Source organism: Plecotus auritus (assembly GCF_963455305.1).
Source record: "Plecotus auritus genome assembly, chromosome: 1".
NCBI classification, from domain to species: domain Eukaryota; kingdom Metazoa; phylum Chordata; class Mammalia; order Chiroptera; family Vespertilionidae; genus Plecotus; species Plecotus auritus.
In genome coordinates this window covers 200,290,094-200,434,272 of record NC_137770.1, presented here as the reverse complement: position 1 = coordinate 200,434,272, position 144,179 = coordinate 200,290,094, and the positions used below count along the sequence as shown (strand labels likewise).

The following is a 144,179-nucleotide window of genomic DNA, read 5'->3' as shown; positions in this document are numbered from 1 at the left end:
AGAATCCTTTGTCATGATGGGTTGATGAAGTGACCAAAAGACAATGTGCCTGGAATATTTAGAGGAGATGCCATTTTAAAGATATAAAGCACTTTTTAATATGAATTTGATGATTTAATAAAGACCCCTGCTTTGCATCTCTATTTTTGCTTGTCCTAATAATCTTTTAAGGATGTGTATATATTAGACATCATACATTCCATATTGCAACTTTATCTCAGAGGAGAGATTCAGTGTAATTTTACAGATTGGTGCTTTATCTTTATCAAGTTAAAGGCATGGTTTTTATGTAGATTAGGTACTGGAAGACTTACTTAAGATATCCCAAATTCTCTAAATGTTAGCAGCTCTGAAAAGCTAAATTAAAAGCTTCCTGAAATGAATGAAACACAGTATTCCTCAGTGTCATTGTTCAGAATATTGGTGGCATAATCTTGACCTTGGTAAAGTTAAGGCAACAAAAAAGGATTTTAAATATTTAAAATGTACATTTTAAAATATTTTAAGTAAATCTGTAATTATGCCCCATGAAAAATGTTCGATGTTATTTTTGTTCCATTCCAGATTTTTTTTTTGTCTAAAAATAATATCCAGTGTGGTGACTGCGGGGGAGAAGGGAGTGGGTACAGGTGGATGAGGGGATAAATGGTGATGGAAAAAACAAACACACACAAAAAAAACTAAATATGTTGGAATTTGTATGGGGAATTATTTCCTTAATCTATAGTCCTGATTTTGGATATTAGAAAAATTTTAATGTGTTTTCCAGATTTAATAAAAGTCAGTTGTCTTTTATTAAAAAGAAATCTTCCTTCTAGCTTTCTGTCTTTCTGGAAGAAATTTGCCATGAGAAGGAAATTTCTGAAAAGTATGGACTTTCACACTGCTGCAGCCAAGGTGAAGAAGAAAGACATAACTGTTTACTAGCGCATAAAAAGGCCTCTCCAGCATCCATCCCACCTTTTCAGCTTCCAGAACCTGTCACAAGTTGTAAAGAATATAAAGAAAACAGGGAGACGTTCATGAACCGGTAAGGATCCAATGCAGATGTAGATTAAAACCCCAGGAAGGGAGCAGTCCCAAGCAGAATATAATATTTCTGCAAATTACAGTTGCACTCTAAAACATGGAGAAGGAGAAGTAATGGGTCTTACACTGGGAAGTTAGGTGAGCAGCTTTCAGTGAACCTTTCTTTCCACAGCATGCCAGAGAGATGCAGCAGGGGCCACAGCAGACCTGCCAGTGTTCCTGTGGCCGCTTGGGATACATCTTGGCTTTTCCCTTCTACTCTTTCCATTTTAGTTAGCCTAAGGATGTATTAGTACCTCACAGAAGGACTTCTTCGGAGTCAAATATTTGGTGTTTTGTGTTGAACAAATTTCCTTTAAATAAAAAAAAAGTGATCCAGGATTATGTAAGATACACAAATATGGCTAACATTTATTGTGCACGTAGGATGTTATAAGAACACGTGTTCTTGCTGCACATGATCGGATTTATGCTCACAGCAGCCTGTGAAGTCTCCTTATCCTCTTTCTCTTCATTTTTCTTCCTCTTTCCATTTTGCAGATGAGGAGATTGAAGTTTAGAAGATTAGAGAAATTGGGTGAGGGCACACTGCTCGTACACCCCCAAGCTGGGGTTTGAACCCAGGTTCTCTGTAAGGAAAGCCATCACTGGTGTCTCCTATGTTGCTACCTAAACCAGAAAACTGGGGGGACTGCCCTTAGAATAAATCTGCTCTGGAGAATGACAAGATAGATAATTCTATTCTGCACTGATGACGAAAAACAAATCTACCATTCTGTTTTACTTGGTGGTTGTTTGGTCTTGCTGACCCTTGAGTAGACTTACTGAAAAGGACACTTTAATAAGAAGCATAGTAAGCATCTCTGCCAGTTTTGTTCTCATATTAGAATATGGTATCTGTTGTCCAATTTTTTCTCCTGGGGATTTTTAGTGAGAAAAAATTTTCATAGCACATGTACAAAAAATATGATGGTTTTCTGTATTTTTAAACATATTTCAGGGTCTACTTCCAAGCAGTAGTGGCCTTATTTTATGTGCTTGTAAATCTTACAGTTCTGTTTCATTTCACAGGTACATCTATGAGATAGCAAGGAGGCATCCCTTCCTGTATGCACCTATACTTCTTTCTTTGGCTGCTCATTATGACAAAATAATTCCACTTTGCTGCAAAGCTGAAAATGCAATAGAATGCTTCCAAACAAAGGTATTATATTTGTGTGAATATCTGAACCAACACTTTCATCTGGCTATGACTCATTAAAACCAAAGTTAAAAATGGAAATATGCTTTGTATAGAAGATCATTTCCAGAATAGAGCATATTTCAGCAGTCTGATACTCTTTGGGCCAAAAAACCTGAATTTGCTTTGTTTTTTATAATTCACTTATTCTTTCATTCAGCCAAAATTATTTTATTATTAAGGAAGTGAGTCTGGTGGGAATAAAGAAAGACAAATGTAGAGATGATAAATGAAAGAGAGGTAAAAGAAAAAAGTAAAAGAGGATAGAATAAGAGTAGAAGAATAGGAGGAGCAGAAGAAGAGAGAAAATAGTGAAAAGAAAATTATGATAAATGCTTTACATTTGCTATTTCTTTTAATCCTTAGAACAAATTTGAGGTGTAAGTGCAGGTGACCCAGTTGACCCTTGAACAATGTAAAGGTTAGGTGTTCCTTATGTAAAATAGCATAGATCAATGCATACTATCAGCACTCCACATTCGTGGACTCCTAACCACAGATAACAAATAGTACAGGTATTTATCGACAAAATCCACATTTAAGTGGACCTACACAGTTCAAACTCATGTTGTTATTGTTATTTAACAATCAAGACAACTTAGATTGAGGGAAAAGAGTAGCTTTCTTAGGTTCAGAGAGCTAGAATAAGATCCACAATTAATTACTTGCCACCAGAAGCCCTACAACAAAAAATTTTAAAGAATTATGACTATTTCCAGAATGTCAGGCTGTGATACAATCTTGTGTGTTTTTTTTTGTGACTGAGAAGACATTTAATAAATTATCAGGTGTTGATCTGTCTTACAGTTCTTACAGTTCTTTATTCATTATCCCAAATATGAAAGTTGTAAGATTCTTGTTTTAAGGTATTTTTAAAAAATCTACGTGGTGTAGATGCATATAAACGAACTTAAAATAATGAATAAATGAATACAGTTCTACAAAAATGTATTTGTAATTTTTAGTAAAAAATTTATTTTATAGAGTTTCACATTTTACCTATATCTATTGTTTTGGAGATTATTAGAGGTTGTAATAGAAAATACATGCTTTCTTGATGCTTTGTTTCTTCGAATTTTAGGCAGCATCAATTACAAAAGAATTAAGAGAAAGCAGCTTGTTAAATCAACATGTATGTGCAGTAAAGAGAAATTTTGGACCCAGAACCTTTGGAGCCATGTAAGTTAAAGTTCTATCTAGGGAACAAGGTGAGGTCTACAGAACTACAATTTTGTAATTTAAGTTCATTTTCTCTTTGTCACTGTTGTAGGGAGCAGTTTCCTTTGATGAGAATGTGATTGAAAATCACAAAATCTTAGGATTGGAAAGAAGCTAATAGATCAATTTGCTGTTTCACATTTATTAATCTAGATGAGAAAATACTTAAAGAGGGCATCTAAGACTTACACTGTTGATCTATTCTAGATACTCTTACATTCCTGGGCTGTAATCAAATTATACCTCATAGGCTGTTTTTCTAGATTCTCTTCAAAATAGATTAGTCTTCACTGATGTGTCATTTAATATTGTTGGCTTAAGTACACGTTTTTTTTTATATTAATTTTGCTTCCTAGTCTGCTTTAAATTCCATTATGTCAATTGCTGCTTTCCATGAAAACATTCACTTGAGTCAATAATATAAGAATCTAGTAACAGGAGAAAAAAATTGTCATGTGTGAAGAACTAGGATGTATTCTAGCTGATGAAAGCAATGTTACTCACTGAAGTTTGTGTTCTTGTCTCAGCTGCTAAAAAGCTCAAAGGCAAATTTGGAATTTTTCAATTGGCCATATTAACTCTGACACTAGACATATTTGCCTTCTCCCTTTTTAAATTGCCTTTATCTGTCTATCAGTCTATTATATCTATCTATCTTTATCTATCTACTAGAGGCTTGGTGCACACCAGTGGGGTCTCTCGCCTGGCCTGTGGGATCGGGCTGAAACTAGCTCTCCGACATCCCCCAAGGGTTCCTGGATTGTGAGAGGGCACAGGCCAAGCCGAGGGACTCCACCAGTGCACCATGAGGGCCTGGGAGGGACGTGGGAGGTTGGCCAGCCAAGGAGGGACCGCGACAGGCCTCCAGGGTTGTGTCCAACCCATCTCACACAGTCCTGATCAGCTGGACATGAGCAGCAAGCTAACATACCAGTCAGAGTGTCTTCCCCCTGCTGGTCAGTGCATGTCATAGTGACTGGTCGATTATCTGCCCCCCTGGTGGTCAGTATACGTCATAGCTAGTGGTTGAGATGCCTTAGCACATCATTAGCATATTACACATTGATTGGTTGAATGGACAACCAGAAGACCGAATGACCGGACACTTAGCATATTAGGCTTTCATTATATAGGATATTCTATCTTCTGTCTACCTATCTATCATCTATCTATCTATCTATCTATCATCTATCTATCTATCTAATCTTCTATTTCATTTCTTCTATCTTTGTTGTTACAATGAAGAGGAATATAATATAAATCCAGTTAAATCATCTAGTCCAACCTCTTCATTTTACACATGAGTAACTTGAAGGCCACAGGAATTAAAGCACTTTATCCAGGAGCATACTGCCGGACATCAAAAGCCAGTTTTCTAGGTCCTGTCATGATTTATTTTCATTATAGCTATTTGTCTATTACATCAGTGATCTTTAATTTTCTGTATTCTGACAATGAGACATTGAAGTCAGATATAAAAATCAGAACTACCAATGGTTTAGAGCTGTACTACCCAATATGGCAGCCGCTGGCCCCATGTAGCTCCTGAGTATTTGAAAGGTCACTAGTGCAAATGGGAAATTGGCCTCTAAGTGTAAAATATACACCAGATTTCAAAGACTTGGTATGAAGAAGAGGATGTACAATATCTCATTAGTAGGTTTTAATGTTGATTACACATTAAGATAATGTATATTTTAAAAATTTTACCTTCAATATTATTTTGTATTAGTTTCAGGTGTACAGCATAGTAGTTAGACATTCATATACTTTACAAAGTGATTCCCTGGCTATTTCCAGTACCCACCTGGCACCATAGATAGTTATTACAATATTATTGCCTATAATCTTTATGCTGTACTTCATATTCATGTGACTATTTTGTAACTATCAATTTGTACTTCTTAATCCCTTCACCTTTTTTACTCAGTCCCCCAACACTTCCTCCCCTCTGGCAACCATCAACCTGTTCTCTGTATTAAAATAATATTTTTGATACTTGGTGTTAAAATATATTATTAAAGTGAATTTAACCTGTTTTATTTTACTTTTCAATGCAACTGCTAAAAATTTTTAAATTACACACTGGTTAAAATATTCTTCAAATTTATGATGAAATATTTCTAGTATAGGAAAACATCTGAGCTGCTAATCAAAAAGTATTAATTATATGCATTCACATTATATATTTTTTTGCTTATTTGCTTGTACATTACACAGTTAAGAATATTGCACACAATAGAAGCCTAGATTAAAGTTTTTAGACATGGAGTTAGTCCAAGATTGACTGAAATTTCTTCTTGGGAGAGGTCAAATTTATGTTTTACTCTCTCATTCTATTAGAAATTTAAAGATTGATTCATTAACTGGTTTATTTAAATTTATCTTAGTAATAACTATAAATTAGATATTTTTCTAATGATTTTATTATTTGATATCCATAAGTGATTAAACTTAAACTTTGTGAATTTATGAAGAAAATTTATCTTCATTAGTAATAGCATCACCAGCTGCTCTAGGGAGTTTCACCTCGACATCTCTTAAATATAATGAAATGCCAAAGGAAAAAGATTTTTATGTCTTACCTCCCTTTTGGGCCACACTACATGTCTCGGTATGATGACACATCTGAATGTTTATTGTGCTTCATTTTCTTGTCCCATTTTATTGATTTACATATGCAGACCCCTCTCTGTATTCTCAGAATTATATTATTTTCCTCCCAAGTAAAAAATGATTGTCATACTTGTGGAATTTTCCATTTCTTACTTGTTTATCCTTTTTTTAATTTTTTCACCCCACTCACTACACTGATCCTAAGTGCTCAGCATCAAGGATGAACAGCAAAAAGATAGGTTTCGTCACAATTCCTAGGAAGCGTTTTAGGTAAAGACAAGTCACTTCCAAACCTTTTGTGGGATCAGGTCATAATTACAGAGCCACTCCCTGGAGAAATTGCTGCAACCAACAAGACTTGTAACACTTTCCTGTCCCTCTTGAAACAACAAGGTTTTTTCGGTTCTATGTCTTTGGAAATGAAATTATATTTCTTCTTGATAAATGTTATTTAATTTTGATAAATAATCGAGATTTATTTCTAATTCTTTTTTTCTCTCTCTCTCTAGAACCATTACAAAATTGAGTCAAAAGTTTCCCCAAACTAATTTTACTGAAATTCAGAAACTGGTCCTAGATGTGGCTCACACACATGAGGAATGCTGCAGAGGAAACGTGCTGGAGTGTCTGCAGGATGCGGTGAGGAGTCTTGCTTCCTAAAAAAACAGACATGTTTCCACTCCCTTTTCTTTCTTTTGCTCTCATTCTAAACGGGAGAAGGTTATCTGACTTGAGCTGGTCACAGGGGATGGTAGCTAGCTGACTCAGTGAAGTTAGACTTGGTGCTAGTGAAGCAAACCGTCTTTTGTTGATCCTGCCTTTCACGTAAGGGATGCTTTCCTCTTGTGAGTCCAGCACCCATTCATTCTTACTTCTGAAGGAGACGGAAGCATCTCAGAAGGCCTCCACATCAGATTTGGGGCTGGGGAGCAGACTCTTTACTTTTAATGTATTTGGTTTTCATCCATTTGTTCTTTCATTTGACAAAGACATATTAAATAATTCCTATGCAACAGCCAATGTAAAGGACATTTGTCATCAATGCACACGCTGACCTCAAGGCATTTATAAGCTGATAGGAGAGCTAAGACAAATGTCTTCCTTGGGGTAGGTGTTGTCTTTTGTTTATTGTTATCTCCATAGGCTGCCAGCACAATGCCTGGCACCTGGGAGACACTCTATTATATATTAACTGGAGGCCCAGGATCAGGTCTAAACTGGCAGTCAGACATCCCTTTCACAATCCTGGACTGCTGGCTCCTAACGGCTCACCTGCCTGCTGGCCTGATCGCTGCTCACTGCCCCCCCTGCCAGCCTGGTTGCCCCTAACTGCCCCCTTCTGCTGGGGTGTGGTGGTGGAGCTCCAGCTGTGGGCATGGTGGTGACAGGGAGCTCTGGGACCGAGGTTTGAAGGCCGGCCACAGCCCTGATTGTGGGAGACCCAGTATTCTGTCGTGCCCTAGTGGGGGCCCAGAGTTCCCTTCCACTGCTGGGCCCCAGCTGGGGCATGGTGGTGATAGGGAGCTTTGGGCCCTGGGTTTGAAGGTCAGCCACGTTCCTGATTGCGGGGGACCTAGAGTTCAGCTGTGCCCTGACTGGGGACCAGAGCTCCCTTCTGCCACTGCACCCTGGCCAGAGCCCAGGGACCAGTCATTTGGTCGTCCCTCACTGCCCCCTCTGCCAGCCTGGTCGCCCCATGCAGCTTCCTGTTTGGTTGTTTGTTCGGTCGTGACGGCCCCTGGCTTTTTATATATTAGGATAGATTTAGTATATGAGTACAAAAAAGTAACACAGAAACTATTCTATAAGGTAAAGCTATAGCCATTCCAAAGAGAGGTACAAATAAAGGGTTCTAGGAAAATTAAAAACCAAAATCAAACCACCCTAACAACAGAATCCATTGGGAATGCCATAGTCAGTCACAATTTATGCAATGTGGCATTGGCCTATTTTGGCCAACCCTAGGCTTCCTGGATATTGTACGAGAGGTCTGTCTATTCTGAAATCACTCCCTCTCTGGTCCCTATGATATACCTTCTTCTCCAAGGAGGCTTAAACATGGTTTCCAGAAGGTGGAAAGTGAGGGTAAAATGTTCATTTCAGTGTCAATTTGGCTGAGCTACTCTTGGAAGTCAGCAAGGAGTCACAACTGCAGGGAGAGTGACAGTCTTTGAGCACAGGCAGAGACCCTGGTGTAAAGAGTGGGGGAAGATGAACTGAGAGGGGGCTGCCACCAAGACAGATTTTCTTATTTTATTTACTTTACCTTTTAGAAGTATTTACATGCCGATAAGGGACAGTAAATGAGAATAATTTTGTCTTTCTTTGAGGTCAGTTTTCTCAGTTTTAATTGACAATTTAATTACTTTGTATAGTAACTTAAAAATTAGTTTTTCAATTTTTTGGAACTCATAAGCACTTTTTCTTTTATTTAAAGTGGAAACATTAATTGCAATATGGTATGTAATTTGGATTTTAATGACCGAATTATAGGTTCTATTTCACCTGTTGAGAATGCACAGAATGTTCAGTCCTGTCAGGGGAATGTGCATTCTGTTGCTTTCTGGCCACTTAGGTGAACTATTTCATCATCGATAGGCTGCCCTCTGGAGGTCATCGTGGGTCACTGCAGATAGTTTTGTTAAAGATAGAGCAGGTTTGCTCTCCATGTTATATCAACAGCAAATGTATTTAGCAGCAAATTTCAACATTAATAGAAAGATATACATAAATGTGCATGTCATTTGGTTTGAGGAGTACATTCATCTCTTGTTTTTAAAGGCTTCCTATTAAAATACATGAGTAGGTTTTAGAGGGACACTATAAAAAAATTGAATAAACAGGTAGAAAGGAGTGAGGAAAGGCAACATTGCGAGAAGCATGTGGTTGAGCGGCCTTAGCATAACATTAGCATATTACACTTTGGCCTACACAGGAGACAAGGTAAAATGTCTTCTTCTTTCCTTACTTTTATTATGCTTCCCTTCCTTCCTTCCTTCCTTCCTTCCTTCCTTCCTTCCTTCCTTCCTTCCTTCCTTTCTTCCTTCCTTCCTTCCACTTTCTTTCCTTCTTTCCTTCCTTCCTCCCTGAAACTGGCCCTGAGGTTCTGCATTAAACCTTAAAATGTATACTTTATTTTTCCTATCACAGGAAAAAATTATGTTCTACGTATGTTCTCAACAAGATACTCTGTCAAGCAAAATAGCAGAATGCTGCAAATTGCCCACACTTGAACTTGGTCAATGCATAATTCATGCAGAAAATGATGACAAACCTGAAGGTTTATCTCCAACTCTAAATAGGTTTTTAGGAGAGAGAGATTTCAACCAATTTTCTTCAAGGGAAAAAGACCTCTTTATGGCAAGGTAAACACACTCTATTAATGTACTTTCACACAAGTAAAGATTATATAGCTGACAGCTTTGTGTTGTTGAAATGTGGAGTGAAGGCTGTGGATTTTTAGCTTGGTATGTGAGAATAATGCTAGAATGTACTTAGCCAAAATATATTTGAGCAGATAACTAGGGAATAAGGAATGAAATCTATCTTATATTGATGGGACTTTCCCCTATACTATTATTAAGTGCTTGCTTTTTAGGCTATAGTTTAATTTTGTATGAATTTCTGTGGAATCTGAAGCATTGTCATCCCTGTATGGATTACTCATAGGAAGACCACCTTTGAACTTACACATAGGATGTGAATATTTTTTAAAAAGAAGGGTTCATGATTCAGAATGTGCTTTTTCAGTGTGCATATTTTAACCCCCCCGCCAATATAATGCAATAGTTAATGCTAGATAAAAGGACTTTCATTGGGACAGTTTATTTGCTATTTATTGAATTCATGTCTTATTTTTGTAAGAAAATAAAAAGGTTTTTAGAGACATTTGTAGTCTAGTAATTTGTTGTAATTGATGTGGCATGTTCTCATTCTGTTTGCCTTTAAGGGAACAAGCAGTCAATGCATCTTCCTTTATTGTACAGTGTATATCTACGGACACTATTAGAGGAGGAATTTGTGCAGCTCTTAGGACATTATACGTAATGATCTCCAAAGTTCTTTCTAAATTTAAGAGTCTGTTTCTAATGTAGTAATGAAAATAAGGGCCCAATTTTCTCTTTAATATTCCCTGAGGATATTACTCTATTTTTACATTAAAATTAGACATTCACACATTGTTTGCACAGCTAAATAAAATTATGCAAAGTAAGAACAATGCCAAGATTTAAGAATCCATATTGACAATTTATTGGTGGCAGAACGAACATAACCCATTTCTATAATCTGGGAATACAATTAGTAAATTAAAGAGTTATCTTTGAATTTACACATCCATACATATCCACAGCTTGTTGTGTATGTAATTGAAGCAGTTCTTCAATTGGAAAGGTTCTTTGCAGTAGAAATTTTATCAGCCAAGACTGATCTTCCCCCAGATACTTGTGTGGCTCCCTTCACCCAGGTTTCTGGTCTGAAAGAGCTACCAGAGGGAATTTTCTTGACTATACACTGTAACTTAGGTGTCACCTCTTTCCCTCTCTTCTAACTTCCTTTATTTCTCTTCATTGATTTACCACCACTGAAAATTAGATGACGCATTTCTTGTTTATTTTTTTTCTGCCTCCCTATAATGTATGCTTTTGAGAGGTCAGGCATTTTATCTTGTACATTATTGAAAATTTGCTGCTTAAAGAAATGCTTGCATAGAGTCAGCACTGAAAAAATATTTGTTGAATAAAGGAATGTAAAGTCCACAATTAAAATGCCAAAATGAAGGTTGCAAAAGAAGACAAAACACAGCATTTTAAAACAATTTGAGGTGTTGTAATTTGTACTAATAATTTTGCCATGCAGGTAGTTTAAATTATATTTGATCTCCAGGGTTACTTATGTGAATTTTAGTTTCTGCTTGCCATAAAACAAAGGAAGAATTTATCTCTTAATTCTAATAACATGATTTTTTCACACATATTTCAGATTTACTTATGAATATTCAAGAAGACATACTAAGTTTGCTGTCCCAGTAATTCTAAGAGTTGCTAAAGGATATCAGGAGTTGTTGGAGAAGTGTTCCCAGTCTCAAAACCCTCTTGAATGCCAGGATAAAGGGGTAAATTGCTCTAGCTTTGTAGGGAGAATATGAAATACTGGATAGATATCATCCAATAAAAATGCTGTTAGTTTGAAATTATCTAGTTATTAACTAATGGTTAGCTAGTTATATCTATTAATTAGTCATCTAGATGTTAAGTAGCTATTAACTAGTTGTCAACATCTAGTGGCTTACTTTGGAAATAAAAATGTTACCCATAAGTTCTTTGATGCACAGAATAAAAATAACATTCATTTTTAACAGCTCCAGAAAGGCAAGAATTTGTATAGAAAGAACTGCAACCCTTTATCCAAACATTGAATTCTGTCATCAAATAACTTGGTGATTCACAAAGTTTTAAACTTAATCTTCTCAAAGTCCATTTGCTTTTATTCTCACAATTCAAACTTTGCCATATTTAATATTTTTTAAAAACCCTCTAAAATTGCTTTCTCTAAGATTGGTATCATCATAGAATGAAATATAATTGGTCAATTTTTACATACAAAGTTGTGTGTCCAGGAAGAGAAAAAAATGTATGAAATAATGTTTGTATTTTCAGGAAGAAGAATTAGAGAAATATATCCAGGAGAGCCAAGCATTGGCAAAGCGAAGTTGTGGCCTCTTCCAGAAACTAGGAGAATATTACTTACAAAATGCGTATGGTTTTTTTAAAGCAGTATTTTTGGTTATTTAAAATTATGAACCGGTGAGGGAAATATACATCTACATTAGTCTCTCATCTGACTCTAATTTCAGCTCCTATTTCAGATTGGGAGTCAGTATAATGTGATCACCCAATTTCCCCTGGGAGAAGGCAGCCCTCCCCATTCCCTGGTTCAGGAAGTAACATGCATGGCCTGTGAAGTACGATCGGTGGTACTGGCTTTGGTTTCCCCCAAATCAAGCAGTGAAGCTATCCATTCTGTCAGAGTCTGTCTTGGTTAAAGCACCAAAAGATCAACGTTAAAATCAATGAAGCTTCTGAGGTTGGGAATAGGAGTCAACCTTCTGCCCAGGGCTTGCTTTCCCATTGTGATAAATTGGTATCATAGGAGTATAAGGGGTGGTTGTTAGAATAATCGCATCTCCAAAGTTAGTCCAAATATCATGTGGATGATAAAATGAGCTGAGTTCATGTCTTCTGACACCAAAAGAGGGTCTTGGAGAAGAAGTGAGTCCAAAGACTCGTGAATGACTCAGCAGGATTTGGTGACAAATGCCTTTCAGGTTTCTTGTTGCTTACACAAAGAAAGCCCCTCAGCTGACCCCCGCTGAGCTGATGGCCTACACCAGGAAAATGGCAAGCGCAGCAGCCACCTGTTGCAGGCTCAGCGAGGAGAAACAATTGGCCTGCGGTGAGGGAGCGGTGAGTGTTTTGTCTAGTCTCATCTGGTTTCTGCTCTGTTTGACTGAAATGGCCTCAAAATTCCCATTGAGAGGAAATGGTAAAAACCAGAGCGGAGGTGACTTTAGTAGACTTATTCATGTAGTTGCAGTCAGAGGGGGTGTGAGAACTAAGCTCTGATAGTTAGCATGTGGCCAGGCTTCCTGTTCTAGAATGGCTGGTGGAAATGCAACCAGTTTACTCAACAACGTCTGAGCAAGCTTTACGTAAAGGGAAGAGAGACTGGCCAACACAGCATTCACTCCATGATTTCCTTGTTTTCTTCACTAAATATTTACTTTAATGTTAAAAAGGAAAATAAAGAGCTTCATTTTTGATGAATTAAAATTAGTCATGTTATTTTTAGCCATACTTATAATTTTATCCTTTGTAGTATAATCATATTGTGATTTTAGGAATAATTTGTTCCCTTTCAGGTGTAGGGTACAGAACAGGGTAAGTTCCACATTCTCAATAGTAAAATGACTGATGTCACCAGTGTCCTACATATGATTACAGGGTTTTTTTTTAAATCTTTTTCCTTAAAGTCACAATTATGACTAAAATTGTATACAAATTTTTCCCCTTTTCTCTTTTTAATGATGGGGAGTGATTTGCCAGTTAGTCTTCATGTCTTGGGACTTTTCACCAGAGATTGAAAGGAAAAGGAGAATTTCTTGTGATTAAGCATCATCTTTGTTTTTTATTGAATTCCATATGTTGGGAGGATGCAGGGATGTAGGATAGTGCAATGGTTCAAGAGTGTATTCTGGCGGGGGCGGAGGGGGGGGGGCTCCTGACTACAGTCCTTTCCCATTTTCAACACTTGTTAGTCATTTCACACTGGGGAAGCTTTTTCATCTGGCATATCATCCTCATAAGATGGCTGTCACAAGGTAATGTGCCCAACTCACTTGTTTTAGGACTAGCCTAAGACATAGTGAACACAAAAAGTATGTTTGCCCTTATTACAAGTTATTAGTAGGTGCTTGAAAATAGCTCTGAAGTATGGAAGGTAGGAGGATTCCACATTAGGAAAGCCTTAAGCGCACGCGCACGTGCACACACACACATACACACGAAATGACTGTTTGTGCTATTCTTACCTTCAGAAGGCGATTCTCTGGGTCCCAAAAGTAAAATAGAAAACTCAACCAGATAACAAGGAAAATGTAAGCCATGTATTGATTTCTTAGGTCAGGGAAGACACTTTCCCCTTTGGAAGCATCTTTCAAAGAACTAAAATAGAGTTGAAGAGACTATCTTCAACATCACCTATAGAACATCTGTCACTAAATGCTGAAGTTTATCCCAAATAAATGGGTAAAGAAGAAACTACAATGTAGCAATACAGACAGCAAATTTTCTTGTAATATTAATTAAGTTATAATACATTAAAATTATTGCAATAATTTTCTGGAAACCTGAATCAATTTTATGGCTAATGCTCAATTCCCTTGCTTTCTTTTTTCCCATTCTCCTAACTAGGCGGACCTTATTATTGGCCAATTATGCATCAGGCATGGAGAGACGCCTATAAATACTGCTGTTGGCCAGTGCTGCACTTCTTCATATGCCAACAGGAGGCCATGCTTCAGCAGCTTGGTGGTGGATGAAACATATGTCCCTCCACAGTTTTCTGATGACAAGTTCATCTTCCATAAGGATCTGTGCCAAGCTCAGGGTGTAGCACTGCAAACAATGAAGCAACAGTAAGAAATTGTTATTTGCTAGTATGGAGAAGGCTGACAACACCAAATAGCAGTTGATATTTCTATGCTACACACCCAACACTCTTGGGCTCCTCAGGAGAACAACATTACTCCAAAGTACTGAAAGTGGCTTTCAAAATAGTCTTCTCTCAGTGACTTCACAGCCTCACTGGGATGTAGATCTGGAAAAAATCAGTAAGGCAGACAATTTCCTGTTTGTAAAGGCAGTCTCTACTGGAACTATTGTGGTAATGTTATTTTGGGACTGTGGAAAATGGGCAATTTATTTTGGGGAATTAGGATATATCTTTACAATAAGACTGGGTACTTTTATTCCAAAACACCACTGAATCTTTTTTCACATAATTTACTCTTTGAAAAGAATATCTATATTTAATTCAGCCATGAAGTGTGGGTGTTAAGAAATGGAATGCACATTTCCATTAATTGTGGGAGGCATTCTGTAATGGTAATGGTAATGCAAGTCAATGAAACACATGGTCCCCAAATCCCCATGCATTTTAATACTCACCTGTTTTGTAAATGGTCTTCCTTCATTTTGGAAAACCTGCTCTTCCCTTTTTTCTCTGTTAAAATCTGGAGCATGTTGCAAGGTACAATAAGAATGCTATCTCTTCTGGCAGGCCTTTCCTATTGCTCCATCCAACATTAATTCCAACATGAAAGCATTGCTCAATGAGTAGAGCAGGCAGTTAGTACTGCTAGTGCACAGGTAAGGGTGTCATAATTATGAATGGCAGTATTGGCAAATCTGGGCCTTTGAGAAGAGAGAATTTGAAACAATATTCTGGATAATTAAGAAATAGACTGTATTTCACTACATGTAAGTGTGGTGGAACTATTAAATAATGTTTCCTCTATAATCTGCACAAATGCAGACCAGTGGAACACATGGCATGTTTCTAGACTGTCTTTGTAATGAAAGTATTAGACAAGGTGTGTGAGCTAAATCTGGTCATAAGCTGATGGAAAGAGGGTTTATGATGAGGGTTGCCAAGACTCTGATTATTCTCTACGAGGAAGACTTTAGACAAATATCATTGTATAACAGACTTCTCTCGTATTTTGTTTTGTTTTAAATCATAGGTTTCTCATTAACCTTGTGAAGCAAAAGCCACAAATATCAGAGGAACAACTTGAGGCTGTCATTGCAGATTTCTCTGGCCTACTGGAAAAGTGCTGCCAAGGTCAAGAACAGGAAGTCTGCTTTGCAGAAGAGGTATGTGCAGCTCATTTTCATACTCAAAATACTTAGTACAGAATTTTCTGCAATGAATAATGAAAAGAACACCTCACTGATTTATAACTTTAAAAATAATGCCAGAGAGATGTAAATTTCATTTAGAAATAGATTAAAGAATTAGGTGACATTTAAAAAATAATCATAGTGTTCTCACCAAATATTAAGAAGTAGTATAATTTAAAATATATTAAGAGAATTACTAATTTTGATTTATTTCCTAGTAGATAAGATAATAAAGTGAATATATAATTAATTGATGTTAATTTAGATAGTTTCTGACCTAAAATTTATCTGTTCAACTGAATATATTAAATGGATTATTAGCAAATGAATTGTACAAACAGGATCCTGGGGGAATATTTACAGAAAATATATTTGAACTCCTTTGGAAGCATGGCTTTGAATATCAACAGATTAGTAGTTAGGAATTATCTTAATCTAATTATTTAGCAATTTTAGCTTTATTTGTAACTGGCTACATTTTGTAAGTCTAATTTATATTATTAAATATCTAAATATAGCATCACTACATTTAAAAAATATATTGTATAATTCAGCCTTTTTGTCAATTTTGTCTATTTCCTAGTGTAAAAGTTTAGATTTTTTAATATAAATTCCAAAGATATATAATATTTAGAAATCTTGAGCTTTTAATAGATAATATAATTAAATGTGCTTGAGTGTGTACACTTGCCAGTATGTGGCTGTGTTTCAGAGATTAGTGTAGGAAAACAAAATCTACTATTGATCTGAATGGATTTTTCTCTCTCTCTGGCTGCCATTGTCCCAACTTGTTGGCATCAGAAATGTATATCTTTATTTTTTAACTTGGTTCATCTATAAACCTGCAAATTCACCCTTGGATAGTGGAGAATTAACTGTATGACTAGAACAGTAACCAATTTCTTTATCTAATGATTCTTATTTGTTCTTAATTTGCAGGGTCCAAAACTGATTTCAAAAACTCGTGCTGCTTTGGGAGTTTAAATTATCTCAGGTAACAAAAAGTTCAGACAAAGCTAAATACTGTTGATATTCCCCAAATATCAATCTATATAGAAATACATCCTAACAACTACCATTAAATGCTTTTTCTACCAAATAAATGCAATTCAATAAAAAATCTTTATTTTAAAGATACTGAAACAAAATTATGCCTAAAATGTTAATTAGTGACTCAATGAACTCAAAATTCTTTGAGGTGGATTCAGAGGCCTCAGGGAATGTCATCAGAAGAACTTCCTATTTATCTAATATTTCTCTGATATCAAATAATAGAACCAGTTAACCTTCTGCACTTACTCATTTAATTAGTACTTAATATATTTTTGTTCATATTACAGGGTGAAGAGAAGAAGACAAAATATGTCTTTACGGTTTGGTGTGAACTTTTTAATTCTAAATTACTTTAGTACTTTTTACGAATTAATAAAATAATGAAGACTTTTATGTGAGATTTCCTTATCATAGAAATAAAGTATCTTCAAATGTCTCCTTTTTCCTACTTGCTTATTTATGAAAACCTAAAGATGATTTCTTTAAATAGTACTTTACATTTTTATTTCAAGTCTGTTGCAACATCTATGGACTTCATCTGATTTTGTTGTAATTCTGAGAGGTATTAATTTGAGATCACAATAAGATAAAGTAGAATTCAATTTGACAGCATTAAATAAGGATAATACATTTTTTTTTGGTTAAGAGGGAAGTTCAATGACGATAAAAATATTGGAAAAATTTATGAGCCAAATGATGTTTCGGTGAAATACATTAAAAAAAATGGAAACACAAGGACAAATTGACATCAATGCAATAGTAAATTGGAGATTTTAAATGGTTTTTACTTCTTTGAAAAAACTAGTCAGGCAAACAAATAAAGATTCAAGGTAACGTCTAATCAAGGTTACAATGACCTGCATGCTGCAAAATCCAGTACATAGTCACTTCTCAGTCTTTAGCTTACTTGAGTTTTCTCAGGACAACTGGACAGAATTGATCATTCCTCTCCCTTGAAACATTTTTCTACTTGGCTTTGCATTTCCCCCCAATCTTATGGCTGCACCTCCTGAGTCTTCTTCACTGCAGTTTCTGCAACTGGGACCTCTAAGTATTGGAGTGTCTCAGAGCAGCCTTTCCTGAATCTAAACTCACGCTCTGGATGATCTCATCTAGACAGTGCAATAATACCAACACATTAATATTTGTTTACAATACACATTTATATCCAGCCCAGATCTTTTTCTTAATTTCCAGGTTCATGTGCCAGCTTCCTTCCTCACATATCCATGTTGATAATGCAGAAAGAACACAAACTTAGCACATTCCAAACTGAACTCTTCTCTATCCCCAACTTGTGTTTCCTTCTATCTTGTCAATTCTTCTAGTTTCCCAAGCCACAAGCCTTAGAGTCATCTCTGGTTCTTCTCTTCCATATCGCCCCTACATTTAATCTATGAGCAAAGTCTGTTGGCTCTACCTTCAAAATACATCTAGAATTTGACTTTCTCAATACCTATAATACAAGCCACAAGCATACCACACATGGATTATTGCAATAGTTTCTTAATTGGTCTCCTCTCAAGTATCCTTGCCCCCTCCCACTCCAGCTCTGGTTTCAATATACTAAGTGAAATAATTCTTTACATCATTATGCCTGGAAACAAAAATTCATGAGAAGATTGAGACTCAGAGGAACAACAATGGAAGAATTAGAAAAGATCGTTAAGAGTAAATATGTTTGCCATAACCGGTTTGGCTCAGTGGATAGAGCATCGGCTTGTGGACTAAAAGGTCCCAGGTTCGATTCCGGTCAAGGGCATGTACCTTGGTTGCGGGCACATCCCCAGTAGGAGGTGTGCAGGAGGCAGCTGATCGATGTTTCTCTCTCATCGATATTTCTAACTCTCTATCCCTCTCCCTTCCTCTCTGTAAAAAAGCAATAAAATATATATTTTTTAAAAAAAGAGTAAATATGTTTCATTAGAGACCAAGGATAAGAACATCCATATCCTCAAATTCCCAGTTACTATCTGTGGATGCGAAAGTTGGGCTAGTATAAAGGGATGATAAAAAAAAAAATTGATTCACTTGAAAGGTGGTGTTGGAGGAGAGTTTTATGCATAACGTGGTCCACCAGGAAGATAGACAAATGGGTCTTAGAGTGAATCAAACTAGAAACATCCCTGGAGGCAAAAAATGACAAAACTGAAGCTGTCTCACTTTGAGCACATCATAAGAAAGCAGGGTTCTTGGGAAAGAAAGTAATGTTGGAAAAATAGAAGGCATCAGGAAAAGAGAAAGACCTAATATGAGATGAATGATTCCATAAAAGAAGCCATAAGCATGAATCTGCAGGAGCTGAGCAGGGCTGTTGAGGACAGAACATTGTGGAATCACCCATTCATAGGGTTGCCAGGACTTGGACCTGATTCAATAGCATGAAACACACACATTATGCCAGTTTTTTAACTAAAAATCACTAGTGTCTTTCCATCTCACTCAGAGTAAAATGTAAAGTCTGTACACTGTCCCTACATAGTGGTTCCTTTCTGTTCTCTGCTTTTCTGCCTTTCTCATTGGATCCCTTTGCTTGGGCCAGTGGCCTCCTTGCTGTTTTTCAAGTCACCAATCAATTTCCTGTTTAGAGTTTTGCCTTTGTGATTATTCTTGCTTAGAAAACTGTCCTCAGATATTTGTGGGGCTCATTCCATCACCTCCTCACACTTTCTACTCATTATCATCTACTGGATGTTAATGTCTTCCTTTAGTGTCCTATTTTAAATTATACCATTATCACTATCCCCCAAATCACTTGTTTCGTTTTCTGTCTACCTCCACTAGTGGAAGCCCTATGAGGACAGAGATTTCAGTCTGTTTTGTTCACTTCTATTATCTTCAGTAGAGAGCAGTGACTAGAACATAATAGACATTCTATAAATATTTATTGACTATGTGGATGGCTGGCTGTATATTCTTAAAAGGTGGTGAACTAGAGAGGTGTCCAGCTTCATCCTATAAAAGGCACACTGGGGAGAGGAAGAAGCATGGATCTAAAAATTAACATAAAAAACATGAGAAAACACATTTCTCATTCACAAGGAAAAGATCTGGTGTGTGTGTGTGTGTGTGTGTGTGTGTGTGTGTGTGGTGTGTGTGTGATGGGGGTTGGAGTGTGGTGAGAGGCTAGGGTAGCAGGCTTTAAAGAGGATGAATAGGTATGTGTTGGGGGGGGCGGTTAGAATGTAACTTGTGCTCTTGTCTGTACACTAAATTGCAAAGAAGACCATCACTTGACGTATTGCTACTGTGAAACATAAACAGAAGCAGTGACCATCTTGCTTGGTGTCAACAGGATTAGATTCTTTTTTCTGAAGTGAGGTTTGGTAGTTTGTGTCTTTCAAGGCATTTGCCCATTTTATCTAAACTGTTAAATTTATTGGCAAAATATTTTTCAAAATATTCCCTTGTTATCATTTTAACATCTATGGTGATGTCACCTTTCTCATTCCTGATATTAATAAACTAAAAACTCCTGTGGGAGTGACAAACTGTTGAAACAGGTGAGCACAGAACAGCCTCTTTTAAGAATTAGCTCTCCGCATCGTCCATGGGCACAGACAATAGAGTGGGGAAGGCCTGGGAAGGGCGGGTGTGGGGTGGAGGGGGTCAATGGGAAAAATAAACAAACAAGCAAACAAACAGACAAACAAATGGGACATGTGTAATACTTTCAACAATAAAGATAAATATAAAAATACTTTAAAAAAGTACAAATTGGTAGATACAAAATAGTCATGAGGATATAAACTAGAGCATAAGAAATATGGTCAATAATATTGTAATAACTGTCTATGGTGCCAGGTGGGTACTGGAAATAGCAGGAGGAACACTATGAAAAGCATATGATTGTCTAACTGCTAAACTGTACACCTGAAACCAATCCTATATAATAAAGAGGTAATATGCAAATTAACCATCACACCATCATAAGATGGCTGCGCCCACAGCAGAGGCAGGGTTCCTGTAACACAAGATGGCTACATCCACAGTGGAGGCAAAGTTTCCGTAATGAGCAATGATTAGGGACCTGAGGCTGCGTGGTGCCGGGCCGGGCAGGGGACCTGAGGCTGTATCTCCTGCCCAGCTGGGCTTGACTAGGGACCTCAGGCTGTGCTCCCCCCCCACCGGCACCCAGCCAGAGGACCTCAGGCCGTACCCCCCACCCAGTGCTAGCCTGGGGGACCTCAGGCTGCGCCTTTCACCTTGGGCTAGGGGACATGAGGCCGCGCCACTGCCTCAGCACCAGGCCGGGGGACCTGAGGGTGTGCTGGGAAACCTGAGGCTGCGCCCACCACCTGGTGGGTCTTGACAGGGGACCTGAGGCTGTGTCCCGCCACCTGGCGCTGGGCCGGCGGACCTGAGGCTGTGCACCCTGCCTGGTGGGGTTTGATGGGGATGAGGCCAGCCGGGTCTGGATCCCGCCCAATGGGGGTGGGGCTGGCCAGGTCTGGGTTTCACATGATTTTGAGGCACATGCGGGTGGGCGGGGACTTGACTCTGGGTCCTGCAGTGCGCCCCAGACTCTGACAAAAGGAAGATTTTCGTATATATTTTACTAATTTTCTTTCATCTCTGACGCTTCTGTTATATAGAAAGGGCAAATAGCAATATTAAAATATTTCCTCTAATTAATTACCTTTTAATGTGGATGAATTTTGTGCACCGGGCCACTAGTCCAAAATAAAATTGAAAGAGAAAAGAAAAAGAATGAGTTCTCCCAAACTTTTTCCTGCTCCCTCTGGCCCGGTCATATAAGGAATCATGGATTACCATGTAAGGAATTTGTCTTCCTCAAAGAGAGTTAAGTGAGATTCTAGAGAATTGCTTGATAGCATGGAATTAAATTGGTAATAAATAATAGTGGGGTCTCTGGAAACCCCAAAATATTCATGAACTAAATCTATCATTTCTAAAGAACTCATGAACCAAAAAAAGCAAAAAGCTGAAAACTCTTTGCTCCCACTGCAGGGTGTGAGTGGGGCCAGCACCATTAGCATGTGGGAGCAGCAGTGGCGGCAGGAGTGGGGCTGCTGGCAGATGGGGGACCGGGGGCCACAGCGAGAGAGGCCGGGTGGGGGCATGGAGGATGGGCCAAGACCTGCCCCTTTGCCCACCGCAGCTTTGCGGCCCACAGTTCCTTTCAAGGTGCATGAATTCGTGCACTAGGCCCCTAGTAATAATAATAAGGGAATATTTTGTAAGATATTTGGTCAATAAATTTGATAACTTAGATGAAATGGACAAATGCCTCAAAAGACACAAATTACCAAAGGTCACTCCAGAAAAAATATATAATCTGATTAATGCTGTTTCTGTTAAAGAAATGAAAAATTTCATTAAGGTCATTTAAATAAAGAAACCTGCAGGCTTAACTGGTAAATTCTACTAAACATTTAAAGAAGAAATAATTCTAATTATACAAAAACTCTTCCAAAAAATTGAAGAGAAAGAAATATTTTCCAACTCATGAGGCCTGATACCTTTTTTTTTTTTTTTTTTTCCCGAGGATACAACCAGAAGTCAGCCACCTACCTACAACCCAGAAGAGAGCTCTCATAGAATTTGAACATGTTGGAGGGGTGATCTCAGATTTCCAGCTTCCAGAACTGTAAGTAATACATTTCTGTGGTTTAAAAGCCACCAAGTTTATGGCATTTTGTTAGAGAAGTCTGAACTGATTAAGAATCTATCCCTTCTCTCCTGTTCTCCCTTTCTCCTATAGAAAATAGCTCTTCTTAGTTCTATTTAATCTACCTGTTCTTTATTTTTCATATCTAAGCAAATATGTATATAAATATGTTCCTATTACACTATTCTGTCTTTATTATACAGTGGTTACATATTACAAATGTTGTTCTAGACCTTGCTTTTTTCACTTAAAAACGTAATCCTGACAATCACTCAATATTATGCATAATTTTTTTCCCTAAAATTTTAAAAACAGCTTCTTAGAATTTCTTTGTGTGTATATCCATATTTTCTTAACCAAATGTCTATTGATGGACATTTGGATTATTTCCATTCTTCTACTACTGCAAACAATGCCACAATGTATAACCTAGTACTTTAGTCATCTTACCTAATAATAGAGAAACACGTAAATTGACCATACCTCCGCTATGCCCACAGCCAATCAGTGAGTATGCAAATTAACCCAACAAAGATGGCGTTTAATTTGCATACATACCTGGGTCCCGGGAACCTCCTCAGCACCGAGGTCACTCCCAGCCAGCCATCGGAGGGACGGAGCCCTTGATCGGAGGGGGGAGGGGGGGCGGGGGCCCTTCCCAAGCCTAAAGCCTGGGGCAGAGGCCTTACACTTGGGAAGGGGCTGAGCCTGCCATTGGAGGGGCCCCCTGCCCAAGCTTAAAGTCTGGGCAGCCCAAGCTCACAATCCGAGAGGCAGGGATAGGGGGAGACCCCTTCCCAAGCCTAAAGCCTTAGGCGGAGACTTTAGGCTTGGGCAGGGGCCCAGACTGGGATCGGAGGGAAGGGAAAAAAATCAATGGAAACATATCCTCAGTTGAGGATAAAAAGAAAAAGAAAGAAAGAAATGTCATATCCTATGAAAGACACATCTTGAAAATGCCTAAAGAAAGTTGTCATTTTTTCATGGTGAAGGGACTGGAGTCCGTGTTGATGAAAATACCTTGGCTGCTGCGGTGACTGGCAGTGGCTGCAGCAGCGGGGTGATGGGGCTGGCGCCTTCCCCTGATCAGCCCGGTCGCCTCCCGCAAAGGGAGGCCAGACTGTGGCTTAGGTCCTTCTTATCCTCACCTGAGGATATGTTTCCATTGGGAGCAGACCTAAGCCACAGTCTGGCCTCCCTTTGCGGGAGGCGACCGGGCTGATCAGGGGAAGGCGCCAGCCCCATCACCCCGCTGCTGCAGCCACTGCCAGTCACCGCAGCAGCCAAGGTATTTTCATCAACACGGACTCCAGTCCCTTCACCATGAAAAAATGACAACTTTCTTTAGGCATTTTCAAGATGTGTCTTTCATAGGATATGACATTTCTTTCTTTCTTTTTCTTTTTATCCTCACCTGAGGATATGTTTCCATTGATTTCTTTCCCCTTCCCTCCAATCCCAGGCTCGGCCCCTGCCCAAGCCTAAAGCCTCCACCCCTTGGCCGGCTGGGAGTGACCTGGGTGCTGAGGAGGTTCCTGGGACCCAGGTATGTATGCAAATTAACCACCATCTTTGTTGGGTTAATTTGCATACTCACTCTGATTGGCTGTGGGCTTAGCAGAGTACGGTCAATTTACATATTTCTCTATTATTAGGTAAGATTTTATTTTATTTTTTTCTGTTAAGTCTGTTCTTTTTATTGGCATAATATACATTTTTTAATTCTGTAGCCAAAAGTTTTACAACCCCAGTGCACAGGTTATTAACATTAAGTGGAATTATAATTCATTCTCTGGTTGAATATTCTTTTTTTTTTTTTCACCTCTATTTTTTTTAAATAAATCTTTATTCAGATTATTACAATTATTTCTCCTTTTTCCCCCCATAGCTCCCCTCCACCCATTTCCCACCCCACCTTCTGCCCTTACCTCACCCCCACTGTCCTCATCCATAGGTGTATGATTTTTGTCCAGTCTCTTCATGAACCCCCCATACCCCTTTCCCCTTGAGAATTATCAGTCCACTCCCTTTCTATGCCCCTGATTCTATTATATTCACCAGATTAATCTGTTCCTCAGGTTTTTAATTCACTTGATTTTTAGGTTCACTTGTTGATAGATATGTATTTGTTGTTCATAATTTTTCTCTTTACTTTTTTCTTCTTCCTCTTCTTTAAGAATACCTTTCAGCATTTCATATAATACTGGTTTGGTGGTGATGAACTCCTTCAGCTTTTTCTTATCTGTGAAGCTCTTTATCTGACCTTCAATTCTGAATGATAGCTTTGCTGGGTAGAGTAATCTTGGTTGTAGGTTCTTGCTATTCATCACATTGAAAATTTCTTGCCACTCCTGTCTGGCCTGCATAGTTTCTGTTGAGAAGTCAGCTGACAGTCGTATGGGTGCTCCCTTGTAGGTAATTAACTGTTTTTCTCTTGCTGCTTTTAATATTCTCTCTTTGTCTTTTGCTCTTGGCATTTTAATTATGATGTGTCTTGGTGTGGTCCTCTTTGGATTTCTTTTGTTTGGGGTTCTGTGCGCTTCCTGGACTTGTAAGTCTATTTCTTTCACCAGGTGGGGGAAGTTTTCGGTCATTATTTCTTCAAATAGGTTTTCAGTATCTTGCTCTCTCTCTCTTCTTCTGGCACCCCCATAATTCTGATGTTGGTACACTTGAAGTTGTCCCAGAGTCTTCTTACATTATCTTCAACTTTTTGGATTTTTTTTTTTTGCTTTTTGCTTTTTCGGTTGAGTGTTTTTTGCTTCTTTGTATTTCAATTCTTTGACTTGATTTTTGTGTTCCTCTTGTCTGTTTTTGGGTCTCTGTATAATATTTTTTATTTCAGTCAGTGTATGTTTAATTTCTAGTTGGTCCTTTTTCATATCTTCGAGGGTCTTGTTATATTTATCGGCCTTTTCTAGGATATTCTTAAAAAGTCTTAAAACCCTGGTTTTGAATTCTATATCCAGTCGTTTGTTTTCCTCCATTTCTTTCGTTTGTGATCTGATTCTTTGACGCCGCATTTTCATTGCTTCCCTGAGTTGGTAAGGTAGATTTGTGTGCTAGGTTTCCAATATGGCCCAGTGGGTCTGCCCCCCCAGTTAACCTGAGGTGGACACTCTTGGTGCACCCCTTTGTGGACTGTGTGTACAGCCTTGTTGTAATTAAGTCTTTATTGTTGTTGGTATCACTGGGAAGAATTGACCTCCAGGCCAGTTGGCTGTAAGGATCAGCTGTGTCTATGCTGGGAGAAGTTCGGTGCTGGACAGCCTTATAGGATTAGACTTGCCAAATTGCAATAGCCTCTGTGCTCAGCTTGGATGGGGTGGAGTCTCAGTCTTGGCTTCCCGTCAGCCTTGCCCTTGCGCGCTTGTGCGCGCCTTCAGACCTCTGCCTTTCCCAGCTCGAGTCTCCGCCTGAGAGTCCAGACTCCCCCCACAAGAGTGTGGGTCCCCAGGGGCTCGCCTGGAACTGGGGTTCACTGCAGTCAGAACTGGGGCTCAGTGCAGTCAGGAGCCTCTGACTCCCTTCCACTAGGGAAAGATTGTGGCAACCTCCGCAGCCTTTGTGCGCACTGGCGCGTGTGTGCTTTCAGTCCTCCACCTTCCCCGGCTCCCAAGTCTCCGCCCAAGAGTCCAGACTCCCCCCACAAGAGCATGGGTCCCCAGGGGCTCGCCTGGAACTGGGGTTCACTGCAGTCAGAACTGGGGCTCAGTGCAGTCAGGATCCTCTGACTCCCTTCCACTAGGGAAAGCCTGTGGCAACCTCCGCAGCCTTTGTGCGCACTGGCCCGCGCGCGCCTTCAGACTTCTGCCTTTCCCAGCTCGAGTCTCCGCCCGAGAGTCCAGACTCCCCCCGTAAGAGCGTGGGTCCCCAGGGGCCCGCCCGGAACTGGGGTTCAGTGCAGTCAGAACTGGGGTTCAGTGCAGGCTTCCTTCCCCCTTCAGCCAGAGAAAGTCAGCCAGGCTCTCAGCCACCCTTCCTCTCTGTGCGCACAAAGACCCTTTGCCGTACCTCCAATTCTCTGTGAGCTTTTCTCTTTCCTTCTAGTTGTAGAATTTTCACTCAGCCAGCTTTCCTGTGGTTCTGGATGGTGTCCGTTCTGTCTTTTAGTTGTAGTTTTGAAATTGTTGTGCGAGGCAGCAGTTTAGGTGTTTACCTATGCCGCCATCTTGGTTTCTCTCTCATTAGGTAAGATTTTAAAATTCGTTGTACTATCTAGTAGTGCTGCTTTGCACAATACCTCATCCCAGTAACTTTTTTTTTCTTAGGGTTTTCATGATTATTCTTTGTTGCTCATGTATACCTCAGCCAGTGGATAAATGCCCCAGCTTCCCATTCCTCTGGTAGGATGATTCTAGGAAATCTTCCACTTCGTAGACAATTCCCAGTAAGATTGCACCCAGTTGCTTACACTGTTACTCTTCTCATTAACACCTGATTTGTTAGCTTTTTTTTTTTTATCATGTACTTTAAAATAGTTCCATATTTAGGATCATGTTCTTAATAAATACAGATTCAAAAATTTGAGTGATTGATTCAAATAACAAATATTTTTAAGACTATTGATCCTTATAAACTTGTTTTTCAAAAGCTTTGAATGTATGGGTACCTGTTTTGCTATATGTTTACCAGAATATTTTAATTGTTTTATTTTTCTATCAGGTATAAAAATTATTATTGTTAAATTTGACTTCCTTTGATTACTAGCAAAATTTAACATTTCCCTAGTTGTGTTTGGTGAATTATTTATTTTGGTCCTTTTTTTCTCTTAGCATTTGCAATATTTCAATTTTTTTTTTTTTTTGGTTATCTATTTGATTAGGTATTGTGCATACTTACCCTCTGGACTTTTTTCTAACTCAGTAGATTCTTTTCCCAGTAAAACACAGATAATTTTTTCCTAGTTAATAATTAGCAAACATTCTGCAGTGTGATCAAGTAACAATCAAATATGAGGTATGTGAGAAATAGGTTAAACAGGTTACTTTTTTACTAGTAGTGTCAAAGGATAATATAAAAACTTGATTTTCCTCAATCACATTACTTTCCTTTGTGAATGTGATTTCTAAAGAAATGAAACAGTTAAAACTTACCAGTTTTGTTATTTTCTTGTTCTTTTTGACTGAATGCCTAAACTTGCCCACAAAGCCTCAAGATGTTGGTAAGAAATTTACTTGTATATCAGCTAAGGAATGACTAAGTTGGGGTAATTTCTATTTTTTTAACCTGTATTCTTTCAACTTAATTTTTGTGTTCTTTTTCTCTCTCCCTTACCCCTGTTAGTTTGTATATACTGATTGGATATCCTGAACTATTCAAGATTTTGTATTTTGGTGATCATAGTACCCATTCTACAGACAGAATCCTAGTCTTAGGTTTAGTATAGAAAGTATTGCTGGGAGATATAATTTGGATTTGAAAATATTCATATTTCTCACAAATGTGGATAGTGTACAGTAACAGTGAACACTAGATTTGAGTTGGGATTTTTCTGGAACCTTCAGTTGTTCAACATATCTCCAACAGGGTAAAAAATACCTTTAAGGTATGCTGGACCCTGCTTCTTCCAACTATATAGTTTCTAAATCTCCCCAAACCTGTACATTCCCCTGCTCACAAACCTGGCCAAGGAGTGCCCTTTTGGAGGAAAGGGTGACTTTTATATTTCTTCTACCAAAAGGGAAAAATTTTGAACTTCATCTGACCAGAGGAGGTGTCTTGTTGTAATTTCTCTGGCCTGAAAGGAGTACCTTTTTGTAATTTGTACAGTTGCACTGTTTTGATTGCCACATAATGTACATAATGGCCTGAAGATGAGGATTGTGTCTTACTCAATTTGATAGCCCACAGTGCCTGCCAGTGACACCCAGTCACAAGGCTTGAACAAGAGTGATCATTCTTGAGTTTTTATTCTAATTTGCCCCTTGTAACAACTTGTTCAAAAATGCTATTGATTTTTGTCTCTGATATCTTATCTTTTGCACCTATGTTTTCCTTTGTATTTCCATTATCCTACTAAAATCAATGTCCTGTTGATTTCTCAATAAAAATCTCCTGGTGGTTTTGCTTTTTTTTTTTTGCATTTTCCTATGCACTCATTCACTCTTCTGTCCATCTATTTGGCATAGTTCTTGTCATTTTCTATTTATCAGGCGGTGTGGGAGATCCCAGCTGGTATTTCTTAGCATATAGAATAGAGAAATAATAGAATAGAGAAATGTTTATCATTTCAGATAAACATTTCAATGGCTCTTTATGGCTTCCAATTTAAGCCCAAACTCCCAGCTTTCTATGCAAGACCCCCATAGTCTGGACCCAGATCCTTTCTATTTTAGGTTCCATTCTTCTTCTTCTTTATTGCCCATGTTCTCATCAAAGTGGATTAATTGACTTTCCCTAAAAACATACCAAAATGTCTCACATTTTTGCTTTTACTCACATTATTCTACCCACACAGAAAGATGAGTCTCCTTATTTTTCTGTTAGCTGAAATATTGTACATTTTTTTCAGATTCAACTCATATGTCACTCCTCCCATAATCCATTTCTAGTTCCTCACCCAGGGATCATAAAGCATGCCTGTTAGATACTTACCCACCTTATTTTAGAATATCATATACATTTATTTTTATTTTTCAATTATAGTTTACACTCAATATCATTTTGTATTAGTTTCAGGTGTACAGTATAATGGGATTAAAAAGTACAAATTGGTAGTTACAAAATAGTTATGGGGATGTAAACTGCAGCATAGGGAAAATATTCAATAATATTGTAATAACTGTATCGTGTCAGATGGGTACTGGAAATATTGGGGGGAATGCTTTGTAAAGTATATGATTGTCTAACCAGTATGCTGCCATATACATTTTAAATTGCATTATACATAGTCATGTTCATGAGTTATTTGTACTGTGAGAGTACTTAGGAACCTGATGTCCAAAGGTGAGTCATCATTGGTTGCCTCATAATGTATAGCTCAATACTTTGTAAAAGTAAGGACTCTGTAAAACTAGTTGTTGTGGACAAATATAAATATGCTTGGATTATGCTCATTGGGAGGGAATTAATGAGCTAAGACTAGTCCAGAGATTACCTAAATAAGTATGTTTGGCTAGCCCTGTAAACCCTACTGACCAACAGCATGCCATGGCAGCACTTGTTTGACTCTATTGTAATATTACATCACCTATCAGTTTACCTTCACATTACTTTGATAGTCTTACATGATAAACACTTAACATAGAAGTGATGCTTGTATTTGACATGTGTGACTGGGTAGCCATCAATGGCAAATTTGGTCTGGTCAGTTTGAGATTAATTCAAAGTCAATTCAGTTTAATGAATGTATCTTGAACACACAATCAGCTGTGATTAAGATCCCATATTTGGTTCATATGACTTTTTTCTTCTTGTTAAATATACCAAAATATTTTCTACCATTAGTTCTCTCTTTTATACTTTGGGAATTTAAATAACCTATATAGTTATTGGGAAACTGTTAAAAATATCAGGATATTTCATAATTTTAATATCTTTGCTTTTCAGATGATTTTAATATTACCCAGAAATTTATAGAGGACAATGTTGGATATATGTGAGTTTCTCTAAAGTCTTTTTGATGATGATGGTGTTTATCATAATCTAATCTGATATATTCCAGAACTGTTAATGCTTCTTAAAAGTAATGTAATTAAATAAAAACCATATAAAAAAGTAAATATAGTATTAATCATAAAATTCAGAAGAGGTAATTGAATTGTCAAGAAGTTGTACAATTTGTAGCCTCACACTTTGATAATTTCCTGAGGTTAGTCAACAAGTGGATGTTCCTATGGGTTGGTTGGACATACATGGAAATTCTGCAGGTAATCATTGTGCACTCTGTGTGGACTGTTGCAGCACCATCATTTCATTTGCTCAATATGTTCAGGAGGCATCCTTTGAGGAAGTAGAAATGTTGGCAAAAGCCATGACGGAATACAGAGATCAATGCTTGGCCAACTTGAAACTCCCTCAGTGTTCAAAATTACCTGTAAGTAACTTGTTTCCATTTCATAAATAAACAAGATTATTTGTCAACACAGAATTTTTGGCTTGAAAATTTTAAAAGAAAGATACTATGTGCCCTCATTTTATTTTGACTGGTATTGAGGATAAGGCAGTTTCCTAGGAGAGATGCAATTCTGTATTATGATGCACAGGAGGACTTGATCCTGAGCTCGCAGTCCATGCTGTATACATAAAGTTACAGGGCAACCAGAGCCCGGCGAACTCACAGAAATATGGAGGTCCCCTCCTTTCCTGCCTCTCTCAATGTGTACTCTACCATCACACCCTCTTTTCCAGGCCTTTCCTGCACAAAATCACCATCTGCATCTCTAAAAAAGTATTACTAAACACCTCTACTAAATACTTTATCAATACACTCACACTCTGACCTCATCACCTTGGGAGAGGAGGAAAAACACTGTTATGCAAGGGATATATAAGCAGCAAAGGAAAAGTACGAGGTTAGAGAGCCTCAGGATAGGATAGAAAAAGTTTCCTGAAAGTTTGCTAAAGGGATGGTTGTCAAAGGTGTGGGTCAAGATCCTTAGCTGCTGATGTTGGGAAAATTGCAATATTTTCCTTAAAGGGTGATGCTCACTAATCATTGCATCATTTCAAAATGTTGAGAAACTATACACTGAATGAAAAATGTCTTTTTCTTCTCTGTTGTCCAGAATGATGTTTTACTAGAAGCAATATGTGCTATGGAGGGGGTAGCACAGAAGCACAACTTTTCACACTGCTGCAATAAGGTAGACTTTGAAAGAAGACTCTGTTTCTTCTACAATAAGAAAGCTGAAGCAGGATTTCTACCTCCTCTCCCTACTCTGGATCCTGAAGTGAAATGCCAGGCTTACAAAAATAACAGTGAATCTTTTCTAAGCAAGTAAGTTTAATAGAAAAATGATCTAATTGAAGAAATATCCTTAGGCTACAGAATATCTAATATCTATTTCAAAGGAATATAGTGTTGTTCATTGAGTGATTAATTCATTTGGTGTTTATTGTGTGTCAGATTCTGTGTTCAGTGTTGAGAATATAAACATAAGATATGAAACCTGCTTTCAAGATCCTTTCATTAATGATGTATATTTTCTAATGTGATAAGCCCTGGAACAGAAGTATGTGCATGGTGAAAAATTGCTAGTGGAGGAAATAATATTGCCATCCAAGGGAAGGTACAGCTTTTACTGAGAATAAAGATGAAATCAGTAACTGTTTTGCAAAAATCTGTTTTCAGTAGTACAGTAATTACAGGAACAGAGACTTTTTCTGTATACTCATTGAAACCTAAATCACAAGTGTGTTTGAACATAAGTGAATCTGATCCCTGAATCTCAGATGGAGTGTGTCTAGGTAGTTATTCTTTAAACATGGAAGGGAGAGATACCTACCATCTGGCAGCATAGGAAGGAAGGAAAGGCAATAGCCATATCTTAGTGTTCAGGATTATAACTGCAATCATCAATTTCATTTTAAAGTTGGAAATTCAATGATAAGACTGTAAAATACTTTTTTTGGAGACTAGATAACACTGCCTTATATTGAAGATTTCTCTAATGGGAAATCCTTCTTTCTTGTACTTTCATTTTCACACTTTGATCTCCTTGTCTTTTTCTGTCATTCCTTTCCCTTCTATTGTTCCCTCTCTATTTTATCATTCTTTCATTTTTTTCTTTTTCTATTTTTTCTTTTATAGCTATATCTATGAAGTTTCCAGAAGAAATCCCTTTGCTTTTACCCCTACACTTCTAATAGTCATGGCTCGTATTGAGGAGATGACTAAAACATGTTGTGAAGAACAAGACAAAGCTAACTGCTTTCGAATAAAGGTAGGGATTCCATTTATTTCATGGATAAGGATAAGGAGACACCCAACGCAGTAGATCTTTATTGAAAATTAAATTATAGCAAAAGAGTTGTTTACCATTTATAACCATTCTCTTCCTACTTTCACTGGTTTTCAACCCATTGACCACTTGCTCTGATCCAAAAGTCCTTATTTCCTGAGATCTTTGACAGACAATTACCCATTTCCAGTGTCTCTCTTCTGGCTTTGTCTTACTTGTAAATTGCAAGAAAGCCCTAGCTAATAACTATTCAGGGTAAAGTTTGACATTTTATCTCTATCCTTGGCAAGATTTCTCTTAGCTAACCCTAACATGGGTTCATCCCAGTAAAGATGAAGAAGCTCATAGCACACAGCATGACTCACCTTCCCACCAAGTGCAATGTAGTTATCAGAATGACTGGCCTCACCTTTCTAATGTGTCACAAATGAGTATTTCTTCTGCTATGTAAATTTATTACAATAAAAATCTCATAGATTTTTTTTTAATTTCTGAGCAAGTTTTGGAATAATTTGGTTGACATGTAGTTAAGCGATAAGAGAATTTTGCTCTTGCTTCAAAGGAATTTTCTTTTTCTTCTTCAGGCAGTACCTGTCATACAATACTTAAAAGCATTCTCTTCTTTTCAAAAAAATGTGTGTGGGGCATATTTGAAATTTGGACCGAAAGTCTTAAAATCTATGTGAGTGTTATTATACGTATCTTATTTCTACTTGTATTTTTTTGTCTGTGTCCCACTTTTGTTAAATTGTTGATGACTTTTTATTTATACTCTCCTTAGTTCCTCAGTCTATGTGGATAACTCAGAACCAGGATATTATGTCGGGATGAATAAAGACTTGGGAGGTGGGGAGAGCCCAGAAAGAGAGAGGGCTAGTTCTGAGATATTTCATGGTTTGTTGAGAATCTGAATTGGTCTGAGAGCTACCAATTAGAAACTAAAACCTCCAAGTGCTTTAATATGACATATCTACCTATCTTTGACCTTAATGACTAGAAGACTACTTTATATGGATACATTTTTATCTCAATTGCTTGCCCTAACCAATTAGTAATGGTGCTAGTGCAATGTTTTGAGAAAAATTCTGAGATTTCAAGTAGATTAGCAGGAGAGTGGTCTGTGATGGGTTACTTATGCTGACCATGGGCTCACATCTGCAAGTGGTGGTCCTAACAAAATGAGTTTTGCTGTAAAAATGATGGGAGAGAGCACATCTCTCTGGTCGTTTTATCCTCAGTCCTGATGTAGGACTCAACCATAAGCCTAGGACAGTGGTCGGCAAACTCATTAGTCAACAGAGCCAAATATCAACAGTACGATTGAAATTTCTTTTGAGAGCCAAATTTTTTAAACTTAAACTTCTTCTAATGCCACTTCTTCAAAATAGACTCGCCCAGGCCATGGTATTTTGTGGAAGAGCCACACTCAAGGGGCCAAAGAGCCGCATGTGGCTCGCAAGCCACGGTTTGCCGACCACTGGCCTAGGATTTTCAAACTTATCATGCAGGTCATGCAATGTATAAACAACTATTTGGTAAAGACTTCTGTGAAAAAACAAGGGTACCAATACTTTTTTTGCCGCTACTTATACTGTATCATCAAATAACTCCCTCTTGTTTTACTTGCTGTTCAAGATGTTTTAGTGATTTATCAATTCTCTTTCCAGATACATTGCTATACTTAGTCAAAAATTCCCCAAGATTGAATTTGAAGACCTTACCTCCATTCTAGAAGATGTTTCTTCTAAGTATGATGGATGCTGTGAAGGGGATGTTGTGCAGTGCATCCGTGACAGAGTAAATATTCTCTAAAACCAAGTAAAGATAGTGATTTTTACAGCCATTTTTTATCCTAAAGTTGCACTAATGTGTGGCTACTTTATCATAATGAAATGAGAATGTTAATATATTATTAAATAAAAAGATAAAATAAGTATAATAAAAAAGTAAAATGTAAAAATATATGCCCCCAAAAAACTTTTTTTAATACATGGGATTATTTTTCGATTATTCAGCAGATCCTATTTTATTTGGCTAAATGTGTTTGACATAAAAATTTATAAATATACTTGTGAACATTCATTAACACCAGATTGAAGTATTCTTTAATATTGCAAATTCTACCCTGACTAGGTGATGCAGTTGGTTGGAGCATAGCCCTATACACCAATTCCTGGTCAGAGCACATACCTAGGTTGCGGGTTTGATCTGATCAATGTTTCTCACAGCAATGTTTTGCTCTCTCTCATTAGCTACTTATTTTTATATTGTTTGTTTATGAGCATGTGGATTTTATAATAGTAAGTATAATGTACTGAATTAAGATATAATTGAAGATTTTTCTATGAAGTTTGGAGCTGAGACAAAGGGATCATATTATATCCTTAATATCTTCTTTGATGCCTTTATAGAGAAATCAGAGAAATTGAATTATAGTTCATTCAAAATAGAAATGAATTCCAGACAATAAGATATGTGTTGCCTCGAATGATAATGGCCTTAGGTGAGATGTGTGTATGTTTGCAAAGACTGGTTCTCTGGTTCTATGTAGTTTATGGAAAACATGATTTCAACCCCCATTCCACTTCTCACCTCAACCCAGAGCTGCGTCCCATTCTTCACCCTTAGTAAGCATCAGAAAAAGATTCTAGGCAGGAGGAAGAGCTTAAGCAAAGTCAGAGAGCTCTGGAATGGCCTGGTGTTTTCATGGAACTCAATGAAGTTCATGTGAACTGCAATAGAGAGTAGAAACAATGTGCAGCCTCATTCTGGAGAATCTGGAGGAGGAAGTAGGGGCCAGATCAGCTTGTAAAAAATTATCCAACTAATGTATAAATAAGATAACCTTGTCATCTCTCTTATTTCCACAGCTTTATGTGGAGATCAGAATTGGGATGAGGGACAGGGAGAGAGACTAGAGTAGGTTTTTCTATTTTGTACATTATTTGATGATTTGAACAGCTTCAAATTAATAGTATCCATCAGAAAAGGACAACAATGAGTAGAATGGTTTCTTGTTTCAGAAGTCTTCATCTGGTAGTTACTATAGTGGTTCATTTGTTTACCATTCTTTCTTTCACTTACAAAATGTTTATTGAGTTTCTAGTATGTGCTTGGCAATGTAGTTTTAGGCCACAAGGAAGAAATCTAGGATTATAGATATTAAAGTAACATATCTTGGGTGGCCCTCATTGAAGCACAGGTAAACTCTTATGGGAAAGAAGCAACATATAGAATTTAAAATGCCAATATACCAGAGAAGTAGGGGTAAAGTATTTAAGTGATTACTATTTAATAATAAATGTGAACTTATATAATAGAGTTTACTTTTCATAGTCATGTCATCTAAAATCTTGAGTAAAAAAGCTTGTTTTAATACGATACTTTATGTGTATTAAATTACACAAAATTTAAATAAATTATACCCATCAAAATGAAGCAATTTCAGATGCTATGCTCATGGTTGGCTTTGCATTTCATTATGAAGGAAAATCCAGCCCCAACAAAGTCGGGAAAATAAATTCATTTCTCATTCTTACAGAGCAACGTTATGAGCCATATTTGTTCAAAGCAAGATTCTATCTCTAGCAAAATTAAAGAGTGCTGTAGAAAGAAAATACCAGAGCGTGGCGAGTGCATAATTCACATGAATAAAGATGACAAGCCAAAGGATTTATCTCTAAAAGAAGAAACATTTACTGAAAATAAAAATGTGTGTGAAGAACGAAATGCTGACCAAGATACCTTCATGGCTAAGTAATGTAACTCCATATTGAAATTTATAAGGCAAACAGAAATTTATGATTTGACCTATTTTGGCTAATTTGGGTGGAAAGAATGGGCACCATTTAAATCATTGGGTATGATATAATTTTTAAAAATCATGGTTACAGATTATGGTATTTTCACAATTTTAAGAAAATGCCCCTGTGTTTTTATAGTGATGGCTAACATTTATCGAGTACTTAATATGTGCCAGACAATGGGCTAAATACTTTATATAGATTATCTATTTCAATTCTTATAAGGTCATGTAAAATAAATGATTCCCCCCATGTTTTCAGATGAGGTACAGAGAAGCTCAGTAACTTGCCCAAAGTTCACAGCTAAAAAAATGACAGAGTAAGAATTTGACTCCAGAAGGTTGTGGGCTTAACTGTCATGGGATGCCACCCCATCTGTTCAAGGCAAAACTAGTGGACTTGGAACCAAAGGGACAAGATATGAATCCTGATTGAGTCACTGGGACAAGTTAACCTTTCTGTGCTTTAATTCACCATCTATAAAATTCATGGAATATTCATTCATTCATTCAAAGTTTATTGATAATAAAATATAATTCAGGAGCTTTACTAGGTTTACTATGAAGTTTCTATATCTCCAGTAAGCTTTCATCAACAGGGAGTATAATGTGAGAAGAGACAGACATATAAATGAGTGCAAGAAATGTTCTTTTATTTCTTGCACTATATGCTAAGTAATGTGAGGGCAGAGAAGAAGAAAGTGGTCAATTGAACTTGGGGCTGCTGGAAAAGCTTGATCAGAAGGAAGTTCTTGAGGAAATTTTGGTAATCCAGGGGGTAGAGCATGGGTTGAAGTATAAAACCACTTGGTGTATATGTGTCTATGAATAGGGTATCTGCAGAGAGAGACAGGGTAGTAAGAAGTGAAAGGGGTCAGATCATGCAGGCATGCTAAGTAACGAGATGCCACTGAAGGATTTTCATTAAAGAATAAGGAAGGACAAAATCACTTTTGTTTTTTAGAAACTTCATCTGGAATGAATCCAAGTTTGGGGCTTAGGTGGTTGGGTATGTAGTTTTCAGATTCAACAAGATGGAAAGTATGGTGAAGAAGCAAGTTTTGGGAGTATGATAATATATTTGAATCTATGCACATTGACTGTGAGGTGCCTGTAGAATAATTAATTGGAACTGTCAAGAGAAAATTTTGCATGACGACCTGGAGCTCTGGAAGGAGGCCTGGACTGAAGATACAGGCTATTGAATAGTTAGCAAATTTTAAGTGTTTCTCACCTATTATCATATATATTTCAAAACAACCCCCTGAGGTGAAAATACTTTTATTATTCTCATTTTACAAGCAAGGAAACTGAAGCACAGAGGTTAAGTAACTTGCTTTAAAGTCACATAGCTAATATGCAGTAGAACCAGGATTCAAATGCAAGCAGTCTGACTCCAGACTCCTGTTGTTATAACCACTGTGATCTATTGCTTCTCACAAGTCATGGTGCCAAGTCAAATTAAAGTCAACCAAATCATAGATGTAATGCATTTCACTTGAGCCTGGCACAAGTGCTTACTAAAGGCAAGCAATTTTTATCATCATCATGATCTTCTTCTTCTTCAACATCGTCATCACTATTACAACACAGATAGTGTTTGAAGTGTAGGGAGAAATGATAGAGCAACAATGAGCATGTTAAGTCATAAATAGAGATTTAAAGTTCAGTCTTTCTGGGTGTGAATGTTTGACGCAAGACTTCAATGGATCTGCCAAGCTAGGGTAGGATTCTAAGGGTTTTTGTTTGCAACATTTTGGTGGTGTTTTTAGATGTAATTTTATTCTTGTGTAAAGGTCCATGACTTATGTCAGATATTAAAGGGAGCCCTAGTTCTCTGAAGGATAATCACCTCTGCTTTAGGGGATGGGAATATATGCTACAAATGGGACTGAGAAGGCTGATGGAGAAGGAGAGAAGATGTCAGAAAAACCAAGATGAATCAAGGCAGTCAAAGGCTGCAAAACAAAAGGGCTAAAAAATTGTTCCCTGGACTTTAAAAATTCTTGTGAGGTACAGCTCTCACAAAACATGGAAGACCATTATTATTATTACTAGAGGCCCGATGCACGAAATTCGTACACGGGGATGTGTGTTCCTCAGCCCAGCCTGCACCCTCTCCAATCTGGGATCCTACTGGGATCAGGCCTAAACGGGCAATCAGACACCCCTCTCACAATCCAGGACTGCTGGCTCCCAACTGCTCGCCTGCCTGCCTTCCTGATTGCCCCTCACCCCTTCTGCCTGACAGCTTGATCACCCCCTAACCACTCCCCTGACAGCCTGATTGATGCCTAACTGCTCCCCTGCCAGCCTGGTCACCCCTAACTGCCCTCCTCTGCAGGCCTGGGTCGCCCCCAACTCCCCTCCCTTGCAGGCCTGGTCCCTCCCAACTGCCGTCCCCTGCTGGCCATCTTGTGGTGGCCATCTTGTGTCCACATGGGGGCAGCCATCTTTGACCATATAGGAGCAGCCATCTTGTGTGTTGGAGTGATGGTCAATTTGTATATTACTCTTTTTCAGATAAGATTATTTAAATGTCACCTGAGGAGATTTTCCATTGATTTTTAGAGAGAGGGAAAGAGAGAGGGAAAGACAGAAAGAAATATTGATGTGAGAGAAACACATGAATTGGTTGCCTCCTGCACACACCCTGGCCAGGGCCTGGCCCAAGGAGGAGCTGGCAACCTAGGTACTTGTCCTTGACCAGAATTGAATCTGGGACTCTTCGGTCCACAGGCTGATTCTCTATCCAGTGAGCCAAACAGGCTAGGGCGGAAAGACCATTTTAATTTATTTTGAGTGGGTAATGTTTTCTCTAGGAGAAGATTGTAAATAGCACAGTAGAGTACTTAGAGAAGAGTTCTCTTGAGAAGAGTTTAAGAAGAGAGTTTTATAGTTTAAAAAAGAATGAAGTAGGTATCACATGGAAACTAGGTTCAAATTCTATTCTTGCATTAATAGCAAGGTGCTTAACTGGTCAGAGACTTAATTTCCTCAGCTATAAAATAGTACTTACCTTGAGGATTAAGTATATCTATAATATATTTAGTTGAAAATCTGAATGCATTTTCCAGCAGAATTTTACCCGATCTGTATTTTCTCAAATATTGGTGGTATGATATACTATTTCTGATGCTTTATTAATTAAATAATCTTAATAATTAATTCTAAATAGCTCTAACAATTCTATCCTCTAAGTAAAAGCATTGTTAGTTTAAATCATTATCTATAGAGAATTTAGGTAAAATGATCGCCTGTAGTTATATTGCCCTTTTAAATCACTCCCTGACCAAACCAGAGGAAGCATGGCATTGAGAGCAGACTTATATTAGATCTGACTAGACTAAAAGATAGCAGGATTTGGTGTTTTGCTCATTCTCTGAGTTCTAATATACAAGATATTTTACACATCACAGGTTTCTTTATGAATACTCAAGGAGACATCAAGAACTGTCTACACCAGAGCTTTTAAGAATTGCTAGAGTGTACGATGACCTCCTGAAAGAGTGTTGCAATGCAGAAAATCCTCCAGACTGTTACAGTAATGTGGTAGGTTCCATTCCGTGGGCCCAGAGGAATAAACAAAACCCACAAATCAAAACAACAAACACATAAAAATTGATATCAAAGTTTTAATTTAGTCTAGGGGGTACAAAATGTGATTGACCAATCTGAGTCCACTTCGAATTCAGTGCAAGGTGACCACTAGGAAGACCAAAATCATTGGGTTATGTATAATAGTTTGAACTATTAATCCTGTGTGTTGATGAACAAACTTCCCATTAAACATTTTGCATTTGTATTTTTATTTATGTACTCTGTATCTTATTGAATCATATTGAATATTTTTATGACTGTAAATGTAATAAATGATTACTAAAGAGAATTCAAAAAGGATCCATAAGTTACAAAGAAAAATATAAAAAACTTTCTGATTCTGTCACTAAGAAATAGCTATAATTAACATTTTCTTTCATCTTTTGAATTAAAATATTCTTACACAGGGTGGGGCAAAAGTATAGTTTATAGTTGTTCATATGGAAAAAATACAATAATTAATAAATAATAAGACAAGAATAATCTGTGTTTCATGCACTCAAACTTACTTTTGCCCACCCTGTATATGAGTGTGTTTCAAAATAAGATTAGAATAATATTTCTGATAGAATTTTTGGGTGTGTTTTTTATTTAGTGTTATAGAAAACTTTATGTCATTAAATGAAATTTAAAATTACTTTTCTTTAAACAGAGGTATACCATCATAATAATTTACTTAACTGCTTTTCTACTATGTTGGGCATTTTGGATGTTTAGTTATTAGGTTGTTTTTAATCTCATAAGCAAACCTGAAATATCTCTTTACTCATTTTTATTAATATTTATTATTAATTATTTTCTTAAAATAGATTATTGGAAGGGAAATTATTAGGTTAAATATGTAGACATAAAAATTTAATACAAATGACTTAGTTAATTTCTAGAAAGTTTTTACCAACATATAGTCCTACAAGAATACTTAAAAATGCTCATTTTACTCTCACCTTCACCAATGTTGCACATGAAAATGAACTTTACTAGATTTATATATAAAAAATAGTGAATATATTTTAAGCAAACCTTTGATTTTTTAAATGAAATTAAACTTTTCCCATATAATTTTAGCTATAGTAATTATGTTTTCTATAAACAATTTGTTCATGTTAGTTACCCATTTTTCTATTGAAATTCATGTTTTTAATATTAATTCATATATACTCTTTTTTATTATAAAAATTATTTGAAATTTATGATTTATTTCTCATTCATTTGATATATACTATTTTTGGTTTATTTAAAAAATTTATTCCACTTGCCGTAAAAGCCAGTTTGTATTCATTTATATTTGATCAATGAAGTAAGAAGACTTGAGTTTCGGTACAGCTCTACCACTGTCTCTAAGGAGGAGGTCTTTTTCTGATCCTTAAATGAATCATACTGTTATAATTTTTTTATTTTACATGGAGACACAATTTGTCCCACAGCATCTACCCACCCACTGGTGTATAGTTTTCTCTCTGGTGTTGACTTAGTAAGTGTCTAATTTTATGTCTCATGAGAGAGAGAGTTTATAAAGTATTTGAAGACAACTATTAGAGGTTCTAATTTCCAACATGAACTGATGACAAAGAAGGTATAAAATAAAGGTAAATGGGACTTAAGATACTCTTTAGCAGTACTTATTAGCTGGGTCATTCTGGGCAAGTCACTATTTCACAAGGCCAGTTTCCATTACGTAAAAACAGATTAACAACTGCTCTGTCTACTTCAAAGTGAGAATCGAATATAATCCTTGTCACCATGAGATTTGAATTATACTTTGTAAACTGGAAAGCTAAAAAAATGTACAAAATTATGACAAAAATGTGGACTTTCATATGTAAGCAAAAAAAGTATCTATAACTATAATTGATTGAGATACAAATTTTTACACACACATATAAAGAAAATTACCCTTGATTTAGTAAGTAATATAAGCTAATAGTTTGAAAATAGTATATAAATTTAAAAAGCTTTTGACAACTTGATGTGAAGTTTATGATTAAATTTTAGATAAAATATTCATAAACATAATCGTTCTTATTTTCAGGAAAGCAAATTCAATGAGACAACTGAGAAAAGCCTCAAAATAGTACAACGAGAATGTGAACATTTTCAGAATTTGGGGAAAGACGACTTGAAAAACCAGTAAGTTGTTTGCACAAGTTGGTTAACACTTGTGACCAAGATAAAATAAAGAAAGCCACCAAGTGTCAACATTTAAGTTCAGTCATTCAGTTATGGTGAATTCATAAACTCTGGGAAAGAATAAAACCACAAAACCAGGAATGTACATTGAGCTAGCATAGTAAGCTCTTATCAGGAAGGAGGCCAGAAATGAAAGAAATACAGGATTCTGGAGAAACTGATTCTATAATGCTTTAGTTTTTGTTTGGACTTGTCTTTCCTACTCTCAAGCCAGAATTTCTGGATTCTTCCACATTTGGAGGTGAGGGTGAGGTGAAGTAAACTTTAAGTGGTTACAATTTACCAAAGAAAAGATGGTTTGCCAGGATTTAAGCCCATCTTACTAAGTTTGTAGAAATAACTATGGATTTGCTTGAAGTTTTAATATTTATTTTCTAGTGTTCTGGTGAACATTCATGGATAATACGCAGTTTATTTTGGATTTTCTTAATTAATTACCATAGTAATCTAGTGTGTGTTGAAACCAAACATCTTCAAATCAAAACAAAACACTTAAAAATATATTTTTTTTGTTTAAAGTATTACATGTCTCCTTTTTTCCTGATTAACACCCCCCGGGCCACTCCCAACCCTGAGGGCAAGCTCCCACTGCCCCAGCATCTGTGTCCATTGGTCATGCTAATATGTATGCATACTTTGGAAACAGCCTAAGTGCCCATCAGCAGAAGAGTGGATTAAAAAACTGTGGTACATCTACATAATGGAATACTACCAGGCTGTAAAAAAGAAGAAACTTTTACCATTTGCAATAGCCTGGATGGAACTGGAGAGCATTATGCTAAGTGAAACAAGCCAGTCGGAGAAAGATAAATATCACATGATCTCACTCATATGTGGGGTATAATGATCACATAAACTGATGAACCAAAATGGATCCAGAGACAAGGTGGCACTGAGCAGACTGTCCAACCAAAATATGTTTTAACTATTCCTGCAATCTGGTTATTTGGGGGAAGTCACTCAGCCCAGTAACAATCTAAGTTTCTTTCATTTCAGTTTATCCTTTTCCACTTGTATTTATTAAAGTCTCCCTTTACAATATTTATTACCATGCAAGGGATTTCAAGGAGGATTTTACGTTCTAGCCAAGGTATTTGCTGCCAAGGAGCTCCTCATCTCACAGGTAAAACAGGAAGGGCAAAGGTTCCTGTTTCTGAGATTACTGTGAAATTAGAAGGAAGCCAAAATACAGAGATCTAGAAGGCAGGGTGCAGGAAAACAGGGTGAAGAGACAGTTCTCTACTTTTTTTTTAAGAGAGCTGAGGTTCACATTGTCCTTACTAGTGCATTGATTGTTTGTAGCCTAAAGTGTTGGGGTTTCAAGTAGTGAGACAAGGGGAAATGGGTATCTGTTTCGTTCAGAACCAAACAGACAAATGTTCTTTCAGTTACTTTATCAAATTCACAAAGATAGCCCCTCAGCTCTCCACTGACGAACTGACCTTTCTTGGCGAGGAAATGGTGACAGCTTTACTTACCTGCTGCACTCTGAGTGAAGAGTTTGCCTGCGTTGATAATTTGGTGAGCATGGCCCATGTACCTGACTATTCCTACAAAACAAAACTGATACCTATAGTCATAATGTCCCAAAAATGTATACACACTTTGAGTGATGATAAAATCAGTGTTTATTAACATAGTAGAGGCCTGGTGCACGAAATTCTTGCACTCAGGGCGGTGGGGGTTGTGGTCCCTCAGCCTGGCCTGTGTCCTCTCGCAGTCCAGGAGCCCTCAGGGGATGTCTGACTGCTGCAGAGCTGGGAGAGACTCCCGCCACCGCTGCTGCGCTCACCAGCCATGAGCCCGGCATCTGGCTGAGCAGCGCTCCCCCTGTGGGAGCACACTGATCACCAGGGGGCAGCCCTGCATTGAGCATCTGCCACCTGGTGGTCAGTGTGCGTCATAGCAACTGGTTGTTCCACAGTTCGGTTGATTTACATATTAGCCTTTTATTAGATAGGATAGCTCGTTTTCAAAATTTAAAAGTATCCACAGAAATGAATAATTTTTTTTGTCAATGTCAATTGTTTTTTAAAATTGATGACTGTTTTGGTCCAGGCACTGATGAAAACGCGCAACAATGGAATCACAAACATCAAGAATCATTGTGTTTGGTATTTGTACACCCTCAACTTGCCAATTGTTGCCAGTTTTGTAGCATAAACTTTACCTTTTATGTGTCCCCATAAAAAATGTCTTTTTTCAAAGCTTAGTCTGGCTTCACCCATTATTTCAAATCAGTTAAACTGGAAAAGGAGTGAAAATTAAGTAAGTTATCAGTTGTTATAGTGTGTCTGCATTTTTATACACACTGAATAATTATAAAGGCAGTATTTGTACTTCAATTGCATTTTCAAACTTCCAGTAGCATTTTAGGATTAATTTCCTTTGTTCAAAGCTTAGTCTGGCTGAAAAGAAGGAAATAGGTATTGAGCCATCAGCTATTAAAGAGTGTATACATGTTTTTGGGACACCTTGTATATGTCCTCATTGCTTTATAGCAATTATGTGTTTTCCTCTCTTCATTGTTTTCAACATTGTTAAGCAAGGAATGTCAAGTTTTCTTTTTGACTCACTGAATCAAAATCAAAGGAAGAAAAAGAGAATGTCTTAAATATTTTCTTGGAGTTCTCCAAATCATCTTTCTTACCTCTTATTTATATAGAAGTAATTTGTTGGGACAAATGTTTTAGGAATCACAATAATGTTTCAGAATGATAAAGGAAACCTTATAATTTTAAGCAATGTTACAAATTCTCTCTCTTGCCCACCAGGTCAGTCAGGGAATTGCTGTTTCCCTGCCCCTCTCAAACCCCCATTGCAAGTTGGGTGTTTTTTAGGGCTGGGTTGAACAGTACCCTGGGACATATCCCAGGAGAGATATAAATCTAAGGGCCATAGTGTTTGGCTGCCACTTTGATTTAGCTGTTTGCAACTAACAATCACAAATTTGTACATGTGATAACAAGAAATCAATCTCTAGGCATTTAAATTGCTATGGCTTGAAATGTTGTTATATGTAATGCCACTTAGGATCCCAGCTCCTACTTTTCTATGTACGTAATGTCATGTTATGAGTGCATGGGTTTTTCTGAGTAAAGTTAACAGTGAACGTATAATAATCTAATGATTCACTTAACCATATTTCAGAGCACCACTCAAGTTTTAAAGTCCTATCTGAGTTCCAACTTTCATTGGTACAGGTGGATTTAGTTATTGGAGAAATATGTGGAGTAAAGAATCGAACCATCAACCCTGCCGTGGACCACTGTTGTAAAACCAACTTTGCCTTCCGAAGGCCCTGCTTTGAGGCCCTAGAAGCCGATAAAACATATATGCCTCCATCTACCTCTCAAGGTTTATTCACGTTTCACACAGACTTGTGTCAGGCACATAAGGAGGAGCTCCAGAGAAAGAAAGACAGGTACTACCATTCTCTTCCACTCATCTTTTTCTGCAGCGGGAAGACACATCGTGTGTTAATGGGAAGGTTTATTGTAATGGATATGTGATTTCAGTATTACAGTCCTTTTCCTCCCATCAAATTGTCCTGTCTCTCTAACTCAGAAAAACACCAGAAAAATATTGATTGCATTGTTTAACGTTGAAACCTAGCTAGCCTTTTCCTTTGCTGTGGACATGGAGTTTCCAGCAGACTGTGAGTTGGGAAAGTGAATTAGGATACCCAGCAGAAAGGCTTATCTTATATAATAAAAGGCTAATATGCAAATCGACGGAACTGCAGAACAACCGGTTCCTATGATGCACACTGACCACCAGGGGGCAGACGCTCAACGCAGGAGCTGCCCCCTGGTAGTCAGTGTGCTCCCACAGGGGAGCACTGCTCAGCCAGAAGCCAGGCTCATGGGTGGCAAGCACAGCAGAGGTGGTGGGAGCCTCTCCGGCCTCCACAGCAGTGCTAAGGACCCCTTGGGGGATGTCCCACTGCTGGCTTAGGTGGCAGTCAGACATCCCCTGAGGGGTTCTGGACTGTGAGAGGGTGTAGACCGGGCTGAGGGACCCCCCCTCCACTGTGCATGAATGCCATGCACAGGGATTCTAGTAGGATTATAATGAATCAAATTTTCTTGAGAGAATGCCCTGAGAATCTCACTTAGTGTTTGAAAAAAGGAGAGGCCTAAAAGTGACAGGAATCTTACTTTTATTTTCTTAGGCAATACTATAAATGTCAAGAAATAAGACCTACTTTTTAGATTTAGGCAATGTCTGTATCAAGTGGAGTGGAAATAAATTTTCTAGGAAGATCAAATGTAGTCACATATTCTATAATACTGTGATAATGAAGACATAATATATGTTCACATTTTTTATACTATCTTGCTGTACATAACCCTATAAAGAATGTTACCATGGAAATCCGTCCCATAAGTTTAACAGAAAAATTTCAGGAGAACCTTTCAAAAGTGGGAATATTTTAACTTTTTATACTCATTCAAATTGAGACGCCTCACTTCCCAAGGTATATTATACTATAATAAGCAATTTGGAGAAGAGGAACTTAAGAAAGAAATTTTTAATTAATTCTATTTGACATCTTTGGGTCACAGGTTTCTTGTTAATTTAGTGAAGCTAAAGCCTGAACTTACAGATGAGGAGCTACGGTCATCGCTTACAGAGTTCACTAGCCTAGTGGACAAGTGCTGCAAAGTAGAGGGGCCCGAAGCCTGCTTCAATGAAGAGGTAGTTACAATTATTTTCCACTGAAATTCTACTGGTGTTCCTAGTCAAATAAAATGCAACGGGACTCCCCATAGGATTCTGACTCATCCCACAATGTCTCAGAGGCTGATATTTGAGGACATAGTTGCTACACAGCTACTATGCAACCTGTCACTGATAGGGTTTTTGGCACTGTCTCCTTGGTGACAACATGGTGTAAGAAAAGATGTTAGGAAAACCTGGGTTCAGATGCCACCAGTCTTAAACTGAACTGCAGTTCATCACCTGTAAATAAGGATGGTTGGCAATCATTGTCCCTGAATTATACCATTGGCCCTTTTCTGTTTTGAATCACCCCTTATTTTATATTTTATTTTTATTTATTTTTATTTTTTTGTTATCTTTGCAATTTATTTACTAATGAATTATAAGGCATACAGTTTTTAGCCTCTGTATTTTCATAAATAGTAATAATAATAGCAATAATGATAGCAATGATTATACATTGAATGAAATAAATTTTGTGGTGTGGAAAGTATTTTCCAATACAAAGTAAAATTAGCAATTCGACAATCATAACCCCTTATTTTAATAAAAAAATAGTCAAACTGACTTGGGAAGGAAATTAATCAACTTCACAGGCAAACGAGAAGGGCATTAGTATGTGAAGTCTTTCAGGGCATGGCTGTCTCACCTTCCTGACCTTGTCCCAACATCCCTAGGTCCAGAACAGATGTGTTTGAAGTGAGGAAGTGGGAGATAAGGGTAGCAGGGAATGAAGGAAGAGAGGACATGTGTCCTGCTTCTTCTCACTCCAGTGACCAGTCTGACGGACTCACTGTGGTGTCCAGGCATCCTCAGTACCTGTGAATGCAGCCCCAGTGATGGCTCCTTGGAAGTACCTCTTCACCGTTTTCCAACATTGTTTCTCACCGTTTCTTACCTAGCGACACCCACTCTACACCAGCCTTCCTCACAATTCACACACACACACACAGACTTTGTGCACAATCAGTACTTGTGCACACTCCCCGGCACACACACTCACCTGCGACTTTCATTACAGTTGAGAGCCCTCTGTGCTTGCATTGAGTGCTTAGTCTATGAGAAATTTATTTTGGAACAAATCATTAGGTTTTTAAAAAAGATGCTTAACATAATTAGAGGCATGAGTCAATATCTAGCATCTAACCAAGTGACTGTGTACCTGAGGCCACGTAAAGGGAGGGATAAATTCACTGGCAGTTCATAAAAGGTTTGGGGTGTCTGGACTCAAATTCATGTGAAGAAAGAGTGTTCACTGTCTCCCTGTACAATATGTGAATAGTTTAATTTTTATTTCCAAAATTCAAGGCAGCATGCTTCTCTAAATTTAAATAATGTCTTAAATTTTAATTCCTTTATTTATTTATTTACTTACTTACCTATTTATTTCTGTTTCCCCCCTCTTAGGGTCCAAAATTGGCAGCCAAAAACCAGGCTTCTTGAGAAACATAAAAAAACAACCAAGGTAACATTTCAATCAAATGCCAAATGTATTTGTAGCTTCTCTGGTTGTCCTGGCTTCCCCGCTCTCATGCTGCCAGGTCTATTTCTGGTTTATCCCACATGCCTTGTACTAACAGACCCTGATATTGGACCCGTGACGTTTCTCTGGGCGTCTACCACTCCTAATGGGCTGGCATTGCCGCCATGGAGCCGGCACTTCTTACTGTCCAAGCAGTTTTCTAAATAACCCAAAGGTACCCACTCCTCTGCCTCTGCTGTTGCACTCAGCTCTCTGGACCAGAAAGGGGAGGCAATTGAATGTCTGGATGTTGACAGAGAGAGGAGGGGTTGGGATGTCAGACAGGCCTCAGTCAACCTGTTCCAAGAGTCTTACTGCAGCATTTACATAAACAAAATCAATGCTTGTGATTTCAAAAAAATATATATAGATGTGCTTTCTTCTGCACTTTAGGTAATATTCATATACAAATTTCAGGAACAAATGTTGCATAGATATAGCAATGATGTTCAATGCCCAGGAAGAGAGACCTGACCACCATAGGGAGTAGGTTTGTATCTACTAGAGGCAGAACATAGTTACCATTAGCTATTTTTTATATACATGACTTTCCATCACCCAAGCTATAATATTTCATATTCTTTTGCTGCATAAGATACTATTTTTTCTTCCCAGGTTGTGGAGAAAAAAGAGGAAGACCAATTTACCCACTTTCAGCTGTCCTGGAATTTCATTTTCTGAGAAGAATATAGTAAAAAGAACATTTACCTAAAATGTTATTGTAACACAAAATATAGGGCTATTTCTCAAAGACTGATGTCATGTGTCAAACTGATAAAATTAAACAATCTAGATTCGTTTATTCTATCAGTATCTCTGGCTCACTGGCTAAATCTATTCCACAGATGGCAGGATTCAAAATAGGAAAGGTGTGGGCATAATCCTCACAGACCCCCTTCTTGCTGCTATTGGCAAGGAAAAGAGGAGTTGAGGCTCCCAGCATTGCTGCTGCTGCTACTACTACTATCACCAGCTGGTGCTTAATATTTTCCATTTACCAAACACTGTCCCTAGGTAGTTTTCATGCATTATCGCATTTAATCCTAACAACTCTATGCAGTATACATCATTTCTATTCTTATTTTACAAACTAGAGGCCTGGTGCATGAAATTCGTGGGGGGGTGTTCCTCAGCCCGGCCTGCACCCTCTCCAATCTGGGACCCCTCAAAGGATGTCCTACTGCCAGTTTACAGGGATCGGGCCTAAACCAGCAGTCGGACATCCCTCTCACAATCCGGGACTGCTGGCTCCAGCTGCTCACCTGCCTGCCTGCCTGTCTGATTGCCCCTAACCACTCTGCCTGCTGGCCTGCTCACCCCCAACTGCCCCCCCTGCCAGCCTGATCACCCCCAACTGCCCCCCCTGCTGGCCTGCTCACCCCCACTTTCCCTCCCCACTGGCCTGCTCACCCCCAATTGCCCCCCTGCTGTCCTGCTCACTCCAAACTGCCCCCCCCCGCTGTCCTGATCACCTCCAACTGACCCCCACTGATGGCCTGCTCACCCCCAGCTGGCCCCCCTGCTGCTCTGCTTACCCCCAACAGCCCCTGCCGTCCCATCCTGGCCTGATCACCCCCTGGCCACCCAAGGTCCCAGCCCCTCCTTTTTTCTTTTTCTTTTTCAGCGCCTCCTTGAGTGGAGGCCAGAGCCAGCCAGAGCGGGAAGCTTGGCTTCCTCCATTTCTGGGGCAACCCAAGCCTCCTGCTTGCTCCAGCTCCATGGCTGGCCACCATCTTGGTTGGGTTAATTTGCATACTTTCTCCTGATTGGCTGGTGGGCGTGGCTTGGCATAGAAGAGTGATTGTTAATTTGCATGTTTCTCTTTTATTAGTGTAGATAGGGAATCTCAGGCTTGGGGAGATAACTAATTTGTTCAGTGTCATATGACTCATAATAGGTAGAACCAAAGTTTGAGTCCTCTAATTCCAGAAGGATATTCTTAGCCACATACACACAACCTCTCAGGGATGGCCATGTTGTATGCCTTATAAAATCTGTTATTTAAAGAGAAGGAAGACTGGCAGTGACTCTTCTCTCCCTCCATTCCAAGCCAAAATTGCTGTGATGTTGGAGCTGTAAGTGTGTGGCAGTGATGTCTAAGCAGAGGGAGTGGTAGGAACTGGGAAGCCAGGAAATGAAGGTTGATCATTGGTGCAGGGTCTGACCATCCTTACCAGTCTCTTAACTTTCAAGGCTTTTAGTGTTTCAATGTCTGAAAGTGAAGATGATGATCACTTAATAAATAATACTTGAAAATACTCACAAAGTTCTTTTGGTATGGCATGTAGGCCATAATGTTTGGGATTCTTAGTCATTTATTCAACAAACTATAGGCCTGGTGCATGAAATTCGTGCACTGGGGGTTGTCCCTCAGCCCAGCCTGCACCCTCTCCAATCTGGAACCCTTTGGAGGATGTCCGACTGCCAGGTTAGGCCCAATACCAACTGGCAGTTGGACATCCCTCTCACAGTCTGGGACTGCTGGCTCCTAACTGCTTGCCTGCTGGCCCAATTGCCCCCAACTGCCCTCCCCTGCTGGCCTGGTAACCCCCAACTGCCCTCCCCTACTGGCCCAGTTGCTCCCAACTGCCCTCCCCTGCTGGCCTGGTTGGCCCCAACTGCCCTCCCCTGCCAGCCTGGTACCTCCTAACTTCCCTCCCCTGCTGGCCCGGTTGCCCCTAACTGCCCTCCCCTACTGGCCCAGTTGCTCCCAACTGCCCTCCCCTGCTGGCCTGGTTGGCCCCAACTGCCCTCCCCTGCCGGCCTGGTACCTCCTAACTGCCCTCCCTTGCTGGCCTGGTTGCCCTTAACTGCCCTCCTCTGCTGGCCTGGTCACCCCTAACTGCCCTCCCCTGCTGGCCTGGTAACCCCCAACTGCCCTCCCCTACTGGCCCAGTTGCTCCCAACTGCCCTCCCCTGCTGGCCTGGTTGGCCCCAACTGCCCTCCCCTGCCAGCCTGGTACCTCCTAACTTCCCTCCCCTGCTGGCCCGGTTGCCCCTAACTGCCCTCCCCTGCTGGCCTGGTTGCCCCTAACTGCCCTCCCTTGCAAGCCTGGTCCCCCCAACTGCCTTCCCTCCCCTGCAGGTCTGGTCATCCCCAACTGCCCTTCCCTGCTGGCCTGATCACCCACAACTACCTTCCCCTGCCAGCCATCTTGTGGTGGCCATCTTTGACCTCATGGGGGTGGCCATCTTGTGCAAGGGTGTGAAGGTCAATTTGCATATTACTTCTTTATTATATAGGATATTTATCAGAGTCTTATTGTGTGTCAGATATTGTGGATACAGATATGAGTCAACTAGACATGGTTCTTGTGTCTTGCTGGGCAGGGGAGAAGGACCATAAGTAAGCAATCACACATGTCATAGATTCAGGGCTGGGAAAAGGGCCCTGCTGTGGTGCACACTGCACAGACACTTAGTCTAAGCTGAAGATACAGGGTGAGAAGGAGGTGGGGAGTTTCAAATTCCTACTGCCATTAACCTGCTGCATACTAGTGGCTTCAGACAAGTTCTCTGCAACCTAGACCTCCATTGTTTTGTGTAGGATGGGAGAATAACCTCCATGTCACAAAGGCTTCAGAGAAACATATTAAACTACTGTACTACAAAGCACCCAATACAATGGCCAGCAGACGATAGGTATTCAGTTCATGAAGCTATTTTTTCCTTTTGCCATTTTTCTAAACACTCATTTACTAATGAGGATAACAAGAAAGGAAGTTTTACATAAATAATAGATTATAAATTCAGCCAACAGAAGTGAAACTGAGCACAATTAGCTAATTCTGTTTTGTATCTAATAGCGGATCCTCTTCTGTGTCCAATACTATGCTAAAAGCAGCAGCTATGACACCTGAGCCCCAGAAACCTGTTACCATCACAAGGCTCTTTATCACAGAGGAAACTGCCATACAACTCTCTGCTGATGTGCCAGAGAACAAACTAATATTAACCAATGTGATGTGAGGAGGGGGAGGAATGGTTTATTCAAAACACATATTTTGCATGGAAAAGAGAGGACGCAGAACCACTTATTCTGTATTGCTTAGACAAAACCCATATCAAGGAGTAAAACATACCTAGACTTGCTGCAGGAAGAATGCTCTGGTACTAGAGATGCTTGTAAGTGTGATAAGCCTCCTGGTGCACTAACAAGTGTCAAGACTAATGAGTGCACGAGCAACCACCACCCAGGTTTTTGGTGGGGTCTAGGGATCCAGTCATGGTTTTTCTTAAGTTCCTTTGAACTCTGTTTCTATTAGTTGGACAAGGATTAAGTTTGCTGTGCAAATAACATTTGTTAAAAATTATCAGTGTGTTCTGTACTTGTAGACCTTCCATTTCTTATATTAAAGGTCAGGTTTGAAGATCTAACTCTCTTAGGGAACAAATTATTTGCTGTCTTTTGAGTCCTGTCACAAAACTCATTCCTTGCCCTTAAATAATCCCCACTACTTGTCTTTCCTCTGGTCTGAAATTCCACCATCAGGCTTAACATCTTTTTATGTGTTCAAAAGTCTTACTCTGAGAGGATGGTTCTCCTGGGAAGTTAATTTCATTCAATTTTTTAGAAAGATGAATGAATTTTGCCCACATACAACAAGTTCCAACTCCAATCAGTTAATAGTGGCTATCCTATGGCATTGTGCTGTGAATGATTTTAAGACTGAGTCTAGGTTCAGAGAGAAAGAATGCACTCAGCAATTAGTAATGTCATCCCTACAGTAATAGATCCATTTCTGATAGTTCCCAGAGGTTTAGAGTAAGATCTCAAGGGAAGGGCTCTAAGAATGCATGACAAAAAAAATTTTGAGCATTGGGACTATTTAGAGAACCCTGAAAATGATGATGGAAACCTGTCAAAGACACTCTTCCATTTGCTGACCCTGGCTTTCTATCACACATGGCCATCAGTATTCTTTACATTAGCCAATGTGTCCCAATTTTAAATAATAACAGTTTTGTTACGCTTTTCAAACAAATATCTCTCTTAGTTGTGATATACTTTGCCTAGAAGACCAGAAATGAGAATATGTGGGTAGTAGAATCAAGCAATGGACTGCCTGCCTTAGAGATGGCCTGATCAAAACCCTCCATCTGTAAATGAGGAAATGGAGGACAGGAATGATTAAAGTGGTAACCAGTGATATCCCATTTCCAAAAATTGTGGACTTTACATTTATTTTAGAATTTTTATTTAATCAGTAGTTACCTGTTTCCTGCCCTAGACCCAAGAATTCAATGACAGGCAAGCAGACAGTAGCTGAGCAATGTTGAGACCTCAGCTTTTGATACTAGCTCTTGGCTGGTATAGGCTCTGAAGTCAGACAAGCCTTAATCTCTACCTGTGAGTGCATGAGCAAATAATATGACCCTGTCTTAATTCCTTATTCAAGAAAAGGTATTGCTATTATATGGTAATATAAAGTGCCAGGCTCACAATAAGCACTCAGTCAGTTCGGTCCCATTCCCTTGTGCTTTCTGCAAAGGCTTGTGCTCCCTACTTTTCTCAGGGGCCTGAAAAGGTGTCTAGCACTGGAACTGGGGCCTTAACCATTTATTTGAATTGGGGGTGGTTCATGTTTATCTTCTCCCCTCAGTTTAGAACTTTGGCCTTGTCAGCAGACACTTCCAGGAAAAGAGATATTTACCCAAAGTGTTATTGATTACTTCATTGCAAGGCCTACATGGTGTAATCTTGAAAAAACAAGTACATTGACATAACTCATTTTAAAATCCAGTATTCATTAATGAATGGCTATCCATCAACAACATTTCTTCATTCCTATGAATTCTTTGACTTGATCAGGGTCATAGTGGCCTGGCTAAATATTCACCAGAAAAAAGTTTAATTATTAATATTAACTAATTAAAAAGACTATAAGAGGACCCTTCAGTTCCCTCAAGTGATAGAGCACCTTCCATAAAAGTTTGTCTGAAAAAATGAAGACTGTTAGATTAATATATTTTCTTGCTTTCTTCAGCTACATTAAATGTCAAACTCTTCAGAGAAGTTTACTAGATGCAGGTAGGGAATCCTATTTCCAATCTATACATTTCATGTCCCCGGAGTAAGAGGTAATGACTTACTAAAATGCATATGGAAACACTTCTCTTTCTCAGGGTTAATCACTGTCATTGAGTTGTTGAAAATAGCTGGAAATTAACTTATGGAATGAATGAATGAAGAGAGCTAATATATTGAATATATTGAATCAATCCACAGGAAGACCTCATTTTAGTTTTATTTTCACTTTGTTGAGGAATTAAGACAGGGTCATGTTATTTGCTCATGCACTCACAGGTAGAAATTAACTTGCATTTAAAATTTGGTAAATGGCTTTAGATAAATAAAAAGTATTCATAATAGCAGGAATAATATTAGAGCTACATTATTTAGTACCTATTGTGAGCCAGGCACTATGCTTGGTGCTTCATACATATGATTTCATTTAATGTGAACAACTATGTAGTGTAATAGAACTTGTTTGCATTTTATAGAGAAACACAAATTCTGAGAGCTTATTTTCCCAAAGCCACATTAAGCATAGAGCTCAAAGTTGAACTCGGAATAGCTATCTCTAAAGCCTTTCCCTATGTTAGTATACCAAATAATAGTGGTTTCTTTACTTACTAGATAGCTGCTAAGCATTATAGAAGCTATTAGTATAAGAAGGAATACATTGTTTTCAGTAGAAAACAATGTGGTGAGTGGAGGTGATGAATAAGATAAAGATGACGAGCAAATCCAAACATGTGAGATATTACTTTTGCCAAATGAAGCAAACTCTAATTTTCTTAATATTTCTTCAGTGTGGTATTGAACTCTTCTAATGTAAAGAGTTAAGTAACCAAATCATAAAGTTCAATTATTTTAGAAATTTCAACATAAGTGCATGTAACTCATTTGTAGGCCAATGATAGATTTCAACTGCACAATATATTTAATAGGAATGTCATTCACAGAATACAGTTTAAATACCAAGCAAAGATATATTCTAGTAATTTTTCTAATTTATTATGATAATAAAAAATACCTCTAGAAATTTATGAGTGAATAAATATAGATTTCAGAACTGTAAAGGGGGATTTCAATTTGGAAAATTTTCTGTTATGCATATAAAGCCTCTTTCTCTGCAACCCTCCCTCCCACCCCCCCACCCCCGCCCCCAGCCATGCAGCACTCTAACAGTCAGAATTATCTGGAGGAGAACTTAAGAGACATGTGAGTTTTATTATCAATATACTTCTATCTGAAACTTAAAATCACATTAATTATTTAGGGGGAGTGGAGTGGGACAATGAGATAATAAGAATGATGATGGTGGAAAAGGAATCAATTCTATCTTTAACACTCACAGTGTCATGTTTCAGCATTAGCATTATGGTTGCTCAGTTTCTTCAGAAATCCACTTATGAAGAAGTACAAACCATAGTTAAAGAGTTACTAGATTTCGTAGAGAAGTGCAAGAGCCTCAAGCTAAATGAGTCACCTTCAGAATGCTCTTACCAGTTGGTATGTGAATCATCTTGTGTCTTCTACATTCTCTCTCTCTCTCTCTCTCTCTTTCTTTCTCTCTAACTAACTAAATTGCAACCAAAACATGTTGTTATAAGGAGGGCTCACTGAATAAATTGGTTAAGGATTGTAAGTCAGCAATATGTACATATTCATGCTTAAGATATAATCTTTATAGTTTTATAAACTTAGAGTTTATCAGTTCATCTCCTGGACTCTTTGAACCAAACATTCAAGGGAATGAATTATAGCCTAAAATGTCAATTTGTTAAGTTGGTTTCTTTGCCTCTATCACTAAACTACTATAGTCTGACATCTTTGTATAAAGGTTCCTGGGAAAATGAAGTAGTAATTTTAAAATGTTTCTTAGAGAATATGTAAGAAGAAAGAAGTGAATATTACTATGGGCTCTTTCCAAGTTAGTAGATAATCTTGGAATCTTAGGAATTACTATTGTTTCTTATAAAGTATGTCTATCTTGTGATTAGCAAATTCTTGATAAACACTAACATATTTATCATCTATCTATCTATCTATCTATCTATCTATCTATCTATCTATCTATCATCTACCTATCCATCTATCTACTTGATCAATTATTCTCATGGCAAAAAATTTAAAATACAAATGAGTAGTTTTCTTCTTTATTTGTAATATTTTTATCCCTTCTTCTAAAGCCTACCTTTTATTAGACTGTATGTAGATAGAGAAAAATCATTAGTCTTATTAGAAACAGATTTTAAATGAAGTACTTATGTCAGTGGCTAGACTCACTTATTTTATAGTGATTTCTTCTTATTTACATTTCAAAAGCTGAATGTTTTACTCCTTTATCCCCTAAATCTTAAAACATTTCATTTGAAGTTTACACTATTCCACACATTTACTGCAACAAAAGATATTTGAAAACTAACTGAATTATTACATTTCCACTTGAATATTTGACACTAAATACACATTGCTTCAGAGTTTAATTCTTATTATAAGTTTCCATGGAAATAAAACTAGGAAGCCAGGAAAGCACACTACTATCTATTTATTGGTAGATAATTCTCACTTAAAATATCTTGATTTCTTTAGGCCCTGGACATTCTGGCTTATGTTTATTTTAATACCTATGAACTGTATGAAAATGAAATAATTACATAGGAAAGGAGAGAATAATAAATTCTATTTGGTCAATGTCCAACATGTGGGAATTTAGACTTAGAAACCTAAAAGACTTTTGTTCAGAAGAACTATATCCAGGGACTGTTGGATACAAAGTGTAACATTCTGCACTCAGTTGCCTATAAAAAAAAAATAATTCCTGCCCTGGCTGGTTTGGCTCAATGGATAGGTGGCCTGGGGAATGAAGGGTCCCAAGTTTGATTTCGGTCAAGGGCACATGCCTGGGTTGCGGGCTCTATCCCCAGTAGGGGGCGTGTGGGAGGCAGCCGATCAATGATTCTCTCTCATCATTGATGTTTCTATTTCTCTCTCCCCCCCTTCCTCTCTGAAATCAATAAAAATATATTTAAAAAATAATAATTCCTTACTCTTCCTGTGGTTAGGAATGTAGAATACATATGCTTCCTTTTCAAATTATTATTTCCTCCTACAGATGGCCACCTTCTTAGAGCATATATGTAATAATCAAGGAATGGCTGACAAACATGTATATTCTGACTGTTGCAATATAAATAACACAGCAAGAAACAAGTGCTTCCTATTAAATAAAAAAGATGAAGCAGATTACAGGGAAATATTGCAAATTCCGAATCTTGAGCAGATCTGTGAGGTGAACAAAGAGAATCAAGTGTTAGTGAAGAAGAGGTAAGTCATTTCTCCTTGCCATTGTCTTTAAAGAAGAGTATTTTCCAATTTTGAAGACAGGTCTTTTTTTCATAACAGCCTCTGAGAACACAATGCTCTATCACATGGAATTAAAGTGAAAATTTGAGCTACTATATATATATTTCCCCTCTGAATGACAATTATGGTCTCAGTGAACTCAATAGGGTATGGAAATGTCTGAGTCATGAAACATTAAAAGTGACTAGAGCCTATAATGGACCCATCTCCTTAAAGGTTAGGTTAGTCAAACCAGAAGCAAATGATGTTGAAATGTACAGTCAAGCAGGTAAAGCATAATAAACAGAGAGTACTAGAAACAGAGAGCAGGTAATAGCTCAGGCAAGGGGCTGGCATTTGGGATGTTCATCAGGGGATATCAGAGGTGGTATCTGATAGGCATGACACAGAGGCTGTCATTAGGACACTAGGAATAAGTAACAATTGTAGATGTCAGAGATGAGTTTTCTACTCAAGAACTCTGGTTCTATAATTCCCACCTGGAGTGGAGAGCATATGGCAAATGGGTAGCTCATATTTTGGTTTTCTAGTTAACACAGGAGGAGTCTATATGTTGAGAGTAGTGTGCTAGCAAGTGGCTGTGGTTTAGAGGCAGGAAATCAATACCCAGAGAGACAGAAATGACAAGAGAAATACAAGGCTTCAATTCTCAAGGAATCCAGTTCTGGCCATCTTATCAACACAGGCTCAGACACCAAGAATAAGGCAAAGATCTGAATGCTGGATCTAGAGTGCAAGATCATAGAAGAAGTTTGGTTTCAGGTTTTAGTCATGAAACTCTAGGCCAGAGATGAATGAGCAGACAGGATGACAATGCTGAATAATGCTAATTCTTTTAATTCACCCATAAAAAGGGCAGAATTATCGCAGCAATTACTGAGGCTTCCAGAAAAAATTAAGTGGCCTCAGCCACATAGGGAGAAAGGATGATGGAACAGAAGTTGGATAGGGTCCCAACCTGTCTGACATTAAGGGCAACCAAATGGGAACAAAAAAATGGCTATCCATTTACTGTAGGTGAGAATTATAGAATCAGATTTGGGTTGAACTTTCAGAGATTAAAAATTCTAACCAATACTCAGGCAGCGAATTTAACCTCTTCTTGAATATTTACAATAAAGTCAGTAATTAAGGGACTATTTTATATGCTAATTTTAACTTAAGTGCATACAACTATAAATATTCAAGGGACAAATAATTTTCTAATTACTTGCCTCATAATTATAAGCCAAGAACTTGAATTAATTCTCAACCAAGGAAACAGTAATTTATATCAAAGCTGTAGAAAAAGTCAGCTACTTTGGACTGAAAAGATAGCACAGCAACTTTTCTAGTCTAGAAAGAACTTCTAAATTGAACTCCTCTGTAGTCGTGTACAATCCTGCACTTACAATTCAGTTTAGCTTATTGAATTTTCTAATTTCTATGCTTATGTAAGAGTGAAAAGTTTTGATCACTGATTCTCTTTCCCCACCGCCCCAGAGGTACAGTTGGTCACCTCATGGGCACTCAGAATGTCTGACTAACCTCACAGTAATCTATCCATTGTGAACATTTGATGCATTTAAGTATAGTGTTAGTTCATATCTTTAACCATGATATTCTAGATGTTACAGGTCAACAAAACTAAGTGAACCCTAAATTGTTTTTTAAATATATTTTTATTGATTTTAGAGAGGAAGGGAGAGGAAGAGAGGGAGATGGAATCATCAATGATGAGAGAGAATCATTGATCAGCTGCCTCCTGCACACTCCCACTGGGGATTGAGCCTGCAACCCAGGCATGTGTCCTTGATCAGAATCGAACCCAAGACCTTTCGGTCCACAGGCCGACACTCTATTGACTGAGCCAAACTAGCTATGGCAACCCTAAATTATTAAGAAACAGAATCAGCACATGTTCTTGAACTTTAAAGTACACAACTTCGGGTTTGTCAAATTACAGGTACATTTACGAAACTTCTAGAAAGCATCCATTCTTGTATGGACCCACTATTCTGGCCATGTCTACTTGCTATGAAACAGCTGTTCAGTCATGTTGCCAAGAAGAAAATAAGACTGAATGCTTCCAGATAAAGGTAAGATACTCATATGTCAACTGTTATTCAGGGCCTTGCTATGCAAAGTGTGGGCTGTGGGCCAATGACATATGCATCACCTAGACACTTGTTAGAAATGCAGAATCTGCAGCTCTTCTCCAGACCTACTAGACAAGACTTCATTTTAACAAAATACTTAGGTTATGTATATAGTCATATAAATTTGAGGAGCATGATCTAGCATAGATATTATTCCATAATAAATATTTAATATCTCATTTATTGTTGCTATATAACAGAACACCCCAAATGTTAGTGACTCAAAACAATCATTTTATTCTCTCTCATGATTTCTGATGGTCAGGGATTGAGGAAGGACTCATCTGAGCGCTTCTGTCTCATGGCCTTTCATGTGGTTATAGTCAGACAATGCTTGGGTCTGGAACTCTGAAGGGCTGAAACACCAGGGGGGTGCTTCAACATCTCTTTCTTCTCATGTAATCTCAGGGCTTCTCCAAGCAGTCTCTCTGCTGTTGAAAAAAGAATGCAAAAACCTATAGAGAATTTTTAAAAGAATTTATATGAGCCAAACTCTGTCAGGAACCAAAATCTCAAATGCTTGGGAAAATGGCAGTTTGGTAGTTTTATACATTGGAAATTAAGGAGGGAATGAATCTAAAGAAGATTACATGAAGATGGGAGAAAGCAAGGCAGGGATTGGCTTCTTCCTTGCTGTTTTATTTTATCTTTTCAGTCAGATTTTTATCTCATATTCCTCTAAATTGCTATTTCTCTATCCTTTACACCTGTTTCTCCTGTTGAGCTCTTCATTGTCTATCTTGTGTAAGAAATTAAATTATATATCTAAAGAGTTTCTGGCATATGCTAATTATACAATAATTATAGCTATTATCATTAAAAAAATTTGTGCACTTGGGGAAAGGTCCCTCAGCCTGGCCTGTGCCCTCTTGCAGTCCAGGAGCCCTTGGGGGATGTCCAACTGATGGCTTAGGCCTGCTGTGGGGACTGGGCCTAAGGCAGCAGTCAGACATCCAGGGAGAGGCTCCTGCCACCACAGCTGCGCTCATCAGCTGTGAGCCCAGCTTCTGGCTGAGTGGTGCTTCCCTTGTGGGAGCACACTGACCACCACCACCAGGGGGCAGCTCCTGGCTTGAGTGTCTGTCCCCTGGTGGTTAGTGCGCGTCATAGTGACTGGTCATTCCACCGTTCAGTCGATTTGCATATTAAGCTTTTCTTTACTAATGATGAAAATAACTACCATATTTATTTGAGATTTGTTTTTCTAATTACAGCTACAACCCATCAGAAAATACATTAGAGAAATATCTTTGAGGCATCACCATTTATGTGAAATTGGGACTAAATTCAACCACAAAGTAGCAAAAGCAGTGTAAGTTATCTATTCAGATTTGTGGACTTTATTGTTGCTGGATCACCCCCGTTGAAGAGATCAACTGAAGGACTTATATGCATGTATATAAGAGTAACCAACGGATGCAAAACATTGGGGGGTGAGGGCATGTATGGGAGTGGGGTGGGGGTGGGGGGCAATGGTAAGATATGTACACATATAATACCTTAATAAAAATTTGAAAAAAAAAAAAAACAAACAAACAAACAAAAAAACTCATTTGAAAACTCATTTATTTTTCATTTAATAATACCTCTTCGTATAGACCTGGTTCTTTTCTCTACACATATGCCCCTTGCCCTGCCTGTGCAATAGAGCACATAGGGCTGGGCATGAAATTGCTCAATTGTCATCTCCGCCCATTATCTCCTGCCTCAGTTTTTTCTATCTGCTCACCCTTAGTCTCTTCCTCAGTACACAACGGATTCCATGTACAGAAGCAGGTACTTAATTATTCTGCATGGTAAAGGCTGGAGGACAAAAGCTATTCTTTTTCCTGGGAAGATAGGAAAACATTGGCTTCAGTGTTACACAGAACAGAGGAAGTCAGTGGTGTTTCTTGGGGTGGGAATGGAGGAGGACGAGGTGGGAGAAGAATTTGATGTTATCCAATATGCCTCTTTTCTGGCCTAGATTGTGTTTCTGCCCAAGTTGCCCCCCAAAACATGCATCTGACTATATTACCTTCTTCTCCAATTTAGGACAACATTGGGCTGCCTAGAAGCTCAGTTCTCCTTACAAGGCAGGCCCATTTTCTTTATTTCCCAAGAAATTTCAGGGATGTTGCGCAGTTGTCAACAGAGAGAGGCAAGGGAGACCCAAGCCTCCTGTAATTATTGTCTTTGTGATGAAGAATTTTACCTGGAAAATCAGGTTAGATAAATACCCAAATCACTTCTCCAAGCAGCTCAACTCTTTAAGCAATAATTTAAATGATTAAAATGACTATATTATCCATGATTATGAGTTGAATCATGTTTGTTTTGTGACTTAGATATTGTATGACTCTGGGTGCCATCACTGAAGAAATAGAAAGCATTTAGAATACTCTCTTCACCCTACATTTACAATGTGTTTCTATCCTTTTGGTTACTCAATGAACTATAACTAACTTTAGATTATCAAGTTCACAATATTGTTTAAAATGTCCCTTTTTATTTTTCAGGGAATTGGTTCTGTTGACTAAAAAACAACCTAACGCTAACTTTTCTGAAATTGCCAAACTGGCTGCTGATATTAAAAATCTTCATCAGACCTGTTGTGAAGGAAATGCAGTAGCATGTGTATTTGGCAGGGTAAGATCCTCTGTCTTCTCAAAACTCACTCCAGCTTTTAAAATACTTATAATTCTTACCATAAGGGAAGAAGAAAGGAGGTAGGATGAAGAGGTTAAAGGAGGTCAATTATATGGTGGTAGACTTGGGTGCTGAGTATACAATGCAATGATGTATCATAGAATTGTGCACTTGAAATTTGTATAATGTTATTAACCAATATCACCCATATTAGTTAATTTAAAAACATTGCATTGCTTAAATAAAGGTGATAGTGGTATATAATGAATCTGAAAAAGTAATTATCATTTATCAGATTTTGGTAGTTAGTTATGCTAACTTCTAAATAATGAATTAGAATTGTTTTCCTTTTGAATTTTCTGACATAAATTAAATAGTATTGAGACATACCTTTCTGTGAAGGTTTGAAAGAACTTGTCTGTGAAATGAGCAGCGATGAAGCTAGAAACTGGTGTGACAGCTTTCTCGTACCTCTAAGATTCTTTACATATAAAGATGAACAATTCTAGAATGTTTCTCCTCTTCTTTTTTTTCCAACTAACTTCTATATGTCCTTTAAGATTCAAATTATTCAAGATCTTCGCACTACAAATTGCTTTTTTTCTTCCAAAATATTATATATACTAGTATACTTTTCGTACAAATTCTGTTATAATGCATTATTATTGTTTAATTGTTTGACTCTCCAACTAGATTGTGAGTTTCTTAAGTGTAGAGACTAGCTTATTCATGCACACACACAGTTATTTGTGTGTGCATATATATGGATAGGTAAATGTATGTAAGTATAATAGTAATATTATTGTAATACTAGAGGCCCAGTGCACAAAATTTGTGCACTCGGGGGGGGGGGGTGGTCCCTCAGCCCAGCCTGCGCCCTCTCACAGTCCGGGAGCGCTTGGGGGATGTCTGACTGATGGCTTAGCACTGCCATGGAGGTGGGAGAGGCTCCTGCCACTGCCACTGCGCTCACCAGCCATGAACTCAGCTGTGGGAGCATATTGATCACTAGGTGGCAGCTCCTGCATTGAGTGTCTGCCCCCTGGTGGTCAGCGCGCATATAGAGATTGGTCATTCTGCTGTTTGGTCAATTTGCATATTAGCCTTTTATTATATAGGATATATAGTAAATGATAAAGACAAATGTTTCCTAAACTGAGATCTCACAACAATAGCAACAATAGCAAGACAATAAAACTCTTCATTTGTATTTTGTTGACCTAAACATGGAAACAATAATATGGTCTCTTTAAACGTGATTGTGACATTTGAGTAAGGTAAAAAAGAAAAGCTTTTCTAATTAGAATGATTCACTACAAATAACTTTTTTGGTCTCTCAGTTTGCCAAGGATAAAGCAATATAAGATGAGAAGTTTTTTCTCTTGTGTTCTATTAATAACAATAAATAAATAAGTTAGAATGAAGTCATCAAAAACAACTGCTCCCTTTTCTGTTTTAGAGCCAGCTTATGAACTATACCTGCTCTAAACAAGCTTTCCTATCCAGCAAGATCACTCCATGCTGTGCACTGCCAGTGCCATTCAGAGGGGAATGCATTATCAACTCTGAAAATGACAATAAACCTCATCTTTCATCCCTGCAACTCAGCAGGTTTACAGAAGATCGATTTGTATGCAAACAATTCACTGACAAGCAAGATGATTTCCTACAAGAGTAATACAGATTTTTGTAAAATCTTAATGATGGAATATTATATTTATGGATTATTTAAAATAGTATATAGAGTTGTAAACTTAAATGATGACAGCAGTAAGCCAATGATGTGAATGAGTGATTAAATGGGGACTGTGACCAGCCACATGTTACCATATTGGAATGCAGGCTTTGGGTGGTTAGGTCTACTGCATTTTGAGAGATTCTGGGAGTCTTTTAATTTTTAAATGTTGACAACTAACACAGAAACTTTTTAAAAAATGCAGTGGGGGTCAAATGTTTGCAACCTTTTCTCTAATGGACTTAGAGTCCTCTAAGTAAGAGCTTCAGAATGATATATCTGGTCAGCTCTTCTATTTTATTTTAATTATTATTTTTAAAAACATATTTCTTATTGATTTCAGAGAGGAAGGGAGAGGGAGAGAGAGATAGAAACATCAATGATGAGAGAGAATCATGGATTGGCTGCCTCCTACTGGGGATTGAGCCCACAACAGGAGCATGTGCCCTTGATTGGATTTGAACCAGGGACCCTTCAGTCCTCGGGCCAATGCTCTATCCACTGAGACAAACTGACTAGGGAAGCTTTTCTATTTTAATTAATACTTACTCCCAAAGCCACAGTGTGGCATTTAAAGATTAGAGATATGGATGGAGTATTAATATCTGGTATCCATTCACAAGTGCATATTAATTTGTGCTTAAGAAAAACTGATTTCAATATTATTGTATGGTTAAAATAGTTCCAAGATCACTTTGTGAAATATTATTTGGATTTGTAGAAAGTCCATAGCTATATTTCAGAATTTATATCTGATATTGGCTTAAAAAGTAAGTGTCTCTTCCTGAACCTACTTATTCCTAAACTTGCATCTGGTACTGAAAAAGTTGATAGGCCTAGCTTTTTAGTGGTTTTCACATTAGAATATGAGTTGGGAGACTTGATTTCCAGTCCGGCTTTGCCATTTGGCATGTAGGTCAAGCCACGAAATTTCTCCAGGCTCTTGTGTTCCGACAGTAAACTGAGGTGATTGGATAAGATGACTTCTAAGATACCTCCTGCAATTCTGATTCCTTTGAAAATATCCTAGACTCCAAATTTCCTTTCTTGTAACCCAGAAGAATGGGTAGATTATGCATGAACTACTCATGCTTGAAAGTTTATATGGAATAGAGGGAAAGATGGTGATTTAATACCTAGCCAGCCAGCACTTCTTTCAAAAGAATTGTAATACTTATAAAATCTAGCCTCAACGATCATTGAGAAAAATGTGTTCTCACCCAAGTACTTGAATTTAATTTCTAATGAAAGTAACTAGAGATCTTGAACCAAGAACTATCAGCTAATTAGAATATTTTAGGTTCAAGTTCTGAATCTGCCACTCATTACTGTGTGACTTTATTTAAAAATTATTTATTATTATTGTTTTTATTGATTTTAGAGAGAGGAAGGGAGACGGATAGAGACAGAAACATTGATGAGAGAGAAACCTCGATTGGCTGTCTCCTGCACACCCCCTACTGGAAACTGAGCCTGCAACCCGGGTATGTGCCCTGACTGGGAATTGAACCAGTGACCTCTTCTTGGTTCATGGGTCGACAGTCAACTACTGAGACATCCCAATTTGGCTACTGTGTGACTTAAAAAAAAACATCATATATTTTATTGATTTGGTTTCCTTACCTCAAAATGTAGTCAATAAAATTACTTGCCAGCCTCCTAAGGTTTCTAAATGTCTTAAGGTCAGTTAACTATTGAATACATTTCAGAACTGTAATTGGCTTTTGAGAGAAAACTCATGGCCTTTGAATTTTACTGTTTACTTTTAAATGTGTTCATATGGATACAGGTTTCTTTATGAATATTCAAGAAGACATCCAGAGTTGGCAGTTCCAGTGATATTAAGAGTGGATTCAGTATATCAAAAGTTATTGGAAAAGTGCTGTAAATTAGAAAATCCTCTGGAATGCTATAAACATGGGGTAAATGCCTTTTTATTGTTTAATCTGTTACTCATAAGTGATTACAAGCACAGGAAAAAATACAGTTCTGTTAGTAGTGTCATACTTTCGTAAGATGATTATACATGTTCTGGCTAATTTCACTACACATGGAATATCACTGTCATCTAAACCAAAGGCATCATACCACAGTGACTCTTTGTGCAAGTCACTGTCTTATAGATTCTGTACATCCTGGAAGCTTTGCTGGGCAATCTCCTCTTTAAAGTGAATGTCTGCTTGGCATGGTAGCAGGGAGCCTGACAGCACAGCCTGTTGGGAAGGTCGACTATTTCTACCAAGCAGGCCTGGAAATTGTCTCTATTTCTGGCCAGAAATCATGTTGTTCATAGGCAGCAGCTCCTGTTATGCATTTGACATGAAAAATGCAGGTGGCCTTACAAATCTGATTGTTTGATTGTTATTTTTTTTGGGGGGGGGGGCGCTATCAGGAAACAGGCTTTTGTTATTCTAACCAATGGCTTACATATTTATAGAGTGTGGGGAGGAGGGAGAGTGGAGGGTGAAGGGAATCTCTTGACCTGTCTGGACATGAGCAGGTACACTTAACATCCTCCTGTTCACAGAGAGAAAATTAAATAAAGGTGATGTAGTCTCCTGTAGGTTAGCACCCTCTGGTGGCATCACCAGCAGACCTCCACAATAATCATCATGGTAATAACACCTAAGGAAACATGGATGATTAGAGTTAACACAGCAAATTTATACCCAGTGTTCTATTTGGTCCTCATATAAGCTTGGTATCAGGTAATGCCAGATTACTAACAACATTTTATAGATGAGAGCATTGAATCTCAGAATGTTCAAATGACTTGCCCAGTGCCATACAGGCAGTAAGGACAGGGCTGAGGCTTAAATCCAGGCAAACAGTTTGCATGTCTGGCAAAATTTTCCCTACAACAAACACTGCCTATCAGGATCAGGGGGACTTGGTTTGGTGCTCCTACCAAAGTATTCAGCCTGCAAGGTCACGTGTATCTTCCCAACAGAATTAGTGTGTTCAAAAACTCTGAATTTACAGTGATCACCGAGAATTTCCTTTGATTTATTTAATGTGGACTTGTGCAATGTTTTACTGTATTCAAGGCTGCATGTTTTTATTACACCACCACTTCTTAATACATGTCCATATTTCTTTACCTATATCTTTTTCTCTATATTTGCTGTTTATGTAAAAAGACAGTATTATTAAAAATAACCAGTAAACACACACACACACACACACACACACAACACTGACCAATTAAACTTAGATCTATAAACTACTGTTAATGCTCTCTTTTTGGCTTGATGAATGTTTTGGCTTATGCATGTAAAATATGCTATTTCTTCACAATGAGTTTTTATCATGGAAAACTGAATATTAATTTCATTGTCCCACTTTTCTTCCCCACAAAGTACATGGTCATTCCTGTTTTAGCAAAAAGTGTTTTTCAAGATTTGTTAACTCAGTAAGTAAATAAAGCCCTGGGTTTAGGAAAACAGCTACATTAAATTCTTGTAGAAGATGGTTTTGCAATCTTACCTGAGATATATTGTTACAATGATAGATAGACACTGATTATCTTTATTTTTCAGAAAGAGATGTTCCAAAGAGTGGTTCATGAAAGCCACGAGCATGTTAAAAATCACTGTCATTTGCGTGAGAAATTAGGAGACAGTAACTTCCACGACAGGTATGCTTGTAAGATATTGTCCAGATTTATACTTGTTTAGTGTGCTTTTGCTAACTCCTGATGCTGAGAGTTTCAAAGAGTCTATATCCAACCTTAAAACCTCAGAGGCTAAGGAAAAAAATCAGTTCAGAATTAACCTAGCTATCTTTGTCTTGATAAGATAGATGACCACATAACTTTTCCTCTGTTTTTCAGGCCAGATTCCCGAACTCAGTCAATGCCCAGAGGTTAAGGAGCCAAGCAGGTCCTGGCTGCCTTTCTGCAGTCCCACGGGGGTTCCCTCCCACACACCTGGACATTTAGCTTAGGGTTTTGCCTGCAATTTTGAGCCAAAACTACAGCAGAGATCTAATGTAGGGTCCCTGTGTCCATTTCAAATCAGGTCCATATAGCAAATTTAGTATTGTCACCACTGAGAGTACAGATGAATGGATACCTTAGTTAATTGCCAGAGGGAACACACAAAACTTCTTACGTTCAGAGAGACTGGTAAATCCCACTGTATTTCAAAGATTAATACATCAAAAAGCAAAAGCCAATTTTTAGGAGTCTTTAGGATCACATTGCAACAGTCTATTTAGAAAAAGATTACTGAGGCAAAGTTCAGTTTGACATAGTGTCCCATAGTATTATTGATCTTAAATGTCCAGAATAATGGATCCAGAGAAATTGTTCTTGTTTCAGAGAGAGCATGTGGCTTATTACTTTTCTTTTATGTTGCGTTCAACTGCTAATGTCTACTTTAAGGATTAGATATCTGGTTCTCAAACTTTAGAATTACCTAGAGGACTTGTTAAAATACAGCCCCACCGCAAGAGTTTCTGATTCCTAAGTCTGGGATGGGACCTGGAAGTTTGGGCTTCTACCAATTTCCCAGGAGTGCTGATACAGCTTGTCCAGGAGTCACAATTTGAGAACCACTGGATTAGGTTGACTGTTTTATTGGATGTTATAGCTAAATCCATTCCCCAACTCCATTATAATATAAATGCAAGAATTGACTCTGATTTTTTTATGCTCCTCAAATCCAAGTCTGTAGAGTCTTTCTCTTTAAAATCTCTCTTTATATCCCTCAATTCCCACCACCACTCTCCTAGTTCAGGCTACCACTATCTCTCACCTAAATGACTGGAATGGCCTTCAGATTTTTTCTTCACTCACATTGCCTTGTGCCCACCTCCAACCCATTCTTTATACAGCAACCATGATGATGTTAAAAACAATGTACATCTAATTCTGTTACTAAGCTATCTTTCCTCGCCTTTCTGCAGCTACTCCCCAATCAAGGGGGGAAAATCATATTCAATGACTTCCAAAAGGCTCTCCTTCCACTTTCATTCCCCTCAACCCAGCTTATTTTTAGTTATTGTCATATCTCAGCTCACATGTCATTTCCTCCAGGAGGCCTGTCCAATTTCCCTGTGCACTTACATTCTATGTGCACCTACAGCACTCTGTACTCCTCTCACTCCACCAAGTGTATTTGTCTCTTTCCCCACTAGAGTGTGATCCTTACTGATTGTTTCCTGATCATTGCTGTAGTACCTATTCTTTCACATTGTAGACAACTAATAACAGCTTGAGTGGTCTATGCATATATTTATTTTGGAATCTGTTCACGTCTGATTTTGCAGCAATCCAAATTAGCTATCATAGTTATCCTTGATAAGTAGCAAAAGATAGATCAGTGTGGAGCAAAATTTTTGTAGGTTATTTGTCCCTGAAGACAATAATTACTGAAGTCTTCAGAGTCTGACAAGTCCGAGTAATTCAAATTATATTCCTAAAGATACAGTTTTAACAGAAACAAGTTGAAAACTGTTATGGATATTCACATGTCTCTACATTGTACATGAGATTGATATTTTTCCAAATGTTACCTATTGAGAGAAAAAAATCTATAAAGCTGAATCTTCACAGTAAACAGAAACAGAAAAATAGGATTTTACTGAATACAGGTGTAATTAGGGGCATAGTACTAATCTTCCACATAAATAACATCACATGCAAGCAAGAGAGAAAACTCCCAGAGTGGCAGTGTTTCTTTGAGAACCCTTCTCTAGGCAACATAGTTAACACTACAATGTGTGAGGTTGGAAGAGAATGCCAGGTATATTGAATAAGCCACTGGGCTATTGTAACAAGGACTAAAAGGATAGAATTAAACCCAATTTAATGCCATGTTCAACCTCAATCAGAGACAACCTCAGATATTGAGGAAAACTCTGTAGAATTCTTCATTTTAGGCACACAGCCATTGTAAGAGGAACTTATTCTTTCAGGCTCCTGGTCCTTTATACTAAGAAAGCCCCACAACTATCTGCTCAAGAGTTGGTTATGTTCACAAAGAACATGGTAGCTGCCGCTACCAAATGTTGCCCTCTGAATGATGAACAGCAGTTTGTCTGCATGGAGGACACGGTAAGCACATCCGTGACTTCATGTTTACCTGTTTTTGAAGTTCTAATCTCTAACCCTCAGCAAGCAATCTCATGTCAGGATACCTCTATGACCTGTCCATAGAGCCTAATAATTCTGTCCCCAGGAGAAATTCTTTCAGGTCAGCTCATGCCAGTTGGCTTTGATTAGCAACAGGGGTAAGGCTATCACTTCCCTAACATTGGGGATGTCAGATTCAACAGGCCTGAGCCTGAATCACACCTCTTGTTCTATTTCTTGGATTTTTAAGTCAACAAAAGTGTCTTTTTATTTATTTTTAAATTTACTTTGTTTGGGTGACATTGGTTAATAACATTATACAGGTTTCAGGTATACAATTCTATAACACATCATCAGTTTATTGTATTGTGTGTTGACTACCCCAAGTCAAGATTTTGCCAGCAACTGCAAAGGTAATGCTGACTTTAGACTAACTCGTCCTAACAAATGTATAGGAAGAAGTACCCAGTCTTCCTCCTGTGTTCTTTACTCTCACAGTGCTTACCACACTTAAAACACTTCTGACACCAGACGTGTTCGGGTTTTTCTCCACAACAAGCAATTCTCTGTGACACAAGCTGGATGTCCTACAATTTAAATCATTCCTGATGCTATCCACCTGGAGAGAGCCTCAGATAGCACAGGTTAAGGGCTCAATTCTACAAGATGACAATTAACAAATCTAGGTTGTTACCTGTGCTTCTGACAGATTAGCTACATACAGAGGTTCACACAACTCCCTTCTAGGGTTTGATTAATTTGCTAGAGTGACATACATGACTCCGGGAAACACTTCCTTATATTTATCAGTTGATTAAAGGATATGATAAAGGACAGAGATGAGCAGCCAGATACAGAGATTCATAGGGTGAACTCAACTTGAGGATGATAGGATGAGGGAAGCCAAGTCTCAGAACTAGGCTGCACCTGACTCTTCCTTTCCCCCAAACAGTAAATTCAAAGCTGACGGAGCAGGCACTAGAATTTGAGAATACTTCAATATAACCTTATTTTCTGTGGGTAAGAAAATAACAACCGCAAACCTAATGGCTCTTATTTTAATTCTCTTCTGGGAAAGGCTAAGCTAATTCTTGGAGCTTTATGCAGAAGACATGAGACACAACCTATCAATGCTGGTGTGGGTCACTGTTGTGATGATTCCTATGCCTTCAGAAAGCTATGCTTTGATGATCTGCAAGTTGATGGAACTTATATTTCTCCACATTTATCCTGTGACCGAATTATCAGCCTTAAAGAGGACTTGTGCAAAGCTCAAGAGGAGGAAATCCAAATTGAAAAGCAAAAGTAAGAATTTTTGAATTTGTTCATTACTGCCAACAAAGGAGCAGGTATAGAGAACCATAAAGCAGGTGCAGACATTAAGTGCTACATAATGAATAGAGCTGCTAAATATTATGTTAGGAGGTCAAGTAGAATTGAGAATATTATGCAATTCTGCAATTGTGGCTATCATGGGTGCTGCCAAAACTTGATCAGAAAATGAGATTGAAGTCTGTTAATCAAAAAATATTGACATAGAAGTACATAAAAATACGGTTCCATGATCAAATAAGTTTGATCCTTGCTCTTCTCAGAAATGTATACCTTCCACTAACAATGGAAGTTGGAGAAGTCCTGCAATAATCTATTTAGCTAGTTCTAACTTATCATCATTTGGGCCATTGAATCTACTAAGATTCTGCAGGACCAGATTAAAAGGATATAGAAATAGATGTTACTTCTTGATAAGCAGAGTTGGAAAGTCACATGTAAAGGGCATGGATACAGAGAAATATGGACAATTGGGTCCATTTTTGTAATCAATCTGTCTCATGTGGATCATTAATGTAGTTGTTGAAATTATAGACAATGATGAATGTCAAGATATGATGGAAAGTGAGGCAATTTATTGGGTCTGAGACCATCAAAAATTAGGTGGCATGACTAAGCTTCTTATGTGTGACAGGATTAGATAGGGATGGGGGAATGTTATAAATTTGATGACATATACTTAGAAGAAACTATGGCTTTTAAAAGACATTGTAGGAGGGATGTGTTGGAAGTAGTAAAAGAAAACTAGGTGGTAAGGTAAGTGGAGTTCAAGTAAAAATAGCTTCTTTTTAGAGGCTCAGGGAAGCCATGTTTTCCTATAGAGCAAGAAAGAGAAGTTAAGAAAAGAAGCTGTGGATATAGGGAAGTTTTTAAATGAGAAAGCCTAAAGTTACAAAGGAGACAGAGGATGAGTTAGAAAGGGCCATAAGAATAGGAGATGGGTCAGATTAAGGATGTAGAAGCATCAGTATGATGACAGATAATCTGGGAGATTTACTTAGACTTCTGACCGTGACTGAGGTGACTGAGGCATGACCAGCTTAGCCTTAGAAATAGCACATGCAGCACACACACACACCTAGGGCAGCTGCTCTTGCCCCTGGCTACCAAAAGCATAGGTGATTAAGAGCTCACAAGTGACTGCTGTTTTCCCAAATTCTCCCTATCTCATACACATGGATAGATGGAATGGAACACTTGTGATCAGGTCTTAGAAAAGGGCTATTTATTTGCTGCTGCAGACAAAAAAAAAAAAATATCCTTCTTAGTGGCATCAATCATCCATCTCTTTACCCCACCCAACTCTTGAGCCTAGAGCCAAGATATCCACATAGTCCAGGCATTCTCCCTTAGAATGAATTCTGCTGCGGATGGATGTGATATTGAAAGCTCATTTGGCATCAACAAAAGGTGACTGTTCTAGGAAAAGCCAAAGGGTGAAATTCTGGTTTCTTTGAGTCAGCAGGATACATTGAAAGTCCTCCAACCGCTGACAGTGGGGCAGTTCCCATATAGTGCCCATCATACTTCCTGCCCTTCTCACATGCCCCTGGTCCTCCTTGCTCTTTCTCACCCAAGAGCATTAGAAGTGGTAGTTTATTTATAATTAATTTATTTACTCTAAGTCTTGCTTGCATAAAATCTAAATATTATTAGTCCAACAATATCAACTTGCCAAGTGAGGCTATGTTGCCTTGGGAATGAACACCTTCTCATGATCAGCAAGCACAAGGTTGTCACTTGTTCTGTTTTATCACAGTACTTGCAATTCAGTAGCCAGCTGACCTTGAAGTCCTTTCTTCATTTCCTAAGGTGACCTGATCACAAACTAGACTTTAAAACTTTCCAATAAGCACCGAAAGTACATTGTAACATTTAGTTAATCATTCTTTCTTAATCCGAGCTTGATATGGAAATATGAGGATAAAGAAGTCTATTTTACTTCTAGAGTGCAGGCTTTGCTTTCTCTTGAGGAAGTTATCTGGGCATAGATAGGCACTACTTTACATATGTTATCTCACTAAGTTCTTATCACAAAATTTATGAACTAGTAATGTTATGACTTCATTTTAATTATGAGGAAACTGAGGCTGCCCCCATGTGGACACAAGATGGCCGCCACAAGATGGACAGCAGGGGAGGGCAGTTGGGGGTGACCGGGCCTGCAGGGAAGGGTAGTTGTGGGGGACCCAGGCCTGCAGGGGAGGGCAGTTTGGGGGGACCAGGCTTGCAGGAGAGGGAAGTTGGGCGTGACCAGGCCTGCAGGGGAGGGAAGTTGGGGGCAACCAGGCCTACAGGGAAGGGCAGTTTGGGGGGACCCAGACCTGCAGGGGAGAGCAGTTGGGAGGGACCAGGCCTGCAAGGGGAGGGCAGTTGGGGCAATCAAGCCTGCAGGGGAGGGCAGTTAGGGGTGACCAGGCCGGCAGAGGAGGAAGTTGGGGGAGACCTGGCCTGCAGGGAGGTCAGTTTGTGGGGGGACCAGACCAGCAGGGGAGTGCAGTTAGGGCAATGAGGCTGATAGGGGAGGGCAGTTAGGGGCAATTGGGTTGGCAGGGGAGCAGTTAGGCATCAATCAGGCTGGCGGGGGTGTGATTAAGGGGTGATCAGGCTGGCAGGCAGAAGCGGTTAGGGGCAATCAGGAAGGCAGGCAGGCGAGCAGTTGGGAGCCAGCAGTCCTGGATCGGGCCTAAATAGGCAGTCGGACATTCCTTGAGGGGTCCCAGATTGGAGAGGCTGCAGGCTGGGCTGAGGGACACCCCCCCCCATGCACGAATTTCGTGCACCAGGCCTCTAGTATAATAAAAGCCTAAACGACTGGTCACTATGACACGCACTGACCACCAGGGGGCAGACATTCAATGAAGGAGCTTCCCCTGGTGGTCAGTGCTCTCCCCCAGGGGGAGCACTGCTCAGCAGAAGCTGGGCTCATGGCTGGTGAGCACAGAGACGATGGCAGGAGCCTCTCCTGCCTCCAAGGCAGTGCTAAGGAGCAGCGAGCCAAGCAGTAAGGAGCAAGGAGCAGCTGGGCGGTAAGGAATGAGGGCTCCTGGACTGCGAGAGGGTGCAGGCTGGGCTGAGGAATTTTCATGTACTCGGCCTTTAGTAATATATAAAAGATAAATTAAACATTTAAAAACTAAAAGAATAGAAAGGATTAAAGGAAATATTTTAAATAAAAGCAGTCAGATTGAGAGATCATAGTGGGGAAGTGTTGAAAAGGGCAGGAGAGGTAAGTCAACTGCAAGTTTATGACAAGTATGTGACATAGTTGTTTGTGGGGGGGTCTAGCTTCCATGTGGCAGAGAGTCCCAGCTATAGAAATGGCAGCCTTTATATCTGTAATGCTGAAGAGAACTAGCATGACATCCTGATACCCCTGCTCTGAGTCTCATTCCCAGACCTCTGCCTTCTCTTCTTCTTTGTTTTTAAAGACAATAAGGCATTTTAATTATTTAGTGCCCATAGAAAATTGGAGTTCTTGAATGTTTGGCTTGTGACTTTATTTTATTTTATTTTATTTTTCTCATAGTAAATAGATTCCTTTATCTCTCTATATATAAAAGCCCAATGAACCTTACTGTGGAATGATCAGAATGACCAGTCGCTATGATGCACACTGACCATCAGGGGGCAGATGCTCAATGCAGGAGCTGCCCCTTGTGGTCAATGAGCTCCCACAGTGGGAGCGCTGCTCAGCCAGAAGCCAGGCTCAAAGCTGGCAAGTGCAGCAGCGATGGCAGGAACCTCTCCTGCCTCTACAGCAGCACTAAGGAGTAGCGAGCCAAGTGGTAAGGAGTGAGTAGGCGAGTGGTTAGGAGCGAGGGGTCCCGGATTGCGAGAGGGATGTCCGACTGCTGTTTTAGAACCGATCTGGCCTAAACCAGCAGTCAGACATCCCCCAAGGAGTCCTGGATTGCAAGAGGGTGCAGGCTGGGCTGAGGGACTTCTCCCTTGCCCTGCACGAATTTCGTGCACCAGGCCTCTAGTTATTTTATAAAATTATACTTAAAATAATTCTTTAGTTTAAAAGCATATATCATGTTTTTCTTTCAGATGTATGATATAGTGGTTAGATAATCACTTAATTTACAAAGTGTTCCCCCCAATATTTCCAGTACCCACCTTGCACCATACATCTATATCATAAAAGGCCTGTGGTCATCATGCCATAACAGCAGAATGACCAAAGACTGGTCACCAGGAGGCTGTGTGCGCGACAAGGTGCGTGCAGGTGGGCAGGGACTTGAGGTGCACACGGGTGGGTGGGGACTTGACTCTGGGTCCTACGTCCCACCCGGCATAGTGGGAGTCAGTCTGGGTCCTGTGTCCTGCACGGCATGGTGGGAGTCAGTCTGGGTCCCAATGGCACAGCGGGTATGGGTCTCTTGCGATATCGCGCACTGGGACTCTAGTCTAATCTAATAAAAGAGTAATATGCAAATTGACCATACCTCTGCTACGCCCACAAGCCACACCCACCAGCCAATCAGGACCAAGTATGCAAATTAATCCAACCAAGATGGCTGCAGCCACGGAGAGGGCAGGAGGCTTGGGTTTCCCTGGCAATGGAGGAAGCCAAGCTTTCTGCCTGCCCGGGCCTGCCTTGGCCTCTGCTTAAGGCTACAAAGTTTCAATTATAGAAGACAAATAAATCACAGATACCAGGGCCTCCACTTGGGTCACCAGGGGGCGTGGCCAGCCTGCAAACCACCACAGGCCCTTCACCCAGGCTGCCCCATGCCCCAAGGGAACCCCCACCCTGATCTGGGACACCTTTCAGGGCAAACCAGCCACCCTCCCTCCCCCACCCCCATGCACCAGGCCTCTATCCTATCTAATCCTATCTAATAAAAGAATAATGTGCAAATTGACCGTCACTCCAACACACAAGATGGCTGCCCCCATGTGGTCAAAGATGACTGCCCCATGTGGACATAAGATGGCCACCACAAGATGGCCAGCAGGGGAGGGCAGTTGGGAGGGACCAGGTCTGCAAGGAAGGGCAGTTGTGGGCAATCAGGCCAGCAGGGGAGGGCAGTTGGGGGGGACCAGGTCTGCAAGGGAGGGCAGTTGGGGGCAATCAAGCCTGCAGGGGAGGGCAGTTAGGAGTGACCAGGCTGGCAGAGGAGGGAAGTTGGGGGCGACCGGGCCTGCCAGGGAGGGCAGTTGGGGGGGACCCAGGCCAGCAGGGGAGGGCAGTTAGGGATGACCAGACCTGCAGGGGAGGGCAGTTAGGGGTAATCGGGCTCACAGGGGAACAGTTAGGCATCAATCAGGCTGTCAGGGGAGTGGTTAGGGGGTGATTAGGCTGGCAGGCAGAAGCGGTAAGGGGCAATCAGGAAGGCAGGCAGGCAGGTGAGCAGTTGGGAGCCAGCAGTCCTGGATTGTGAGAGGAATGTCCTACCTGGATCGGGCCTAAACGGGCAGTTGGACATCTCTCGAGGAGTCCCAGATTGGAGAGGGTGCAGGCTGGGCTGAGGGACACACACCCGCCCCCCCCCCCCATGCACGAATTTCATGCACCAGGCCTTTAGTAGTTATAATATTATTGACTATATTCCCTATGCTGTACTTTACATCCCCACAACTAGTTTGCAGCTAACAATTTGTACTTCTTAATCCCTTCACCTCTAGCACTTAGTCTTCAAAAACCCTCCCCTCTGGCAACCACAAGTCTGCTTTCTATATTGATGAGTGTTTCAGTTTTATTTGTTTTGTTCTTTAGATTCCACATAGAAATAAAATCATATGGTATTTGCCTTTCTCTGTCTTATTTCACTTAACATAATATCCTCTATGGCCGTGGTTGGCCAACTTAGGCTCGCGAGCCCCACGCGGCTCTTTGGCCCCATGAGTGTGGCTCTTCCACAAAATACCATGGCCTGGGCGAGTCTATTTTGAAGAAGTGGTGTTAGAATAAGTTTAAGTTTAAAAAATTTGGCTCTCAAAAGAAATTTCAATCGTTGTACTGTTGATATTTGGCTCTGTTGACTAATGAGTTTGTCGACCACTGCTCTAGGGAATCCATGCTGTCACAAGTGGTAAGATTTCATTCTTTTTTATGACTGAGTAATATTCCCTTGTATATATGTATCACTGTTTTTTATCAAGTCTACTGATGGGCATGTGGGTTGCTTCCTAGCTCAACTGTTGTAAATAATGCTGCAATGAACATTAGAGATACATATATCTTTCAAATTAGTGGTTTGGATTTCTTTGAAAATACACCAAGAAATGGAATTGCTGGGTCATAAGGCAGTTCCATTTTTAATTTTTTTTTGAGGAAACTCCATACTATTTTCCACAGTGGCTGCACCAATTCAAATTCCCACCAACAGAGTATCAGGGTTCCCTTTTCTCTACATCCTCACCAATACTTGTTTGTTGATTTACTGATGATAGTCATTCTGACCAGTGTGAGGTGATATCCCATTGTGATTTTAATTTCCATGTGTCTGATGATTAGTGGTATTGAGCATCTTTTCATATATCTATTGGTCTTCTGTATGTCCTTTTTAGGAAAATGTCTAGTCCACTTTTTAATTGTATTGTTTGTTATTTTGGTGTTGAGTTGTCTGAGTTTTCTAAATTTTGGATTATTAACACCCTTATTGGATGTGTCATTGGAAAATGTTTTCTTCCAATTAGTAGATTATCTTTTCTTTTTTTAAAATACTTTCCTTTGTTGTGCAAAAACTTTTAGTTTGTTATAGTCACATTTATTTATTTTTTTGTTTAATTCCCCCTGTCTGAGCAGATTTCAGAAATAATATTGCTAACAGAGATGTTAGAGATTTTACTGCCTATGTTTTTTTCTAAGACTTTTATGGTTTTGAGTCTTACATTGAAAGCTTTATTTTGAGTTTATTCTTGTAGAAATCAGGGGTGCTTTTATCTTTGCAACTCATTTCTGATTCAGGCTCCTCAGCAACCTTGTGAAGCAGAGACCATATGCAGCAGAGATGCAGTTTCAGCCAATTATTGTGGATTTTACTCAGCTGGTGAAGATGTGCTGCCAAGCAGAAAAACGTGAAACATGTTTCCAAGAAGAGGTATTCCTGTCTCCTTGTCTATTCTCTTCGCACTCTTAGAACTTATTAAAGTTAAAAAACAACAACAACAAACCTCTTTTCTCCATTCCAATCTGTAGTGGATTAGAAAAAAAAAATCACAGTCTAGATCAGCAATTTTCAACCTTTTTCATCTCATGGCACACATAAGGTAGTACTAAAATTCTGCAGCATATCAAAAAATATGCTTTTTGCCTATGTGACCAAAAACAGGTATAATTTTGATTGATTTACAAGAAAATAATAGAAATTACTTACTCTTTTTGCTCTAACGTGACTTTTTTTAAAAAACAGTTGTCTATACTTGTATATAAGGATTTCTGGTCCAAAGAATTAACCAATCAGACACAACCTTATTATGCAACGTGACCAAGAAGATAACTCTATTATATGACCTATACAGGCAGTCCTCGGGTTACGTCGGACTCGACGTACATAGTTTCATGGTTACGTTGTCATCTCCCATTTATTTATGAAAAAAAAAGTTCCGTCATTTCAACGTATGTACATATGTGCTTTAAGGTTTTTATTATTTATTTACCATAAGTAAAGATCAGGAATTGTTATCTTTCTTTTAAATCTTTTTACTGTCTCACTTCATTACTGCTGTGTATGTGCTCCATGTGAGTGACATAGGTGCTTATGTAGGCGGGTTCCGACTCACGGCGAAAATCGAGTTACATCGCTCCGTAGGAACGGATTTCCGACATAATCCGAGGACTGGCTGTATATTTATGGTTCAAGATAGGGCATTCATGCCTGATCAGAGTGGCTCAGTTATTGAGCATTGACCTATGAGCCAGGAGGTCATGGTTTAATGCCTGGGTTGTGGGCTCAGTCCCCAGTAGGGGGCATGCAATGATTCTCTCTCATCATTTATGTTTCTATCTCTCTCCCTCTCCCTTCCTCTCTGAAATCAATTAAAATGTATTTTAATGAGAGAAAGGGCATTCACATCGGCAGCCATTGTTGTGTTAGCTATTATCATTTTTTAATTTGACAATCTAAGGGGAAAGAGGTCAGTGCCCCAACTAACTAGTCAGGTATTGCATGTTTCAAAAATTCTGCAGCACACAGGTTGAAAATGGTTGGTCTGGGATCGACTGGTGAAATTGGGTTTAGGATATGTTAGGATATGTTAATATTTATATTTATTTGAGGAAACTAGGAGTGTTAAACATGATTAGAGATGAATACAAGGGCCATGCCACCAGATGTACTGGGGATGTTTAGGATTGGGAGTGAGAGGAAGAAGGTGAACTGAAGACTTTGGTAATTGTAGAGAAATGGTGTCCTTGGAAATATAGAAAAATTTTAAATAAATAAAAGTTTCAATATCTGTCTGAGCAAACTGAAGTTTTGTTCTAGAAATTTTCAAGGACACAATCAGGAACAGTCACCAAATGTAATTTGGGGTTTAACTAGGAAACGTAAAGATTTTATTTTCTCAGTAGCCAGATCACTAGATTAGGGATTGGAGAAAAGAGAAAGGAAAGAACAAATGCCAGAACAGAGTATCTCTCTGTACATACACACTGAACTGCCTACCAGGAGACTGTTTTCAGTAATTAATGTAATTGCCTATAGTTAATAAGTAAATGACTTTTCATAAGATGATGAAGTTGTGTGACTTAAATTTCATGGTGGCACAGAATATTCATGTAAATTAATAGAAAGGTCTTGGGACAAACTGCTCTCCCAGGGACATAACTTGAGGAGCAGAAACTCGGATACAGTAGTTAATAGTATCTAAGCAGAAAAATGCAAGAATAAAGTTAAAAAATAATGATAAAGCAGCCTTTACAGTCAAAACTGTAAAACCAGCTGGGGCTGGTTAGGACTGGGGCTAAGTTTAGCAATGGCCCAGGAAAATGTTTTTACAGGTAACGATTTTCATGAATGCCTAATTACCTTCAGTAGTTCTTTTCTACCTATTCAGCTATATTATGTGTGTTATATTAAAAGTCATATATCTATGGTCAAGTAAAGAATAGGCAAATTACAGCTCTCAGGCTAAATTGGTTCCACTTCCTGTTTATGTAAATACAGTTGTATTGGGACATGGCTGCCCATTTATTTACATAATGTCTACCACTGCTTTCTGTCTACAATAATAGAATTGAGTAGTTGCAGAATTAAGTTGTGTCAGAGACTGTAGTAACTGCAAAACCCTCCATATTTACTATCTGGCTGTTGACAGAAAAAAAATTGCTGACTCCCAGACTAGCTGATATACAAAATGAAAATAACCACCTATACTAGAATTTATTTAGTTATTTTAAAGCCTCTTTACTTTTTTGTGAAGTATTCAGAAAACATGTCTCTACCTGAGTAACAACCCCATAGCCACACAAATAGGCACTTTTGCAGAAGAGCATGTGCCTGGGCATTCCCAAGAAAGTTTTCTTGCTCTTGAGAATGAATTGTGCTTGCTCCATCTATTTCATTATTAGCATGACAGCAAGATTTTTTGTGTGCTTTTCCCCACACTTTTTGCCTAATAGTAATCTTCAACAAAATAGCTGAAGAGCCCAAATATTTTTTCCTTTCCCTCCCCTTCCTCTTCTATTTTCTTTTAGGGTTTCTTCCCAAACTAAAGGAGATAATAGAAGTGATCTAAAAAATATATTATGTTAATTAAAATTTGTTAGAATTACTTCTAAAATGTTTATTATAGGTAACTATGCATCATCTTTAAAGTTTGGTCAAGTTTACTTTTGCACGTATTTTTCTTTCTTTTTTAAAAAAATATTTTTATTGATTTCTGAGGACTAGGGATGGGGAGAGAGATAGAAACATAAATGATGAAAGAGTATCATTGATGGGCTGCATCCTGCATGCCCTCCACTGGGGACCAAGCCCACAACCCTGGCTGTGCCCTGACCAGGAATCAAACTGTGACCTCTGAGTTCATAGGTCAATGCTCAACCATTGAGCCACACCATCTGGGCTGTATGTATTTTTTCAAATGGCCACAAGGGAGATCAGCTTTCTGGGTCCTCATATTTTTAAATATTATTTATCCATATATTTGCACAGTATTTTTGATGCTATGTCAGTTGGGATTCTTTAGTTGTAAATAATAGGATCAAATTGTAGCTAACCTAAGTAAAAATTAATTTATTGAATGGATAGTGGTGGCTTCAGGAATCTTTAGGAAGTTTAAAAAATAGGCTTGGCAGCAGACAAGAGCCAAAGTAGCTCAGAATCAATGACTCTCTGGTCTTGTAGTGCTGGTACACCTCTTCACGTTACTCTTCTGAGCTCCTATTTCTGCACTTTGGTATATCAGCTAATATCATACCAAAGGCTTTCCTTTGGTTTCCCAGAAGTTTATTAATGTCTCTTACATTGGTGTGGGATTGATAGGGCTTTATTCTTTTAAAAAATTTTGTACATTTTTACTGTTATTGAATTGTAACTTTGGAAAAGATGAGAGACAACACATTTTAAAAGTATATTGGCAAATTATGTCCAAAGAGTTTCCAGATTGGAAAAAGGATTTAAAAGTATGTCCCAAAGGATATGGAGAAATAAACTGGTAATGTTTATCCCGAAGTCTTAGGAAGGGTGACATGCTAGTAGTCTCCCAACATGTCCAGCATTATGGGAAATCAAAGAATGGCTGATTTGGTCTCAGGGTAAGAAAGATGTTTCCTCTTTCTCTTCTCTGTTATCTACATTTCATCAGATAAGTCCATATTTTGTATTTCAAAATCTTGCTTGGGCCTTATCTCAAAATGTGGAGTTATCACTTCTTATCTCACTCAGGGCATTCTTCATTATTATAGTAATCTTTTCCAGCGCCTCCCTTCTTCCTTATCTTTACCAAAAATTCTTCCCTCCTTTCCCAGCACTTGTTATCATAACAAATTAGAAATTTACCAAGAAACTATGGAATAAATAAGGTCAGGAAAGACTGATATGTAGAAATATGAGTTCCCCCAATATTGTTAGATTGAGAGAAAATGAACAAGATTAAATATGAGAATCTTGAGGTGGCTTATGGCAAAGTTCTTATGAAGATTGATATAAAAGTCATGGCTTACCAAAGAAATGAGGTATTTTTTTAAATGAGCCTAAATAGATTCTAATCTCTCTAGATAACTCAGATGTGGTGCTCTTTGAGGGCAGGAAGGAGGACTAAATTAATCGACTTCTAATCATTTTTCACAGGATCCTAGGGGCTCTTAGGAGTGTAAGTCATTTATTCCGTGTGTGTGTGTGTGTGTGTGTGTGTGTGTGTGTGTGTGTGTGTGTATCTTAGCAGTAGAGTTCTGGGGGTCCCATTCTACTTTGCTAAAAATTTCACTTTTATTTATCACAAATAATTTCTGTTGGAATAATATCTAGATGGTAAAAATTGGGGAAAACTGCTGAAATTTATGTAGAGGTCTACAGCAGTATATATGAAGGGTGTAGAAATATTCTGATCTATTTTAGGGGTTTGTTCCTCTTGAGTACTTGGCTATGTGATGATTTAGCACAAAATTAGCCTAGAGCAGTTTTAAAATTCAGTGAGAAGCTGATGTTGATTGTCCATTTTTGCCTTGCAGCAAAAGCATCTCGTATTTTTTGTGAGGAGGCAGCAAATTTTTATTTATTACAGGTCTGGGGTCCTGAAAGTGGGAGACACATTGCAGTTAATTAAATCCTTAAGCTAAGGGACTAGGCCTGTGAGAAATTCTAAGACAATGAGAAGCAGGCACTCAGAGCCCAACTCAGGAATGAAATAGGGAAGTCTTAAAGATTTTCTACATGGGGGTCAGAGCTGTTTAAATGTTTTTGTTTGTTTTTCCCTCTCTCACAAAGGTGCTTATTTTCTTTTTTCCTTAGGAATCCAAACTGATAGAAAAGTGCCAGCCTCTCTTGGGAGGCTGAATGATTCCAGAAATGTCGATGTAGGATGATTGCTGATATCTGCATTTTATTCTTCATGAATAATGAAACCCATGTCTAATCTTCAAACCAACAATTATGTTTCAGCTACTCACAACATTGCTCAAGAACACTAGCCAGTCTACACTGAAGTCTCCTTTCCTACTTAGCAGAAAAATCTACTTCTTGTACAACCCACTTTCATTCTCCATTCCCCCCATAATCTTTCTGCTTCATAGAATCAGCAACAGAAATAGGACATCAAGGCACCTGTGAAGAGCCTCAGGTAGATGTAATGGGCTGCCACTTCCACTGGAAACCAGCTACTGGGTTTTTAGAGTAAAAGATAGCCCAAATGCAACTGGAGTTTCTGTCTATACCACTTCTAAAAGTGATCATCAAAGAACTGAATGAAGTGTGCTTTGTAATAAAGTTACTTTCATAATTATTTTCTCTTCCATCTTTATGCTATATACATGATGCAGACATTGGAACCAAAGGATCCTACTATATTTAAAATAAATTGAGCGTTCAGTGACAATTTATAACAGTCTTTTCCCCAGAAATCCTGGCATGAATGACATAAAGAACTTATCATGGACTTTTTACTTTTCCAGATCTCTATTTGTAAGAAAAAAAATGTTGAAATATTTTAGTGCTTACTAAATAAGTGTATTATTTCTATTAGAGAAAAAATGTAAGTTTCATTATAGTGCTCTTTACTTAATTCTAAATAGTTTTTCTCACTCTAGTGATTTCAACATACTTATATACACTAGCAAGTTAAACCCAATAAACATTTGTTAAGTAACTATAATGTTCAATATGCTGTGCTAGGTGCTGCAGAGAATAACATGAATATGATAAGACCAGATCACTAATGAATCCATACAAGATATAAACACATAAGGAATTACAATAAAGGGCATATTTCAAATTTCTGGTGTCAGAAATCAGAGCACAGCTAATAGATGATATGATGCACAGGAGTATTGATGCACACATTGTCACGGAGACCAGGAAAGGTCATGGTCAAGGACTAGAAAATAGACATAGTTTCAGCAGAGAGAGAGAGAGAGATGTGGTAGAGTGTGAGGTATTTCAAGCAATGATGAGTTAGTTGATTTGACTAGTTTTAAGACAAGAATGAAGTAGTGGGCATAAGATTTAGTGGAAGATAGGACTACAATGATGAGTGGGGACATATCATAGTTTAATTATAACAGCTGATAGTTATCACATACTTCTGTGTGCCAACCAACCGTGTATTTTGATATTATTACATGTATTATTCCTATAACTCCTACAACCATCTCATGAAGTAGATACTATTATTCCCATTTTATAAATGAGGACACAAAAGGATGCCAGATTGAGGGAGTGTGATTTAGGGTGAAGCCACAGCCTGAGGTGGTTTAAAAGTGTGGATTCTGAAACCATAGATTTGATTTCTACCTAGCTTCCTAATCTCTTTGTGGCTTCTTTTTCCTCATCTATAAAATTGGGTTGAAGGAGTAATTTTCTCATGGGACTTAATGAACATTAAATGAAAAAAAATATATATATATGATTTAAAATAGTGCTTCACAAATGGTAAGTGCTATTAGTTTGAACAATATGAATTGCTGCTTTATAGGTCAAATATTGACAAAATGGCTCAATCTAATAGGTGCTAGCTATTGTTATTAATTTAGAAGACAAATGCATGCCATTAAAGGCTTTTGTCCTCTCTAATTGCATGCTATTCCTTTTTTTTTTTCATGTGTAGATATACCAACATAATTGTATACCTGCCAGCCTTTCCACCTCATCAACTGCCTTGCAAATGGACTTTGCCCTCTTAAATTTCTGAAACCAATCTGAATAGTCCTAAATAAGATGCCACAGTAACACGGAATAGTAACACTGAAATATCTGAATATTTCACACAGCCAAGAGATGATAAACTATACCATCATATCAGGGGAAATCATATAGAAAAGGCTCTGTTTGTACTTATTCAGTAGCTGGACCATATTTGTGAAAAAAGATGCATACATACAGGCGATTTTATAAAAATATTTCAGATAATTTATTTACTTCTTCACTAATTCACTCAGGCCTTTATTCAGTTTTTATTGAGCACATTCTATACACAAAACATATCATTAAGTACAGCAAAGTATCCAAAGATAGGTCATCTATCATAAATAAGTATAATATCTGGAATTGGATCTGAACTATTGTATAACTGGTGGTGAAATATTTGAACCATTAAGACAAGGATAAATGGTTTGGTGGCAAAAATTTATATTCTTTTATTTTGCAAAGATGACTCTGAAGTGAACAGATTTTTTGCCTTAGAAATTGTATTAGTTATCTATTGTGATAGAACAAATTATTATAAAATTTAGCAGCATACTACAACACATATTTCTTATTTCACACAATTTCTGAGGATCAGGAATCCAGGGCACATTTGGCTGAGTTTTCTGGGCCAGGGTCTCTCAGGAGGTTATAGCTATTAGACAGGGATGTAATCATCTGAAGGCTTGACTAAGGCTATCTCATGGCCCACGCATATGGCTATGGATGGAAGGCCTCAATTCATTGTTGGCTTTTGGCAAAAGGTCTCTGTTCTCCTCATGTAAGCCTTTCCCCAGGGCTGCTCTGAACATGGCGGTTGGCTTCCCCCAGAGCCAGTGGTCCATGAAGGTGAGCAAGGAAGATGCCACAGTGACTTGATGACCTAGTCTCCGAAGTTACATGCTGTCACTTCCGCTTTCCTCTATTCATTGGAATTGAGTCACTAAGTCCAATCCATTTGTAAGGTGAGGAAGATTAGGCTATAACTCCTGAAAGAGGAGTCTAAAGACACTATGGATATATTTTCAAACTACCACAGAAGTGATGTTTATGTCTCACTTAAATAATTTAGTTGAACTTCTTTGCATGTAGTAGAACTCTGTTTGCATGTACTTGCTATTTTTTGTTAACTTTTTAATCATAGCTTTTCCATTTCCTGATTTAAAAGTAACACATGTTCATTATAAAATCCTATACAATAAAGAGGTGATATGCAAATTGACTGTCACACCCTTGTAACAAGATGGCCTCCCCCATGTGGTCACAAGATGGCCACCACAAGATGGCCGGCAGGGGAGGGCAGTTGGGGGTGACCAGGTGTGCAGAGGAGGCAGTTGGGGGTGACCGGGCTAACAGGGGAGCAGTTAGGCATCGATCAGGCTGGCAGGGGAGTGGTTAGGGGCAATCAGGCAGGCAGGCAAGCGAGCGGTTGGGAGCCAGCAGTCCCTGATTGTGAGAGGGATGTCCGACTGCCGGTTTAGGCCTGATCCCTAAACAGGCAGTTAGGCATTCCCCGAGGGATCCCAGATTGGAGAGGGTCCAGGCTGGGCTGAGGGACACCCCCCCCCCCCAGTGCACAAATTTCGTGCACTGGGCCTCTAGAATTTAATAAGCAGAGAAAAATTTTAAAAAGTGAATCATCGATAATTCTATAATCCAGACATAACCACATTGAACATGTCTTTAGTTTGTGAGTTGTATGTACAAATACCAGTGTTTACACACATATAAACACATATTTTATGGATAGGAAATATTTTAGAATATTTGTGTGTATAGTCTTATTTAGGTACATAAGGAGAATTTACTCCTATAATTGAAATTTATTTGGGAACAATTCTAATAGCTGCATAACATTCTATGGAGAAGTATTCCTTTCCTCCTTTCATCTTTTTTCTATTTTTGACATTTAGGCTATTTGTTTCTTTTGACAACAATAAATAGAAATATAGTAAGTATATTTGCATAATGTCTTTGTATGACTGATTATTTCAATATGATTCTAAAAATAGAATTATATGAAATTATAGCTTAATTGCTTTCAAGTTATATACATTTGTATTTCTATAGTAGTTTGAGAGCCCATCTCACTGTAATTTGTTGAGTATTTAATATTGTCACTTCTTAATCTTTACTGATTTAACAGACCAAAAAGTATATTTTACTTTTCTTTACTTTGTGTTTTGTTGACATGCCAATTATTTTTGCCTCTCTGTTCCAAATTCATTCCTTGCTGTCAGCTTTGTGAAAAGGATATGGACCCTTTAAATGTTTTCTTTGCAGCTTGGATGCCATGCTTTGTCAGCAGAGGGCACTGGAGAAGCACGGTAGGAGGAAGTCTGTCTTTCCTGATTCCTAGTGGCTGGATGAGTGGCCTTTTTCTCCACTGTTCTGCCCAGTACTAGCTGCCGGTGGCTTGCCGCTTTCTCTAGCACTTATTTTCCCCACTGATTTCCCAGTTTTTGATTGGGTTTGTGGTGGCATAGCCTGGAGCCCAGTGCAGGCCTGTGCCCTACTCAAATCATTGCTCTCTGCACCTTCTCCTCAACTTGGTGCATGTTCCCCGAGAGGGCCCTGTAGGCTGGCCATCTAGTGAGCCACTTGCCGGGTCTTTATCCCATGCAGCCTTAAAGATGCCACAGAACCAAATCATACACAGAGTTGTCCTAGGTTTCTTCAAAGGAGGCCCTTCCAGCTCCCAGTCCTAGCAGCATCCCTGACTCTCTGTGCTGACCCTGCAGCCTCAGCCTACCTGTTCCTCTAAACCCGTGGTCGGCAAACTGCGGCTCTCGAGCCACATGGGGCTCTTTGGTCCCTTGAGTGTGGCTCTTCCACAAAATACCACGGCCTGGGCGAGTCTATTTTGAAGAAGTGGTGTTAGAAGAAGTTTAGGTTTAAAAAAATTGGCTCTCAAAAGAAATTTCAATCGTTGTACTGTTGATATTTGGCTCTGTTGACTAATGAGTTTGCCGACCACTGCTCTAAACTGTTTCCTGGGGACCTCCAGACACAGACCCTATGTGATCTGAACCTTGCACCGGCAGCAAAGTCCCAGGTCTCTCTGCACACCTGCCCACCTGCCCACCTGCCCACCTGCCCCAGCTGGTCCACCTCCCAGAGGTTGTTTTCCTGCTTGCCCTGTGGCTGTGGCCCTGCTTGGTGTGGGCACCCAGCCAACTTCTCCATCCAGTGGGTTGCAACCACACTTTCTCCAGTGAATTCTGAATCCCTCTTTCCAAGCTTTTCCTTTTTGGAGCACTCTTCCTCAGCCATAGGCAACCCTTTAGCAGTCCCTTTCCATCTTTTAGTTATTCTCCTATCACAGCTTAATAATCCTTCATACTAAACACCCCTGTTTAAATGACTGTGTGGTTTCTGTCTCCTGATTGGACACAGACTAATTGATATGTTAAGATACAACTTTTTCATATACTTAGTAGCCATTTGCATTTCCTCTTCTGTGATTTTACTTTACATCTCATCTGCCTTTTTTTTCTATCTGTCACTTTGGGTATTTTTCTTATGGATTCTGTAGACTTTCAATATATTAAAGGTAAATCTTTTGTCATATGTATGACAGGTACTTGATGGTACTTTAAGTTTATTTATTTTTAAAAAATATTTTTATTGATTTCAGAAAGGAAGGAAGAGAGACAGAGAGATAGAAACATCAATGATGAGAGAATTATTGATCAGTTGACTCCTGCACGCCCCCTACTGGGGATCGAGCCCGCAACCCAAATAGTTTAATACAATGGATATGAGAAATGCAAATAGAAGTTTCCAGAATGGAAGAAAGCTGCATAGAACTCCATTTTACTATAGAGTTCATAAATATAAACACAGATGAGACTGCCATTCTCAGTGTTTTTTTCCAAATTGGTTTAGCAACTTGTAAATACCTTGAGCACTGTTTTATAGAATGAGAGGCCTTAGAGAAAAAGAGCAGAACTCCAGATTCCTTTCCTAGATTCAGCTATTAGAGCTTTGCATATCCCTTTGTATTCATTCAGTAACAATGGTTACTATGGGCCAAGTCTTGGCCAAGCTGACTAAATATGTGAAGTCTCTGTGGTATATATGTTTGGAAGAATAAAGAAAAACTAGTTCAATTGACCTAAAAACATCTTTAAGAAAGCCATCAGTAAAACAGCAAAAAAGGGGGATCAGCTTGAGAAAATTACTCTTTAGAGTCCACAATCCTTTCCTTCCCAAAGGATTTATAGCTCTGATGCTAAAGTCACCTACCCACATAAAGACAGCCCTAGATTTTATGAAAATATTAAGAGTTTTCAAGGAGTTATAAGACTGTCACCATCAGATTTCTTGGTGGGGGTAAGTATATACCTCTGTTCTATTTCACGAGCTGGCAGCTTTGACTTCTGAATCATTTCTGAGAGTTGGTTGTCGATATTCCAGTTCTCTTGACAGTTCAAGCTAAACGACATTTAAACTGCGTGAAGTTGAAGACGCCATTTAAATTCCAGTTTATTGTTTCTCTATTAAAGCTATTTGGAATACACAGTATCCAAGCTTATTTCAGTTACTGAAACTAAATTCAAGCTCATTTCAGTCCCACTGTGAACTTCATCACCTCTGAGAGAGACAAGCTTTTTCAACATTCAATTTTCTATAGATCGAGTTCATATATATTTGCATGAATGCAAGTATAGGGTGGATACACTCATGAAATAGTAACATCTCTCTGATTTTGTTGAAGTGTTTTAGCAATAGCGGCCACTAAACTGTCGTCTCTGTTTTTACTACCTGTTTACTTTGAAGACATTTCAGTATAATAGCCTTTTCTGTACTGAATCTGAAAATGAAAAGGAGAAAAAGAGTATTAAAATTTGGACACATTTAGCGCACTGACCTTATTAAAGGAACAAGCACCCCAGCATGCATGCTCTTGACTTACTTTGTTTTTATTCTTTGAATCTCTCTTTTCTCTTCTTCATTTAATCTCTGAAGGATGGATTCCAGGAGAGAAAAATGGAAGTTAATGTATTGAGCCACCTGAAAATAAAACGCACAAAAAGGAAAGCAGAATATTTATGTGAGAGGTGCTCAGTCAGGAGCAGGCAAAGACAGACTCAGGGTGATGGTATTCATACATCACTGCTAATTTCTTCTGTATCTTTATCCATGAGGAAAATGCGAGCGTTCTTTTTGGAGGGTCCCTGCAGGAGCCTGTGCAGTAGTGGAATGTCTGTCTTCTTCAGCCGTCTCCTTTCTGCAAAAGAAAACAAGAACCAACTGTAGTCAAGAGTCCGCACTAGGGAAAAAGAAGAAAGGCAGTTTGGCTATTCATTTTCTCTCTCTAGCTCACTTTGAAAGAAGAACTAAAAAAATCCATGTACAATAGGAGGCACTCACTCAAAGGAGTTAAATTGAAATTAAAACCTTGAATAAACTAAAAATGAACTCCTTTCTGTTGTTAGTCCTCAAAGTTTGACTCAGATAATTCAATCTTGCCTTTGGTTAGGATGTTCAGAAAAATCTCCAGATCCATTTATGACTTTTATCAAGCAACACATTGCAAAAATTCTTTATAACTTTTCATTCATTCATTTATTCAACAAATGTTTATTGATTCTTCTCTATTTTGTTGAACAAAGAAACCATCTTATTCAGATCCAGCACTTTGTAATTATCTTCAATTCTTCCTTTCTCTCTTACCCCACATCCAGTCCTTGGCTCTTCCTTAAAAATATATTCAGAATATTTTGCTATTGGGGTGTTTTTATTATTTCCTTCATCTGTGGGCTTCATCCATTCAGCCATGATAATGAGATAAGAAAGAATAACAGCCATGTGGTATATTCTAATTTCTAACTTCCACTACAAAAGCATTTCTAGCTTCTATCAAAGTAGCTTTCACATCTGTGATCTCATTTTTATAAGAATGAAGCATAAACATAACATAGTACCCTTTATTCATCTTCTTTTTTCTCTCCTTTCCTTAACCATTTTTGAGTTCCTACTATGAGTCAGGAATTGCTCTATAGGGTGGGGTACACTATAGAACAAAACAGAGTAAAATCACTTAGCCTCACCAACCTTACATTCTAGTGGACAAGACACAGAATAAGGAAAAATAAATCAATTTATATGTTAGTGGTAAGTATTCAGAAGAAAACTAAATCAAGGAAGGGAGAGGATAGAAAGTGTGTGTGTGTGTGTGTGTGTGTGTGTGTGTGTGTGTGTGTGTGTGTTGCAATTATTGATAGGGTGATTGGGGAAGCCTTCAATGACAAGTAACATTTGAATAAAGACCTACAAGAGATGAGGGTGGAATCCTGAAGCTATTTGGGGGAAGTGTGTTCTACAGAGTAAATAAACAAGTAAAGCACTCCTGAGGCCAGGGCATGCCTAATGCCTTCAAAGAGCAACAAGGAAGCAGGGTAGCTGGCATGGAGAAGATGCGGAGAGAGTTAGTGAAAGATGAAGAGATGTAAGGGGGCCACTGTAAAAACTCTGGCTTTCTGTGAGAAGACAGACCATTGGAGGATTTGAGAATAGGTTCACATCTCATGGTCTGATTTACATTGTTGATAAACAATCTGTCTGTTACATTGAAATAGACTGAAGGGGAAGGGTAGACCTTTTTACATTATAATTTATCTATAACACAAATTCCCTTGGGCTCTGAAAAATTTCAAGAGTCAGAACTGTTCTCATCCCTTTGGCTGGACTTACCTTAGGAAAAAAGTCAAGAGAGGGGCTAGAACACAGAAGCCCACAATTGAAGTGATATTATCCATTCCTGTTTCCACAGAGTCAGAGTCCATTGCTTTCTTACCATTTCTGAAGCAATAGGGAACCTGGATAATTTAGCTCTTCTCAATAACGCACTAAGTCAGCCTTGGGCAAACTACGGCCCGCGGACCGGATCCGGCTGTTCTATCCGGTTCTCTTGCTCTCCCCTCCGCTCCTTTACTTTGAATTTATATTAGTTCACACAAACACTCCATCCATGCTTTTGTTCCAGCCCTCCAGTCCAGTTTAAGAACCCATTGTGGCCCTCGAGTCAAAAAGTTTGCCCACCCCTGCACTAAGTCCTCTTTTGACCTCTATATCTTATGCGAACTTTGTTTTGCACCTTCAATTTGTTCCATTCTTTATATTATAGAGCAAGGTTTCTTGCTTCATAATTTTGCTTCATGGTCACCTGAGATAATTATTAGAAATACATATTCTCAGACTGCCCCAGATCTGGAGGGGCTTGGGAATCTGTATTTTAAATGAACTCTCCAGGAACTTCTGAAGTGCAGCAATTTGAGAAACACGGTTATAGGTTATGGGCTTAGTAGATAAAGCTGTTAAAATGCACCCATCTTTATTTTTCATATTACTCCCCAGACAGGTGCCATATGCTGCATTCTTTCCTCTGTTCCTGGTCCCTAAAAGTTCCCTGTTATGATTATATTCAGATCTTTATTATATGTGTAAGAAATTTTGACACAATATATAAAAAGGAACATAATATTCATAGATAAAATTTTAAAGACCTACATTTTTACAGTAAAAAAAAAAATGTGCTATCGAGTAAGACAAATGGCATACAATTTTTCAGTTATCAGAAAAGTTCTGAGGCTGTAAGGTGCAGCATGGTGACTATCCTATATAATAAAAGCCTAATATGCTAAGTGTCCTGTCATCTAGTCGTCCGTTCAACCAATCAAAGTGTAATATGCTAAATGATATGTTTAGGCCACTCAATTTCTTGCTATGACATACACTGACCACCTGGGGGCAGACAGTCAACTGGTCAACTAGTTGCTATGACGTGCAGTGATCACCAGGGGCAGATGCTCCAACTGGTAGGTTAGTTTGCCGCTGGGGTCCAGCCCATCAGGACTGAGTGAGATGGGCCGGAGACACCCTGGAGCCCTCCCACGGTTCCTCCCTGGCTGGCAACCTCCCATGTCCCTCCCCAGCTCAGATTGTACACCAGTGGGGTCTTTCAGCCTGGCCTGCACCCTCTCACAATCTGGGACCCCTTGGGGGATGTCGGAGGGCTGGTTTTGGCCCGATGGTGGAATGACCGGTCACTATGATGCACACTGACCACCAGGGGGCAGACGCTTAATGCAGGAGCTTCCCCCTGGTGGTCAGTGTGCTCCCACAGGAGGAGTGCCACTCAGCCAGAAGTCGGGCTCATGGCTGGCAAGCACAGCAGTGGGGGTGGGAGCCTATCCCGCCTCCGTGGCAGCGCTAAGGATGTCCAACTGGGGGAGTGGGCCTAAGCCATCGGTCAGACATACCCCGAGGGCTCCTGGACTGTGAGAGGGCACAGGCCAGGCTGAGGGACCCCCCACCCCCCCAAAATGCATGAATTTTGTTCACTGGGCCTCTAGTAGTTAATAATATGGTATTGCACACTTGAAAGTTGCTGAGAGTAGATATGAAGTATTCTTATCACACACACAAAACATAGTTTATATGAAGTGACAGATGTGTTAATTATCTTGATATTGGTGATCATTCCATAATGTATATAAGTATCAAATCATTATGTTGTACACTTCAAATATATACAATTATATTCATCAATTATTCTCAATTATTCTTCAACAAAGTCAAAACACACAAACACACACATACACACATTAATGTAGTTGAAACTATGGGGAGAAGTATAAGACAGAAAGTAAACGTCACCTGGAATCCCAGAACTGTGAGACAATTAGCATTACAATTTGAATGACCATCCCTTCATATACCTCTTTATGCTCACAAATATACAACACATAAAGATGGTAATATTCTTGAAATTTTTATTGCAGACATCTTTTTCAAAAAATCATGGCATTTATAATTCCATACCTTTCTCCCTGATTATATGATCATATATATACCACATACTTAAATAGGAATGTATAATTCTTTTATAAAACTGAGATTGTAGGTATAAATTTTTAAGGCATCTTGCATTTTTCATTTAATGTATATTATAGAATTTCCTCCATTCAGATTGTATAAATCTAACTGATTCCATTTAATGTCTGAATAATAATCACTTATTTAATCACTAGAGGCCCAGTGCACAAAATTTATGCATGGAGGGGGGGTCCCCTCAACCCAGCCTGCACCCTCTCCAATACGGGACCCCTTGGGAAATGTCTGACTGTCTAAACCGGTAGTCAGACATCCCTCTCACAATCTTGAACCACTGGCTCCTAATCGCTCACCTGCCTGCCTGCCTGGTTGCCCCTAATGCCCCCACCGCCGGCCTGATCACCCCTCACTGCCTCTGCATGCTGGCCTGGTCACCCCCAACTGCCTCCCTCTGCCGGTTTGGTCACCCCCAACTGCCCCTCACCAGCCTAGTCACCCCTCACTGCCCCATTGCCAGCCTAATCATCCCCAACTTCCCCCCCCCCCCCCGCCAGCCTGGTCACCCCTCACGGCCACCCCCCCCCCACTGGCCTGGTTGTCCCTCACTAACCCCCCTGCCGGCCTGGTCGCCTGCTCTTCAGTCATTTGGTTGTCCCTCACTAACCCCCCTGCTGGCCTGGTTGTCCTATGCAGCCTGCTTGTTCAGTCGTTTGGTCGTCCCTCATGGCCTGGTTGTAGGCAGCCATCTTGTGAAGGTTTGATGATCCAAAAAAAATCCAAGGTCACCATTATAAAAATCTTGTTTTCTTGTTTTTGCTTTCTTTGTTGTTGTTGAATATTATGTCTCCTTTTAAGCAGCCTTATATTGTTTCTAGAGTAACTTAGGTAAAACATTATTCATGCATGTTCAAAATATTTTCACTAGATAATTTATTATATAGAATTCCCTTATGATAAGTAATTTTGTCTTTAGCTTTTTGTTATTATAAATAGTGTTGTACATAAATCTGTAGATATTAGTGTTTTTATTTTTGTGAAATAAATTCTCACCAGTGGGATTGCTGGTAGAAGTAATACATATGTATACTATAAATTTTAATAAATATTGCAATGATGAGTTCTGAAAAAGCACAGAAAGTCATATTTTTAACAGAATTGCATGAAAGTATCCTTTACTTTGATCTACACTAGCCAGAGACAGAATCATTTAAAAACATTTTGCCAATCTGATTAACAGTGAGATAATATTGCATTGTGGATTAAACTTGCATTTTCTTGACTACTGAATCTCCTTGAATACGTGTATTTCCTTGAGTTTAAAACTTTTCCTAAAAATCTTTACTGGTCATTTTAATTTTTTTATTCTTTGAATTGCTTTATCAAACTTCGTTCTATTTTTATTGAATTGGTTATAAGAACTCTTTGATATTTTGGGTACTAATCTTTTTCTGATATTCTTCATAATTTACTGTTTATATTTTTTACATGTTTCTACCTTTTTAAACTTTTCATTGTTTTTCTTAAACTAGAATATGAATATATATATATCCTTAGAATTTTCAAAAATTTATATATATTTCTTACATTTAAGCTTTTAATAGTGCTTTATTCTTTTATATGTTTGAGAGTTAGCTTTAATTTTCTTATAGTTATTCTGACATCAAAATGTGTTATTTTATTTATTTCTGGCTTAGACATTCTGACACCTAAATTATAACCTGGGATATAACATTCCAATTTTTTCAATTTCGAGGTTTTCAAAAAATTGAGTATCACCTTGGGTTTTCTCTAATTTTTCACTCGCTGCTCCTAGCATCCAATGCCATAGCACCTTCCCAACTCCCTGGTTCTAACATTTTACTGCCTAGGGCCAAGTTCCAAATGTGTTTCTCTACTGAGGAAGAGTAACACTCCTACAATGTGTTAGGCATCTGCTAAGAAAGAGATAAAAGCAAGATCAGAGAAAAGTCATCTGTAATGATGACGCCAGTAAGAGCTCCAGTGAGAAGGAAAAGCCAAAAAGAAAGGAGTACAGAGAGAAATGATGACTTACATGCTTAACAGTTCCTGGGAAGCTTCATGGATTCTCAAGAGCTCTGATCACCATTCAGATAATTGAATGTTTGGCCAACAAGCAAACTTTTTTGTTTTATAAACTTCTCCAGGATACCTTATCTTTGGTTCCTCTAAAACACCCTCCCCTCCTTTCTTTCTTTTCTCCTATTCTTCCACAAATGGAGTAAACTGCTCTCCTGCCTCCCCTAGGGGCAGAAAACTGTATCACACAGGGGGCCTGTAAAAAGGGTGATCAAGCTTTCTTACCTCCTGTTGCAAAAATAATGTAAAGTGCAAAATCCTGGGCACTGTTTTCAATCTGTCAGTGGAAAAAAAAATAGACGTGAATTATTTGTTGCCATATGATGTTTTCTAAGTCAACCAGACCCAAATTATGTACCCATTTCCTCACTTTCATTTTTCACTTTTAAGCATAAAACCTTCTCTGTTCCCTGGGAAAAATGTAATTTCTCAGGGCACAGTTAATAAAAGGTGTCACACATAGGAAATAATTCTTCAGAACTGAACATTGGTTTTAGATTTACATGTTCATAGGTCTTTTTCAGACAAAAGCATTAATGTGTCTATAGTTAAATTATATACAAGATATTTATACCACAGTTAAGTGATAAAAATTACCTTAAATTTTTTAAGAAGTTGCTTTATTACTTCTTCAGTGTTCATGTTACTGTTTATTCTGACCTTAGTTTCTGATTCAAAGGCTGGGGTGAAAATTGATGTCTAAAAAAAAAATATTGTCATATAAGTCTTTAAAATTACATCAAAGTAATAGCAGTCAATATTTTGAAACTGTCCTTCTTTGGACAAGGAAAAAAAATCCAAGGTCACCATTATAAAAAAGCTTGTTTTCTTGTTTTTGCTTTCTTTGTTGTTGTTGAATATTATATCTCCTTTTAAGCAGCCTTATATTGTTTCTAGAGTAACTTAGGTAAAACATTATTCATGCATGTTCAAAATATTTTCACTAGATAATTACACCATTCTTTAGTATAATTTAAGATTTCAAAATAAGTTAACTATTATAACTAAAAACAAATAAAAATGTACATGAATAGACTTTTTTAAACACATGCTGCACCTTCCTTCTCATTAGAAATAATTGTTCTAAATTGTTTTCAGTTTGAACCTTATAAAATCACTTCTTTTTGGTTGGTCAGAAATGATCCAATGTTGGCAATTTCATATGGTTCAGCCTATATTTCAACTAAGGTTTGGAGTAAAAGTCCTCCTGATTGAAAATCTAGAATAATATTTCCCATAAATTGCTCTATTCAAGAGTCTGCCTTCTAGATGATACTTCGTAAAAGGTTTCTGTGGTCAAATAAGTCTGAGACATCCCTCTTGGGGGTTAGTAATGCACCATAAAAAATGTTATAATCCTATATAATAAAAGGGTAATATGCAAATTGACCGAATGGCGGAACGACCAGTCACTATGACATGCACTGACCACCAAGGGGCAGATGCTCAATGCAGGAGCTGCCCCCAGCCCGCAGGCCCCAGGCCTGCCGGCCAACCTCTCGGTCCCTTCTCTGGCTAGCAGGCTCCGATCACTGGATGGGGAACGGGGAACCAGGGGTAGGTGGCGGCAGATGCGGGCGGCACCAGGCCAAGGTCCCCCACCCCGCTGGTCACTCCACATACAGAGGGCGACTGGCGTTGGGGGATGGAGCCAGCAAGTGGGTTGGAATGGCCAACCTCTTGGTCCCTCCCCACAGCCAGCAGGCTCTGATCGCCCGATGGTGAACAGGCAACCAGGGGGTGGGTGTCAGCGGGGGGTGGGGCCGGCTGCTGACAGCCAGGGAAGAATTTTTCACTCTCAGTTTGATCATTATTCTTACAGTAATATCCTTTTAAAGTATACCTATTAATAACCAATGGTACATACTTTGGAAAATGCTGACCAATATTTGTTTAGCTAGGATTTCTTTAACTTATACATATTTCATGGTTATGTATGTACACATACATTAAGATGTGTTGGTACTTAGGCAAGGGCTGATTTACCTATTTAGGTAAGTCATTATGTAAGCAAATGGAGTGTTTATTAGGCAAAATATATAATTCATGAAAGTAATGGTATTATTCCCAAGAATGACATAGAATTCGCAAGTAAATGTTTTTCTTTATTTTATTTTTGCCAAACAAACAATTATTAATTTAGCATAGTTGTAACTATGTGCCAAGATCTATTCTAAGCCCTTTATAAATACAAATTTAATCCTTATAACAACTATAGATAGATAAAATTAACTTTATTATGATATAAATATGTGTTCAAAATTTACAAAAGAATAGTGAGTGGAGAAAACCACTTAAACAGGACTTCAGAATAAGAATAATATCAATGGATTACAGTAGAAAGAGGAGCAAGACAAAGATTTTCCTCTGAGGAGAAGTATGTAGAGAAACCAAAATTTACTACGGGACACACACAAAAAATAAAAAAATAAAAAATAAAAGGACAGCAGAATGTGAAGTCTCCAGAAACTATACCTACAGAAAACCTTAAACAGAGCCTAACTTCAATTATCATACATTTTCACATGAAAAGCCCACTTACCTCAGTTTCTTTTACCTGATACATGTTTGGCTTTTAATAAAAGTTAAAAGTTAAGACAAAAACCAGTTCTTTAGAGACAAAGGAAGATCATAATCAAGCTCAGCTATAATACAGATATTGGAATTATCAGACAGTGAATTTTAAATAACTACAATTAATATGTTAAGAGTTCTGATAACCAAAGCAGGCAACATGCAAGATCAAGTGGGTCATGGAATAAAAAAGTTAAAACTCTAAGAAAGAATCTAAACAAAATGCTAGAAATAAAAAACACTGTATTATAAATGCAGACTGTCTTTGATGAATTCAATACTCATAGACTCAATACAGCTGAGGAAAGAATCAACAAGCTTAAAGCTAGGTCAAAAGAAACTTCCCAAACTGAATTGCAAAGAGAAAAAAAATAAAAATAAAACATCAATAGTAACAAAAACAACCATAAAACAATAGTGAGTAGAGACTCACAAGGTAGGTAGTTGATAGGTAGTATATGTATAACTTATGACCTCAAAGAAAATATGACTCCATGTGTTCCACAGCATAAAAAACAAAAAAGGTTTTCACTCATTAAGTAGCAGAATGTAAGAAAAATGAAATTACGTGTATATTTTAAAATAAAAAGGAACATTAAGTAAAGGTTTATTTCCATATATCTCATTTATGTGTACAAAATCAAAGTGTTCTAAGACAGTAGAAATGGGGTGTGTTCAGCAGACATGGACATGAATGGATTTTGGGATGGTTTAATGGAGTTAGATAGGTGAGTCCTATATTGAGAGATTCAGTAAATAAACATCAAAGTATATATATGGAGGACATTTGGGATAAATTTTTGTTAAGTATGGAGAAAATTCAATGTTTGTGGACATTGTAAGGTATGAATGGGTCACAAATATCACAATGTAAGCATCTAATGTGGGTGTTATCCACAGTCTAACAATACTGGCATTACTAAGAGGTTTCATGGTATAAGAACACATTTAAAGACTACAGTATATCACCCCTAGCTGGTTTTGCTCAGTGAATAGAGCACTGGCCTGCAGACTGAAGGGTCCCGGTTTGATTCCGATTCTGGTCAAGGGCACATGCCTGGGTTGCAGGCTCAATACCCACTAGGGAGCATGCAGGGGGCGGCCGATTCTCTCTCATCAATGATGTTTCTATCTCTCCCTCTCCCTTCCTCTCTGAAATCAATAAAAATATATTTTTAAAAAAGTATGTGTCTTTAAAAAAAAAAGGCTATAACAATTTAAGTTTATAGATGCTCATAATTGTATACCCATTGATAGATAGAATGCTTTGGGTTTGGGGGTTTTCTTTCTAACTTTCTTTCTTCCCCCGCCCCCTTTTTCTCCTAGTTATTATATTGCAGTGAATGACATTTATGTGAAATACCTGTAGTCCCAGCTTGATCTCTTTCAATCAACAACAATAAAGCGAATGTAAATGGAGTCCTTCCTTTGTGTTCAGCACTGTGCTTAACTCACCTTATTCCATTTAATCACATCAACAACATGGTAAAGTAGGAAGGATGAAGGAACTAAGGCTAAGAGATTCAGTACATTTTTATTTTGCTCAGCAAGAATTTGAAATCAGGTCATTAAGCTGTAGCACCCAAGCACTGAATCATGTAACTCTGTGCTACGCAGCCAACTTAGTGCCAATTTCATTCTTAGTATAAGGATCCCATTTGGAAGCCAATTATTTGGTACAATGTGGCTTTCACTGCCTTCTTTAACACAAGATGACCACACACAACATAATTCTGAGGAGAAAAACAGGAGATCTGTAGCTACACATCTGTTGGGGACTGTCAATGTTACTTTATGGCCCGGAGGATAATTCTTGAACCAAAAAGAGAAAAAGTCTAATTTGAACAAAGCATTCAGAAGAGAAGTTTGTTCCCCCGAGTCTCTAAAGGCACAATACTGATACCCTCACAAGGATGGAAGAAGAAAGACTGAGTTAATATTTTATATTAAAGAGCTTAGAGTGGTGCCTGACACAGAGTAAGTGCTTTTGCAGTATTTATTCAATGAATGGATGAATGATTGCTAAAATACATGACATGAAAAATATTTGTTTTAGAAAAATAATACATTTTCTACCCCGAGTTAAGTAAAATGTATTACAAATAGCACGGAGAAGCACATGCAAATTTAACACATATCAAATGAAAAATCAGAATACAAATTTATCAAAACTACAGCTAGACTTATATAGAAAATGACATGTATTTGTACAAGACCTGGAAGGGAACATGAAAAATGAGAAATCTGATTTATTGGCGTAAATAGGACTTTTACAAAATTTAAATGTTAATACTTAATGTTCTTTATTGTTATTTTAATCTTCACCTGAGGATATGTTCACTGATGAGAGAGAGAGAGAAAGAGAGAGAGAGATACATCGATTGGTTGCCTCCCATACATGCCCTGATGCCCTGACTGGGGATCAAACCTGCATCCTAGGTATGTGTCCTGAATTGAACCCAGGTGCTTTTGGCACATGGGACAACACTCCAACCGAGTCACCTGGCCAGGGCTGTCTAATGTACTTTAAATAAAACTCTATTGTAGCACTTACATTATTCCAATAACATTTGTCATTGTATGGGTTTCTTTGCCCATGTTTTGAGCTCCTTTCTGGCAGAGGCATAAACTAATTCCTTTTTATATTGTCAGTGCTTGGCACATACTAGCTATTTAGATAAGGTTCATCCATCAGGGTGACTAAGAATTTGGGTTCTGGAGTCTGACAAAGCTGGGTCCAAGTTCAAAGTAACTATTAAAAGCAGTGTGACCTAAGACAAGTTGCTTAACCTCTGTGAACCTCAATTAACTTGTATGTAAAGTAGGGAAAATAATGGTACCTATTTCATAGCATTGTTGCAGTTTATTAATGAGATAATTAATCATAAATTAATTTAAATAGTTAACCTAATACATAACACACAGAGCACCCAATAAGTATCTATAATAATAAAAGTGTAATATGCAAATCAGCCTAACAGCAGACCAACCGTCCAGACAACTTTCTAGACGACCTTCCGGATGAAGCCGGAGTTGCAAGGGCCAAGGCAGCTGGGGCTGCGAGGGCCTACTCTTGTACGAATTTCATGCATCGGGCCTCTAGTTAGATATACTACTACTATTGCTATTACTATTTAAATTGTAAGATAAATTGAATGTTATTGTTAGCATAATAGACAACCCTATTTTAAATGACACCAATAGAATTGTAACTCACTTCATGGTTATAAAAGTGTCCGTTAATAGAAGCTCTATGTTTCTGTCTGTCTTTTCTGTCCATCATTGGAGTTTTCATCCTTTTTCTCACCAGGGTTGCTTCACTCATGGTTCTATAGAGCAATGGAGATTCTGGCTCTTCATCTGCATGAGGCTTCAGAGTGCTGCTGTGATAAGATAAATAATCTGGGAAGAATAAAGATAATAGGCACATATCATTTAACCGCCCACCTCTTTGCATCTTGGGTGGATTTGTGTATGTATTTAGTAATATGTAACTAAGCAATGGACTCTAATGCTTTTATTTTTTATTTTTTAAATATATTTTATTGCTTTTTTACAGAGAGGAAGGGAGAGGGATAGAGAGTTAGAAACATCGATGAGAGAGAAACATAGATCAGCTGCCTCCTGCACACCCCCTACTGGGGATGTGCCCGCAACCAAGGTACATGCCCTTGACCAGAATCGAACCTGGGACCCTTGAGTCCGCAGGCCGATGCTCTATCCACTGAGGCAAACCGGTTTCGGCGACTCTAATGCTTTTAAACAGCGAGGGAATAGCAATGCTCTTATGTAAGAACAGGGTCTGCTGGCGGCATTTGTGTTCTATTTTACCTTGAGATTTTAAATAATTTTCTATTGTAATTAGAGCATCATGAAATAGTCATGAGATATTTCATCTTTCTCTAGCACTGGTCCTCAAATACAAATAGATTTTTATTATATTTTTGGCGTCAAGATCTTGAGAGTCCCCTGGGTTTAGATGAGTATTTTTTTCCAAGGGGCTAATGGGAAAGATCCTTATCTAAAAGATGTCAAGAGGCCGTGAGACAAGGATCAGGGAATCCTGGAAGGACATCATGTTTGTTATAGAATATGATTTGTTACATGGAAGCAGAGGAAGCTGAATTAAGAATGGTTTGACAAAATAAATAAACATTGGAAGTTGTCGGTAGATTGAGGAAGGTAATGTCAATAGGAACCCTTGTTCAGTCTGAAGCCAGCTTGGTAATATCACCACCAGAAACATGAACCCGCCCCCAGCTTCAGTCACCCTCTTTCTTGGATCTCTATATATTATACAAAAACCAAAATCTCTGTAAAATATAAGATATCATACCTGACACTCAGTAGTCTCAGTATGTGACAGCCGTTAATATAATTACTGTCACATAAATTATTATTGGCATTACTACTGATGCCATTTTTTATAGGTGCTGGCATTTTCCATTGGTTTGGCAAATTGATATGAACTCATTTGATGTTCAAGTAGAGTTTTCTCTTTTTAAAACAAATGCTTGAAACAACTCTATCAAATATAGATAGTGACCTCAGTATATCTGCCTCTTTCTGAGAAGCAATGTTATGTAAATATCTACCAACTAAAATGGTCAACTTCTTTTTTTTTTAAATAAATCTTTATTCAGATTATTACAATTATTTCTCCTTTTTCCCCCCATAGCTCCCCTCCACCCATTTCCCGCCCCACCTTCTGCCCTTACCTCCCCCCACACTGTCCTCATCCACAGGTGTATGATTTTTGTCCAGTCTCTTCATGAACCCCCTATACCACTTTCCCCCTGAGAATTATCAGTCCACTCCCTTTCTATGCCCCTGATTCTATTATATTCACCAGATTAATCTGTTCCTCAGGTTTTTAATTCACTTGATTTTTAGGTTCACTTGTTGATAGATATGTATTTGTTGTTCATAATTTTTATCTTTACTTTTTTCTTCTTCCTCTTCTTTAAGAATACCTTTCAGCATTTCATATAATACTGGTTTGGTGGTGATGAACTCCTTTAGCTTTTTCTTTCTGTGAAACTCTTTATCTGCCCTTCAATTATGAATGATAGCTTTGCTGGGTAGAGTAATCTTGGTTGTAGGTTCTTGCTATTCATCACATTGAAAATTTCTTGCCATTCCCGTCTGGCCTGCATAGTTTCTGTTGAGAAGTCAGCTGACAGTCGTATGGGTGCTCCCTTGTAGGTAACTAACTGTTTTTCTCTTGCTGCTTTTAATATTCTCTCTTTGTCTTTTGCTCTTGGCATTTTAATTATGATGTGTCTTGGTGTGGTCCTCTTTGGATTCCTTTTGTTTGGGGTTCTGTGGGCTTCCTGGACTTGTAAGTCTATTTCTTTCACCAGATGGGGGAAGTTTTCGGTCATTATTTCTTCAAATAGGTTTTCAGTATCTTGCTCTCTCTCTTCTTCTGGCACCCCCATAATTCTGATGTTGGTATGCTTGAAGTTGTCCCAGAGTCTTCTTACATTATCTTCAACTTTTTGGATTTTTTTTTTTGCTTTTTGCTTTTTCGGTTGAGTGTTTTTTGCTTCTTTGTATTTCAATTCTTTGACTTGATTTTTGTGTTCCTCTTGTCTGTTTTTGGGTCTCTGTATAATATTTTTTATTGCAGTCAGTGTATGTTTAATTTCTAGTTGGTCCTTTTTCATATCTTCGAGGGTCTCGTTATATTTATTGGTCTTTTCTAGGATATTCTTAAAAAGCCTTATAACCGTGGTTTTGAATTCTATATCCAGTCATTTGTTTTCCTCCATTTCTTTCGTTTGTGATCTGATTCTTTGACGCCACATTTTCACTGCTTCCCTGAGTTGGTAAGGTAGATTTGTGTGCTAGGTTTCCAATATGGCCCAGTGGGTCTGCCTCCCCAGTTAACCTGAGGTGGACACTCTTGGTGCACCTCTTTGTGGACTGTGTGTACAGCCTTGTTGTAATTAAGTCTTGATTGTTGTTGGTATCACTGGGAAGAATTGACCTCCAGGCCAGTTGGCTGTAAGGATCAGCTGTGTCTATGCTGGGAGAAGTTCGGTGCTGGAGACAGCCTTATAGGATTAGACTTGCCAAATTGCAATAGCCTCTGTGCTCAGCTTGGATGGGTTGGAGTCTCAGTCTTGGCTTCCCGTCAGCCTTGCCCTTGTGCGCACGTGTGTGCCTTCAGATCTCTGCCTTTCCGGCTCCCGAGTCTCTGCCCGAGAGTCCAGACTCCCCCCACAAGAGCGTGGGTCCCCAGGGGCTCGCCTGGAACTGGGGTTCACTGCAGTCAGAACTGGGGTTCAGTGCGGTCGGGGGCTTCCTTCCCCCTTCCGCCAGATTAAGTCAGCCAGCTGAGAGCCACCCTTCCTCTCTGCGCGCACAAAGACCCTTTGCCGTACCTCCAATTCTCTGTGAGCTTTTCTCTTTCCTTCTAGTTGTAGAATTTTCACTCAGCCAGCTTTCCTGTGGTTCTGGATGGTGTCCGTTCTGTCTTTTAGTTGTAGTTTTGAAATTGTTGTGCGAGGCAGCAGTTTAGGTGTTTACCTATGCCGCCACCTTGGTTTCTCTCCCTAAAATGGTCAACTTCTAAAAAGATCTGAAGTTCAGTCTGAGATGCATGGCTTAACATAAAAAGCTACTGAATATAATAAATAATCCTAATCCTTGGGAAAAACATTGAACAATTTTATGAGAACAAACTTAATTCAAGTCTTTAGCTCTCCCTAATCTAATAAATTTAAGTGACTTGATGTAATTTTTAAAAACTATCATATTTTTCTAGAGCTAAGTAATGTTCTTAAATATCACATCAGAACTGTAGTGATTTAAGCCTTTTTTTTTGAAAACATAAAATAAGAGTTTATTATGTAGTAGTGTGTAAAATGTTAGACTTAAGAGAAACATTTATGATTCATGCTTTAAAGTCTCCTCATTAATAACAGTTTGACACTGACCTTCCTGGGAATTCATTGCTTCAGACACTGGAATCTCAGTCCTGTCCAGTTCACTAATATGATAAAGATCATCAAATTCTCCCCAGCGTGTCATTCCCCTGAAAGATAATAAGTCCTATAAGTGACATCAATTCCATTCATATTGAGGTCCATGATGGTTTTCAGACTTACAGCATTTACATTAGTACTGTGGGCCTCTATCAGTAGATATATCACCCTGATTTCTAACAATTTTACATTATTAAAATAATATTTATACCAGAGTGGACAACATGTGTCTTAAATACTTCATTTACTTATTTTGAACATATATTGACACAATAATTCAATACATAGAAACGCAGGTTACATAGATTCTGTAAAATGAATGTACAAATAGAACTGGTAGAAACCAACATAACCTGTTGTTATACAGAGATCTTATAATGCTCTCAAGAGAGTTTAATACAAAAAGTGTTCATTCTGTCAACCTGCATTGAGTTCCTGTTTTGTTTTTTTCCAAAGCATTGTTAGGTAAAGTAGCTCCAGAATAATAAGGTATGGTGCCTATCGTCAAGGTCTTGACTACTATGAAGAATGCAATTTACAAAGGAGGAAAGTATATGGAAACTTCTTTTCTAGAAAATTATGATTTATATGGGATGCTAACAATTGCCAAAGCATCCTAATGCCCAGAATAAATAAAACTAGGCTACTGCTTATTTTTTTCAGGTGGGTCAACAATCATCTTTACTTTGTTTATCTGGCCTCAGACAAGTTACTTATCTTCTCTGTGTCTTTTCTATAAAATGGAGATGATATCAGTATGAGCTGGATAAGATGGTTGAGCAGATTGAGTTAATTTGTGTAAAATTCTTAAAACAGTGCCCAACACATAGTAAGTGCTCAGTATGTGTTAAATGATCATAATTGTCCTCATCTTCACCGTCATCCTCATCATAATCACCATTATCTGTATCTACTTCACGATGGTCCAGGAACCATTAGAGATCTAGGCCAATGGTCGGCAAACGGCAGCTCGCGAGCCACATGAGGCTCTCTGGCCCCTTGAGTGTGGCTCTTCCACAAAATACCATGGCCTAGGCGAGTCTATTTTGAAGAAGTGGCGTTAGAGGAAGTTTAAGTTTAAAATAATTGGCTCTCAATAGAAATTTCAATCGTTGTACTGTTAATATTTGGCTCTGTTGACTAATGAGTTTGCCGACCACTGATCTAGGCTATTCCCAGATCTCTCTAGGTTAGTGGATACTATTAGTGATAGGACCAGTCTTCTTCCTACTAAAATCTCTTTCATAATGTTTGTTTTCCTTATGACCAAAACATATTCACCCATAGGGTATATATGGGATTAATTCTGGCTGCAACCAAAAATGCTTATTAATATTAGTGGTCAGTATCCACAAATTGATAAATGTGATACTCCACATAAAATGAAGGATAAAAATCACAAATTCAATAGATGCAGAAAAAGTATTTGATAAAACCCAGAGCCCATTTATTTATTTATTTATTTTTTAAATAAATCTTTATTCAGATTATTACAATTATTTCTCCTTTCCCCCCATAGCTCCCCTCCACCCATTTCCCACCCCACCTTCTGCCCTTACCTCCCCCCCCACTGTCCTCATCCATAGGTGTATGATTTTTGTCCAGTCTCTTCATGAACCCCCCATACCCCTTTCCCCCTGAGAATTATCAGTCCACTCCCTTTCTATGCCCCTGATTCTATTATATTCACCAGATTATTCTGTCCCTCAGGTTTTTAATTCACTTGATTTTTAGGTTCACTTGTTGATAGATATGTATTTGTTGTTCATAATTTTTATCTTTACTTTTTTCTTCTTCCTCTTCTTTAAGAATACCTTTCAGCATTTCATATAATACTGGTTTGGTGGTGATGAACTCCTTTAGCTTTTTCTTTCTGTGAAACTCTTTATCTGCCCTTCAATTATGAATGATAGCTTTGCTGGGTAGAGTAATCTTGGTTGTAGGTTCTTGCTATTCATCACATTGAAAATTTCTTGCCATTCCCGTCTGGCCTGCATAGTTTCTGTTGAGAAGTCAGCTGACAGTCGTATGGGTGCTCCCTTGTAGGTAACTAACTGTTTTTCTCTTGCTGCTTTTAATATTCTCTCTTTGTCTTTTGCTCTTGGCATTTTAATTATGATGTGTCTTGGTGTGGTCCTCTTTGGATTCCTTTTGTTTGGGGTTCTGTGGGCTTCCTGGACTTGTAAGTCTATTTCTTTCACCAGATGGGGGAAGTTTTCGGTCATTATTTCTTCAAATAGGTTTTCAGTATCTTGCTCTCTCTCTTCTTCTGGCACCCCCATAATTCTGATGTTGGTATGCTTGAAGTTGTCCCAGAGTCTTCTTACATTATCTTCAACATTTTGGATTTTTTTTTTGCTTTTTGCTTTTTCGGTTGAGTGTTTTTTGACTTGATTTTTGTGTTCCTCTTGTCTGTTTTTGGGTCTCTGTATAATATTTTTTATTGCAGTCAGTGTATGTTTAATTTCTAGTTGGTCCTTTTTCATATCTTCGAGGGTCTCGTTATATTTATCGGCCTTTTCTAGGATATTCTTAAAAAGCCTTATAACCGTGGTTTTGAATTCTATATCCAGTCATTTGTTTTCCTCCATTTCTTTCGTTTGTGATCTGTTTCTTTGACGTTGCATTTTCACTGCTTCCCTGAGTTGGTAAGGTAGATTTGTGTGCTAGGTTTCCAATATGGCCCAGTGGGTCTGCCTCCCCAGTTAACCTGAGGTGGACACTCTTGGTGCACCTCTTTGTGGACTGTGTGTACAGCCTTGTTGTAATTAAGTCTTGATTGTTGTTGGTATCACTGGGAAGAATTGACCTCCAGGCCAGTTGGCTGTAAGGATCAGCTGTGTCTATGCTGGGAGAAGTTCGGTGCTGGAGACAGCCTTATAGGATTAGACTTGCCAAATTGCAATAGCCTCTGTGCTCAGCTTGGATGGGTTGGAGTCTCAGTCTTGGCTTCCCGTCAGCCTTGCCCTTGTGCGCACATGCGTGCCTTCAGACCTCTGCCTTTCCGGCTCCCGAGTCTCTGCCCGAGAGTCCAGACTCCCCCCACAAGAGCGTGGGTCCCCAGGGGCTCGCCTGGAACTGGGGTTCACTGCTGTCAGAACTGGGGCTCAGTGCATTCAGGAGCCTCTGACTCCCTTCCACTAGGGAAAGCCTGTGGCAACCTCCGCAGCCTTTGTGTGCACTGGCGCGCGCGCGCTTTCAGTCCTCCACCTTCCCCAGCTCCCGAGTCTCTGCCCGAGAGTCCAGACTCCCCCCGTAAGAGCGTGGGTCCCCAGGGGCTCGCCCGGAACTGGGGTTCAGTGCAGTCAGAACTGGGGTTCAGTGTGGTCGGGGGCTTCCTTCCCCCTTCCACCAGAGAAAGTCAGCCAGGCTTTCAGCCGCCCTTCCTCTCTGCGCGCACAAAGACCCTTTGCCGTACCTCCAATTCTCTGTGAGCTTTTCTCTTTCCTTCTAGTTGTAGAATTTTCACTCAGCCAGCTTTCCTGTGGTTCTGGATGGTGTCCGTTCTGTCTTTTAGTTGTAGTTTTGAAATTGTTGTGCGAGGCAGCAGTTTAGGTGTTTACCTATGCCGCCATCTTGGTTTCTCCCCCAGAGCCCATTTATGATAAAAACACTCAGCAAAGTGAGAATAGAGGGATCAGACCTCAACATAATAAAGGCCATATATGACAGCCAACATCATACTCAATGAGCAAAACTACAAGTGTTTTCCTTAACATCAGGAACAAGACAGGGGTATCTACTTTCACTACTTTTATTCAACATAGTATTGGAAGTCCTAGCCACAGCAATAGGACAAGAAGTAGAAAGAAAAGGCATCCAAATTGGAAAGGAAGAAGTAAAATTGTCATTATTTGAAGATGACATGATACTATATAGAGAAAACCCTAAAGATTCCATCAAAAAACTACTAGAACTGATAAATGAATTCAACAAAGTAGCAGGATACAAAACAAATATCTAAAAATCAGTTGAATGTTTATATACCAATAATGAATTATCAGAAAGGGAAACTAAGAAAACAATCCTATTTGCAATTGTATAAAAAATACCTTGGGATAAATTTAACCCAGGATGTGAAAGACCTGTACTTGGAAAATTATAAGAACACAGAAGAAAGAAATTGAAGAAGATACAAATAAGTGGATGCATATACTGTGTTCATGGATAGGAAGAATCAACATCATTAAAATGTCCATACTACCTAAAGCAACCTACAGAGTCAACACAATTCCTATCAAGGTAACAATGGTGTATTTCAAAGAACTAGAACAAATACTCCAAAAATTTGCATGGAACCCCAAAAGACCCCACATAGCAATCTTGAGCAGAAGAACAAGGTTGGGAGAACCACCGCACTACCTCATATGAAACTATACAACAAAGCCACAGCAATCAAAAGAGCATGGTACTGGCAGAAAAACAGACATATAGACCCATGGGACATAATAGATAGTCCAGAAATAAACCCACACCTTTACGATCAATTATTATTTGGCAAAGAAGGCAAAAACATACAATGGGATAAAGATAGACTATTCAATAAATGGTGTTAGAAAAATTGAACATATACATTCAGAAATATAAAACTAGATCACCTTCTTACAGCATATACAAGAATTAACTCAAAATCAATAAAGACTTAAATGTAACATTTGTAACCATAAAAGTACTAGAAGCAAACATAGGCAGTAAAATCTCAGACATCTCTCTTAGCAATATTTTTTCTGATATGTCTCCTCAGGCAAGGGAAACAAAAGAAACAAATGGGACTGCATCAAACTAAAATGTTTTTGTACAGAAAGGAAACCCTCAACAAAATGAAGACAACCCATTGAATGGGAGAACATATTTACCAATGATACATCTGAAAAGGGGTTAATATCCAAAATTTATAAGGAACTTATAAAACTCAACACCAAAAAACAAGCAATCCAATTAAAAAATGGCAAAGGACCTGAATAGATTGTTCTCCAAAGGGTATATACAGATGGCCAATAGACATATGACAAGATTCTCAATGTCACTAATCATCAGGGAAATGCAAATCAAAACCACAATAAGATATCATCTCTCACCTGCCAGAATGGCTATCATCAATAAATCAACAAACAGCAAGTACTAGTGAGGATGCAGAGAAAAGGGAACCCTCATGCATTGTTGGTGAAAATACAGATTGGTGCAGCCACTATGGAAAACAGTATGGAGTTTCCTAAAAAAAATAAAAATGGAACTGCTTTGTGACCCAGTGATTCCACCTCTGGCAATATATTTGAAGAAACACAAAACACTGATTTGAAAGAATATATGTACCCTTATATTGATTGCAGTGTTATTTACAATAGCCAGGATTTGGAAATGACCCAAGTGCCCATCAGCAAATGAGGGGGTAAAAAAGCTGTGGTACATTTACACACTGGAATACTACTTGGCTGTAAAAAAGAAGAAAATTTTACCTTTTGTGACAACATGGATAAACATGGAGAGTGTTATGCTAAGTGAAATAAGCCAGTTGGAGAAAGACAAATACCATATTATTTTACTTACATATGGATCTAATGAACAAAATAAAGAAACAAAAAAATAGAAACAGACTCATAGATACAGAAAACAGTGTGGTGATTAGCAGAGGGGAAGGGGAATAAGAGGAGGTAGTAGAGGGTAAAGGAGGATAAAATGGTGACAGAGGAGATTGGACTTTAGGCGGTAAACACACAATACAATATATAGATGATGTATTATAGTAGTGTATACCTGAAACCTGTATAATTTTATTAATTAATATCACTCCAATAAATTCAATAAAAGTTTTAAAAAGAATACTAGTGCTGGTGAATATGAATAAATGTGATTCTTTTTTTCCTTGATCTTTGAATTATTTTGAAGTCTTTTTACAATTTTTATATCATTTGAGCCTCATAATAGCCTTAGGAAGGAAATAAGGGGATCCTAATATATTTATTGATTAGTTTTCCAGTGAACTCTACTATCTAACATATAGTCAGTCAAAACAAATATTGTAATGTCCAAAAACTATAAATAATAACTTTAACTCAAAGGAGAAGTATTCAGGTCCTGACTCAGAATCTATTCTTATGATAGATGAAATTATTCATTTTCCACAATGTATAGAAGATTAATAGACAAAGGAGGAAGATACAATTATCATAAAAAAGGGGATTGCAATTGAAAAAACAGACTACTGAAGAAAAACAGAAACTAAAAAGGAGAAGCAACCTGATGTTATTTCATATGGGGGAGATGAAATGTGCAAGAATGCAAGACCAGTAATGTACTATACATTCTTGGGGACCCTGGCAGACTTGACACCCGTTCTCACTTTCTTATAGCTTAGTGGTGTCACACTACTACCGGGAGCCAAACACGGCTCGATATAAGCAGTGTTTAACCCCCTTTTCTTCCTACCATCTTAGGAGACTACACCAATTTTAGCTCTGGTTTGCATAATTTGAAGTACCAACATATACAGCTGTGCCCATGACCAAGTTTGAGGGCAGTTACCCAGAATTTTCCAAAGAAAACTGACTACAACTTTATGTAATATCAAGCAGTTTAACTTGCCCCAGCAGGAGACTGTGCATTACTCTGACCAAGCTTCAGGATGTATACCATTAGCAAATTTAAACTGTGGGTAGGTTTTCTAATGAGTTGCAAAAGAAAAAGGAGGTAGAAATTTGATAGGCAAATAGCAGATGTCACTTCTGTACCCATAATGTAAGAAAACCCCCCACTATTGATATTGAAATGTACACCTGTCCAGTTTCTGCTCTTTATTTCATTCCACTATGACTTGTCCAAAATGTGCCAGGGCTGACCTTGGAAAGATATGAAAAGCAGAAAGAAAAACTGATACAAACAAGGCTGTCTTTTTTTTTTTTTTAATTTCCAAAAGAAAATACTTGGACCAGATATAAGAGATCAAAGTACTCTCTATAGAATTCATTCCATAAAGGATTATGAGTGGTCACAGCTCAAACAAACTGATTTATTTTAAGCTTCTACCACTCCCATTAAGCTGACTCAGTGTGACTCATTTCTAATGTAATTAAAACAAACTAGCTTAACAAACTGATGAATATCTCCAAGGGTGAACTGAAAGGCAAGATGGCAGTGCTTCCTGCAGCTGAGAACACAACTTTCACTTTTTTTCACTCCACATGCATCCAATGGAGCTACCAAATCTGTGATCCTGTGACTGCCCATAGAAACCCAGTATGGGGAAGGGAACATGAGAGCAGTTCCACAGAGTGAGGGAACAGTCCGTTTCATTTCACAGTTTCATTTGAGCTCAGTATTTAAATGAATGAGGGTGTCTAGCATTGGAGTACAACAAAGAGGAGAACTTTAGGTGGCTCTGCAGCCCAGTAGGAAACCCCAGGCCAGGGGGCAGACCTTCCGAATTATGCTGCTCCTCCCTGCTGAGTGTTCAGCTGGTTCCCAAGAGGGATTCTTCGCTAATTAATTGCAACTGAATCTATTCTTGCTCTGTGTGGGTGAGAGGAGTAGGATCTTTTTCTGACAATCCTCACCCACCAGAAATATCTGATACACTGCAGGTGTGCACTCAGACATTCTCCCATAGCTCTCATTACTGTAGTAAAAATCAAGCAGTTTTCTAGGGAATTCTTTCTCAATCTTCAATTAAAGAGATAATTCCTGTTTGATTCACAATAATGCTCTGATAATCACTGGAAAGTGGAAATGTAGTCCATGAAAATACATCCTGAGGACAGTCATTCATAACCGGCCACAGTATGTGGAGAGGCATTATTATTGCCTTCTCTACCTGGACTCTTAAAATGTATCCCAAAATTCAGGATTTATAGGAACAAATTCCTTATATTTTAAATTGAGACATTAAAAAATATCTTGGGATATTCAAAATAATGATGGCTTAATGTGATAATACAATGCCTCACTGCATCCCCTTGACATCTTCCCATAATGTTCCATACTTATCAAGTTTTTATGAATAAAATCATCAAAAGGATCTGGCTGCCAAGAGAACTTGGCAATGAGTTCTAAAGTAATATGAAGAATGATAGCTAATTTTGCCAAATTCATATCTTGTACAGTTTTCTAAAAGCAGGGCTCAAGGGTAATTTCACCTTTTCAATGATGCTCCTACTAATTTAGAATCATCAGCCCCATCAATCACATAGCATATGAAGGTGAGGGATGCAGGGCTTCATCAGGCTGCCTAGGTTTGTGGTCTCCCTTCCACTCTTCCATAAGTCCTGGACCCTTTGCCCATTGGCAATCCTTAGCTTGGGTGGAAGACTAGTCAGAAGTAGTATATGTACAGAGAGTTCTCACAACAGAGGTAATTTAACCACCAGGCTTCTGAGGGCTTCATTTAATACTATATTTGAGTCCCTTCTTTGTGTCAAGCACACTGCTGAGTAATGGGATAGCAAAGATGAATAAGATATGCTCCTTATGCTTGAGGAGCCAAAGGCAAGATGGGGAGATAGGTGCATAACAATATAGGTAGTGGCATGCTCTGAAATGGTATAGAAAAGTTGTCAGTGCATCTAGTACAGACTGAGGTGTCAGAAAAGGATTTCTGGGGAATGTGTTATCCGACCTGAATCTACAAGCATCACTAGGAGAGTCTGAAAATAAGTATGGAAAAGCAGGTAGACTTCCAGGCAGAGAGTTAGTGAAGTAAGAAACTGTATGCTATATTAAGGGAATAAAAAATGTTCAGACTTGCTGGAGCATCATGTCTGAAAAAGATCGGCAAGGTGCAAATCATACTGGGGCTTCAGTGTTTTCTTCTAAGGAAAAGTGGAACTTCCCTCATGGTGTAAGCTGTTTTTTCTTGATTATGGTCAAAGACCAGATTGGGGAAATGATCCTGGCGGCTCTCCCTCCATCCTCTCCTCTGCTCCGCTAGAACTCTTGGCCATCTACCTATAGATGAGAGGATGAGTGAGGTGAAGTTTTACTACCTTCACACACACACAAAAGGGAGATGAGTTGCAACTTCAAGGATTAAAGAAGAAGGGAGGTTAGATGATAGAAGATCTATTTTTAGGTTTTTTTTGAGGAATCTCCATAAGATTTCCACAATGGCTGCACAAGGGCTCCCTTTTCTCCACATCCTCACCATTGCTGGTTAAAAGTCACTTGTTGACTTTTTGATAACAGTGTGCAGTAGTTCCTCACTGATGATTAGTGATGTTGAATATCTTTTCATATGTCTCTTGGCCATTTGTATGTTTTCTTTGGAGAAATATCTTTTTATGTCCTCTGCTCATGTTTTGATTGAATTGTTCGTTCTTTTGTTATTGAGTTGGATGAGTTTCTTATATATTTTGGATAGTAATTCCTGACCAGATATATTATTTACAAATATATTCTCCCATTCTTTTAGTTGTCTTTTCATTTTTTGATGGTTTCCTTCACTGTGCAGAAGCATTTCAGTTTGATGAAGTTCCATTTGTTTATTTTTGCTTTTGTTTCCCTTGCTCTAGGGGTTATATCCAAAATGATATTACTCAGAATTATATCAAATAGTGTACCACCTATGTTTTCTTCTAAGAGTTTTATGGTTACCATACAACCCAGCAATTCCACTTCTTGGTATTTATTTAAAGAAAACAAAGACATTAATTTGGAAAGATATTTGCACCCTTATGTTTGCTGCAGCATTATTTACAGCAGCCAAGACATGGAAGCAACTAGGTACCCATCACTAGATAATTGAATATAGGACACACACACACACACACACACACACACACACACACACACTGCAACATTACTCAGTAATCTTGTATTTTCAGACAACATGGATGAACCTAGAGGGTATTATGCTAGGTGAAATAAATCAGACAGGTAAAGGCAAATGTTGCATGATTTCACTTATATGTGGAATTTAAAAGCAAAACAAATGAACCAACAAAAGAAAAGCAGACTCAGAAACAAAGAACAAATAAATGATTGTCAAAGGGGAGGAAGGTAGAGGAATGGGTGAAAAAGATAAAGGAAAATATAGTCAATAATTGTGTCATAAGTTTGCACAGTGACAGATGGTTACTAGACTTAGTGTGGTGTTTACACAGTAAGATGCATAAATGTTGAATCACTATGTTGTACATTTAAAACTAATATAATATTGTATACCAATTATGCTTTAATAAAAATTAAAATAAAAAAGATGAAGGGCGAGTGGGAGAAAGAATACAGAAAAATATATACATTTGATTTCTTTTGAGAATATTTATTTGCTTTTCTAAAAATAATGAAAGGTAATGAAAAAACCAGCCCAACTTATTTATTCAAGGTATAGTTACATAAACCCACACAGAGAACTGTTTTGTGCATTTACTGAACTTCAAATAGACTTGCTGTGCCTTACTGAACAGGGTCAGGACAATCAGGTGGAGCATAACTAAATCTCCTTTCCAGAAAGCAGAAAGAGCCCGTTGTTTCAAGATAAATTTAAAATTTAAATTTGTATCCTCCTTTTTTTATTTTATTTTATTTTATTTTTTTTTGTGTGTGTGTGTATGTGTGAGTAGGCCAGGGATAATGAAATCTTGCCTATGCATTTAATCTTTTCCAATAAAGACATGCAGCCTTCAAGGAGAGAAGCAATACAACAGAGAGATCAAGATCACAGGCTCTCCAGCCCGTAGACCTGAGGTTCAGTCCAGTCCTGCTACATAGTGATTAGAGATCTTGCATAATTATTGAACTCAGAGCTCTGGTTTCTGAACACCTACTTCATAGAGTTGCTAAGGGATTCAGTGAGACTGTATGTAAGCATTTAGAAGAGCTCCCATCTGTAAGAGTGCATACAATAAAGGTAAACATGAAGGTTATTTAAAGAATTAGAAACATGAATGATAGCTTACATTTTAGAAAAGACATCTGGTGACTTCACAGTAAAAGAAGGGATTTGCTTCTCATCTTGTATTTTCAGCTGTATAGGCCGTTTTACTCCCCAGAAAATGTCCAACATTCCTTCAACAATTAGTTTACCATCTTCAGTCTAGGGAAAAAACCAATCATCTCAAACATTGTTTTTTTGTATTATTTATAGAAGGTAAATGTTTCAACTGAAGATGTAGAAATTAAGAATGTAAAACATCTTAATAAATAAATTTTTAAGTGGGATTGTTTGGCTTTTCAATTTATCTTCAAAATAATTCTACTTTAGCATTGGAAGAATTTTTTTTTAAGATGGAAATATTTAACAAAAGAAGAAAAAAATATTTTGTTTTTGATAACAGCTATAACCAGTGAAGTAAGTCACAATGATGATGACACGCCCATCAGATGGCACAGTATGGTAAAGCATTTCCTGAATTTTATGATTCTGCAAAGTTTGCTCCCTCACGTTGTTCAGAGCCTATGGTTAAATTCTTCTCCTCCCCACTAAGTAAGTAAATATCTTTTCTTCTCCTCCCCACCCCACCTAGATTCTGGAGCCTGCTTCCCCACTTTGATGTTCTCCACAGCCATTGTCACCATCTGACATACCATACATTTTACTCCTGTTTCTTGCCTACCTACTGGAATTTAAGCAGCATGAAGGAAGCACAAAACAAACTTCTAAACATCAGGAATTCTGTGGGAACTATTGAATTAAAATGTAAATCATCATTTTCTTAAAGTTTTTACCTTTTCCTAAATTTTATATTTTTATAATTATAGATATTAGAGATCTCTCAGATATTGAAATTATTTAAAATTTGATCCATTTCTTTTTAAAGGGATCAGTTGTTCTTCTGTATATAATTACATTTGAGAAGTTATTTGAAATATCCAATTGAAGTAAATTATTTAAGCTGACTAGTAAACATTAGAGTGCTTTGTAAATATCCTCTGTCCCAAATGCAGATTTAAGCCAAATCACGGTGACCTAAAGTCAGTGTCCTACCACCATAATTGAAGATTTCAACCAGAATATTAGAAAATTATAATATTCCCTGGGACCAGGAAGATATAAAAATGGGAAGCAAGCAGCATTAGAATACAAGACTGTGGAGAGAGCTGTGGAGAATGAGGCATTCAACTGAAAGGAAGGAAGGAGAAGGGAGAAATAAAAGAAGGAAGGAAAGAAGGAAGGAAGGGAGGGAGGGAAGGAGGGAGGGAGGGAGGGAAGGAGGGAGGGAGGGAGGGAGAGGGAGAGGGAGAGGGAGAGGGAGAGGGAGAGGGAGAGGGAGAGGGAGAGGGAGAGGGAGAGGGAGAGGGAGAGGGAGAGGGAGAGGGAGAGGGAGAGGGAGAGGGAGAGAGAGAGAGAGAGAGAGAGAGAGAGAGAGAGAGAGAGAAGGAAGGAAAGAAAGAAAGAAAGAAAGAAAGAAAGAAAGAAACAAAGAAAGAAAGAAAGAAAGAAAGAAAGAAAGAAAGAAAGAAAGAAAGAAAGAAAGGGAAAGAAAGAAAGGAAGAAAGAAAGAAAGAAAAGAGGGAGGGAGGGAGGGAGGTTGGTTTAAGGTCAGTGTGTACAGTAGCCTATCAACTGCACTCCTAAAAATGTTTTCTAGCTTCAGGACTGTCCTGAATTGTTTCTTTAACATTTGGAAGTGTATTATTATGACATGGTATACATGCACTTTAATGATCATGCATTTTAACAACCAAATCAGACTATGTTACCGATATGCCATATAGTTATGATTTATTGAGTAATTCTCCATTGATAGAGACTTAAAATACCTTCAAATTTTTTTCCATTACAAACGATATCACTGTGAACAGCTTTCTGTATATATCCTGGTGCATTCGTATGAAAGTGTTAGGATAGATTTCCAGTAGAATTGCTGAAAGCACATATGTCATTAACGTTATTTTAAATGCTTTCATTTTCCCCCCAAATTGTGAGTAAGTTATTGATGTCCCAGGACTGGGATTTTTGTGATATACTTAAGAAAATTATGATCAACTTAAAGATGAACCTGTTTCTCAGACCATTTGTGCTACTGGCTTATGAACTCCAACTCATCCCAACTCCTCTGGACCTTTATGGAATTCTTTTTCCTGTGAATCAATTGTATTTAATTTATTTGATGGACTTACCTGTGCATATGAAATATGCAGATTTTCCTGGTTCGCATAAAAAATGTTATAGGTCTTCAATAAAGAATTAAGTTGTTCCCTAAAAAAAAAGAAAATACGTTCAGTTACAATCAGTCTTAGGCTCTTTCACAGTGAAAAACAATAATGGTGCTTCCAGGTCATAGAGGTATGAGATGGAAAGAAATGGTTCAATGGGATCTTTACTCATCTGTCATTTTAAATTAATGTAAGTCATTGAAAACGAAAGGCTTCTTAGGACACAAATAAACATTAAAGGGGCTAATTCGTAAATAAATAGCCAAAGAAAGGAAAATGACTCTGGCCAAAAGTGGTGAGGAGAGTGCTCTACAGCAGAAGGAAGCCATGAAATAGACATTTGGTTTTACATTCCTTTTTTGTTTTGCAACATCTAACCACCTAGTCCTAGAATGTGCCTGACACTGTGCTTCCCGCTGGGGATAGAGCAACGGTTCAGAAAGGGTCTCTGCTCCTGAGTTTCTGCCTCTTTGTGGCAGGGGGCTGTGCCAGGGGGGACACTGTATCCTGCCACACCTCCATCCTTTACTCTGTGCTGCCCACCGCTCAAGTTGCTTATCTTACCTACTCCGTTGGTCCAAGCTATCGTCTCTCACCTGGATTATTGCAACAGTCTCTTAAAAGCCTCCCTGTGTCCGTTGTCTATTCTCAACAGCAGGAGTTATTTTAATGCACTCTTGATCATATCTCTCTTTTGTTAAAAAAAACTTCTCATTATTAGGAAAAATGCCAATATCCTTCCAATGACTTCAAAGGCCAGATGTGATCTGGTCTGCTGTTATATCTTCAGCCTCATTTCCCACCTCTCTCTCCTTCACTCACTACACCCCAGTCACTGACCAACTTGATGTGCCTTGAACACTCCAGCACATTCTCATCTCAGGGCCATTGTATTTGTTGACCCCTCGGCCAGAACGCTCTTTCCCCTGACACCATGCTCATTTAAAAAAAAAAAAATTTTACTCAAAAGTCATCTTCTCAAGAAGTCCTTCTTGACCATCCAATCTAGAAATTTGCTGTCTCAAACATTCATGTACTGCTTTCCTCCTTGCTTCTGTCCCTTAGTCACCATCAAAACTTGTATACATTTTACTTATATTCTTATCTATAATAATAAAAGCATAATATGCTAATTAGACTGGACATCCTTCCAGACGAAGCCAGGGCTGTGAGGGAAGCCCAGGTCCCTGGTGCCTGCCAGAGGAAAACGCGGGTCCCAGGTGCCAGAGGGAAGCTGGTGCCAGCAGCCGAGGGAAGGAAGGCCTACTCTTGCCTGAATTTTGTGCATCAGGTCTCTAGTAATATGTAATTATATATTTTTATATATTAATAAATACCCACATATTATAAGAATATATGTTTTTATAATATTGTCCTATATTCTGTCTCCCCCACTAGACTATATAGATCCCTGAGAATGGGCAAGCCTGTGTGTTTTGTTTACATTGTATTTCATGTGCCTGGAAGAGGACCTGGCACATAGTAAGAACTCAGAAAATGACTGGAGAAATTTTTATTCCTAAGTAAACAAGACATACCAAAGAAAGGAGAAAAGGGTTTTTAAAATATGAACATATCTCTCTCCTATAAGAATTTTGGCGCCATGAGGGCAGAAATTTTGGTCTTATTTATTGCTGTCTTCTCAGTGTTTACAGCAGAGACTTGCTCATAGTATGTTCTTATTTAATAAATACTGAATATTGAACAACAGAATTCATGTATATTAATTTTTACATGTTTGAGATCGAATAAACATTCTTTTTCCATTTGACTTTTCTGTGTCATATTTCATGTGCCCATTTCCAAGAATCAATACACTCTGCGCAATCACCACATAAAAAATTTCTACAGAATATGCACCCCTATGTTCACAGCAGTGTTATTTACAATAGCTAAGATTTGGAAATAGCCCAAGTGCCCATCAGTAGATGAATGGATAAAAAAGTTGTGGGATGTTTACACTATGGAATACTATGCAGCTGTAAAAAAGAGGGGGAATGAGAAGAGATAAACCAAAGAACTTATATACTTATATGCATAGCCCAAGGACATGGGCAATAGGTCAGTGAAGACCTGGGGTATGGGTAGGGGCTGGGAAGAGGGGGTAAAAGGGGGGGTGGAAATGGGAGATATTTGTAATACTATCAACAATAAAATATATTTAAAAGAAAAAAAGAAAATTTTCATATCAATATTGAAAAAAGAAAAATTTCTACAGAATTCCTGTATGCTATATCATTCCATTTCCCAACTGGTTTACTTTATACTTTAAGTGTTCATAAATATTTCTGTTCTAAGTATTACTGAGCACACTGATTTTATTCCCTTGGAGTCATTGCTGTGGGATATTTCCTAAAAATTGCAGTCCTGGTTAAGACCACAAACACTTTTCCAGCTCTCATTATTGAGTGTCAGGACAGCATATGGACATTTCTGATTCATGATGGATGCAATTCCTGATATGCTGAGCTGTGAGAGTTGTTATGAAAGCAATGAATTTTTACGTAACCTTATTCCCTCAGCTTCTCTTTCTGATAAAACTGCACAATAAAGTAAAGTACAAGTATCCTCCAAAGTATTTACCTGAAGACTATGTATAATTAGAAAGGTTATTCTCTGGGAACAAGCTATCTGGAAAATGTTTCTGTACCCAAACAAAATCTGACTAAACCTTCCTCCACAGAAATAACTCAGAGGATTGGCAAACAAATGACCCAGGGAATTGGCAAACAATAGTCCTGGGCCATTTGTTTCTTTTAAATAAAGGTTTATTGGCATACAGCCACGCTCATTTGTTGGCTTGTTGTCTGTGGCTGCTTTCCTGCAACAACTGCAAAGTTGAGTCCTTGTGGCAGAAACCAGATGGCCCACAAAGCCTGAGATATGTGTTATCTGGCTCTATCGAGAGAAAGCCGGCCAACCTATCAGCCATGTGTAACCCAGGATAACTGGATACCTCAGGAGTCTTCCATACTTCTTTTCACCACAGGCAGGATCTTGCTGACTATTGATGGCACTTTGAAGGATATTGGAGTGTGGGAGAAGAGTTGAGCTCAGTAAAATAATGTTAACATAAAACTAGGTAAGTTAATGGTGCAATAAAGCAAGGAATTACCAAAGAAAATTCAGAAGTTAGGTGAACAACAATAACAATGGGGAGTGCATTCCAAATACAGTATTAAAAAATCATCACATTTTAACACTATGTACCTGACCAGAGGAACTTTTGAAGATGATTTGTTTATACAGTTGATGAAACAATGGGGCACAAAGAGCTGAGTTGTTATTGATCCTCTGCTGGCTGATTCAAATTCTGTGCCCTAACAGAAGACCTGTAGTAATGGTCATTCATTCATTCACTGTGTAAGCACAATCATGAGGCTGCAGTCGTATTCTGAGGATGGGTAAGAGCTTAGAGGAATAGAAGATCTACAGCAAACATGGGAGGGTAAGCATTGAACCAGGAAAGTGTGATGAGCTTACCAGGCAAAGTAAACAACAACAAGGCCATGTAGCTCTTTCTATAATTATTGTGCAGAAAGCTCAAAGAGTTGGGATTCTAAGAGTATAACACAGAAAATGGGGAGTGGTGAGCCATGAGCGGAAGAAGCAGACAGGAACCTCGTGAACCATTTTAAGAGGCTTAGAATTCACCCTGCAGGCAATGGACAGCTACTGAAGGTTCTTGGCAAGAAAGAGACATGATGATGCTAAGGGCCACTAGGGAACTCATGGGAAACAGATTTCAGGACAGGACAAGATGCAGCAATAGGAGTAGGACCATTGTAACAGTACTGGGGCAGAGGTACAGGAGTAAGGCTATGTTCCAGGGAAAGGTGCCAGATGCCCCACATATATGGGAGGATCTAAAGCATTAAAGGGACCTAGAATAAGTATAGGGATTATGCGGTTTAGGAAATCCAAAGGTAATCACCAAGCATTACCTAGGCAGTCCCTAGTCAGGAAAAGAGACACTGATTTAAGATACACTGTAACTTATCAATGGTAATTGTAATAGATTTTAGGGTACACTTAAATGTTATATATGGAACCCTCAAAAGAGCACCCTTCCCTCTCAGCCCCCAAAGAATTCATCCAGCCCAAACCAGAATGCTTAACCACTGTTCAGGCCCTAATGAAGCTATAAAATGAGTGATAAGCAATGGATTCCATATCCCATCTTCTCAGTTTATAAATCTCTGGTGTATAGAAGCCGTAAGGATACTCAGGAAGTAGATGTAAGGTTCAAACAGCCTGTCTACTTTATGAGTGACAGATAAGAAATTGATTTTCTAAGATCTGGATGTTCTTTTAGAAAACATCACACAGTCTATCATCTGGATTGTATTTTTACAAAACTAAGGGATGGCAAACTTCCATGTAAGCTGGACTAAATGAACACAGAATCATAAGCTTCCCCAGGACAGAAGCAGGCACCGCGCACTGGCAGGGCAGAGAGGGGATTCTGATAGATGCTGATGGACACCCAGAATTATTCATTACAGCTCCCGGAAGAGTGCTAGTCAGAGAGAGACTTATCATGGAGTGACAGGTGTAGAGGAAGGATGCAGGGGAGAGCCCCGGGTCCCTGTTCCTTTAAGGCTCCCAGCTCAATTTTAATGAGTCATAATGGATCAACTGTAAAATGCTTAGGTGTACTTTGCACTTTGTGGCCTGAATTGCAGCTGCTCAGCAGATGGAAATTACCCACAATCTGACGTTTGCCATGAATAACAGACAGCAAGAAATGAGTTCCTCAATCTTATCACGCTATTTAGCTGCCCGGAAGAAACAATTTTATAAAACTGTAACATGCATGGACATTGGATGGCGTGATGTACAGAAGTGAGTTATGAATAGGTAGAATGGATGTCAAATACTAGTTGTAATAAGAGTTCTTTCTCTTGTTTTACTAATGACTCATGGCATAATTAAGTGGATATCAGATCCCTTTCCTGGAAACCAAAAAACCCTATCCCATTCTTTACTAAGTAACCTTTACAGTTTGGACTCACTGAAGGCAAGCCAGAAATAGTGTTGTATGTTGTATTTCAACACACACTTCAGAGACTGCCACACGACACAAAATAAACTTCAGAGAAAAATACAGCCCGCGCAGCCACCAAAGACACATTTGGCCATGGCTGTGCTTCCTGAGTTTGTGTGACTTCTGCCTCTCGGAGTCTTGCTAAAAATATTCAGGCTTCAAATCAGGCAGCCACTGAACTGCATGGAGGCAACAGCACTAGGAAAAGTTCCGCTGTGAGTGTTGCCTTAACAGCAGGAACCTCAAACATGTAAGAGTCTCTGCAAAGATATGAAAAACCAAGGCAGAATAAAAACACTAAAATGCTCTCTTATACAGGTTATTTCCTCCTAAAAAGTCCCTTCCCCCCACCCGCTTATTGATTTTGTTCATAATGTTAAATTTTAGCAATGACATGAACAATTTCATGTCAGGTTCAAAAAAAACAATTTAAACTTACTGTATCTATAATAATAAAAGGGTAATATGCTAATTAGACCAGATGTCCTTCCAGGCGTCATTCCAGACATCCTTCCAGATGAAGCCAGGGCTGGAGGGAAGCAGCCTGGGTTTGAGTCCTGGGTGCCTGCCAGCAGCTGGAGGAGGGAAGCCTGGGTCCTGGGTGCCAGAGGGAAGCTGGTGCTGGCAGCCGGCAGAAGGAAGGCCTACTCTTGCACGAATTTTCATGCATCGGGCCTCTAGTGTTTTTATAAAATAACTAGGAGTTAAACATGGAAAAGTAACAAATTGAATTTGCTGGAATTAAGGTCGAATTTTTAATTTTAGATGCTGTAGTTCTGTACACCTACCAAACTCTATATAATATGTGCATAATTAATTAATAATATTTTCATAAATTTACTTCCATAAAAACATAAGTAAATGCCTCCATGTTTGGGGAAAGGTGGCACTAGAAAATAGGAGAACAGAGAATAAGTACAGGCTTATCATTAAACTTCTTGACAAGACAAATCATCATTCCATATTGCTGACATCTGCAAGCAGGAGCAGAATTCTCTTAACCCACTTTACCCTTCATTACTGTCAACTGGAATCCTGGAATTAACACTGCAAACTTCTGCAGCCCCTCTTCCAGAAGCGGCCCCAGCCCCAGCCCCAGGTCTTATTTGCCTTTGGCCTCATCTCCTGGTTCAAATGATGAGGAAAGAAAACCTTTCAACCTTTGCATGAAGACCTTCCCCAGTTAGCAAAGTAGGTTATTCACATTTCCATTGCAAATGAGGATTGGTTCTACAGAATGAAAACTGAGAAGTTGGAAAGAGGAGGACTATCTTGATTGAAGTAAAAACTGCGAAGCCTAAATTAACAGGGAGCTCCAAATTTGCCTATCTCATCCTGCCTTCCTTTGAAAGGGCTGTCCTTTGGAAAAGGAAGGGATTCTAACATTTCTAGCAACTTTGCCAAGGTAGCCTTAATTATTGCTGCTGTTTGGGGTGAGGGCACCTGTGATTTGTTTGTTCTTCCAAGCAGTGCTATCTTGAGGCCCCAACTCCCTCTTCAGTGCTGACAGCTGATAATTTTAACATTGGGAGAGGGGGAGAGAGAAGAATCTGGGGATTTCATGGAATCCAAATCTAATCAATAAGGTAATATGACCAGACCTATCTCGCTTCCACCACATAACCACCCTCTAGCTGCTTTCAGCCATTTTATGACATTCATATTTTCTGGGCTATTCATCTTTTCATTATGGCCCTGCAGCCATCAGTGGATAGAAATGTCAGCTTTTCTCAGTTCCTCAACTCCTAGAACTCTGATAAGAGCAAAAATATTAAAGATTAGGGAGTAATTTCACAGTATTAAGAAGAAACTTGAGCCAGGTCAGTGAGGCTCAGTGGTTGAGCATCAGCCTATGAACCAGGTCACAGTTGATTCCCAATCAGGGCACATGCCAGGTTGTGGGCTGGATCCCCAGTAGGGGGCGTGCAGGAGGCAGTCAATCAATGATTCTCTCTCATCAATGATGTTTCTATCTCTCCCTCTCCCTTCCTCTCTGAAATCAATTATATATGTATATAGTCAGCAGATACAAAACAAAACACCTAAAATGTGTGCAAACTCCACTGTTTAAGAGAACAGCTTTAACTACTCAGAGCAATCTCACTAGATAAGACATGGAATAGGGCATAAAAAGAAAGAGACAAAGGGGGATTGTATCATTTACCAAAGTGCTGGTTTCCTGAAGAAAACAGGAATGTGCTTTGCGTCTGATATCTGATTTTAAGAGAATCCGTTTATAAGGGTAAATATCAATATTTGCTATTTTAACACTCTAGAATGTTTTCCAACAACCTCAGATGAGGTTATCTATTCCTTTTCCCTTTATGGTCTAGCTTCTAAAGATTTTTTTTAAAAAAATTATGAGTTATTATTCTAGTTGGTGGCTGCAGTGAGCTGCTTCCATGTCAGATCTTAGTTTCTGTTATCACATGCATTAGTGCCTAAGAAAATATATTGTGAAAGCTACAAAAAAAGCTGTGTATCTCTGTATGTATGCTCCGCATGAAACACAGTGGTACATATGCTTTTGTTAATTAGTGGTTCTCAAACTGGAGCTAGCATCAGAATCACCTGAAGGGCTTGTTGAAACAGATTGTGAGTGGCATCCCCCAAGTTTCTGAGTAAGTCTGGGATGGGTCCTGAGAATTTGCATTTCTAACATGTTCCTCCGTGATTCTATGCTGCTAGGCTAGGGATCATACTCTGAAATCTATTCTCAGGGTGCTAAGAATCAATGTGATATTATTCTTTTAGGGGAAAGGAAGTCTTTCTGTTGGCAGATTGCAGGTTGAAATAGGTGGCCATTCCAATTAACACTAAAATAGCTATATGTAACTGGCCCACTGACACTTCTGCTCTTCTCCGCACGCCCCCGCCCACCCCATCACTGAACTAAGTAAGGGGTAAGAGAACACTGTTCCTTCACACATTCCTGGGAAAAGGTTTGTTCTAGTTTTCTATTGCTGCTGCTATAAATTGCCACAACTTCAGTGACTTTAAACAACACAAATATATATTAGTTTACAGTTCTTTAGGTCAAAATGCAGGTCTCACAGGCTATAATCAAGCAGTCAGCAGGGCTGTGTTTCTTCTGAAGGTTCTGGCTGTCTCCAGTTTCCAGGGCCTGCCCACATTCCTTGGCTTCTGGCTCCCCTTTCCATGTTCAAAGCCAGTAATGGCCATTGACTCGTTCTCACCAGGAAAACTCTGACACTGACTTCTCTCAAAGAGCTCCCCTCCCATGTTAAAGGACCTTTATGATTATATTGGTCCCACCTGGATAATTTCTCTATTTTCCTCTCAGCTGATTAGCAACCTTAATTCCATCTACAGTCTTGAATCCCTTTTGCCTTGTAATGTAAAATAGTCATAGCTTCAGAGGAGCAGAATGTAAACATCTTTGAGAGGCCATTATTCCGCTTATCATGGGATTTAAGAGCGACTCCTATCCAAATAGTGTCAGAACACCTAGGAGACATCTTGTTAGAAATCAGAATCTGTATTTTAAGGAAGATGCCCAGGAAATTTGTATGTGCATGAAAGTAGAGAGAAGCCCTGATGTAGATGAATCAGTATTTAAGGGTAACACATGTGAAGTCTAAATACGAAGTTCCCAATTCAGTTTTTGAGGTAGATTAACCACTCCTGTTCCCCCCCCACACACACACTCATTCATAACCATCCAAAACTTACTGAAGAATTACTATGTAACAGACAATGTAATAGATGCTGGGGGCACTGCAATCAATGAGGACCCTGCCATATAGAAGGAATACAGAAGAAAAAAGAAGAGCAAATAAAGAGATATGCTAACTTCACAAAGGGATACATCCTATGAGAATAATGACACAAGATTATGTGATGCAGTGCACTGAGAGGACATTTTAGAAAGGGCCATCAGGAGGCTCGAAATATTACCAGTGAACTGAAACCTCAGTGAAGGAAAGGAGACAGCTGTGAAGAGTCAAGGAGAATGTTCCAGGCAAGCGGCACAGTGCCACATCCCATATGTGGGATTGAGTGTGGCATGGTTGATGGCGAGAAAAGGGGAAGCGTGGTTCAAGATAAGGTCCTAAAGGTCCTCCAGGCCAGCTCCTGTTGGGCCTTAGAGACTCCTTACGGTAAGGATTCAGCAATAGAACTTTAAGGCTTCAAGAGAGATGCTGTGACATACATTATAAAGAAACTTCTGGCTTCTGGAGGAGGATGGACTGTGGAGACAGGAGGTGGAAGCAGGTAGCCCAATTATGAGGCTGTTGCAGTTGTTCAGGAAAGAGATAATGGTGGCTTGGACTAGATGGTGAGAAGCAGTTGGATTTTGGAGGTGGAGCTGATTGGATTTTCTGTGGGGCTGGGTACAGAGATGAGGGAATGGAGCTATGAGATTGGGATCTAACTTTTGTTGGGATCTTGCTTCTCATTTTATCCATGAGCTAAACTTCCATTTCAGGTGTTTCTAATACATGCCTTAATAGATTTAAAAAAAAAAAAAAAAACTAGTTGAAAAGTAAACACAGTTGCGCCACGCAACACCAGTCATTATTGCAACAGATGGAAGCTGGCTGTAAAATAACACCCTTTGTGAATGAACAGCTGGGGGTTTTGTGCTTGCTCAGGATGACTGCCTGGACTTCACAGTCTGCTGCCCCTTGATGGGGAAAATGATATCTATTATTCTGTTAATGAAGTCTTTTAGTTATTTTACTGATATGCCTTTCAGCCTCTGGAACTAGGGGATTGTTACTAGACTGTCTGATACACAACAGGTGGTCAGTGATCCTCAGGGCCGTCCTTGTGAGTGTGAGCTAACATCAGGAGCTTTCCTTACCTCCCCCTTCTGTAATGGGGTCTTGACTTTGACCATGGATTTCCTTACATTTAAAAAATATAGATTAAGCAAGCTCCTTGTTTCTCTTGTGGGCACCCTCCAACTATTCTCCACACTCTATAAAGAGTATATAGAATATATCTCATCATATATTTTGTTTAACATTCTTAATTGTTTCCCATTGCTCTTGGGATAAAACCCCTTAATACTTATCAAAATAGGTAAAGTCCTGCTTGGTTTCTCCTCCTCTTTAGCCTCCTTTCAGAAGATGTTTTCCCTGTGACCTGGATGGACCTCAGCCACGCTGGGTACCTTTCCCTTGATGGAATGGTGCTCCCTCTGGCCATAAAGATTTTGGGCTGACTCCCAGTGTCAGGAATGCTTCCCCCTCAGTCCCTTAAACTTGTTAGTTCCTTCCTCCTTCAGATCTCTGGAACCTGCCCCTACTTAGCCTAGGTCCTTATTCTCTCCTAAATCTGGGCTCCTTTCCTTTAGAACACTTGCCCTCAGTTTGTTATCAGCCCTTAAGACTTGTGGTTCTCAAAGTATGATTCCCAGACCAGTAGCCTCCCTACCACCTGGGAACTTGTCAGACATGCAAATGATCACTGCAGTCTAGACCTACTGAATCAGAAACTCTGGGAATTAGGTCCAGCAATCTTTAGTTTAATAAGCTCTCCAAGTGATTCTGATGAAGGCTCAAGTTGGAGATCTGTAGCCTGAGATTGCCCTTGTCCGCTTTTACTCAAAATTCCATACCCCAGCTTCTAGTACATCTGGCTTATGGTCTCAGTAATTATTTGTTTAGGGAATAAAATAAAGAAAATTAAACCCTGACCTATTTTTAAAGGGGAAAAACATCTTTCACCAGTGTAGCTAACATATCCAGAAATTAAAGAAAACTCCATAAATTATTATATTTTTATTTTATTAGGCCTTTGTATAAGAAATATTTTTAATGTATCTTGGACAGATAGATGATCTAATTGTTGATTAATGGATGGAAGTAATGAAATAGGTAAATGTAGAGTAAATCAATTTTATTAGGAACAACAATCATATTGATATGCTTAATGACTGTGGACAATATATATTAATTGAAAAATATCTGATAAAGAAAGCTTAAATATGACATTTTTCACATGTCTGGGGGGACTTTATTGGCCTTTTCATGACATAGTAACAGATGTGGTACCCAATTTCTCCTTAAATTTTTTTTGTGTTGTTTTTGCTAGATCATCAAACATAAATAATAAGAATTTTAAAATAAAATTTTAAAGACTGTGTCCACATAGAAAAATTTTCTCATTCTTAACATGATGGTCCTAAACACGCCTGAAACATTTTGCCCCTGGCTTATTTTAGAATCCTGACTCGGACAAAAATGTGTCTGAGAGGGCTGGCTTCCTCATCCTTTACTAGAGACAGGAGTCCCGTGGACTTCGGGAAAGTGGTGCTCTCTCTTCATAAACCTACCTGCAGGACACGCTGGGGCACGCAGTGTTCACTCGAGTTCCTTTGCTCAAGAGAAGGCCCTGGCCGTGAACTTGGGCAAATATTGCCCTCTGGCTTTACCAGCCAGGTAGGAGCAGCCTCTGAACACTGGTTCTTTGTGCTGGACTTGTGCTCAGAGGTGCAGGTGGCTGGTTCCTTTGTTTCAGCAAAGGGCACTGGCCAACATGCTTGGAAAAAGAAACTGTTTGGAATAATGCACTTTCTGCTAAAATTTACTACATCATGCGAATTAAAGTTATTTACTCAGGACAGGCCTGCAAGGGTTTGTATTAGGTTCCTAAACAGGAGAAAAAGTCTAACAGGTTCCCAGAATGAAATCTGACCTGCATTCTAAAACTGAATTTATTCAGGCATGGGGGTTGGCATTTACTCACCTCTGAAGTGCCCTGAATTCAGCCTAGAACCTGTAATAAAAGTACTTCAAGAGCAACCACATGGAACCATTCTTTTTTAAAACTCAGCTCACTTAGAATATTTACCATGTGAAGCAACAGAGTGATGACCCCAGGCAATGAAACAGCACCTGGAACTTGAGTCATGTGAGTGTGAAGCTAACTTATGCCAACACCCTTCACCCAGGGAAGTTTCTAAGCTCAGAGAATTCTCATCCAGGAGTAAGGCATACATTTTATACTGATTACTGTGCTATTAATATTAAAATCTCTTATTTTATTGATGACATGTCGTTCTTATGAAATTTGCTAAATTAACCAAATTTCCATCCAGCAGATTCTGTTTTCCTATTAATTTCCATTATTTTTATGTATTTCTGTGACGAAAAAGAAAAATCCCTTACTAAGTTGGTAATTCTGTCTTGTTTGCTAGAACAATGACTGGTACAGAGTGGGAGCTGAATCACTATTTGTTAAGTGAATACATGAATGAAGGTGTTTGCCAGGTTTGTGATGTGTTGGATATCATAGGTGGTCAGGGATATTATTATCATTTCTGGCCACTACTTTGTAAAGATTTCCCCAGGATCCAGGAATTCTGTTTATTTCAGGTGGTCCTCAGTCCTCAGACTTTAATCCTTTCCTACTGTGAGCAGTGGTTCTTAGACTTCACTATGCAACAGAATCACCTAAATAGTTCTGGGGTGGAACCCAGGATCTGCATTTTTAACAAGCATCTGATTGGGAGGCAGATGGCTCATGCACCACATTTTGAGAAATGATACCTTTACGTCAAGTGTTTGTATTTACTTTATCATCTGGAATTCCAATTAATACATGGATTGTAGGGTCTGAAAGGGGCTCTGGGTTATAAAAGATAAACTATAAACCTTAATTCAGTCAATGAAAAATATGACATAAAATAAGGGTCACTAGAATCACAGATCCTTCTTTGGAAATATCCTCCTCCAAAATATATAGTTTCATTGTGACATAGTTTACTGCAGGCCAATTATAAAATGGGCAATTATAATATTCTCAAATTTTGTTAGCTTTCTTTCTCCTCTTATATTCCTGACAATTAGAAAGTATTTATAAAAATATTTTCAAAGGTAAATATTATTATAGAGTGCTGACTTTAAGGTTATTTTGTAGGAAAGTGATTAATACATTCTGGCTGAGAGCTGTGGCTATGCTATCAAACTAATCATGTACTGCTTTCATGATTTTGGCTAACCCCAAGTATCATCTGCTGTCAATGTTTTTCTAATTGACTCCACTTTTAAGTACGATTTTATTTGTCATGAGCAATAATGTTTGTGAAATCAAAAATTTTATGTGCTAATTATATTTTTCTGATATTTCCCATAAATGTTCAAATAAAAGTCAATTACCTATGTTTCACTTATAATCATCCAGTTACCCCACCTGGGAAACAGGATGCAAAAGATGCTTAGGGCTTACCCTCAAAGGATTTACATTCTACATCAGGAAATCATCTGTTATGAAACAATAAAAACAAGTCAGGAGATGTAAGCTGCTGGTGAGAGAAGAATCATCAAAGATTTTTAGAAAGCTAATTTTTGTAGCAATAACATTAGATATTTTATATATATATATATATGTTTGATCCAGTAATTCCACTTCTGTGAAATAGCTCATGTGTATTCAAAAAATTGGAGCCATCTTGAAGGTCAGAATTAAAGGAATGATTATATTATGATACTTCTATATCATTGAATGCTATGTCATTAAAATCATCTTTAGAAATATTTTTAAATAATAAATAAAAATATTTCTAATATATGCCAGGTGTGTAAAACAAGATACAGTATGACTTCAACTATGGCAAATAAAATCATTAGAAGACATGGAATCTGACAAATTAAATAGTACTGGTATATATTTTTTCCTTGGTTTTGAGGTTATGGATAATCTTTATTTTTTCAATCTATATGTTTCTATATTTTCTGTTTTATAATTATACTAGAGGCCCAGTGCACAAAATTTGTGCACTCCGGGGGGATCCCTCAGCCTGGCCTGCGCCCTCTTGCAGTCCAGGAGCCCTTAGGGGATGTCCGACTGCCATCACCACTGCTGTGCTCGCCAGCTGGGAGCCTGGCTTCTGGCTGAGTGGTAATGCCCCTGTGGGAGCACACTGACCACCAGGGAGCAGCTCCTGCATTGAGTGTCTGCTCTCTGGTGGTCAGTGCACGTCATAGTGACTGGTTGTTCTGCCATTTGGTTGATTTGCATATTAGCCTTTTATTATATAGGACTAGAAGCTCGATGAACAAAATTCGTGCAAGGGCCTCGGCTTTGCCTTGCCCCCGCCGCTGCGGCTTTGTCTGGAAGGTCATCCGGAAGAACATCTGGTCTAATTAGTATATTATGCTTTTATTATTATAGATTAATATAATTATATAAATTATAATAATTTATCAAAACAATCATACTTCATAATTAGGAAATAGATATTTTAAAAATTAACACATGCTAATTAAAATCTTACTGCAGTTCAGGGAGTATTTCATGGGGAAAGTGAAAAGCTGAGACTGGAAAACAATAAAATATTACAAAAGAAGCAGAAGTTGACTTGTTACCTATCAGTGTATGGAATGGGTGTCTATGTTGGCTAAAATTTGTGATTTTCATTCTGTGACTACTCTGTAGAGAGATGAACAAAAGTAGGGGATGTGGTGATCCAGGATAGAAGTTACCATTGGATGGTCATGGCTATAGTGAGATAGACATAATTCATTAGAACTGAACTAGGAGCTCTAGAAAGGTGGAAGAAAACTTTATTCTTTAGAGAAAGGGCCAGGAGAATAAAGAACCCAGAGGATAAAGAGAAATGCATGCATATAAATGGTGGGGATTAGCTAGAATAGGAATACCCCTAGGGGCTTAATCACAAGGAACAACAACAGCCTGTAATTATTGAAATCGAGAGTCTAAGTCAGTGGTCGGCAAACTCATTAGTCAACAGAGTGGCAAACCGCGGCTCACGAGCCGCAGTTTGCCAACCACTGCCCTAAGAGCAGACAGGAGTCAGGGAGGGCATAGGAGCTTCTCTATGACATTTGTCTTGAGGTTTGTCAGGGAAGAGAGGTTGATGCCAGAGTGTGCAAACAAGAGACAGTGTATTGAAGTTAGCTGATACCTGATGCGCTTTAATCTGATCACAAGGGCAAGTCTAAATGTTTGAGTGAGAAAGAACCTTGCTTCCTTGGTAATTCAGGCAAAGCTGCTGTGTCACAGCTGAAGTCAACTGAGGGACAATGGTTGTAACCTCAGCGGTTGTAATCTGAGAGGTGGGCCCCCAGGGTAGTTTAGCAATACTGGTGGGGCATGTGGGAGACATGATTTCATGAGCTGAACTGAGTCATGTAGAGTTGAATAACAGGAAAATGCGTACATGGGTTTGTACATTCTTCTCTTATAGTCTGTACTTTTCCTTCTCTGAACCTTCCTCCTGGTGTGGTAAATTTGTTTTCTTGGTTAGGTAAACTTACACTGCACAGAAAGCATGCAGGCAAAAAGAAACACTGGTGCAGGCCTAGGGCTGTTGTCTTTGGAGACACCACTCTTCTTTCCGTAATTTTCTTTGGGAAGAGGCAAATGTAGTAGGGGGTCCTTCTTGGGGCTGTCCTGGGCTCTCATCCTGTTCTTTGCCTCCTGATATTCTCTTGGGAGCCTCTTACTTTTTATTCACAACCTCCCACCTTCTCCATCATCTATCTACCTTGAAACTAATTTGCCCCCTGCTAATCTTGCAGATCACTCAAACCTTTTCTTATCTTTTTCTCTTCCCAACCTGTCATCTTTTAGGTCCTCTCAACAATGCTCATCTTGTTACCAGGAACATCTCTGACCAGTCTCTAAGACCTTTCTATAGAGGTTATATTCTCTGACCTTCATTGTCAGTGTTTCAGTTAAATTTCCCAACTCCTCAATTTCCCTCTTTTCCTTGTATGTCCATCAATGCTTCAGTTATCTTGACATCTCAAAGTGGTGTCACTCATATATGTATATGATGAATGACACATATGTAATGGGTAATATAGTAAATATATACTGCTCTTCCTCTCTGTTCAGTCTCCACAGCCATTCTGCTGACTTTTCACCCAATATACTTCTTCCTTACCTTGTTTTCTATTTTTCTTACTTCATTTCACTCTTTTCAACCTTGGATCTGGAATCTTCTCTGTTTATACTTATTCCCTTGCTGATCTTACTCATTTGCAAATGTAACACATCTAGGGCTGAACTCCTGATCTACCACAAACTTGTTCATTTAAGTCTTTATAAAATCAGAAAAGTTTAACTCCATTTTTCTCAACCAAAACCTTGGAATAATCCTTGTTTATTCTCTTCCTCTCACACCCCACATCTAAACCTTCAGGAAATCCTATTGTCTCTTCTTTAAAAATGTAACCAGAATCTGAGCGTTTTTGTTTTTTTTTCCTACCTCCACTGCTGCCACCTTGGTCAAAGGCACTATCATCTCTACCCTGGAATATTATCAGCTCCTGGATAGTTTCTCCACTTCTACTCTTGTCTCTTCTTCATTCTTCTCTTAACGTAACAGCCAGACTGATGCAGTCACCCATGTACTCAATATCCTTCAATAGCTTCTCATCCGGAAAGACGAAGTCTTAAAATGGCTTATGAGACCCTCCTTGTCTAGCCCCATTATGTCTCTAAAGTCAGCTTCTACTGTCCTTCCAACTTCACTTCTCCACACTGGCTTCCTCCGCCCCTACAGGCACGTGCCTGCCTTAGGTTTGTGAACTTGCTGTCCCCTTTGCCTGGATCCTCCCAGCCAGATACCTACACAGCTTGCTTGTGCACCTCCATCAGGTTTTATTCTAATGTTACTTCCTCACTGAGGACTTCCCTGGCTTCTTACATGAAATCTCACCTGCCTGCTCTCTACTCCCAGCATTCAGTACTCCCTTTCCTGCTTTATTTTTATTCTTCATACCTTTCAGCATCTAATGTTATATATCATTACTCATTTATCTTACCATACTGACTGTACAGTAATCCACCCTTATCCACGGGGGATACATTCTGAGACCCCCAGTGTATTCCTGAAACTGTGGATAGTACCAAACCTTGTACATACTATGTTTTTCCTGTACATACATACCTCTAATAAAGTTTAATTTATAAAATAGGCAATTTCACGAATAGAAGATTTGTTCTTACCATAAATCTTAGCAACCTCAGCATAAAAATTTTTTCTTTCCTTATTAAGAATGTTTACCTTTACTTTAAAGGAAGCACTGAAGGCTTCTCTTTGGCATATCTGAATCGCCAGCATCACTAATCCAGTATTTTGGGGCCATTGTAAAATAAGGGCTACTTGAACACAAGCACTGTGGTACCCTGACAGTGGATCTGATAACTGAGGCAGCTACTAAGTGGCCTTTGGGTGGGGAACCTATATGACCTAGATATGCTAAGCAAAAGGATAATTCATGTCTCAGGTATGACAGAGTGGGATGGTGAGATTTTTATCACACTACTCAGATTGGTGAACAATTTAAAACTTATGAACTGCTATTTCTAGAAGTTTCCATTTAACATTTTCAGATTGCAGGTAACTGAAACTGCGGAAAATGAAGCTGTGCATAAGGGGAGACTACTGTATTCCTCTTTAGAAGGGAAACTCATCAGGGTAAAGGCTTTGATTGGTTCATTGCCAAGTGGTCAGGATCAAGAAGAGTACCTGTCCACAGGGAGTTAGTGTTTGAGGAATGAATCCACTATCTTGTACTTAATGTCTTCTTCCTACTTCTTGTACTTCATGCTATCTTCCAAGTGGCTTTAATTCCATTTCTGATCATATTTCTTCCCTATGATTTCCTATTTCCAATTCCTGCATCACTTACATCCATTTCCCTCTCTCATTTATTTGGCTTTGTTTCTCTTTGTTGTGAGACATGTTCTAGCTCAGTGAAGTTCAGTTCTTACATTTTTTCTAATAATTTTTAAATCTCTACTTTATTTTTCCCAAAGCAACATAAGATGCTATTGGCTATGTGTAAGAAAATAGCTGTGGATGTTGGCCATATATTGCATAACCTAATGGGGAACAGTAAAAATGAAGTGTGTCCTGAGGACAAGGGAGAGAGAGGAAATGACAGGAGACCCTGTGTTGGGCTCCTGAGAATCGTACCAATGACTAAAATAAAAATTTAGCCATTAGTGAAATTAGACCACCATTTATGAAATATGAGTGATTGTTCCATGAAAAGCTATGGTTTAGCAGTCTGTAGGAACATCTTTCTTCAACTTATTTAATGTCTCAACTGGTGATTCATATTATTGATCTTGTGAATGATATATTATGCTTAGAATGACATAGTGCCGGGTATAATCTACAAATGACTGGCAACTAGAATAATATATAAGACAGATATACAGTTACCCAGTAAGGAATGTCCTCTCATTGACGAAGATCCAAGAAGAGTACTGGTGGGGCATCATAGTCATCTTTCTTCCCTTTTTGAGGTCATCTATGGATACCCTAAAACATTAGAATAATATTAATGGCATGCACCTGTAATGCATTCAGAAATCAGTTTCTGACTTAAATTGAATTTTCTTGTTGTGTCCCTAGTGTGTAAAAGTATTTGGGGAGGGGGAGTGTTTAAGTAGTGTTTCATGTATGAGAATGAGGGATGGGTTGGGGAGAAAAGGAAAGAGAATATATATTTTTTTTTTACCATGTGTCTTATACTCTGTAGGTGAGCCAGTTTATAGACCTTCTCTCATTTAATCCTGCAACCATCTATCCCAGCAAGGTATGCAGGCTATTACCTCCACTTCAAATCCTCAGTAAGTAACGGAGCAGATCATTTGAAGCATGGCCTGAATATCTTCAAGGCCTCTAATCTGTTTCCTTTTCACCAACATTTTTGCAGTTTGGAAAAGGTCAGATAGATTAATTTTTATTTCATTTTCTATAAATCAGTCCATGCTAAGATTCTTTTCAAGGATGTTTTCTATGTCTAAGGGAATTAATACTGAGGATAAATGAGATGTTCTGCAAAATCTTCAATTGTAAGAAAATAAGCTTAGAGTTCAGAGTTCAACTACAACTCACTTTGAGTGAGTTTCTAAATGGCCTCCTCCAAAGCTCTTTTTCACAATTGCTCATAATTTGTTTTGGGAACAAGTAATAAAATGTGTTGTCTTCTCTGCCCACTCCCACAAGCCCCAACCCACTTAAGTTTTAAAATTCTTAGGTGTTTTCCTCTGTTCTAATTACTCAATCTGTGCTTTTGAGAAAAATCTATTTTGTCTCTTTTGATATGATCTTTCATTTTAAACTGAAAATTGTTTTCTTCATATAAGTTAGGGAACATGGTAGTAAAGGAAGAGGAACAAACAATTTAATTTTGACAATCTCTAATGAAAGATGATAAAGAGGACATATGAAGAAATATCAGATAAACCACAAACATATTAACTTGACAAATGGTCTTCCCCTTGGTAATCAATTTGAGAAACTGGCAGCTGTGGGATAGAGAGACAGAGAGAGAGAAAGGCAAACAGGGCAGAGCATAGTTGTAGGAAAGTTAGAATACAAAATCCAATGTCGGCCCATGATAAATGCTAATGATTTGCAAATTTATAAGTGGAATCCTGGATCAAAGTTATGATAATAATAACTTTATGGTTGATGGCTGTCTTAGCTACACTCCTGGTAAGGAATGTACTCAGTATATCCAAATCTGGCATTACTACTATTATAAAGAATCTTATTTCTGAATTTTTAGTATTTGATTTGGAATACACTCTAAGGATTTTTTTTTCATTTTTCAATTTATCCACAGTTCTAATACTACCAGATTTTAGTGGTTTAAAAGTTATCCTCTTGTTCCATCCCTCCATAAATGCACAGGTGTGCCTGGAGTGTTTGAAGCTGCCACAGAGCTTACATTTTATTGATAAATATAAAAAGAAAAAAATGAGATGCCATGTGAAAAATTCTGCCCAGCTAGAATAATGTTTCTGAAGACTTTCTGGTTATATTTTATAGTAAAATCTCCAGAAATTTATGAAAAAATGTAGAAGTCATCTGTTATTATATTTTAAAATAAAATTTCCAGAGACTTGTGGGGAAAAAATCAGTCAGTTTTAAACTTCTACTTACTTAGCAGCCCCGTGTTATTTTCTTTAAGAAGATGTTAAAACCCAAAGGCTTCTAGGGTCCCAAATGAGGCATTTTGCTAAATTTTTGTGGCAACATAGGAATACAAGATAACTATAGTAGAGAAGAGATCCTGGAGGTATGAAGAAAAGAGAAAACTGTATTAGGTAAACTGGAAAACTTCAGAATAAGTGGCCCAATGCAAGGAAGGATGGACCAATTTGGTAAGTTTTTGGAGTATTTCTAGAAAGAATTTTCTCCTGTAAGATTCTGTGCAAGGAAACATATTCTTCCTATTACAGAAATTAAAACCAAGCTGGCTGAACCCTGCCCATTCCTGCAGACACAATTTTAAGTTTTCAGGCAGCTAAAGTCAAGCTCAGACTTGCAGGGTTGATAGTGATTTAACACCACTGAACTCTCCTTCAGGCTCTGGAAACTGTGGTCAGACATGAATAATATCCTCCTTTAGGTTGTCATATAAATGGCATTAAGGTATAACCAGAGATTTTAAGTATAATAACTTCTAGTCATTCCATTGCTTCAAGCCTACGGAATTACAAGGAATAGAGCCAGAATAAAAAGGTAGGCTGGAGAGAAAAGATGAATTTTTTATTTAAAAAAAAAGGGGGAGGGATTTCCTTCTTTTTTTTCTGAATCAGATTATTTTGGTTGGGTTAGGGTGTGTGGAAGACATTTCACGTTTTTCTTTCTCCAAGAGACTAGCAGTCCAAAACAAAACAAAACAAAACAAACAAAACAACAACAACAACAACAAAACACAAAAAAAGCTATTCTCACATTTATTATGCATATTTTTCCTTGTAGCACATTGTTAGTTTGAAATTCTGTCATCTCTTTGAAAGCTATGAGCACATTTCATCAGGCGTATTGTAATAGTCTCTAAGCTGAATAGTTGACAAGTTCCCCTTTATGCTTTTACCATTCTGATCTCACTTCATCTTCTTGTTCACAAACCTTCCTGGGATCTCATTCTTAGCAAAGCAAATATAGCCCAAGTCCCTTAACATGACATTCAGGCTTTCTGCAATTCCACTCAAACCTACCTTTTCAAACTTAAACTTGAAGCTTTTCTTTAACACCAGGCCTTCAAGTCTAATGAAATCTCAAGCCACAGAGTGCTCTACCAGTTGCTTTGTATAAGAGGGCCCTAGTCACTGCAGGTCCAGATTTCTGCTTCCTTCTAGTCCCTGATCAGGTTTGACCTTATCAAATCTCCCACAGCCTATTATCTACACTGTTGTGATGCCATTTTCTGCATTTGACCTTGTATTGTTACTATTGATTTATGTCTTGGCTACTCATATCCTTTTTCTCAAAGAATGTGTTCCTCTAAATGGGAATGTCATCCTCTTTGATAGCACATCATTTAGAGGAACTCTCCATGTCATGGAGAGGACTCAACCCCCAAGGGTCAGAAGCTCAGAAAACTGGGCAAATTAACTCTGTAGATCAAAAACTACATGAGGTATTTTAGGCTCCCTTGGGACAGAGATACAGCACACTCTGTGAGCCCAATAAATCCCATTTTCTCATTCATAGAATTTAGCCTGGGTTGTTTGGTTACACAGCCCTTGCTCTTGTTTCTAAAACCTAAGTTTTACCTCTAGATTTGTGATTCTAATCACCCACAATGTTCCTGACCCTTCATGGGTAAGAGCCCTTATGTGGGCTGATCCCCCGCCTAATATAGTCACCAATAATACCAAACACCTTGGTCATCCAGGAGGACCATGGGTGAGGCAAGGAAGTATAATTACACAGGGGTCGCCACCCAGCTTCCCTTTTGTATGACACAAAATCACACCACTGCTCCTTTGTGTGTAAAATTAAAGAGAGGTTTTGTGGACACCAAAGGAAGGGACTATCACTACTTGCTCCTGGGAGAGGTGCAGAAAATGTAACTAAGACCTTGTCTATACAAAAAGAAATTGACAACCAGTTTGAAATGGAATTGCCATGGCCTAGAGCAAAGAATATCCTTACATGATATTATTCTACAATGTCATTATAATTTTTCCCAGATTTGTGTTACCCCCATTACCTATAATAGTACCTCGCACCCTTGGGAATCAATTAAAAATCATCTTTTTGGTGCTTGGAGATAAAGGTAACACATCTCTTGATATTTTAGAATTACAACAGCATAATGTACAATTATCCCAAACAAACTTACAAACTAATTCTTTGAATGTCTGGCAGCAATTTAAAAAGGACATGAAAGGATTTAATCCCTTCCACTGTATAGAGGGCCCCCTGGGCAAGCACCTGAGCATTCTATATTTGCCCCTCTTGCCCCTTTGGGCCAAGAGGGACCCTCTTCTCACAATCCAATTGCCCACAGCTATTGCCTGAGCTTTCTGTTCATGCTGAGGTTGAAGCCTTGTAGTGGCTGGTACCATGGATCTGTCTCTCGCCCAGTGGGGTGAACTGGGCCCTCCGTGGAGAAGAAACCTGGGTTCCCCAAGATATGTGATCAGTGCTGGGACCCCGCCAGCAGGCGAGGGGATCCCAAGGCAGGTGCTGGGCGTGGAGGCCACGGGGGCATAGGCTACCAAGAAGACAGAACTGAACCTCACATCACCCTGCTTGGCCCCAAAGGATGGCTGGTTAGCCAGAGACGGGTACGATTCCTCAGGAAAGGAACAACCTAAGACAGACACAATCACAGAGGGGCCATCAAGAGAGAACTTGGGGGTCAACAGAGGTGGGGCACAGACCCTCACCCCCCCAACTTTGCAGGAGCCTGAACCCTCACCCCTTCTGAGGGAGGTCTCTTGCCCCATGGCTGCTTCGCTTCCCATGCCCAGCTCAAATCGGGACCCAGGTAACAGACAGAGACTTGGCCAACAGCAGCTGCCCTCTCACTGCAACAAGACTTGTTTGAGTTGTCTTGTACCCATGGTGTGGGGAAGTGGGTTTTTGATATCTAAATCCAGCCTAGCACCAGGAATGCTCAGGGCCTACTCAAGAAGGCAAATAATCCTTTCCACTAATATTTACAGGGTAAAATAAGATTGTTGTTAGAGTATTAAATTTGACAGTAAAATAGTAATCAAATTCTCAGACTAATTTAAATTGGCTAATTGAAATAAGTGAATATTCTAGAAAAATTAATGGTACTGGACAAAAAGCTGTTCCTAAAGTGTTAACTAAAATTTTTATTGGTAGTTCATCTCACGGTAAAATTGTGTAACATGTAATGAACCTAAAGCAGTCATATTTTAGTGCAAAAAATTAAAATTTAAAAGCTATCAAGACTACATTATAAAATTTCCAAAAGCCTCCTAATATTTAAATAAAAAAGGGGGGGTAGTAGAAGAATATCATGTAAGGAAAAATATCCTGTAAGTAACTTACATCTAGAAAATTTTTACTTTAGAAAATTAACTTTCATTTGTAATGCTAACAGCAAGACACCCATGAAAAACACACATGGTGTCAAAACAAGCCAAAGGAAAATCGTTTGGGCAAAAAATGAAAAAGGATCCCAAGTCAAATTTATAGAAAAGATTCCTTTATTAACTTTTGGTCAAGAATATGTTTGTATATTTTCAGAAAACAACTCCAAGACCATGTGGATTCCTGCAACAGAGAGGAATTGACAGGACTGCTCCAGCCATGAAGACAGAAGAGAAACAGTCCAGATATGGAAGATGCTGACGATGCCTTGCCATACTAGCAGTCATTGCTGCAGGTTGCCCAGGACCAAACCAGAGAGGGTCGGACCTGCATTACCACCATTTGTCCACCATCCAGAACTGAAATATCATTGCTGACATGTACACATAAGGAACTGTTTGACATTGAAATTGGGACTCAAAAGAACTGTTGGCCCAGAAAGAAACTCACTACAGACTGATTCATTTGCCTCTCAGTATAACCATTATTGCTTGTCTCATTTTCGGTTCTTATAAGTGTATTTCTAGTATCACATGATCTCACTCATCTAGGGGAAATAATGAGCAACATAAACTGATGAAAAAAACAGACCTGGAGACAGGGAAGCATCGATCAGACTGTCAAACCTCAGAGGGAAGATAGGAGAGGGTGGGGGTAAGGGGGAGAGATCAACCAAAGGACTTGTATGCATGCATATAAGCCTAACCAGTGGTCACGGACAACAGGGGGGTGGGGGCATGCGTGGGGAGGGGTTTGGGATGGGAATGGGGGGATGAAGACAAATATGTGATACCTTAATCAATAAAGAAATTTTTTAAAAAAAGAAAAGTTATTGATGTACCCTAGTAAGATTTCCCCAATGGTTACCTTGAGGTCAAAACACTACCTTCCCCCTCCTGAATCCAGATTAGTTATCATCTATTCCTTTAATTTACCCTCCTTGCACCTCTTCTCCTACATTCCAATAGTTCATTTTTCTCTGCCTCTTAGCAGCATTTGACAAGGTTGATTGTGCTCTCCTTTTGAAACACTTTTATCTTTAAGGCTTTTTAAAGTAATCACAACAACCCTGACTTATTTTCTTGCTGTCTCATTGGGTTCAATATTTTAGCCTCCTCTGCTGACTTCTCTAAGAATCACAAAATGCTAGTTTTTTATGTCCTTGGCCATCCTCTCTGACTACACTTTCTTCCACATAATTAAATTAATCTCCAGCTTAGCCTCTCTGCTGAGCTCAACTATATACTTACTCTCTTTGGATGTCTAACAGCCATCTCAATATCAACCTCGCCAAAACAGAACCACTGACAATTCTTCTCTATCTGCCTAATTAAGCACAAAAACTAAGAGTCAGTCTTATTTCTAATTCTTCCATCATAACCAGATTCCAATCCAGAAGTAAGTTCTATTGATTGTATCTCCATATGTAACCTAAACTCAAAAGCTCCTATTTCCAAAGCTATCACTTTGAGCCAAGCCACCATCATCTTTCTCCTGGATTATCTCATCAGTCTCCTGACTGGTCTCCCTGCATCCACATGGTGATCAACATTCCATTCTTCACATAGCACAATGGCAATTTCAAAGATCAAGTCAGATTTTGTCATCCTATGATTGAAACCTTGCAAAGACTTGCAAGAATGAACTAGAATAAAATATAACCTTCTTGTGATTACTCATCAGGTCCTGTCAATCTCTTTAGTATTCACTTCCTTTATTATTTTCCTTATTGAATCTATATCATTTACATTGGCCTTCTTTCTGGTTTTCAATTACCCCCTAAGTTCATTCCTGCCTCAGGAACTTATACTTGTTGCTTCTCCTAGTTGGAGCATCCCCCATCATGCAGATCTCAGCCCCTGTCTCTTCTCTCAGAGGCTTTCTGTAAGCAAGTCTCTGTCACTCTTACACTATTTTCAACTAGTTACATACCAGTATCTGAAAGGATCTTATTTATTTACATTGTCTGTCTTCCCTAAGTACAACACTAGTTTCTTACAATAGGGGCTTTTGAAAATTTGCCTGTGTACACCCAGCTATTAGAATTTGCATGGAACATGGAAGAATTCAATTAATATTTGTTGAGTGGCTAACTGAATGTAAAGTTGCAGGTATGGCCCAAAGGATTAAGAATTATTTATAAACATTT

General features: G+C 38.6%; 4 protein-coding genes across 7 annotated transcripts in view; 3 read left to right on the top strand and 1 right to left on the bottom strand.

Moving 5' to 3' along the window:
• AFP (alpha fetoprotein) overlaps window positions 1-17,053 on the top strand; it is a 20,180-nt gene extending 3,127 nt beyond the window's left edge. Inside the window, exons 4-15 of the mRNA XM_080664000.1 lie at window positions 819-1,030; window positions 2,101-2,233; window positions 3,351-3,448; window positions 6,613-6,742; window positions 9,254-9,468; window positions 11,084-11,216; window positions 11,761-11,858; window positions 12,429-12,567; window positions 14,074-14,297; window positions 15,405-15,537; window positions 16,504-16,558; window positions 16,905-17,053. Of these exons, the coding sequence (XP_080520126.1) occupies window positions 819-1,030; window positions 2,101-2,233; window positions 3,351-3,448; window positions 6,613-6,742; window positions 9,254-9,468; window positions 11,084-11,216; window positions 11,761-11,858; window positions 12,429-12,567; window positions 14,074-14,297; window positions 15,405-15,537; window positions 16,504-16,548 (1,560 nt within the window). The 3' untranslated portion in view covers window positions 16,549-16,558; window positions 16,905-17,053. The remainder of the gene's footprint in view (window positions 1-818; window positions 1,031-2,100; window positions 2,234-3,350; window positions 3,449-6,612; window positions 6,743-9,253; window positions 9,469-11,083; window positions 11,217-11,760; window positions 11,859-12,428; window positions 12,568-14,073; window positions 14,298-15,404; window positions 15,538-16,503; window positions 16,559-16,904) is intronic.
• Window positions 17,054-27,214: 10,161 nt separating this feature from the next.
• Window positions 27,215-50,253, top strand: AFM (afamin). 2 transcript variants are annotated; one of them, XM_080677383.1, is made up of 15 exons: window positions 27,215-27,413; window positions 29,801-29,849; window positions 30,155-30,287; window positions 30,979-31,190; window positions 32,004-32,136; window positions 32,739-32,836; window positions 33,822-33,951; window positions 35,696-35,910; window positions 39,376-39,508; window positions 41,586-41,683; window positions 43,132-43,264; window positions 44,947-45,167; window positions 46,312-46,444; window positions 47,876-47,933; window positions 48,606-50,253. In XM_080677383.1, exons 1-14 carry the CDS (start codon window positions 27,326-27,328, stop codon window positions 47,909-47,911), a joined length of 1,812 nt encoding a protein of 603 aa, XP_080533509.1. In that variant the 5' UTR covers window positions 27,215-27,325; the 3' UTR covers window positions 47,912-47,933; window positions 48,606-50,253. The 2 variants fall into 2 exon arrangements, with proteins under 2 accessions (XP_080533509.1, XP_080533510.1); XM_080677384.1 differs by lacking the exons at window positions 43,132-43,264; window positions 44,947-45,167 and having other exon boundaries at window positions 27,227-27,413; window positions 48,606-48,802.
• Window positions 50,254-53,904: 3,651 nt separating this feature from the next.
• LOC308248004 (alpha-fetoprotein-like) lies at window positions 53,905-83,671 on the top strand. 3 transcript variants are annotated; one of them, XM_080667919.1, is made up of 14 exons: window positions 53,908-54,021; window positions 55,167-55,218; window positions 55,368-55,509; window positions 57,116-57,327; window positions 59,312-59,444; window positions 60,719-60,816; window positions 62,003-62,132; window positions 63,592-63,806; window positions 65,657-65,789; window positions 67,407-67,504; window positions 69,787-69,925; window positions 71,022-71,248; window positions 78,195-78,327; window positions 83,182-83,670. In XM_080667919.1, exons 1-14 carry the CDS (start codon window positions 53,937-53,939, stop codon window positions 83,224-83,226), a joined length of 1,842 nt encoding a protein of 613 aa, XP_080524045.1. In that variant the 5' UTR covers window positions 53,908-53,936; the 3' UTR covers window positions 83,227-83,670. The 3 variants fall into 3 exon arrangements, with proteins under 3 accessions (XP_080524047.1, XP_080524045.1, XP_080524046.1); XM_080667920.1 differs by lacking the exon at window positions 69,787-69,925 and having other exon boundaries at window positions 71,117-71,248; window positions 83,182-83,671; XM_080667921.1 differs by lacking the exons at window positions 55,167-55,218; window positions 55,368-55,509 and having other exon boundaries at window positions 53,905-54,021.
• Window positions 83,672-89,808: 6,137 nt separating this feature from the next.
• On the bottom strand, window positions 89,809-136,972 carry RASSF6 (Ras association domain family member 6; the record flags this gene model as incomplete). The annotated part of the gene is made up of 10 exons (XM_080688361.1): window positions 136,880-136,972; window positions 118,623-118,701; window positions 116,459-116,595; window positions 105,525-105,622; window positions 101,798-101,982; window positions 96,604-96,705; window positions 96,232-96,283; window positions 90,183-90,301; window positions 89,987-90,084; window positions 89,809-89,884 (listed from the first exon to the last, which is right to left on the bottom strand). Exons 1-10 carry the CDS (start codon window positions 136,942-136,944, stop codon window positions 89,809-89,811), a joined length of 1,011 nt encoding a protein of 336 aa, XP_080544487.1. The 5' UTR covers window positions 136,945-136,972.
• Between the last annotated feature and the right edge of the window lie 7,207 nt (window positions 136,973-144,179).

What these genes read in the sequence shown, in the direction of transcription:
- AFM (XM_080677383.1), top strand. Translation starts at nt 27,326, where the DNA reads ATGAAACAGTTAAAACTTACCAGTTTTGTTATTTTCTTGTTCTTTTTG. An exon ending in AGTGAATCTTTTCTAAGCAA is followed by an intron (nt 31,191 to 32,003) that starts GTAAGTTTAATA and finishes TTTCTTTTATAG; the next exon opens with CTATATCTATGAAGTTTCCA. An exon ending in AAGCCTGCTTCAATGAAGAG is followed by an intron (nt 46,445 to 47,875) that starts GTAGTTACAATT and finishes CCCCCCTCTTAG; the next exon opens with GGTCCAAAATTGGCAGCCAA.
- LOC308248004 (XM_080667919.1), top strand. Translation starts at nt 53,937, where the DNA reads ATGAAGACTGTTAGATTAATATATTTTCTTGCTTTCTTCAGCTACATT. An exon ending in CACAAAGTAGCAAAAGCAGT is followed by an intron (nt 60,817 to 62,002) that starts GTAAGTTATCTA and finishes TTTATTTTTCAG; the next exon opens with GGAATTGGTTCTGTTGACTA. An exon ending in ATCCAAATTGAAAAGCAAAA is followed by an intron (nt 71,249 to 78,194) that starts GTAAGAATTTTT and finishes TTTCTGATTCAG; the next exon opens with GCTCCTCAGCAACCTTGTGA.